Consider the following 109,012-nt stretch of genomic DNA (forward strand, 5'->3'; position numbering starts at 1 on the left):
TATCTGTAGTTACTGAAACAAAAACTTAACATACACATTACTTGCTGATTTATGACTATTTACCTTAAGCTAAATTTTCCCAAGTCTTAACTATCACTTACATGGCTACAGGACTCTCCACTCAGCCAAAACTGCATGGTTTTCTCTCCCCGTGACTGCTGAGTCTGGGGTTTTAAATCCCCACACCAATCTTCCTCAGCAGCCCCATTTCCGACTCCTCCCACACCCAGTCTCGCATGCCAGAATTTATATCCTTCCAGCTTTACTGGGCTGCCATTGTGGGTCTGGGCAGGTGTGGCCCAATGTCATGGAACCAATGATCTCCAAGCTCCCATGCAGGCGCTGTAACTCAGGGGACCTGCCCCCCAGTTAAGTCTTGGTGTGGAAGTTACTTCCATTCCCCTGGCTCAGAGCTTGGCCAGAGCTATTTAACATATCTATGTAACCAGCCAAAGGCCATAGACATGTTAAATGACCATGCCAGAGGGTAGCTGCAAGGCTGTTGCTATTGGAAACAGCTCTCAATGGCCCTGCTCCATTTGTCCCTTCCCCCAACCCATACCTGAGGTGGGGGGGGGGGCTGAGGAAATCCTAAAATCTGGACACCTTGAGTTCTGGAACCCATTACAAATCCTTTTTTGGGGGACCCTCTGGCTGCACCCTCCTACAATAGGATAATCTGAACATAAAAATCCCTAACTAAATCAAGTCATGGTGGGTACACATGTCCCAGGCTTGTAACTTCCTTGGCAAAAGTCAGTCTTTACTTTCCCTGAGACTATTTTCTTTCACATTACCTTTGGAATGTCAGAGTAATCCTCCTTTTCCAGAACCCTCAGGACACAGCCTCTCACCAGAACACAAGACCACAGAATCCTTAGTTGTTATCTTGTTCCCACACACCATCTGTGTGCTGCAAAGGTTAACAATACTGTACCCACCAATTAAAAGATGTATGTGTCTCTCCATTTTGCTCTTTTTTTTTTAATCCTCACTGGACAATATCTTCATTAATTTTAGAGACAGAAGAAAGAAAAGAGAATGAAAAAAAAAGGAACAATAATGTGGAAGAGAAGAGTCCATCAGTCGCCTCTCATACACACCCACCTGGGACCAAACCCACAACGTTTTGGTGCACAGGACAGGGCTCCACCAGCTTAGCCACCGACCAGGGCTTTCCAGTTTACTCTCTATCCAGTCTCAGAGATTCCCCCCAATTTGCTTTCTCCGGCTTCCCTAATCTACCATCAACGAATTTCATTTTGTCACAGGTGTGCACAGGTGTGCACAGGTAACCAGGTTCTTAGTGATCGAGGACAAAGAATTGAACCGAACACACAAAGTTTATAGCATAAAGAAAGAGGGGAGGTTTATTAAGTGATAGTACACACCACAGGACACGGGAGTGAGCCAGCTCTGAGCAGAGGAAAAAAAGGGCACGTGGGCTGGGGGATTCCATTCTTATAGGGGCAGAAGCCCCCTGCTAGTCTTTGGCGGGCTTTTCCTGCGCAGGTACAAGGAGTTGAATTTCAAAGCTACTGGGCATACGTGGTTTCCCATGACTTTCTTGATTGGCTACTGGAGAAGGGAGTCCCACAATGTTATTTCATTATAATGATATTATAATGAATCAGGGGTAGTGCGCAGGCACATTCTATGATTCAGTTATCCCAGAAAACAGGAACAACCCGTCTTAGGGGGTCTTTGTCATGTATAGGTGTTTTCTACCTCAGCCCTGCGGGGCCTCGGGAGCTTCCTTCCTGACTACCTCCTGCCTCAATTTCACCCCCCCACACACACACATCTCTCCTTCTCTAATTCTAATGTATAAAATAAGCTTCTCCAGAGCATTTTCTCAGTCTGTTGAGATTTTGCTTCCTGGTAATTGTCATTACTTTGGCTCAAATATACTTGTAAAACTTCTCTACAGATTAGGATCTTTCTTTCTTTCTTTCTTTGGACATTTATTATGTCAAAATTATTAATCAATGTTACCCCAATAAATTTAAATAAATAAAAGAAAGAAAACTAATTCAGCCATGAAAGGGAGACCACATGTAGAGTTGTAACAGGGTGCTGCCAAGAGAGGGGCCCCAAATAGGGATTTGGAATGGGGCCCAGAACTCACGGTGTCCAGGAAATATTAGGATGTCCTCGCCCCTCCCCCCACACTAATGTGGGTTGGGGGAAGGGTCGTATGGAGCAGGACCATTAAGAGCTGTTTTGCATAGCAACAGCTTTGCAGCTAACCTCTGGTGTGGTCATTTAACATATCTATAACCTTTAACTGGTTACATAGATAAGTTAAATAGCTGTGGCCATGCTCTGAGCCAGGGGAATGGAAGTAACTTCCCTCCCAAGACATAACTGGGGGCAGGTCCCCCAAGTTACAGTGCCTGCGTGGGAGCTTGAAGATGATTGACTCCATGACATGGGGCACACGCCAGCCCAGATTCCCGATGGCAGCCCAGTAAAGCTTGAAAGATATGAGAGTGCGGGCAAGTGTAGCCGATTGTGGGAGGAGTCGGAAATGGGGCTGCAGAGGAAGATTGGCACAGGGATTTAAACCCAGATGCAGCAGCCATTGGAGGGAGAGGATCACATAGCTGGGGCCCTGGCAGAGAGAACCATGTAGTTTTGCCTAAGTGGAGACTCCCTTGGCCATTGTGCAGAGAGGATCATGCGACTGTGGACATGTGAGAGAACCATGTGGCTGTGGCAATAGAAAGGAGAGCCACGTGGCTTTGCCAAAGTGGGGACCCCTGCAGCTATGGAAGGGGGAACCACCACCTGGCTTTAGCAGAGATCCTGGCGACACAGCTGATGGTGCCGGGAACTGAGGGAGGTCTACCAGCCTAGACGGATTACTGGGATGAACTGGGGGCTGCTTGATCCACAGACTTCTATTTCTTTTCCTGAGATACAGTACCCCAGACTGGGCAAAGGGGGAAGGAAGGACTGTGTGTGTTTGTGGGTGTTTTAAGGGACTTTGGGATTTGGATGAAGACATTAGATCACTACTTTAAGTCTGTACAGCATTAAATAAACATTTCCTTTACTTTTCACGAATCTCTGGCATTGGGACATGTCTTTCCTATAAGGTGGCGGACATAACAAATCTGGGGGGTTTCTTTTGGGTAGTAGTATATTGCCCTTTGGCCACCCCCTGTTGTTCTGTAACAGAGTCTGAACTCTGAGACTGGGGCCCTGACCAGCCTCTCTACGGACATCTATTTGCATACGTGCAGCAAAACCTAACTTAGTAGAGACATGATAAAGACAGTATTGGGTCCAATGTGAATTTACATCCACCATGCTAATGACATTTATTTTGCAAATACTTATTGAAGACTGCAGTATGTAGTGAGAATGTACCTCTGCCCTCAGACAGCTGAGTACAGACTGAAAGAGATGGGAAAAAATAATTAAGACACACTCAGATGAATTGGAATATAGTTATAGTTAAAGATGAATTGGAATATAGCTTAGACTTTAAAAAGAAAAGGAAACGCAAAAACATTCTTTCTCTCTTACTTCATCCAATCTATCAGTTAGTTCTGTTGGTTCTATTTTCAAAACATGTCCAGAATCAAACCTCTTCTCCCCACTTAACTTACTGCTACTGCTGGGTCCATGCTGCCATCAGCTCTTAGCAGAGTTGCTGCAGCAGGCCCTGCCAGGTGTCTGTGCCTCTCTCTCAGTCCACCACACTCTTCTGAACTCAGCAGCCAGAGTGAGACTTGGAAATCAAAAGTTGGATCATGCAGTGCCCTTGCTCAGTCCCTGCAGCACCCAAAGCCCCTTCAATGGTCCACAGGGCTCTGTGGTCAGACCTCTTACTGCTCACTGTTCTGCTCATTGTTTGTTTTTCTGCTCACTGTTTCTTGAACTCACCAGGCATGGCTAAGGACGTGACTGAGAACATTTGCATGTGTAGTCCTGCTGCCTGGCATACTGTCCTCACATGTACCTGCATGACTAACTTCCTCACCTCCCTTAGGTTTGTATTAGTTGTCACCTTCTCCAGGAGGCCTACCTGACTATTTCAAAATCACAAAGCCAGCCAACCCTGCTCTCTGGCACTCCTGAGCTCTGTTTTTCTGCTCTATTAACCTTTTTCATAGCACTTACTGCCTCCCATGTGCTGTAGAATTTTCTTACTCATCATATTTACATATTGCCTGCCCCCCACTGTCACATAAGCTCCTCGAGGCAGGAACTTTTTGTCTCAGTTGAATACTGGTGTGTCCTCAGTGCCTTCAACAGGGGCTGGCACTCAACAGACACTCAGCAATTGTTCAGTGCTGATGACAGCACAGCACGGGCAGGGATGGCTTCTGGGTGGGTGGCTGATCAGACTCTTGAAAGATAACTAGGATAATCAGAAGAGACTAAATATCCCGTGATTTCATTTTCTCATTTGTGAGTTTGTTATGACCCTATAGCTCTAAGACATTTTTTCTAAGACATGTTTAAAGGCCAGTGTTGACAGCCTCAGTATCGTCAATAGTTTCAGTGACTTTAAGCAAAACAATGTGCAATGAATCCAGTTTTACCACATGTTAACTGATGTAAACAAGAGTTAAGTTTCTATGGCATCTCCTCAATGTTATAACAAACTGACTGAATGAAATAATGTTATTTGAGGACCTGCTGTACTTGGGTCACTGGTATTACTGCAAATCTGACCTTGCTTGAAATTCTTGTCTTATCCCTAACTGGCCTTTGGGCTAAAAATAAAACAGATCGTATACCCTGGAGCCTTGAATATGGGAACACCTGGGACGTGTACAGCTGGCAGAGACCTTATTTTAGCTGGAGGAAACTCTGGCCAGAAGGGAGAATAGAGCTGCTGGGGAGGAGGCAGGTGTGTAAGATTTAGAATCCTTCTTAAAGAGCCAATATGCCCCTGGCCTGAAACTTTGGATTTTTTTTCCTAAACTTTGTATTGTTTCAATGGGACATTTTAATAGAATTGATAATGGTCAGCCAGCTTTTAGATGATGTTTAAATTGGGATTAACAGGCTGAATAGTCAAGTATAATAATTGAATGGATTACTACAGTGTCTTTTGAATGACTCACTGTTGAGTTTGCAGTTTGAAGTGCTTGCCAAAAGAAAAGATGTTACCATGCATAGTTCTAGATTTTTATTGGTCGTAAGTTTAATTAAAGCATGTGATGGAATCTCTTTCCTCTGCAACTCCAGGACCCAAAGCAACAGAGCACTCATTTTATACCTAAAGCCCCCATAAAAGGTATAGCTTCGCCATGATTAAAATGGAGCAGTCAACACAATAGGCCCTTGAACTTTGGGAAGAACTCTTGCAGGGCCTGTGCTCATGCCGTGTCTGGGAGTCTAATCGCCAGAGCCGTTGCGTCCCAGCCTCTTCCCCCGGACTGTGGGAGGTGAGAAGTCCCTGTGCAGTTGGATGCTGGGCTGACCTTGTGCGCCTGCCACACACTGTGAGAGGCTGGGACTAGGGGAGGTGGGCAAGCAGTACGAAGCAAATGTGCCTGGTTTTGTGATCCACCTGTGGATCGTTTCCTCCCAGGGTGTGGGCAAGAATGCAGGGGATTCTGTGGGGAGAGCTGAGCCTGGGTCCTTCCCTTCGGCAGGATCCAAAAAACACTTCTTCCTCCACCTCTCCAGTCTATCATCCGGGGACGTGCACGGTAGAGTGGCCCCCTGTAACCTTGTCAGGAAAATGCTCCAGGTAAGACACCAGCCAGGCTCCTCCTAATTCTGAAGTGTGTGGTCATCTATAATTCACTCATGGTTTCAACAAGTGCAGGTTTCCCCTCTATGCAAAAGTAGAGGTTCCTATGAAATCTTTTGTAAGTCGGCATGGCGTAAAGTGAAGAAGTGATTACTATTAATTCCTATGGAAAAACCTCCGAGCACTCCCAGACCCAAAATTCAGCGCAGGCGCAATGGCTTTACTTTGTTCATTACGACCGAAATGCTTACTTTTGTCCAGTTTTGCACTGAAGTGTAACGCCCTTATGAGATCTCTGAGGCTCTTCTGATACCCTAAGGACACAGATTGCTAAGGGACGCACAGGATCAGTGCATATAAAGCCCAGACGCTCCCAGACATGGCTTGGAGCTGGATGCTGAGGTGCCGAGGGCGGTTCTGGGGAAGGAGCTCAGTGGGGCCACTCTTGCTGCTAGGAGACCGCTGCCTCTACGCAGAAGCTCAATGCTATTTGTGCTCTTCCCCTTTGTGGTAAAAGCGAAAATCCTCCTCAGATTTCCTTCAGTTAGCGAAGACAGGCACTGATGTAGGTATTTCATCAATCTTCGTCTTCCTGTATGCCTAGTTGCCTTACAGGAACTAGTTTTGTTTTCACTTGGTTAGACCCCTGCTCTGGATACAGAGTTGCCTTCCACACGGTGTTTCTGCCGACTACCATCTGCAGCCTCACAGGGTTCCTCATCCACCAGCATGGTATTCCACTCCGCGTGGCTTCTAATCAAGGGACTCCCTGCTGAGGAATCCAGTGTGGCAAACAGCCCAGGTTCACGGATTTGCTGGTCTTTCCCGGTTCCCCATCATCCTGAAGCAGCTGACTTGATAGAATGGAAGAACGGGGCTGCAACGTCTGAGATAAAGCACCACTAGGTGGCGACACCGCAGGGTCAGGGCAGTGTTCCCAGGAGGCTGCTGAGACTCTCAATCAGGGTGCAGTACATCGCACTGCTCTCCCCATAGCCTGGATTCTCAAGTCCATCAGTCAAGGGTGGACATGAGTGTGGCCCCACCCACTATCACCAAGGTTACTCCTGGGGATTTACTAGCATAATTTATACTTTGTGTCCATGTGACCTCATGGGCAGGGGTCTTCATTCCAAAGAGAGAAGAGCTTCCACAAGGAAACACATTGATTTCACTGGACTGGAAACCAAGACAGCCGCCTGGCCATGGAAGGCTCCTCATACTTCTGAATGAACAAACAAAGAAGGGAGAGTCTATGGGCTGGGTGAGCAATCCTCATGACCAGCGCAAACTGGACTGCTGCTCTACAGTGAGGATAAAAGTACAGGAGGTTCCTTAGGGCTTTCTTGGTATTACCAGGCCCTGTGGTCAAAGTCAATTGAAAATGATAAGAAACCAATCCAGGCATGACTAGTGATGGCCCTGACCCTTTAGGAATGAAGCTTAGGGTCATCCACCAGGCATGAACCTCTACTGGCTGAGGTGCTCGCTGAGAATGAAGGGAATGTGAAGTGGGCAATGGAAGAAGGCAAATTTAAATCTCAGCTCTGAAGGGTGACCAGCTGCAAAAGCATGGATTTGATTGCCACATCTGTTTCATATTCAGTTGTGAATAAGTTGAAGTGCTTGTATATATTTTATATGTTAGTTAAATTTACATAAATGTAAAAAAATACAGATTGAGTGATATGTGACCCTCATGGCAAACATGGGTCTCTTCAGGGTGACAGGCAGGGTACTTGGACACTGGATGCCCAAAAATGCAATAAATTGTCCCTCCTCTACTATATCATGAGGCACAAGGGTTAGTAAATATTGTGACCTGCAGGATCGGCTCTCAGGAGCTTCCCAGCCCTGCAGTGGAAACGGTCGGGGCACCCTTGCCTTTCCCCTGCCCTTGATTAGCCCTGAACCTGGTACACGTCTCTCTCCCTTTGGGCTGTAGTCACACCTGTCTTTCCTTCACTGGTCGTGTTCCTGGAGGACTGTGTCATGTCAGGAAGGGCCTGGGTTGTGGGGAATCAGCATTGATGATCCCTCCCTGACTGCACAGAAAAGGCCTCCCTGGCACAGCCAGCCTGCTGCATCTGAGTGCAATTTGCACAATCTGCACAATCAGGGGGAGACCACGGAGCTATGGAACTACCATGTTCCAAAGGCCAGGTGGTGACCCCTGGCTCCCGACCTGGGCTGGGTCTACTGGGTGGCTGAGAACAGTGTCTGTTACCCACCAAGATGGGAAGCATTTCCGTACATTACTGTAGTAGGTATGGCCGTGTGCATGCATGCACATAGATCATGAGTTTGGTGGCATCTCCCTGCTGGATCCCCCATGGCCCCGTGTCTCATCTTTGAAAGCTCACCACAGGAAAGGCTCAACCCCCTGGCCTCGTGACATAACCGCAGCACAAGACTGTGGAAAAGAACTCAGCGGTCCCAGGGGGACTACACACTTTATAGCTCAGGCACAGCTGCCCCTTTAGGAAAGTCAGTAACAACACAGGGAGTGTGTCACCTGGTGATGGTCTAAGACCACGGACCTCAGAAGCACTTGTCCCAGAAGTCACCTTGGCCAGCAAGAAAGAGTGTGGGGGTTTTCATTGGCCCAGTACACAGAGCCCTATCCTGGCAAAGGAGAACCCGTCCCTGATCCATCAGGTCCCAGCCACAGAGGAGTGGCCACAATGCAGCTGACAGAGAGGCTGATGGCCTCTAGAGAGTGTCTGCCTTAAACAGAATTGTACAAGGAAGGGCAGGGGTGTGCTGGACATTCTAGTTTACACGAAGCATAAATGTTCATGGAATGAGGCAAAGCTGTAGTCTTAAAAGCTGCATTACAAACCTGTCCCCTGCAGTAGTAACCTGAAGGGAAAGGAATTGGGAGATCATGGGCCAGGGCACCACAAGGATTCAAATCTCACTAAAGGGCAAACGTGGAGCCTCTCAGGGGTCTGAGGAGGGAAAGTCCTGACTGCCCTCATTCCACTTGCACATGATCTTCCTTGTCTTTCCACGTCCATGGGTTGATCCTTTACTTGCTTTTTCCCACTTAGTGCTGATGCAATTCCTGAGACTAAACTAGAAAACTACAGGATCCTAATATTTGGGCAAAAGGAACCTTGGCAAGAGAGGCGAAAGATGTTTCCCCTTTCCCTAAATCGTAGCAGGCAGCCACTGCCCTGGGGCAGGGAGGGTCCCTGGCCAGGGCCCTTTTGAGGCTCCCCATTTCAGTGGCGGTTGCTCTGCCTGTGCCAGCACCTCCAACCTCTAAGAGCCAGGCGTTCTGAGGGGCTGGGTCTGTTCCTGACCCAGGTTCATGACCGAAATGAATGTGTCCTCTGAAGAAGGGGCATTTGGGGTGTCCTTCCATAGCCAGGGAGGCTGGACTGGTTCTTCTCCCTTCTCTCACACTCAAGAAGCTGATGATGCTGCAAGATTTCATAGTCCAAGGAGTAATGTGAGAGTCTGTACCTTATTGAAAGGAGCATGGGAAGTGAATGAACCAAACCACAATGCCCAGGTTGTAATAGAACCAGGACTTTATAATAATATTGAATCTGGCCTTTACTATTGTCAACACAAGGTCATTGGCACTAATTCAATGCCATCGAGAATCCCCATTTTGGGGTGCAGTGAAGAATAAAACTTTATGTGGTACAAACAGCTCAGTTGTGATACAGTACAGCTGTGAAACAGCTGGAAAGTGTTTCAACTCAATTATGAAGCAGCACAGCAAGCCTGTGAGGTGGCCTTTGGGCCACAATGTCTCTGTCTAGACAGCTGTGCTGTGCTCTGGTCTGTTCCACCTGCTCTAATCCAGTACCATCTGCTCCAGTCTGCCCCGAGCTGGTCTGCTGCACTCTGCTCCAGTGAGACATCTTCAGTGTTTCAGCTCCAGCTGGGGAAATTCAGTCCTCAGTCCCTGGTGGAAAAGAGAAGTATGCTCTCCTAGCAGAGGGAGGCTGACTTATCTAGACAAAAGTCCCCATCTGTGGTTCCTGATTGTCCTCATGCAAATAAAGACTCCAAATTCTTGTGGTCTCATCCAAAAAGCACTGTGCTGATTGGTCAGAATGGAACCTCTGAATGGTTGGTGAAGATGCTGATGGGCTATAGCAGCACAGCTCCAGCTGAGCAGGGAAACCCTCAGTTTTATTAATTGAAATACTTTTCCAGGAACTCATTTATAGAAGCTGGCTCAGATGGCAGGAACACAGTGCAGATGGGAAGTTCAGTGTAGGAGACAGGATGTTCAATGCAGGCTTCTCCCTGAAGTGTGGTTTGCAAGAGAGACTTTGTGTCAGAATGACCATTAGGCTCTACTCTTAAACTTGAGCCCAGTTAGCCACCAAGAGGCCTTTTCTGAAGGTATGGCTTCTTTCTCAGGATCTACATTTCCCTCATTTGATCAGACCCTGTCAATAGTTGGTACTGATGATCAACCAGGTCATTTTGTCCTGTGTGGGTGCCAGAGTGGCTTGGCTGCCTTCTCTGGTTCCATCTAGTCCTTGGGTGGGACTCCTGTGGCAGGACAGTAGCCACTAAAGCAACCAGAGCCTTGGTTTCCAAGAGGTCTCTCAGGCAGCTGCCAAACTTGAAAAAAAATTACAGTCTCATAAAAGCAGCCAGAACAACCTGGGAAAAGTTAAAGAACAAAGGCACATAGTTCATAAGAGAAATTAGGGGTAATTGACAAAAGGTATTTGTCACCAATAGTAAAGGTTTTAACCATTACACATTACAAACAGAAGAGATACAGTGGTTTAATGAATCATTTATGTTGTTCATGCAACCACTACTCAAGTTTTCATAGAAAGTTATAGACATTTGGTTACACAGAACATCAGTGGCTTGAAAATGAAATATATTGGACAAATTAGAATAACAATAAGCAAAATAATTTTAACTCAGACTTTAAAATAACTCCGAGAAGCCAACTGAAAATGTCAGAAAATTTAACTAGCCATTGGCACTAGGAGCAAAACTGGGATGCCTCTTGAAGGATTTGGCAAGGTTAAGGAGTTTGGTTGTTTTTAATTTTACCTGAGAAGAAGTATTTCTGCAGGCACAGCAGGAGGTACTGGCTATGGCACAAACCCCTCCTTGGGCTGTGAGCACAGTCAAGGGTGAGTGCTGTCAGGGACTGCTCGGGCTAAGGAGTCTAAAGGTGTTTCCTAGACTCAAATGGCTCTGGCAGTTGAGCAAGCAATGTGATGGACAGTTGTAGTTACGTTTTACATTATTATATCTAGTTGAGCTATACCAAGGACCCCGTGAAAATATAATTCTGAAACAGTGATTACCACTTATCTCCTGAAAAACCTGCTGGAAATCATACCCCACAGAGAGGCCACATGAGTTATGTTCATAAACAAAGGGCTTCTCATTAAGGCAGTAATCTACTATTGATCAGGCCTTCTTTTCCGGGTGCTCAGAACTGGGAGGGGTGGCTGTTATCATGTTGAGGATTATAAAAAAGGATGTCAAGTGACCCAAAAAGCATTGTCCAGCTATCTAGACAATCAAATGCCCAAGGCTGATTTTGTACCACAGACAAAAATATAACCTGTGGGGGCACAAATGGCGCCTGCAAGGATTTATTCACTTATGGATTCATTAACAGGAAGGGAGGTAAGAATGTTTTCCAACCAGGGCTCTATCTGTTTTGAACATCCCTCTAAAAGTCCTTCTCAGTATGTTTGAAGATCGTGGGTTGAACATTTAGGTATTTGACAGTGTGGCTGTTTCCACTTACAAGGTATTACAGAGGGGAATTTCCACAGCCATCAGGACTAATATAGGTGCAACCAGATTTAAGGCATTTACTACTTCAGCTGTGAAAGATAGTTGGGTCTTACCTGGGCTGGGTATGACTGATGCCTAGGGTCCTTTTGGGCATTCACAGGGGAAAGGTAAAACTTTTTTGCAATTTAACTCAATTAGTTCCAGCAGGGGGATGTTTGTTGAAATCAGTAAAGTTAGGGACAGTTGAGAAACAGCTAACAAAAAAAAATCAGTTTTACCAGAGGTAGAGGCAAGTGTCAAATGGCAATCCAGCATTCAGATAAGTCCCATGAGGAGGCTAAGGTTTGAAAGCATCATGTCATAATACTGTTATGCAAAACTTTCCCATTTACAAGGGTTACAACAACAAAAATCAGAAAGGACTGTGTAGTTGAGAGTTAATGATATGTAATAACTAAATATACAACCTAAAACAACGAAGGTGACTGGCTTGTTACAAGACAATTAAGATCACTAATATATCCAGAAAAATGACAACTGTGAAATAAATGTAAGCATTATTTATAGCAGGAGTTTACTTCATTGGCCTGGTCCCAGATTCTGGGAAAAGTCATTGGCTTCAGTTGCCCTCTGCTTTTTGTTTGAGTGTTTCTGTGCTCTGGATAACTTTCATCTGAGGTCTCCTATAGGCTGGGGCATTCAATCAGGTGAATGAGGTACAAGTGTAGGAGCTTTTTAAAATGAAAAACATAGATTCATGTATCAATTCCTATTAACCTTGCAACTCAGGTCAGAGGAAGTCCTTGTGGAGATATCCTTTGTGAACAATATCTTCAGGTCATAGACAATGGTGTTCAATGTATTTGTCTTCTGGGGGTATGCTGTGGAAAGAGTGATCCACCAGCTTCCATTAATTTTGAGAGCCTTTATAAGTCCTTTGCAATAAGTTAGAATGTTTCCTTAATAAGGCAGGTTCGTACATTCTTTGATCTAGTCTCATAGGCTTCCGGTAACAATTTTAGGATGGGCAATTGATGTTCACTGAATGATGTTAAGTTAAGCAATAACAAGAAAAGGACTTTAGGGCAAGGCAAATGAAAAGATTCAACAAGTTTCACCAATTGAGTTTTAACTATCTTGTCAGTATGTTCTATAAGACCAGAGGACTGGGGGTGATAAATGCAATGGAAATGGTGTGATATCAGCCAAGTTTTGCACACCTGATATAGGATTTGTCTAGTAAAATATTCTCTGATCCCTATGGGACTCTGGGGGATTTTCCAAGCAGGAACAAAGCCCTTTCTAGAAGCATTTTAGTAACTTGCAGCTGTTGCCATTTGACATGGGAATGTTTCCACCCAATGAGAATGATACTGATAGATAACCTGTCCAGACCACTGGGAGCAGGCTGAGGTCAGGGAACAGGAGGGGACGCTGGGAGAGACAGAGCTAGGTGATGGGAATGGGACCTGAGAGCCATTTGTACACTGAGCCAAGCTCCTCAGAGGAAGGAGGTGAAATGTTCAGGTACTGAGGGCATGAGCTGGTCAATGCCTTTACAAACCACCCAGGGCCATGGCAAGGACATTGAGTTTCACAGCCAGCACCAGGCTGAACTTCCACAGGACTGCGAGGCGGAGTTATCTGAAAAACTGAACACATGCCTTGCAGATGCCCTGACCCTGGCTGCAGATGCCTTGCCCTTCCTGATGAGGCCACCCTTGGTGCTGCCTGAGAGGTTGTGCAGGGTTCCAGGGTTCCTTCCTCTGCCAGTGGGCCCAAGTGCAGGTAACTCGCTGCACGTGGGAACCAGGGCATGGGAGGCACAGAGTTGATAGAGCACCATGGGAGTCTCCCTCCAGGCCATGATGGCAGCAGGGGGCAGGTTTTACACTGAACATACAAATAGCTAGCAAGATAACTGAATAAGGGGACAATCCCTTACCCCTACCCTTTCAGTACCAGATTGGGGGTAAGACCAGGGGAAGACAGGAACATGCCATAGAAGTCAAAATGACGGCAGGAGAGGGGTTGGACAAAAGAGGAGACAGTTTGGAAAGTTGATTGGTCATTTTGGAAAAACACCTGGTCTGTCCCATACACAAAACTAATATAGTACCAGGAGAACAAAGAAATGTGCTTGTCACTGATTTGATTCCCAGTCAGAGCACATGCCTGGGTTTTGGGCCAGGTCCCCAGTAGAGAAGCAACCCCACATTGATGTTTTCTCCCTCTCTTCCTCCCTCCCTTCCTCTCTCTAAAAATAAATAAATCTTTTAACAAAATAAAAATATAAACTTCACAAGCAAATATAGAAAGTTAAATGGTTAGAAGCAAAAATTAGCTCTTTAAATATTAAGTTTTTGTTCACCTAAGCAAATAAAGACCTCATGATGCAGATGGAGCATGTAAAATCTTTACTTTCCCTTCATAATTTCCTGTTAAGGCATAACCAATAGTATATATTCTTGTCCTTTTAACAGAGAGGTAAATCCAAAATCCAATTTTGTCAGTCCCTTTAAAAAGTACATAAATTCATTCCAATTTTAGTTTGACTGTACACCAGATTTTTAAAAATATTCCTTTCCCATAAGCCTTCTGCAACATACACAAACTTTCTGCAACTTTCAAGGTGCCACTGCAAGGTGGCACACATTTCAGCTTTCTCCTATCTTTTTCCTTTCTTATTCTAGAATAATTATTTACTTTACAACAAAATTACTTTATTTTCCTTCATTAAAAATGTATTTCTGGCTTTTTGGCTTTGGGCTCAGAGGAGGCGAAGGTGCAACTTTCTTTGGTCGTCCCGAATCCGGGTTCATCGACACCAGCTGCCTCCACCATGCCACTGAACTTTGACCCCAATGAGATCAAAGTCATTTACCTGAGATGCACCCACAGGGAAGTCGGTGCCACGTCCACCCTGGCCCCCAAGATGGGGCCCCTGGGCTTGTCTCCAAAAAAAAGTTGGTGACGACATCGCCAAAGCAACCAGTGACTGGAAGGGTCTGAGGATCACAGTGAAACTGACCATTCAGAACAGACAGGTGCAGATTGAGGTAGTGCCTTCTGCCTCTGCCATGATCATAAAAGCCCTCAAAGAACTGCCATGAGACAGAAAGAAGCAGAAAAACATCAAGCATAGTGGAAATACCACTTTTGATAAGATTGTCAGCATCGCCTGACAGATGCGGTACCGATCTTTGGCTGGAGAGTTCTCTGGAACCATTAAAGAGATCCTGGAACCAGTCTGTGGGCTGCAATGTCGATGGCCGCCACCCTCACAACATCATAGATGACATCAACAGCAGTGCAGTGGAGTGCCCTGCTGGTTAAGTACTACAAAGGAAAATATTTCAATTAAAGATCACTTAACAATAAAAACAATGTATTTCTGGACTTCCAGCCAAGATGGAGGCATAGGTAGATACATTTTGCCTCCTTGCAAAACCAAAAAAAGGACAACAAATTTAAAAACAAAAACTAATCAGAACTTCCATAAAATTGAACTATATCAAAGTCCGACAACCAAGGAGTTAAAGAAGAAACACTCATCCAGACCAGTAGGTAGGAGGAGCAGAGACGGGAAGCCAGGGAGGAGAGGACATGTGGCAAGGTGGCAGCTGGTGGACCAGGTGGTCCCACATTTGTGTGTAGATAACCAGGAAGAACAACTGGAGAGCGAGACAGACTGTGCAACCCAGGGTTTTAGCACAAGGAAATAAAGCCTCAAAATCTCTGGCTGTAAAAATCTGTGGGGGTTGTGGCAGCAGGAGAAACCAGCCTCACAGGAGAGTTCACTGGAGAGACTCACAGGGTCCTACAACATACACGAACCCACCCACCTGGGAATCAGCACAAGAAGGGCCCAATTTGCTTGTGGGTAGTGGGGAAGTGACTGAAAGCCAGCAGAGAGCCAAGAAAGTGTCATTGCTCCCTCTCAGACTGCTCCCCCACATATAGCTCCAAGGTGGGTTGCCCCACCCTGGTGAATACCTAAGGCTCAGCCCCTTACAACATAACAGCTGCACCAAGACAAAATATATATATTTTGTGGCCCTAAATACACACACACACACACACATATATGTGTGTGTGTATATAGATCAAAGCTGTAAAAATAGAACTAAGTGATGAAGGGATAGCCAAGCTATCAGATGCACAGTTCAAACCACTGGTTATCAGGATGCTCCCAGAAATGGTTGAGTATGACCACAAAATAAAGGAAGAAGTGAAGGCTATACAAAGCAAAATAAAGAAAAATGTATAGGGAACAAACAGTGAAGGGAAGGAAATGTACTCAAACCAATGATTAGGAACAAAAGGAAGAAATAAACATTCAACCAGAACAGAATGAAGAAACAAGAATTCAAAAAAATGAGGAGAGGATTAGGAACCTCCAAGATAACTTTAATCATTATAACATCCTAATCATAGGAGTGCCAGAAGGAGAAGAGGAAGAGCAAGAAATGGAAAACTTATTTGGAAAAATAGTGGAGAACTTCCTCAATCTGGCAAAAGAAATAGACTTCTAGGAAGTCCAAGAAGCTCAGACAGTCCCAAAGAGGTTGGACCCAAGGAAGCACACACCAAGGCATATCATCATTAAGTTACCCAAGATTAAAGACAAAGAGGGAATCTTAAAAGCAGCAAGAGAAAAGTAGATGGTTACCTACAAAGAAGTTCCCATAAGACTAGCAGCTGATTTCTCAAAAGAAACCTTACAGGCAAGAAAGGGCTGGAAAGAAGTATTCCAAGTCATGAAAGGCAAGGACCGACACCCAAGATTGCTCTATCCAGCAGAGCTATCATTTAGAATGGAAGGGCAGATAAAGTGGTTCCCAGATAAGGTCAAGTTAAAGAAGTTCATCATCACCAAGCCCTTATTATATGAAATGTTAAAGGGACTTATCTACAAAAAAGAAGATGATCAAAAATATGAATAGTAAAATAACAACAAACTCACAACTATCAACAACTGAACCTAAAAAACAGAAATAAAAACAAAACAAACTAAGCAAACAACCAGAACAGAAACAGAATCGCAGAAATGGAGATCACATGGGGGGTTATCAGCAGGGAAGGGGAGAGGGGAAAATGGGGGAAAAGGTACAGGGAATAAGAAGCATAAATGGTAGGTAGAAAATAGACAGGGGGAAAGTAAGGAGACGGGACTAGGTTACAGAAGCTATTAAAATGGTGTAGATTTCCTTTGTGCTCTAAAAGGCTCTCTCAAGTTCACAGCTCACTGTATATAACCTGCCCGGCTCTCCCCTGAACCTCTCCATGTTAGTGATGTAACCAAGGGATACAAGGAAGATCAATCATTTTAAAAATTACTCAGGAGACATCCCGGCAAGATGGAGGAATAGGTGGACGCACTGTACCTCCTCGCACAACCAAGATTAGAACAACAATAATTTACAACAATAATTTACAGATAGAATAACACCCAGAACTGATCGAGGATTTATCTGAATGGAAGTCGGACAGCCAAGAAGTTGAAGTAGACCCGCTCATCTGGACTGGTAGGAGAAGACGAGCCGGGCGGGCGCGGGGCTGGTGCGGGTCGGTGTTGCAGGAAGGTCAGGGAAAGTTTGGCGCGAAATTGGCGCGACAGCCATCCGGGGCACAAGAACGCAGCGGTGATCCCTGAGTAGGCAAGCTGTGGAGGGCGGACCCAGTGGGGCAGCGATTGTGGACCAGGGCAGAACTCGCTGCCCAGGATTCCAAAGAAGGGTCTGGGCCCAGGAGAACGGAACTGCCGCCATTGTTCCCTCCCATCCCCACTCCCGCCCCCGCCCCCACATATAACGTCACAATCTAGCGACTGGGGTGCCCAGCCCCAGTGAACACCTAACACCTAAGGCTCCGCCCCCCACCGTAACAAGAGCAACCAGACCAGGGAAAAAAAAAAGGAGAGACAGGGACAGACATGTTTCCAACAGAGCAGATCAGTCCCCCAGGACTCATCCTATTGAGCGACCAAGAAATAGCCAATCTATCAGATGCACAGTTCAAAACACTGGTGATCAGAAAGCTCACAGAATTGGTTGATTTTGGGTGCAATTTAGATGAAAGGATGCAAGTTACCATAAAAGAGATGCAGGAAGATACGCGGAGGAGAGCCAATAGTGAAAGGAAGGAATCTGAGTCTCAAAACAATAGAGTGGACCAGAAGGAAGATAGAATCAACCAAGCAGGAAAGCATGATGAAATAAGAATTCAAAAAAATCGAGGAAAAGCTTAAGAGCATCCAGGACACCTTTAAACGTTCCAATATCCAAATTATAGGGGTACCAGAATCGGAAGGGGAAAAGCAACAAATTGAGCACGTATTTGAACAAATAGTAAAAGAGAACTTCCCCAATCTGGCAAAGGGAACAGTCTTCCAAGAAATCCAAGAAGCTCAGAGAGCCCCAAAGAAGTTGGACCCAAGAAGAAACACACCAAGGCACATCATAATTACATTAGCCAAGGTAAAAAACGAAGGAGAGAATCCTAGAAGCAGCAAGAGATAAGGGGACAGTAACCTACAAAAGAGTTCCCATCAGACTGTCAGCTGATTTCTCAAAAGAGACCTTACAGGCAAGAAGGGGCTGGAAATAAATATTCCAAGTCATGAAAGACAAGGACCTACATCCCAGATTGCTCTATCCAGCAAAGCTCTCATTTAGAATGGAAGGGAAGATAAAGTGCTTTTCAGATAAGGTCAAGTTAAAGGAGTTCATCATCACCAAGCCCTTATTTTATGAAGTGCTAAAGGGACTTATCTAAGAAAAGAAGATAAAGAAAAGACATGTATAGTAAAAGGACAGCAAACACAAATATCAACAACCACACCTAAAGCAAAACCAAAAGAAACTAAGTAAACAATTAGAACAGGAACAGAACCACAGAAATGGAGGGTTAGCAGCAGGGGGGTGGGAGGAGGAGAGAGGGGGAAAAGGTATAGAGAAGAAGTAGCATAGAATGTAGGTTGAAAATAGATAGGGGGAGGGCAAGAATAGTATGGGAAATGTAGAAGCTAAAGAACTCATAAGTATGACATGTGGACATGAACTAAAGGAGGGAAACGTGGGTGGGAGGGGGGTACAGGGTGGAGGGGAGAGAAGGGGGGAAATGGGACAACTGTAATAGCATAATCAATAAAATATATTTTAAAAAAAGAAAAAAGAAAATAGACAGGGGAAGGTTAAGAATAGTATAGGAAATGGAGAAGCCCAGGAATTTGTATGACTCGTGGACATGAACTAAGCAGGGCGGGGTGGGGGATGGGAGGCGAGGAATGAAGGTGGGAGCAGGCTGCAAGGCAGAGGGGAATAAAATGGGGGAAATGGGACAACTGTAACAACATAATAAAATATAGTTTAAAAAATAAAACATTTAAAAATGTATTTCCATGTCTCATATCATCTTTTACCAAACACACATCTTATTCTCTATATGCAATCATTTTCACACTTTATCACAAGTGTTTGGACCTTAAACTGAGGCATCTTGCACCCTTCTAGTCTTGTGAAATGACATGTTAAGTCTCCAAACTTTTATGACGATTTCCCGTCTGGTGTGCTAGATCCAAAGCCAGAGAGCAGTGGACAACTCTACATCTTTATTAAACCAACATCCTTTAGCTAGTTTTTATTTACTAAAGATTAATCCCAAATCACATGCACTTGAAATACATTTGTGTTAGTTTCTGTTTTTTCTTCAGTTTGTATGAGCACTGATTTATTTTAAGCCAATTGAATAGGGCCACTTTACAATCTAAATTTGAATTTACAAATCAATTTTGGCAATACTATCTAGCAGTAGAAATAAGCCATATGTATAACAGACATACATAGACACATATAAACACAGAGACAGCATGATTATATGAAATTCAAAAAATTATGGATCCAAATATTTTCTGGCAGATGGACCAGGTTAAGGTTTTGCTCAGATAGCCCAGGTTCTGAATGTTGTCCAAATTCCTTTACAGATGTTTTTAAAATCAAAGAATGCATTCTTTTGTCTCTGAGAGGTTTCAGATTCTCTTCTTTAAAGTTCCTCCTTAAGGTGAGCTTACCAACAAACACAAACATCAAATACAAGACAAGTGTGCCCCATCGAGTTGGAAAGCTCAAAAAGTAAAGGCCTGAGTTTTGAAAGAAGGAGATTTTCCTGGAGAGGAGGATTGAAAGATGGCTCCCAAGGTGAAGCCTGAGCCTCAGATGGCCTCAGATGACCTGCCTACCTAGAGACAAGATGAGGCAGGAAAGGGAAGGTGCAGAGGGCAGGCAGTTGCCATAAGCAAACGAGGAGTGCTGCTAAGTGAGGAATCTTCTGAGGTCTTTATTAGCAAACACAGCTTCAGAGTCGCAAGTCCACCAGTCAGAGGGCAAGTTTTCCAATGACTCCCTTTTGTTCCAGTTTCCTTGGCACCAGGGTCCTTTTTAATTTATCAAAGCATTTACCCAATTTTAGAATTATTTTTTTCTAGGGGAGGCAATAATAATCTCTTTTTTTTCTTTTTTCTTTTTTTAAGATTTATTTGGTTTTTTACAGAGGGAAGGGAGGGAGAAATAGAGAGAAACATCAATGTGCGGTTGCTGGGGGTCATGGCCTGCAACCCAGGCATGTACCCTGACTGGGAATCGAACCTGTGACACTTTGGTTCACAGCCCACACTCAACCCACTGAGCTATGCCAGCCAGGGCCAATAATAGTCTCTTGATTGTATTTATAGCTCTCATCACTAGTTTAAAATAAAAAGTTCCCACTGTTTCTAGGAGGTATGGTATTTTCTTTGTTTTAATTGAGCATACAAATAAACAAGCTTTGGGGTTTCAGAGAAACCCCATTTTGGGCAGAAAAAAAACACCCTTGAGATCATCTCATGTTATTGCCCACAGGCCTAGTTAATTAAATTCTCTGGACCATAATTATGGTTCATATAATCAACCAAAGTCCCAGGCTCTCCCTATTAGCATGTGAAAATTTAGAGCATGACTTACGCATTTTGTACTCCTCCTTGTGAAACATCCTTTCGAGGGCTGGCTAGCGTGAGTGTCCTCACAAACCCTATGGGCAAGGCCTAGTCCCCAGGCCCAGACCTGGAGGATAGCTTGCCGGTACCAAAAACAACTAGACGATAGCCTTCCTAGGTACCAAGTGCTACGGAAAAAAGCCCTCCCTGGGGGACACTCTCCCAGTGCCAAACACGACTGAGGGATACCCCTCCTCAGCACCAAACCCAAATCATATGGAGGGGCCCTCTCTGTCTAAACTCATGAACTGAGGTCACCAAATGAGGGTCCCCTGTCTTAACCAAATAGAGTCTTGGACCTCAGCCACAAGTAAGGGAGGCCTTGGATCTCAGAGACTTACCTGAGACGCTCAGGTACCACTGGAAAGACAACTGGAACACTAGGGGCGTGTGCAAGTGCCAGATATATTGGTTTCAGGACAGTAGCAGGAAATCGAATAATCACTTCAGAGGCCCACTCTGGGTGTCCTGGACTGTCAGCTGATGTTCGTTGGCACCAACTCAAAGCCAACAGGAATGCCCAGGTTGGGTGCAGTGGAGAAAACTTTCTTCAGTGCAAACAGCCCAGCTGTCATACAGCACATCTGTGACAACAGCAGGGCAGTTGAATGGCTCCAGAGTGTTACAGCTCAATTATGAAGCAGCCCAGCATGACTGAACAAGCCACAGCAAGGCCCCTCTCCCGGTGCACAGCTCTACTGTGCTCTACCTACTTAGGTCTGGACCAGCCTGCTTTACTCTGCACTGCTCCTCTCTGCTCCAGTGAGACGTGTTCAGGGTTTCCCTTTGGTGTGTCAGCTCCAGCTAGAAAACACAGTCTTCCAGGGAAAGGGCCAGTGCATACCCCAAGCCAGAAGGAACCTGACTTGTAGATAAGGATAACTTCCTGGAAGAGGGAGGTGCTGCCGATGCTCATCTTGTCCATAAGGCCTTATCCTGCCCCTGAAACTTTTGCAAATGCAGACTCTAAATCCGACATTTAGCAAATAAACATTGCTCTTCCCATTGACAAATAGGCCTTGGGAAGATTTGTGAGGGAGGTGTGGGGAGGGGGGTCATGCCCTCCCTCCTGGCTTTCAGGGGACATTCAAAAGAAGCCTCCAATGGCCTTCTCCACCTAGAGCAGAAGGAGCTTGCCCAGGGACCCTGGAGTCCCAGCTGCGTCCCCGCTGGTGATGACGAGGTCACACCGCCTACCTGGACACTCAGTCACGCCTGATGTTCTTGGCCTTGAGTGCTGTGCAGGCCAACTAGGGCCGGGGCTCCAGCTGGCAGGACAGGGTGTAACTACAGGACAGAGAGGCACCTGTGAGCTCCCAGGAGCCACACCTCAGGTGTCCTTCCCGTGTCAGGTGCCCCAGGAGATGCCACAGCACAAGGTCTGGGGCTGAGCAGGGAGCCACAGACACAGGTTCTCTGGACTGGCCAGCAGGGGAGTCCACCCCCGCCCTCGCCCACATCCTGCCCGGCCTCACCTCTCCTTCTCGCTGAGCTGCTCCAGGGCCCAGAACCAGGCCCCAAATCGCTCCTTGGGCTCTATGCTGTAGAGCTGAGCAGCCTGCTGCAGGAGCACAATCTCCTCCAACACTTTGAGTTCCTGGGGCCCGAGGGAGAGGGAGAATGCAGACAGTTTTAGAGTAGGGGGTGAGGGTGGGGCAGGGGACTGCTCCTGGGCCTTTGCACACAAAGCGCCCTCCTCCCCTGAATTCCACCCAGGCCCTGCCTGTGCTCACAGATGGGCATCACCAGCCCCTCCTGCTGGAAGTTTATCCTTGATGCCATCCTGCTATGCCCAGCCACCAACTGGAGGGGTGCCCCACTTCCATTCTCAGATTCTCCCAGTAAATGCCAGATGCAAGGGATGGAGCCCAGCAGTATGCTGCCCAGGGTGTCTCTGACTCCCTCTCCCCTCCCCTGCCCCACAGGGAGTGTCATAGCTACTCACCTTCCACTTCTTTGCTAAATTTTTCACATGTCCCTGGAAGGCAGACAGCCAAAGTCCATCAGAAAGAATCCCCTAACCATGCCCGCCCCCATGCCCACACTTTCTCAGGTGAAACTAGGTCAGGTCCCAGGAGGGCCCTGGACACACTCAAACACAGGTCTAGGACTCAGGACAGGCTCTGGGGTCCAGAGGAGAGGGGACGTGGATGGATCCCTGTTATGGGCATGCTGCCCCTGCTCCTGGGGGTGGCTATGCTCTGAGCTCAGGGCTCAGGACTGAGGCGGGGCGCTCTCCTCCCCAAATATCAATCCTGGTCACCCCAGCCAGGGCCCCAGGGCACAAACCTCAGGGTAGTCTTGTATGGCAGTGTGCAGCATCCCCAGGTCACTGACATATATTCCGAGGAAGGGGACACACTGGGCAATCAGGGTGAGGGGGGTGTGAGCTCCTGCTCTCAGGTGCCCCCACAGACCCTCCCCTAACAGTCTCCCCCCCCCCCCCGTCAGCCTCCGGGCCCACCCCCAGGTTCCCACAGGCAGCAGCCCAGGACCCTTCAAGCCTCCCCTCAGTTCCCCCTTCCCTCACTCTCCAACACCAGGCTCCTCCTAATCCAATCTCAGGACCCACTTTGGGCAAATCACAGGGTCTGAGAGCCCAGGCCCAGGCCCACCCTAGGGCGACCCTGCACCCGTCTCTGCCAGGCCCTCCTTCTGGTCACTTGCTAGGGGAGGGTTTCAGGGTCTGCGGGAGCAGGAGGCGGGGCTGCAGGAGAAAGGCCTCCTTCTTTGCCCTGGAGGCCTCCAGCTGGGAGGGCAGAGCCCCCTCTCCTCTGACCCCTTGGAGCCCCCAGATGGGCTCACTCACTTTCTTCTGCGGCCTCTTCAGAGCTCCCCGGAGGTGCATCAGCAGAGTGGCAAACCTGGAGGGCCGATTCTGCCAAGGTCAGGACAGGGTCACTGAGATCATACTGCCCTCACCCCATGTCACCCCAAAACTCCTCACCCCAGACCCTGAACAACTGACCCGAGTCGGCTGGTACCGATGCTGCTCTGCCCCAGCATGCTCTGATTCCAGAACACTCCCAGCCACGACCCTCACTCGGTGTGGGACCTGGGGCCCAGGGCCTGGCCTCCCTGAGCCCATTTCAACCTCTGGAAAGGGTGAGAGCTCCACCCAGCTCAGGGGCTCTCTTGAGGACTCAGGGTCGTACTCCTGTTGGTGTTGTTCTGGCCCTCCACCCTCGGGGTGGACCGGGGCAGAGAGCTCTGCACAGCCCTTTCCTGCCTTGACATTCATGACCACCCTGGGAGGCCTGCAGTGCAGGATGGTCACCCCCCATTTCACTCCTGAGGACACAGGGACCAACAGGGGACAGTGACGGGCTCAGAGGCCCACAGAGGAGAGGCCTCCTGTGCCTCCCAGCCAGAGGCTTTGTCCCACCTGCCCTCACCTCACCCCCAGCGTCCCAGAGCCCTGTCCTCAGGGCTCTCAGGTTGTGCCCACACCCACATCTGGGCCGAGCCCGGGGTGCACAGGTGTCCCAGGATCCTGGTTGAGCACATCCTGCCTGCCCTGCCCCACTGGTTCTGTGCCCACCAGGCTGCGACTGAGGCCATGCCGGCCTCCACCCGCCCCCCCAGGGAGCCCAGGACCCTCCCCTGCACAGCAGTCTCCTGCATCCACTCAGGACGGCACCCTGAAGATCCCCCAGTGTCTGGCAGGGTAGGGGTGACAGGACACCTTGAGTGGTCCTTGACAGGAAGCTACTGAGGTCTGTTCAAGGAAGGATGCACTGAGAATCCGTCAGTGCCCCAGACACCTCGCAGATGCCATCCGGCCTGTGTTGCCACCCCCTGGGCGCTGGGGGAGAACCCTGACTCTGACTGACTAGCAGTGAGAGCTCCAGGGCACAGCGGGGAGTCACAGAGTGCACTCCTCTCCGTCTCTGGTCCTGCAGTCGGGACTGAGGCCCAGCAGCCCTTTGGTGCACCTGGAGGGCTGGAATCCCTGCAGTGCCCGTCCCCGGGGCAGGCGGGGTGCCCTCCTCTTGGAGATGTGGTGAAGACTGAAGGAGCCCCAGGGATTTGGCTTCCTGAGGACACGCTGGGCTGGTTTAGGGAAGAAGGGACCCCATCCACCCATCCACCCAACAGCCTGGACGGCCCAGCAGCCCGGAAGCCAGAGACCCACTCAGTCTGCCAGGCCGGCACCCCTGTGCTGGAGCTGCCCAGCCTCCACCAGTTCATGCTGTGACCCGGGCCTCCTGCCCCTTACACTGCCCCCACCTGCCCATGGACCACACAGCTCCCTCCTTCTGTTAATCAGATGCATAGCAGGGCCATTTTCAGAGAATCTTGAAGTGACAAAGTAGCAAAAAACCCTCATCCCGCACAGTCCACCCCCTCACACCCTGCTCCCTTCCCACACCTCCAGCCCGGGCTCTATGTTCCTGAGCTGCTTGGTGGTCATCCCATCCACGTCTTGAAAGAGTTTTCTCAGTATAACTGAGCTCCTCCTGAGGGTGTGGTAGAGGGAAAGACATGTTGAGGAAGAACTGGGGATGGGAGTTAAGGGCAAATTCCTTTTGACAATCTAAGGTTTTAAACTCCCTGGTGAGGGTTTTCCCTGGGTCCTGTGAGCAGGGAGGTCTTTGGGGGACTGGGGCAGGGCCCCCTATGGGCCACCTGGCCTTCCATTCCCATTTCTGTTGAGCAGCTCTGCTTTGACAAGGTTTGGGTCAACTGGGCACAGGATCATGTTGCTAGAAACACTTGAAACTCTCCAGGTGTTTCTTGCTCTGTCTGTCACCCTGAGGTGCCAGGGAAGCTCAGAGACCTCACCCAACCACCCAGTCCGTGTCAGCAGGGTGGGCTCCTCCCAGGAGGTGGCAGCTGCTGAGGGGACATTGGGAGACATATGGGAGGCACCTCACCATCTGTCCTCTCATGGGGAGGGGCCTACATACCAGGACACTTTCTCCCAGGTCTTTTTTAGCCGATAGAGTGGCACGCTCCTGAAGGCCAATACTATTGCGTGCAGTGAAGCCATGTTCCCCAGGGTCTTGCACTCCGGGGGAGGGAAGAGATGAGCTGTGAGATGGGGGCTGGATTTCTCCCTTCAGTGCCCCCCAGGGACAGCCCTCCTGGGTGGGACAGATGCTCAGGGTGGGCACCTTTAGGCTTCAAATGCCAACACTCACTGAGAGGAGGATCTTAGCTCAGCCCAGGGAAGGAGCCAGCTAGGAAGTGAGCCTCCCACCCCGGGACCTGAGAGTCAGGTCAGCATTCCCCTGACACTAAGGACCTAGTAAGTGTGCTGGGGCTCAGACCTCAGACCTCAACCCTGAGAGCTGGTCCAGCAGGAGAGGCACTTTCTAAGGCTCGGGAAAGGCGCTCTGCTGGGCCTCCCATCACATACCTGGGCCACCTTGATCCAGTGCTCCACCACTTTGGCCCTGTCCCTGGCCTTCATGCTTGGGTCCCCCAGGCAGGTGGTGACCACACAGGAGACCAGAGAGTTATACTGACTGATGGTGGCACTGACAGTGTCTTCCAGGCTTGTTCTTCGGGGGACAGACAGAGCGCAGGCACTGGTGGGGTAGCACCTGCTTGAATAGCTCCTGAGGAGAAAGGGGAGTGTCACCCAGCCCTGCCACATGCCAGCTCAGTGTCCCCAATCCCCTGCAGTAGCAGGTTGGTGTTACTGGTCAGACCTAGAGCTATGGAAGCTGAGGGTGTGACCTGAGCCTTCTGGGAGCCTTTACAACTTATTCTCTGTCCACCGAGGGCACCCATCAGTGGATGACCCAGGCCCCAAGGCTGGTGGAAAAGGGACAGGAACGTCTTCCCCAGCCCATCCTCAGTAACTTCAAGCTCCAGGATGCAGCTCAAGTCTGCTCATCCCAAGGGGATATCTTCCAGGATCCTGATCATTTGTCTGGTCTGAATCCCCACTCAGTGTACATTCCCCTGTGCCAACTACAACCACAGGCTTTGTTTGTTTGTCTTCCTTGTAATTAAGTACACATCAGGTGCCTAATAAGTGCTGATGGATGGGCGACCCACATACCTGGCTGCCCACAGTAAGTTCCCCTCCTCACCTAATGGGCCATGACCCACCCAGCTTTCTGTGTGATGCTACACTCTGTGCAGCAGGTCCAGTGAGTGCCCACCACCACTGGCAACAGGGTCAAGTGAGATGGATGTGGAGAAAAGCAGGCAGAGCAGGATGGGTCTGTGGTTTGGAAGGGGCTCTAGAGCACAACTCGTCCCAGCCTCCCTCTGGTTCTAAGAGAACCAGGACCCCATCCACAATTCTCCTTGAGTCCTGTCCTCCTGGAGTGGAAGCCACCAGAGCTCAGCCCACCCTTGGGAATCAGCAGACCTGTAAGATCACAGTTCTGCCAGGCCCTGTCCAACTACAGTCCCCACTTTGCACAATCAGGAGGCCCTCCTTCTGGACCCCAAGGCCACTCACTGTTTCATCTGGTCATGTGGGGTGTCTCCCTGGTCATTATAAGGAGGTAGGCCTCCAGATGTCGAGAAGACCTGTATGCAGTCAGGTCTGGATGGTGGAAAGGACCTGCAAATGATGTCTAGTGTGACTGTCTCATTCACTCACTACAAGTGAGGCTGAGGGATCGTGTCTGCTCCATTCATTCATTCAGTTACACTGTCTTCAAATGTGCCTGCTGGGTGTCAGCACTTAAAACACATTGCCAAGCATATGAAGTTTGACCAGAACCATCCCAGAGGTCTGCGTGGGCCTGGGGCCCCTTGCTACCCCAGAGAACCCTAATCTGGCTACACCAGAGACAAGGACAAAGATCAGCTAAGTGGATTCCAAACTCCTTCACAGATTGTTTTCCACGTGCCTTTCCAAACTCAGAAATGCCACAGGACACTGATGGGCGAGGCTGGTGACATTTCATGCAGGGGAGAAAAGTAAGTGCCATGAACAACCACAGGGTGTCCAGCCCTTTGTGCAGAGCCGGGCAGCTGCTAGGACCTGCCAAGGCTGGTCTCCAATGTAGTCACTTCAAACTCCTGTGGGGTTTATCCTCTACCACCCCAGCTTTCAGAGGAGCACACTGAGGCTCAGACAGACTTGGGGACCTTTTCAAGACACAAAGCTAGCGGTGGGCAGAGTCAGCACTGTGCCAAAGAGGGGGCATGGGTTCACCCAGTAAGCAGCAGGTCCAGGAAGCACTGGGCTGTGGAGAAGGCCGGGTGGGTGGACACGAAGGTGGAGATGTGGTGGGTGTATCCACCCAGGAAAGCCGGTACCACGAGCGCTGTCACCTTCTCAAGGATGCCTCCCTGGAGGGCCTGCATCCTGCAGGCCTCCTGCAGGTCACCAGTTAACTCTGGTGCATGCTGAGTGGGACAAAGGAGGGACACACAGTCAGCAGCATCACCGTGAATCACCAGGAGGACTGAGGTCTGTCTCAAGCTCACCCAGGGACTCCCGGGCTCTCAGGGACATGAAACGAGGAGGGACAGGAGTGCCCTTGCTGAACAGTTCTAGGTTTTAATTTATCTACTTTTTTTTTTTTTTTTTGCTTTGAGAGAGACGGTGGGAGGAAAGGAGAAAGAAGGAGAGAAACACCAGTGTACGAGAGACATCCATCAGCTACCTCTCCCACACCCCAGCTAGGGTCTGGCCTGCAACCCAGGCATGTGCCCTGGGGGTCAAACCAGGGCCTTTTGGTTCTCAGGTCCACACTTAGCCCACTCAGCCTCACTAGCAAGGGCACAGCTTCTAGATTTTAAAAGTACCATTTACATTTGGTGAGGTGTATTTATACGATTGTTACCTTCTAGGCATGAGCTAAAGCTCAGGAACATCAGATCTCCCTGTATTAATACTCTGTATTAAGAACAATGTCCCTGCAAGTCCTCAACAGACATTTCCATCACAGAGATGAGAACACAGAGGCTTCAGGATGTCACGTGGCTTCTCAGGGTCCTGCAGGTCAGAACTGGGAACAGTCCTGCGTGATGTTCCCTCCAGCTCCCTCAGACGTCCGGCGTGGATGGAGAGTGTTTGGGGAAGCTTGCCCCTCCCCAGTTTAGACATAGTGCACAGGGTAGACATGGCCCATGAAAGGCAGAGACTTCAAAACAGACACTTAATTTCTCCTCCATTGACTTGAAAGGTGTTTGAGACCCTCACTGTAAAGGTCCCAGATTCCACAAAGGGGGAAATGCCTGGAGACTGCAGACTGGACAGAGCCAATCACAGGCAGGCATCTGGGCAGCAGCCTCAGGAAGGAGCAATCCATGTGGCAGATGAAAACCTGAGAGGTGACTCCAAGTACCAGGGAGGGGATTACAAATCAAGGAACGCTGGGATTGCCTTGGACAGCTTGGCATCAGATGGGTCAAAACGCACAAGAATGAGAAATCCCCGGGGCCAGGATGGGCACAAGGCAGCAGCTATCATCAGAAACTGCTGTTGGCACTGTCCCTGCTACAGCCTTTTTCCATTTGGAATCTGTCTGCATCTGTTAAATTTTACATGTGCACGTCCTTCCACCAACAGTCCCATCCCTGGGCACATATCTCCACCTGGGGACAGTATATACGATGGCCTGAATTGTGTCACTCAAATTTAATGACTTTGTAACCCCTAGAATTGAAGAACATTACTGTTCTGGACTCATGGTCTTTAAGGAAGTATTATAGTTAAGTTCCCTGGGGTGGGTCCTAATCCAATATGACTGGTGTCCTTTGAAGAGGAGGGAGAACACATGTGGCACAGAGATGGCAGACAGCCATCTACAACCAAGTAGAGACCCCTCTGGAGAAAGCAGCCCAGCCAGCCCACTCATCTCTAATGTTTAGCCTCCAGAACTGTGTGAAAATGAATGTGTGCTTCACAGCAGAGAACAGGCACATCTGCATTTTGCTGTTTTGTTGTGTTAACTACCCGGCCCAGGGATCCCAGGGAGCAGCCAGCCAGCTCCACTGTCAGAGCTCCCACAGGACATCATCCAGGAGATGGTCAATGGGTTCAACTGCCCCACCTCCCCCGGCAAGGGGGAGGTGCCACCTGACATGGCCCCGGGTCACAGCAGCTTGAGCAAACTGACACAGTCCCCTCAAACACACTCCAGTGTTTCTCGCAGCACTGCTGAAATGGCACCTGGATTGAATTACATCGAGGTCCAAGAGCACTGAAAGAAAGAAAGGCTCAGCCAATCTTATGGAATATAATGTCCTCCTTCATGGAAATATTAGGAACACAAGTGAGGCCACAGCTCCTGACATGGCAAGGCCTTGTGTTGTGTAGATGACGAGCAGCAGGGAACCATATAGAAGAGCTTCCTCCCACCCTCCCCTCGTGCATGTGTAAACCATGACGACACGTGTGAGGATGTACAGGCTTGGAGACGGTCTGCAAGGACAGTGGAGCTGGCTGCTTCCCAGCATCCCTGGGCCGGGTCCTTAAGACAGGAAACAGCAAAATGCAGATGTGCTCGTGCTCTGCTGTGAGGGAAACAATGCACCTTTTTCTCTAATATTCCTACAGTTACTCTAGGAGTGTCTCTACCACACGTAGAGCTGGTGGGAGGAGTGGAGGTTCAGATTGCATGTGCATGGGACTGTGGGAAAGCTCTCAAGGCCCCCAGGGGGGTCTCCAGATTTGATCTGGGCTCTTGGCATTTTAAGGTCATGGGTGTGGAGACCCCTTGGGCCAGCTCTCACCTCAGTGCAGTACAAGATGATGCTGGTGGCCTGGAGCCCCTTCCCCTTGCCCAGGAATGTGGGGTAGTTGAACCCGATGACCACCTCCTGGATGATGTCCTGGGGGAGCTCTAAAAAACAGAGCCCAGTACTGGTCCAGGAGGCATCGGGGACCATCCACACAATCTGTGGTCCCTTGTTACGGCAGACCAAACAAACTAGTGCACAGTCCACCAGGAACATGGCGGAACATCCCCTGCAGCACCGCCAAGATGGCAGCAGAACTGAATCTTGTCAAGGTCCAACAGCAGTGAAAGGCTGAATCACTGAGGAAAATTACCTCCTTCATGGGATAGTATGGAGATGAGTAAGGCCACCACTCCTCACCTGGCCGGCCTCTGATGGTTTGCTATGCTCTGTTAGATGACAAGTTGCAGATAAATGTATCCAATAACTTAATCCCACCCCATTTTCTATATAAACCACCCTATCAAGTGTGATGATGTGTAAGCCTTGGAGAAGGTCTGCAAGGACATGGAGCTGACTGGTCCACAGCATACCTGGGCATGTTAAACAGTCTAAACTAGCAAAATGCAAAGGATCATAAAGGTTTTTCTCTTCTATTCCAACAAATATGTGAAGAGTCTATATTTCTACCCTACCAGGAACCATGTTATGGATGTATCCCTGCTTCCCACAATATTTTTAATTACAGCTAATTTCCCGGAGCTGCCCAGATGTTGCAGTCACCCTGACACCCATCTGGAAGGACATGTCCTGGACGTCCCTTGGGGGCTGGAGCTCAGACAGCCCTCCAGGGCACAGGAAACTTCCTCATCAGCTCTGGGGGCCTGGGGTGGACTACATTGCAGCTGGGTCTGCACCTGAGGACCCGGGAGAAGGTGGAAGTCCATGACAGCCCTGACAGGCCTGGTTCTTTGGGGTGTTAGAAGTGTGATCTGGAGAAAGCCCAGACCCGGCATCAATCAGCTACAGGACCTCTGTCCCCAAGAATCAAAGATGCAGCCCCAGATCTCAGGAGAATGCACCTTCTCCTTGGCAGTTTGATGGAGTGTGACCCAGGGATCCCAGCTGAGGTCTTTGGGGAAAGAAGCCCAGTAAGTGATTCACCTGTTCTGGGACCTGCCCCACTTGCTGACTTTCAGGGCAGTGAGTCAGGGGACAATTAAGCTGCAGAACAGAGACAAACCCAGTCAGAACATCCAAAAGTTAATCAAGTGGCCCCTTCTCCCAAGCTTCAAAACGCACAGGCACCTTGGGCCCACATACTCCTCACACACACTCTGTCACTGAACCCCAAATGGTGGCTGCTGGTAAGATAACTTAGCACTGGCCCACATTACCCTAATCCCACCAAGCCCCTTCCATGAACACATCTGAAGACCGCAGGACAGCATGTGTCCACTGTGATGGGACAGACGTGATTCCTCACACAGACTGCAGAGCCCTCTTTGCGGGAGTTGCTGGCCCTCTCCTTTGTGGGCTGTGAAGTAGTAAGTGGTCATGCTGGGGAGCCCTCAGGGCAAGGAGATACCTGTGGCCTCTTGGAGCTGAGGGCAGCCTGCAGGGAACTGAATTCTGCCCACAACTGGAGGGTCTTCTCTCCTTCCCTTACAGGCCCTCAGAGGAGACCACAACCTCAGCCAAAAACCCTTGTGAGACCTGAATCAGAGGAACTGCTTATGCCACGGCCTGTTCCCGCCTGTAGATGCTGTCCAATAGTCATGAATGTGTATCGTCACTAGGTTAGCGATAGTAGCGCTCCACAGCAAGAAATGACTAACACACATCCTTTATGAAACCAGGTTCTGAGTCTTTAGTTGACTTACAGAGGAAACTTGATATTGGAGAGGAATGCTCATCTGTAATACAATTTCCTGAAAATGAAAGGTATACATTTCCATGATGGGAGACAGTTCTCCAGGGGTGCCTCACAGTTCTGCTTGTCTTGAAGGGGGGCACTGCCTGCCCCTGTTCCTTTGTGTGTAGGAAGCATCCTTAAAAGACAGTGTCTGCCTCTGCAGCAGAGGGCAGGCTGTCTTATGGCCTCAAAAGATAGAGATGGTTTCTCCAGTTCAGCAAAGGGCAGACATTGTTACTGCCCATTTCTAAGCTCACTGCTCCTTTGCTGTGATGCCATCCAGCGTGTACACAGATGGTGTCTGGCCTTCACATCACCCTGTGAGAATCGGGGCTCAGAGAACTGGCACCAAAATGATGACACTCTACTCTACGACATGACTAATAAATTCTCCTTTCTCTCTGACTGGAATGGAGCAGGAAGAAAGGAGCAAGCAAAGGAAAGAAAGAAAAGACAATTCTGGAGGCCAGGGCAGGTGTAATCAAGGACTGGGTTGCCTGCTTACCAGTGGGCAAACCTGAATCCAAGGCCCAGCCCTGGTCAAAGATAAGACACAGAACTTCTCAAGAAGGCAGGGCTGGCCCATGCCCACAGCCTTGTTATCACAGCAAGGCAGGCTGAAGGAGAGACTGTGGGCTGCTCATTTCTGTTTCATAGCTTCATGCCAGCAAGGATCTCTAACTGGTGTACCTTGGGATCACATATGCCAACTGCCATTAGTGGCTCCATCTCTGAATCCAAGATGGCATACGCAACCTTCCTCATCCTGGGCCACAGGGTGAAGCTCCAAGTCCCTGGCCACAGTTCAGGGAGAAGAGCCTGATCTAAGTTGGGCAAAACAGACTCATCCAGTCTGTAAACAAGAGCTCAGTGTGAGCCTGGGGCTGCTGATGACATAGTGAGAAATCGCTTCACATCGTTGTTTGAGTCCCTGGATCCGGCCAAGATACCTCGTCAGTTATGGGAAACAACACATTCCGCTGAGTTAAGATATTTCCGTTAAGAGTTCTGCAGCTTACAGCTGTGATTGCTCTGCCAGTGCTGTGGGATTCCAGGCCCTCCCAGGCAGGATGCACCCAATCCCCTCCAGGGCATGTCACCTTTGCTCAAACACCAACTCAGTGTTCCCCAAAGACTGTCCCTTTCTTTTCTGCTCTCACACCACTGATGACACTATTCTCTCATGAAAGCCTACCCACTCCTCAAAGCCAAAATTATGTCTCTCTTCCTTCAGGAAGCCTTCCTGGACCATTAGTTTCAAGGGGCATCGAGTGCCACATGTCAGGTTTCTGCCTTGTCAGGTTTCCCTTCTCCTGACAGCGGGACTGGAAGGCCCCGAAGGGCAAGAACTATGTACCTTATTACCCACCTGCTCTACAAACACATGTTCAATATGTTTGATGAATAAGAAAGCATGAGAAAGCATGATCCCCTGGCCATAATGAACTTATAAAGTAAAAAACAAGAAAGACATAAAGCCTGTCGACAGACTAGAAATTGTGTGTTTGAGTTCAAGGATGCACACATGCGAATTTCCCTCACCACTCTTACTAAAGCACAGGGAGGCAAACGGGAAAGATAAATATAGAACATCCTACCCCTTATTAAAACAAAACCTACCCTCCACCTCAAGTTTATTCCAGAAGGAAACCCTCCACCAATAGCAGTTGCACTAGAAAGCTAAGTGAGAGAACCCCAAGAGTAAGGTCAAACCAAGGGGAGAACTGGGTCACAGGGTGTAGCCAGACATTGCCATGAAGTGGTCCTTCCCAGAGCTAGCTGCGATTTTGCTACAGAGGAAGGAAGGGAGAAAGCTTCTAAACAGGGTTGCCTGCCTGCCCTGCCCTGCCCCTTTGGGCCCCATTTTCATAGAGCCCTACAGCCTTGAACAAGGTGGAACCAGACATCTCTCTGAAAGAGAGATGTTCTTTCATTAGCAAACTCTTGAGAACATGGTTGGACTCAGGGGCCTCTATCCCTTCTACTGCCCTTCACATCCTGCCACTTCTCATGCCAAGCCCTTCTCAGCCTGAGGCACTGGCTCCACTTTCCATCTCCTGACAGGTCAGCACGGACTGAGGCTACTGGGTTCCTCGCTGCAACACCTGTGGAGACACCAGGCCCTGGGGCCAACTGTGACCACTCTCTTCTTCTCCTTGTACCAGGTTCCAGGACTCCACACTGTCTCCCACCCTTTCCCAGAAAGAAGACTCTTTCTGGGAAAGAGTCTTCCCAGGCCCTCAGAATCTTTCACCAGCACCAGGCTGACCCTCCTCACATTTCACCAGTCATTAGAAAAATTTGGTCCTTCCTTTTTCTTCTCAGAAAATTTCCAAGGCTCCCCACTTTTAGTGCCTTCAACAGGCCCCACCCCTCACTAACTTCTGCTCTCACCACATCCTGGTCACCAGTTGTGCTTTGATTCTGCTAGCCCCTCCACAGGAATTACCCACCTCCAAACTCTCACTTTGAGCCCAGCTCCAGCTGCCGCATAAAACTTTTGGTACTCGCTCAGGGCAGAACCCCTCTCCCAGCTGTCCACCAGACCACTCAGTTCATGCTGCCTCTCCATGGACAAGTCCATCTCCAGAACTGAGAATATAGAGCCCTTGGAGATGGGACCCTGAGGGTAGTCGTTTCTCTCACGGTGCCTCACATGCTTTGCACAAAACACAAGGCACCTTTTATAAACATCTGGAAAGAAACGAGTTTCTTTTCCCCAGGAAACACTGAATGGCAGATGATGCCAGTGCTGCGGGAGGGCCCAGAGGCCCCGAGGGGCCCTGGGATGGGAGGCTGCTGTGGCTGCTGTGGATTCGGCAGCAGCATCCAGGGCCAAAGCTGTGGCCAGGGTCAGGGTTGGGGTCGGGGCTGAGGAGCTCGTGGAGGCAAGGACAAGGACAAATAGTGGATCTCTGTCACCAAGTTGGGCCACCTGATCAAGGACATGAAAATTAACTAACCAAAGGAGATCTATATCTTTCCTCTGCCCATCAAGGAATCTGAGATCATTGACTTTTTCTTGGGAGCATCCCTCAAAGACAAGGTTCTTGAGATTATTACTGTGCAAAAGCAGACACATGCAGGACAATGGACTCAGTTCAAGGCATTTGTCACCATTGGGGACTACAAAGGACACATTGATCTGGGTGTTAAGTGCTCAAAGGAAGTAGCCACTGCCATCCGTGAGGCCATCATCCTGGCTAAGGTCTCTATTGTCCCTGTGCAGTGAGGCTACTGAGGCAACAAGGTCAGCAAGCCCCACACCGTCTCTTGTAAGGTGACTGGGCACTGTGCTGGTGCACCTCATCCCTGCACCCAGGAGCACTGGCATCGTCTCAATCCCTGTGCCCAAGCTGCTGCTGCTGATGGCTGGTATTGACCTGCTACACCTCAGCCAGGGGCTGCACTGCCGCCCTGGGCAACTTTGCCAAGGCCACCTTTGATGCTATCTCTAAGACCCTTGGCTATCTCAGTCCCGGCCTCTGAAAAAAGACATTCATCAAGCATCCCTATCAGGAATTCCTGACCATCTTGTAAAGTCCCACCTCGGAGTGTCTGTGCCGAGGACCCAGGCTCCAGATGTGACCACTACATAATTTTCCACAAGGAAAATAAAGTGAATTAAGCCTATCAACATAAAAGAGAGAACACATTCCTAGCTCCCAAGATCCAGGAACTTACGACCCAGGAACTTAAAAGAAAAAATAAACAGGCTGTTCCTCAAAAGGGGTTCTAAGATCTCTTACTGTGCTGTACTTTTTGAGGCCCAGCATGTCCACTGAATGTAGAAATGGACGAATGAACGAATGAAATGTGGGTAGCTATGCAAGGCACTGACACTGAAGGCTCCCCTACAAGTTACATCCCGGATTGCTGCCACTCACATGTCTCTCCCAGTAAAGAAGTAACCACTACCTATGATTTCAGAAGTAGTTTCTTTGGCAAGTCCTAGCCCTGTGGTCTATTTCTCTCCACACAAAACAGAAGTTCTCTTCTGCAGCTCACCAGGGACTCCAACAGGAGGATCTGCAGCCACTTGGGCTCCCCACAGGGGCCTTACTGTGCGTGGTGTCAGGTTAGAGGCACGTCTGGGCGGAAGTGCCTTGCACGGAGCAGGCACCTGCACTCACTCTGACTTTTTTAATTACACACTTCATGAGTTTCTCCTACTTCTCTAAGAGGAAAAGAACAAACCAACTCAGGAAACCTGTCACAGAAAAATGACAGGGAGTCATTGCATTTATATTCTTACTTGTGGTTTCTATTCATTTGTTTTGTTTTTGCTTTTTTATTTTTATGTTTTTCCTAAAAAGAAAAAAACACAACCAGGGGAATTTATATGACAGTGTTGGGATGGTAGGGGAAAGAGAAAGGTCAGAGGTATGGAAGGCTAATAAAAAGTGGGTTCTGAATCACATGGAACAGTCCACAGAGTCGTGTCTGGGGCCTCATGAGACGACTGGTCCCTTTGGCTTGAGTGTCTGGTGCCTGGTCTCCTGATCTGCCCTGCAGACACCCAGGGTCAGTGAGAGCTGGCTGCACCCCGGGTATCTGCCAAAGACAAACAAGGACTTGACAGAGAGACAAGAAAATGTCGTTCTTGGCTTTGTGTGAAAGTATCACACCGAAGTCTCTCTTGCCTAACAGAAGAGTCTAGAAGTGTGTCACGATGGGATATACTTTGGCATCACAGTGAACTCCAGGCAGCCACTCACTCATGTGCAGACACGGCCTTCACTGCCCACACAGGCATCTGTCCAGACACCCCCAGGCAGTCCGCGATGAGACATGTGACAGATCCTTCCTAGCCACAATTCAACAGCAGTGTCCATTCTCCGGTCTTGCTCTGTCGCCTGTTGCAGGAGATTGGGATCCATCTGCTTTTCGGATCAGCACCAGACACTGATCCAAAGCTTGGCCATCTGGATCCACACTGAAGGTCTCTCAAGTTTCTCCAACTTTTATGCCAGTCTCAGAGCAGAATATTCAGCCTGACCCAGGGCCATGTGTGGCAAACAGAAAAGCAGAGTGATGGCTGGGCAAGAAAGAGTCAGTAAGTAGCACACTGCAAGGCCAGAGTACATTCAAGAAGGGGAGGGGGCATGCAGCAAGCTGTTGCCCCAAGTCACAGTTTAGGGGAGGCACTAAGCCTGAAGGACAGAACCAGGTTGCCAGTCTGACCTCACACAATGGGGCCCACTGGTTGTGGTTCCTATGTGGAGAGTGGTGGGTTTCCTACCCTGCTGTGGCCCTGTCCCTGCACGGAGGCCAGGTTAGATCTCAGTGCCACAGTCCTGAGGAGCACCACGCTGGCCAGCCAGCCAGGCCATAGTCCTCAGCCCCTCTGCTGATGGGGCTCTGGATTCCATAGGAAGGCCACTAGGAGGGAGGGAACAAGGGAAGAGGGCTGCATTCTGCTGGGAGAGGTTCAGGGAGGAACTACTACGGGCTGGAAGGAGCTATGGCCCAAAATACTGCAGAGCCCAAAAGAATGGGATAAATATCAGAAAAATGACAGACGTCTTTTCACTAGTTTAAAAACAGATTATTGTTGCTATTGTTTGGTTTTGTTTTTCCTTTTAAAACCACTCAATTTTAAAAGGTGAAGGGGCTGGGGAAATTTAGACCCCTTCACTCTGATCCCTTCTGGGTACCAGGAGGCCCCAAGCTCGCACCCAGTGCTCTCTCCTTGCCTGGGCTCCAGGCACCCAAGCCAGGGCAGGGCGGGGCGGGGAGAAGACTGGTTCTGCTTCCCAACAGCAATTCCTTCTCCCCATCAAACCAGAACCAGGGGATGGGAAGTCCAAAGACTAAAGTGCAGAGAAATCCGCAGAGTGGAAGGCCTGGCACTGAGCACTCTGGGAAGGAATGGGGGCAGGTCAGCCCACAGCTGTGGGATGAATGCCGACCATCACGAAGGAAGCCCACGGGGCACAGTCCCTTTCCTTTGGGCCCTGCTCACACTATCAGCAGCTTCCCAAGGAAAGTTCTGGTCTGAAAGATATGGCCCATGGAGAAAACTTGTTATAACAATCCCTAGTTGGTAATGACTAGTGACCTCAGGGACAGGAAGATGGCAAAAGGGGGAAAGTGCATGATATAAAATCTGTGAACCCCAGGTTTCAAGAGCAGGGATATGTGAACAACCCAAAAGGAAGAGTCTCTCCTGGGGAAGGTTTGGTGAAGATGGTCAGGATCCTACCAGTGACGCCTGCTGGGGGAAGGCATTTCTCTGGGTGTGGGAGGAGCTGTGGAGTAGGAGCAGGAGGAAGAAAGCTGGGCTGATATTAGGGCGTATAGGCCGGGGGTGGCTGGAATTGGTTGATGACCTCATATTCCGAGGGGTAGGGCTCGGTCTCCTCCATCTCAGAGAGCAGCTCCAGGGCCTGCTCCTCCTCCTCCGTGGGGTAGTGGCGCAAGAGGTTGGCTGCCGTGGCCAGGATTGAAGCTCCGCCAGCTCCTGCCACCAGGTAGAAACTAACAGCAAAGGTGACATATACTTGGGAACCATGATATTTCTTATGTTGCTGCTGCAGGGCCAGGATGAGTTCAGAAGCCCAGTAGGAAAAGCCAATGACGGTAGCACACTGCAGGACTGGGGGACAGAAGGACAGCACAGAAAGGGGGTTAGCAGGCACCCTGCAACTGGGGTGCTTGAGGAACCAACTGCAGCCTCTCTACCCAAACCCCTATGTCAGAGAACCTGTGAACCCTGGGATCCTGCAAGGGGGAGCTCTTAGGCTGAGGCTAGGGACAGATGCCTGACCCCATCTGGGCCAGCCAGAGCCTCTCAGTCTTAAGAATCTAGAATTGGAATATGAGGGCTGCTAGAAATCAGTGAGTGCTTGAAGGAGCAGACGAGGTCATGCAGTTTGGGAGCTGAGTTGGCACCACCACCAATCAAATCAACACCCAGCCTGGTCATGGCAGAGGCTAGTCTGTGGGAAAGCAAAAGTGGAGGAAAGAATCCCATGAGACTATGCTCTCCAGGGGAGACACAGTGAGACACTCTGCTCCCTTCCTTGCTCATTCCAGGTCCCGGGAGCCTGGCTGAACGTCAAGCCCATGGAGAGCTATGAGATTTCTTTGGGAATTCTAATACTATTCCCTCCCAACAGCCGAACCAGGTATACAGGCAAATGATGAAAGCAAGCTGCTATCAGGCCCTAGTGCTCTAGGAAAGGCTCAAGTTGAAACGAGCATCTGGACTGGTATCTGCTCAGAGAATCCGCCATCCCCACCTGCAACTCCAGACAGTTGCTCCAGGCCTGGGCTTACCTGTGAGGATGTGGGCAAAGGCATAGCGACGGGTGATTTTCAGGGCTGGATGCTTGGGCCCAAAGACATCCAGAAGGAACGCAGAGAGACTACACAGGATGCCCAGGAAACAGAAGGCAGCAATGACCCGCAGGAGCAGTACTGTCTGGAGATTCATGCAAAAATCTGTAGGGGGAGAACCAAATTTTCAGGACCCCAAGTAGCACCCTGGAGCAGAAGTCCCAACCTGGGAGTTTGTCCCCCTCAGTCACAGTCGTGGAGAGCCAGGGGAGTCCTGGAGAGAGCAATCGTAACTCCTGCCCCCAGCTGGCCCACAGAGGAGGCAGAACAGCACCTGAATTAGCAAATAGGAACCCTGGTCACTGCTCCCATGCACTCACTTTCTTCCCTTCCAACAAAGCCAGTCTAAGTGCAGACCTCCACTTCGTTGTACTTGCCACGGTGTTCTAACCATTTTTGAAGTCCCTGACAATCCAACACGTTAGCCCATTCTACTAAAGTATGCTCCCAGCTGCAGGAAGAGCCTACTAACTACAGAGCTGAGACGGGCAGAGAGGCAAGGCCAGAGGTTGATCAATGTCAGTTCTCTATCCAGCCACTCATTCATCCCCTTTTGGTTAGTCATTTAGAAAAAATTACCTTTACAAGAAAGTATTAAATAAGTTAGGAAAATGGTAGTCTGGACCTTAACATTTATTTTCATTCACTCCCTAAACCCTACCTAAAACAAACAAAAAATTTTAAAGGCATAAACCCACACAAAGGGGAGAGGGGCAAAACACAATTCCGGAAACTGGAAAGTAAAGGGACTTAGAACTGACTTAGAAGATTGGGTGAGCTGAAGTGTCAGCTCAAAGTGGGAAAGCTACAACATGACTAGATTTACACCACAAAACCCTGAAAGGCTCAGAAACTGACAGAACCAAAAACCTTTTAAAATGAGGGCAAAGCCATTGAGGAGAGCACACTCAACCAAAAGAGGGAGTAAACCAAGGAAGATGCTGAAGAAGGAGACCCCGCACTCAGAGTCCCTGGGGTCACAGTGAGGGAGGGCCCAGACGACGACTGTACACCAGATATGCAGAGCAAGCCAGATTTCCTTCTAGGACCATAATACCATTCTTATCTCTTTCAAATTTTGTCTAGACAACACTGTCAGATCCCTTTGATATCTATGCAAACTGCCATAGCTCCCAGAAATACACAGACAGAATAAAGGCTGATCTAAAAAGAAGCCATTTTAAGCTTCGATAAAAAGTAGGACATGTGCTTTAACCTCCTCTCCCTCCTCTATTCCAGCCACTGGCAAGTTCTTCTTTCATTTAGGTCATGGGTCATCAAGTGATTTAGGAAAATCTGAAAAGGGCTGGCAAGACTTAGCTCATAGACTCTTTTCCTGAGTCCTAACCACAGGCTGAGGCTGGGAGATGGTGGTCATCACTCTCCAGTGCCCATCACAGTCACCAGGGTGCTGGCTGAAAGCACGTTCCCAGGCCTCAGGAATTCTGAGCTCTCCGTCTAGAGCAAGGCCTAGGAATCTGGATTTTAACAAGCAGCCCAGGTAATTCACACGCAGGTGGCCTAAGACTTGCACTCCCAGAAACACAAATCCTGGGTCTAGAAGAAGAGGTACTGAGAAGAAAAGTCCAAGAACCCGGGTAGGAGACCTGAAGCCAACAAAGCAGACTCAAACCAAGAGACACTGGCATCATGGGGTCTTGGACAGACCCCAAAGCAGATACCAGGAGACCCTGGGCCTTTGTGACAGCACACATGCCTGCCTCAGGCTCAGACTTCGCTAGGCAGATGGCAGCTGAGCCCACACGAGACTCACCCCCCTGCAGAAGGGCTGTAGGTCATCCACTAGGCTGCCCTCAGAGCTATCTGTCACTCTGGTCAGCTGACCATCTGTTTGGGGCCCAATCTGGGAGTAAGCGAACATCCAGTCTGGTGTTCGCTTACTCCCAGAAGGCTTGCCTGTGTGACAGCGCTGCCAGGAACCAGGCCCAGTCTCCACTTCGTTCAGGCCTAACTGTGAGCTTAGAGATTATGCTGCGGGCCTGCAGGAGGCTTCAGTGAAGGAAACGCTCCTGGAGACAGGGACTGTCTCCCGGCTTCTCTCTGAATATTGTTAAAAGCTCCCTGAGATAGTTCTTCTTGGTCCACATGGCATGAGCCAGAGATGGGGGGGGGGGGGGACAAAAGTGTGAGCAGCAAGGTACAAGGGATTACAGCACACTCTGCTCTGCAGCGGGCTGTGTTCAGATTACTTAATGTGGCTAAGCACTTGGAGTAGGGCTTTAATTGTGGTTCTTATAAAAATCCACTAAGTTTTAACTCAACCACCAGTCTTAAAAAAAAAAAGTAATAATTGGTGGCTTCAAAGCTACTTTCTTAGACTGCATACTAAGTACAGGAGGTTCATTTTATTATTGTCCTTAAAAAAATGTACATCTAGACCTGGCTGGTGTGGCTCAGTGGACTGAGCATCCGCCTAGGAACCAAAAGGTAGCAGGTTTGATTCCCAGCCAGGGTACATGCTTGGGTTATGAGCCAGGTCCCCAGCTGGGGGCATGCAAGAGGCAACCAGTTGGTGTTATCCTCTCTTTCTCCCTCCCTCCCCTCTCTAAAAATAAATAAATAAAATATATTTTTAAAGTTTTAAAAAAATGTACATCTATTATATGAGAGGGAAACCCCCCAAAACCCAGAATTTATTTATTAAAAAAGCATGTATTGCCCTGGCTGGCATAGCTCAGTGGATTGAGTGCGGGCTGGGAACCAAAGTGTCCCAGGTTCGATTCCCAGCCAGGGTACATTCCTGGGTTGCAGGCCAGAACCCCCAGCAACCACACATTGATGTTTCTCTCTCTCTCTCTCTCCCTCTCTCTCTCTCTCTCTCCCTCCCTTCCCTCTCTAAAAATAAATAAATAAAATCTTTTTAAAAAAAGCATGTATTTATTCTTACATTATTTATACTTCAATCACCTTCAAAGTACTGAAGTACATTTGATGCAATACACCTATTGAGACTTCTTTTCCACTGCTCAATACAGTTTTTGAACTCGTCAACTTTAATGCCTTTTAGTGCTTCTGCTGTTTTTGTTTCACCTCTTCCAAATCAGCAAAACATTTCCCTTTGAGGACTCTTCATGCAGGGAAACAGAAAAAAGAAAGTTACTCAGGGTGAGATCACGTGAATAGGGAGTATGGGGCATGGGGATAATACAGTTTTTGGTCAAAGACTGGTGAACACTCAGCACAGTGTGGGCAGGTGCACTCATAAATCACCCATCATGAAGTGGACAAACGCACTGAAAGTCTTCAAAGTAATTTCACTGAAGCCCAACACAGCCTCTCACAACAACGCCACTTGGTACACTGATACAGATGGTTTCCTAGAACACTCACTTACTGGGGAAAGCCTGTACTACAAGGGGCTCATCCTCCACAACAAAATTCCAGTTTCTTGGGGGTCCCCCCTTGCATACTCTCCCATGTTTCTTGTGTTTCCTAATACACTTATTTTAATAATAAGGAAGAATAGCACATGATAACGTTTCAGAGAGGACATCCCTCTCTTCCAGATATCAAACTGCCCCTCCCAAGAGACAAATATTGTTGGCAGTTTCTATTGTCTCCTCCAGGAATAAATAGCCTGTGCACAATGACAGGTCAAATGTTATCTTTAAGATTTTATTTATTTACTTTTTTAGAGAGACGGGAAGGGAGGGAGAAAAAGAGAGAAACATCAATTGGTTGCCTCTCATATGTGCCTTGACTGGGAACCCAACCCACAATCCAGGCATGTGCCCTGACCAGGCTGTGGCCTTTCGGCTTGCAGAATGACACCCAACCAACAGAGCTACACGGGTCAGTTATCACTCTATGCAGCTCCAATGAGGGATTAGAGGTTAGAGGAAATTAAGTGACTTCCTTCAGGCCTCGTACACAGAGCTAGTCTCCAAACTAAAGCTAGACTCCAAACCCAAGGCAAGCTCCCTTGCACTGTGATGTTCAGAATCACCAAGTCCCAGAGTTAGCTGTTTTATCTTTCCCTGATGGGGATAATCCATCAAGTCCTAAAGCACTGCATTTGGTCAGAAGTTAGTATAAATGCACTCAGAGCCACCCACAAAGCCAACAGCTGCTCAGTGCAAGAGGGGAACAGCTAGAAGCACAAAATCCCTTCCAGGCAAAACAGGTTTGGGCCGTTAAGGAATGAAAAGTGTTCATACTGGGAATTATTGAGCAAAAACTGGTTGGTGTGGTCTAAGCTTCTATGGCCATCAGAGTCTGGCTCTAGGAAGCAGTAGGAAAACCACAAAGACATTGGACTTGGCACCAAATCCTAGACTACCACAGACCATATGTTACCTACAGCATGTCACTTAACTGCACTTAATTGCCCTTGGTGTCTGCGCTTTCATCTGTCATATGAAGGCTCAGCAGTGTTAACTGCCCCAGTCCCTCCTCACTGGGCACAGCAGTGTCAGTCCTATCATGTCCTTCCTGTGTACAGCCAGTGTGAACCACAGAAAGAACCTAAAAGCCAGAGTAAGGATGTGCCCCATCAAAAGGTGACAGGGTACAAAAAAGGGGCTTTTGACCCAAATTCAAACAAAGGTTTTTTTAAATCCCCACCTGAGGACAATTTTTTTTCATTTCTTTTTAGAGAGAGAAGGGAGGAAGGGATGAAGAAAGGAAGAAACAAACAAACAAACAAATAACTAAATAAATGTGAGAGAGAAGCATGAATTGGTTGTCTCCCAGACAGAGAACCATATGTGCAGGGACCGGGGATTGAACCCGCAACCTGGACGTGTGTCCTGACTGGGAATTGAACCCACAAGCTTTCTGTTACTTTGGTGACGCTCCAATGAACTCAGTCATGCTGGCCAAGGCCAAACAGGTTTTGTCTCAGTGTGACTGTCTTACCCCACTCCAAAATTGTGAATAAACACTTGGGCTTAGCGGGGAAGCCAAGTATGAAATTCCCTAAAGTGATGCTAGTAGATAACCTGGGAGCCTGCCCCACAGCCCAGGTGGTCTCTCATGAGACAGAGGAGCTCAGTGCACAGAGTAGACAGACAGAGGATCCTGGACATGCTTAGAACTGAGCTCATCCTTTCCTGGCACACATCAGTATGGCGGAGAGGACCACAAATATCTGCTCCCTTGAAAAGACAGAATCCCTCAATGTTGTGTAGGTATTATTTCACTTGTGGGGAGAAAAGGCACGTGGGGCAAGGTCCTCCTTTTAAATTCAAACCATGTAGGGGCTTCCAGTCAAGATGGATGAGTAGGCAGATATGCTTTGCTTCTTGGCACAACCAAAAGAAGGCTAACAAACAATTTCAAAACAAAAACCAGCAGAACTGCCAGAAAACTGAACTCTATGGAAGTCTGACAACCAAGGGGTTAAAGAAGAAACATTCATTCAGACCAATAGGAGGGGTGGAGATGGGCAGCCTAGGCAGAGAAGATGCTGGGCAAGGCAGTGGCTGGTGGAGCAGGCTGGTGAGGCAGCAGCTGGCAGACTGGGTGGTCCCACATTCAGATGCAGATAAGCCAGGAGGAACAGCTGGTGAGGGAAACAGACCATGCAACCCAGGGTTCCGGCACTGGGCAACATAAAGCCTCAGAACCTCTAGCTGTAAAAACCTGTGGGGTTGCAGTGGCAAGAGAAACTGCCAGTCTCATAGGAGAATCTGCTGAAATGGGGTCCTAGAACATGCACAAGCCTGCCCACCCATGAATCAGTACTTGAAAGCGCACAATCTGTTTGTGGGTAGCAGGGGAAGTGACTGAAAACAGGGCAAGAAGCGAGAAAGCAGCACTGTTTTACTATGACCCCCCTCCCACATACAGTGCCATAATGCAGTGAAGTGGGTTGCCCCACCCTGGCAAATACTTAAGGCTTTGCCCCTTACAACTTAACAGGAACACCAAGACAAAGAAATATGGCCCAAATGAAAGAACAGATCAAAACTCCAGAAAAAGAACTAAGTGACAGGAGATAGCCAACCTACCAGATGCAGAGTTCAAAACACTAGCAATCAGGATGCTCCCAGAAATGGTTGAGTATGGCCACAAAATAGAAGAATTGAAGGCTATACAAAACAAAATAAAGAAAAATATACAGGGAACAAACAGTGAAGGGAAGGAAATGAACTCAAATCAATGATTTAGAACAAAAGGAAGAAATAAACATTCAACCAGAACAGAATAAAGAAACAAGAATTCAAAAAAACGAGGACAGGCTTAGGAACCTCTGGGGCAACTTTAAACATTCCAACATCCAAATCATAGGGGTGCCAGAAGAAGAGGAAGAACAAGAAATTGAAAACTTATTTAAAGAATAATGAAGGAAAATTCCCCCAATCTGGCAAAGGAAATAGACATGCAAGTCCAGGAAGCTCAGAGAGTCCCAAATAAGTTAGACCCAAGGAAGCACACACCAAGACACATCATAATTAAATTACCCGAGATTAAAGATAAGGAGAGAATCTTAAAAGCAGAAAGAGGAAAGGATAGTTACTTATAAAGGAATTCCTATAAGACCCTACAGTTAAGAAGTATTCAAAGCCATGAAAGGCAAGGACCTACATCCAAGATTACTCTATCCAGCAAAGCTTTCATTTAGAATGGAAGGGCAGATAAAGTGCTTCCCAGATAAGGTCAAGTTAAAGAAGTTCATCATCACCAAGCCCTTATTATACGAAATGTTAAAGGGTCTTATCTAAGAAAAAGATCAAAACTATGAATATCAAAATGACAACAAACTCACAACTATCAACAACTGAACCTAAAAAACAAAACCTAACCAAGCAAACAACTAGAACAGGAACAGAATCACAGAAATGGAGATCACATGGAGGGTTATCAGTGGGGAGAGGGGAGGGGAAATGGGGGAAAAGGCACAGGGAATAAGAAGCATAATTGGTAGGTGCAAAACAGATAGGGGGAGGTTAAGAATAGTATAGGAAATGGAGAAGCCCAAGAACTTATATGTACAACCCATGGACATGAACTAAGAGGGGGGATGCTGGAGGAAAGGTGGGTAAGGGTGGAATGGGATAAAGGAGAGAAAAAATGGGACAATTGTAGTTGTATAATAAAATATACTTTTAAAAATTAATGAATTAAGTAATTCAAACCAGTGGTGGAGTCCACTACACTGTGACAAGAGAGAGCACATATCCTACCTTCCAGTTGTGCTGTTCGTTTTCCTAACCACTGCTTGGCTATCCCCTCCAGTCACCAGGGAAAAAGGAAGCTGCATGTAATAAGATCCCAAGACACTGACTTTGCCCAAGGTCACTAGTGAGTCATGGGGCAGGACTTATTTTGAAGGCCTGGCTCTTCCTGTCTGCCTGCCCACTGCTCTCACCCCTTCCCAACCCAAACAGGCTGCAGACAGGAAGATTAAAGCAGCTTCTGGCCAGGTTCCTTTTTCTGCCCCACCCCCCTTCTCTTCCCCTCATTTGAGTCCTTGTGAGTTAGAGGCACTTTCCCACCACCCAGGACTTCTCAGCACTCACCCTCCCCACCTGCATAGCCTCTCCCTACTGTGACTTCAGCTTCTAGGCAGGCTTCTGACATACAACTCCAACAGGGTCCCCTAGTGCCTGGCTGGCCCATCACCACAGATACCAATGGTCCTAGGCAAGCTGCCTCAGAGGATAGGCCCCATAAGACTAGGGAGCACCAGCTGCATCAGTCACCACTCCTCAGACATAACCAGTCCTCTGGTTGACCTTTGAACTTCCAGTGGCCTGTTGTCAATCATGATTCACCTGACCTCAAATCCCCGACTTCCTCATTCCCCAAAGGTGCTTCCCAAGGCTGCTGTCAGTGCTGCCCTTCGCTGGCCAGACTTAAGAGGCAGAGAGGGACTAATATGCAGAAGGAACGATTATCTGGGGTCCCATGACTTGGGGCTACTGGAGGTCTGGGTATATCTCTGCACCTGAGCCTAGGTTGAAGAGCAGTGTGAGAAGCAGGAACCCCTTGGGAGTGGGAGAATTCAGGACACAATTATTTGAGCCAGTCTGCATTTGCTAAAGCCTACAGGGCTCTGCAGGAGGGTGAGTGGCTTTGCCTCCAGATCAACTTGAACTGAACACTGAGGTGATGAAGGATTGCACAGCTCTGATAAAAGGAAAAGATGCTGGAGATCACTAAGGTGTGTGGGTAAGAGTAGAGACCACACCACATAGATCAACTGTGTGGCCTTAAGCAAGTCACCCGACCTCCATGAACCTAAGACCACTGTGAAGTGGGGATCATGACAGCACCTACCAAATGAAAGTGTCATTTAGGAGAAACTAAAGCGGGCGTGAAGTATACTGAGCACAATGCCTGGCATTCAGGCAGGGGACAGAGAAACAGGAAGTTACTGCTCCAAAGCCTGCTGGCCCGGCACACTTCTGGTCACCTGCGGAGACCTGGTAGGGTCTGTTCTCCCTCTGGAAGCATCTGTAGGCATCAGACATGGCTGTCATTCTAAGACATCTGTTAGGCCCTGAGGATCAGCATCATCACACAGGAGAGCATGTCTAAAAGCCCACTGGGTACCCAAAACCCAATCACTACAGAGAAAAAGAAGAGAAGCAATCAAGACCTCCCGGTTCCTTGCCACCTTCTGTGATAGCTCATGAGGTACCACTGTCAACTCTCTTATGAATGGACACCAAGTATTCCTAGCTTGCAATGGCCAAGATGGCCACAGGTCAAAACTGTCCATGGGTTAAGATCTCTAAAACAGATCAGCAAACCTAAAGGTTAAGGCAACATGCTTTATATATATATATATGAAAATATGTATATCGGCCTGACTGGGTAGCTCTGTTGGTGGAGCGTCATCCCAATACACTAAGGTTGCACGTTCAATTATTGGTCAGGGCACTTAAAGTAGAAAACAAAAAAGTTCCAAAAAATTACATGTGAACAAAGAAGAACCTACACCATGAATTTATTTTGTTACATGGTTTTGAGAAGGATGCACACCAAAGTAGAATAACCCTGAGAACATTCCTATGACAGCTTAAGTAAAACTAAGGATTAAAAACATCATTTTATATTGAGTCAGCAGATGAGGCAGATATAGCTATGCCACCCCCAGGTGTGTGGCCCTGGAGAGATGTGACTTCACTTCTCTGAGACACAGTTTCCTGGACTTCTGAAATAAGGACCAGGGATCACATTGCCTCTCCCCACATCAGATGAATTTCATGAGCCTCCGTAAGAATGATCTGAATGGGAGAAACATCAAGAACTCTCTCCTGGTTTGTAGGTGAAACAAGCCCTTGAAACACTGAAATACCAAGGGGTCTAGATGAAGTGACGGCGGCAGCTGTGCCTCAAAGAAGGCAAGTAAGGGGAATGTGCTAAGGGAAAAGCCATCCAGACTCAACTCCAGCTTGATGGCCTTTCTGCCATCGCCTACATGCCAGAGAAAAAACTTCAGGTCACAAAGCCTCCATCATGAGTATAACTTCTGTCTTAATGAATCAGGGAACAGACTGGGAACAAACCAGAAGTCCCCCTCCTGTTCTCTAAATCATCCTAATCCCTCAAAAACTCAAAGGAGATGCAAAAGTCAGAGAACTCTCAGAAAAATACAACATTAGGCCACAAGAATATAGCTTTTCAGCCTAGACCTGTAGAAGTGGTATAAGATCCAAGGCACAGAGGAGAATTTGACCTTTTCACCAAACCCCAGTGTCTGAATCCTTAAAGAGGAAACAGGAAGATATCTAACATTAAAGGTTTCTGAGACATGGCACAGCAAATACCTGAAACACATCACAGCCAGAGAGTGGCACAGGGAGAAAATACAAAATGGTTCAAAGGACCAGGGGGTAGAATCAGTCAGTGAGAAAAAGAACCATATGATTGCACTTATATGTGGGACAGTAAACTGAAACTCCTGGACACAAACAGCAATGTGGTGGTTATCAGAGGGAAAGCAATGGGGGGTGGAGGCAGCCTAATATATGGTGACAAAAGATGGTTTGACTTTAGGTGGTGGACCCACAGTGCAATACACAGATCATGTATCACAGAAATGTACACTTGAAACCTATATGATCCTACTAGCCAAAGTCACCCCAATAAATTTTTTTAAAAGACAGAGTAGGGTGACAAACTGTGCTAGTACTAAGGGCTATGGCGGGTCCACTAACCATTTTTCAAGTAAAAGCCAGGCAACACAATCCTGCGCTCACATCACACAGGCTGTACCTTCACTGCTGGAGAAAGGGGTGGACAGGAGCAACTATGGGGCTCCCTGGGACTGCAGCCGCTGCCCCTGCCCCCACCAAGCTGTGGCCTCCCCTGTGTCCAGTAAGTTGACCAGTCCCTAGTTCCTTTCCCCTTTTCTCTGCCCACCAGGCTGGAAAACACGAAGAGCAAAGAAACCTCGCCTCAGTAGGGCACAGATGTAGGGTTCTGAGAGTCAAACTCCAACTGTTTTACTGTGGCTGGAACTGAATCCAGGTTAGCTAAAATATCACAGACTCCCCTTTTCTATAATAAAAATCCAACTACTGTAGAAATAAAGCTATTTTAAAGTCTAGCTTTATTAAAAGTTCTGTTTTCTCCATCAATCAGCTGCCCTAAAGGAATCTTTCTACATCCCAGAGGTTTCTTAAAAGGGGACGGCTAACTGTAATGCCCGGTACCCTTATCTTCTCTCAGTATACAACGCCCTTCCTCAGGCAGAATCCTAAAATAGCAGCAGTCCAAATTAGTATGGCATGAAGAGTAGGTACTTGGATACCATCTAATTTATGAGAAACCGGACCCCCACAGAGCCACCTGGTGGGCGTGAACCCCAGGCAACAATGGGACTGTTTTCAACCAAATCTTGCCCTAGCTATCACAGCTCCAGTCCACACTACATTCTACCCCACACCGAGGAGCCCCGGTCGTCCAGGGGGAAGAGGGCCAGCGAGCGGTGGCCTCACCTTTCAGCAGGTCCGACTGCACGTAGCCCAGTACATCGGAGACCCCCAGCTCCTGGCGGGAACAGGTGCCACCGTGAATGTGCAGCCAGGCAGGCTCGGCGAGGGCAGTGCACAGCGCGGTGATGGACAAGGCGCCGGGCAAGGCCGAAGCCAGGCTACGCTCCGGCTGCTTGGGCAGAGCGCTGCCTCCCGGGCTCCTCCGCCGGCGCCCGCCGGGCACCCCTGCGCCTCCGGGGGCGTACATGCCCGGGGCTGCCCGCCGTCGCTCCGGGGTCGCTGATGCTCGCCGCCGATCTCCGCGGAGCGCAGAGTCTGCCTGTTCTAAGGAGGAAGCAGGTGAGGAAGGCGCAGGGCTGCCAGGGCCGACACCGGAGGCTGGGCACGTTGGGACCAGAGACCGAGAGGAAAGAAGTGGGCTGCAGAGATTCAGGGGGCGGGGACGGTGACTGGGTCCCTGGAGTGGAGGTGCAGAATGACGACCCGGAGAGGGCTGGGAACCCCCTGGGAACTGGGAAGAACGGGACGGAAATATGGGTTACTGGTGGGAGAGAGACCCGGACCCGGAGTCTCAGCTAGAGGATGTCAAGGGAAGGAGGACTAGGCTGGGCCGCAGGGATCCGGGACCCAGGATCCAGGAACGGCGCTCTGGGACGCGACCTCTGCCCGAAGAAGGCCCTTCCCACACGGATCGCAGTTCCTCACCAGTCAGCAGGCCTCGGGGATGGCACCGTTCCGGCCCGTCACAGGCTCTTCAGCAGCCCGAGGTCGAGCGATCCCAGGCCCTGAAACCCAAACACCAGGACCTACCCGAGAACGACCCACTTCCGCTTCCTCTTCCTTTGCCTCCGCCTCCTCCCGCTCCCCGCCCAGTCTCCGCGAGCGGCCCAGCCTGACGCACCACCGCCTCCCTTCGTGGAGCCTCATGGGACTAGTAGTTCCCTGTCGTCCCTCTACGCTTCTCGCTGGCCTGGAGATTGACTACAACTCCCAGGAGGGAAAGCAGCGGCATAGAGGGCACTTCACTTCCTCGGGCGACTCGGGTCCTCGGGTGTAAGTGGCCGACCCGCGGCCCAGGAGGCCGAGGGAGGTCGGGGGAATCTGCGCGTTAGTATCAGCCGTTTGTGCTCAGTCCCTCTTCTCGTCTTGCGTTAAGTCGCCATGAAGGACTCGCTGGTGCTGCTGGGCCGTGTTCCAGCACACCCAGACTCGCGCTGCTGGTTCTTGGCCTGGAACCCCGCAGGAACTCTGCTGGCCTCGTGCGGGGGCGACCGCAGAGTCCGCATCTGGGGCACTGAGGGTAAGGCCCGGCCTGGGCGCACAATCCCGCCGCCGGGAGTTCCACGTGTTTGTAACGCGGATGCCGGCCTTAGGGGTGCGCCCAGGGAGAGCGGGAAGAGGCCACCTCGAGGTGGACTCGAGCCACTCCCGAGAAGACTTTTCGGACAAGTACTAGAAGCAGAAACATCAGGAGACAGCCTAGAACTGTGGAGGAAATTGTGATAGTTGCTGAGGCAGGAAAACGAGGAGAGAAGAGCAGTGGAAAGTAACCTGCATAGTAATTTGCGACGATGGCGAAATTTAAATTTTATCCCGAGAGCATTTGGAAGCCATTGACTTTTTTAAATTAGGAGGGTGACTCCCAGTATGATGCCTCCAGAGGAAGTAGGGTCAGTTACTTCTTCCTAAACGCATGTTGTTAAATATGCCTGTTGGACTTGGCCTCCAGCTTGGCTCTAGTATTAGTCCTAATTGTCAGATGGCATTGATAGTGTTTCAGTGGCTTCTGGTGCACCCAGCCCCAATGCCTGGCCTGGCCTCTGCTTTTAGGTGACAACTGGATCTGCAAATCTGTCCTTTCTGAAGGCCACCAGCGCACTGTGCGGAAGGTGGCTTGGTCTCCCTGTGGCAATTACTTGGCCTCTGCCAGCTTTGATGCTACCACTTGCATTTGGAAGAAGAGTCAGGATGACTTTGAGGTAACCAGGCTGGATGGGACCAGGATTGTTGGCCATTTGCTCTCCAGGGCTGATAAGAGAATTTGAGCCAACCTGGGTCAGTGGGCTGTCGGGGGTCTCTGTTGATTTTTGTCCTTCTTCCTTTTTCACAGTGTGTGACTACTCTGGAAGGCCATGAAAATGAAGTCAAGTCAGTGGCCTGGGCCCCATCTGGCAACCTCCTTGCTACCTGCAGTCGAGATAAGAGTGTGTGGGTCTGGGAAGGTCAGTCCTGGTCCCTCTAGATGCAATTGGGAGCCAGTGGACAGACAGCCCCACTATGTGACCCTGACAGGGTCAGCTCATGGGCTTCTTTCTGTTTTCTTCCCACAGTTGATGAAGAAGATGAGTACGAATGTGTCAGTGTCCTCAACTCCCACACACAGGATGTCAAGCATGTGGTCTGGCACCCAAGCCAGGAGGTAAAAGCCTGGCAAATTATCTCTCTGGGAAGGAATTCTCTTATGGAGGGTTGTCCCCAGCCCCCTTCTGCCCTTTAGCCTTAGCCTGGTTTTTATAGGGAACGCTATCTGTGGCCAAAAGACATTAATCCCTGTTACAAAGCTCCCTGGACTTGTCCTAGCAGGCAGAGATTTTGGAACCACAGAGAATTCTTGGGCCATAAGTGCTGTGTTTTCTTGCATTCCCAGCTGTTAGCTTCTGCAAGCTATGATGACACAGTGAAGCTCTATCGGGAGGAAGAGGATGACTGGGTATGCTGTGCCACCCTTGAAGGCCACGAATCCACTGTATGGAGCTTGGCCTTTGACCCCAGTGGCCAGCGTCTAGCGTCTTGCAGTGATGACCGTACCGTGCGCATCTGGCACCAGTATCTGCCAGGCAATGAGCAAGGTGAGGGAACAGGTGCAGAACTAAGAAGACTTCTCTCCAAGAAGTTAACAGTCTGCTCAGGGGCTAAGACACAGATGAAGCACAGCAAACTGGGGTGGAAGGGGAGATATGCCATGGGAGGGCACCAGAGAGTGCTGCAAGAATCAAGGAAGGCTATGTAGAAAGGCCGTTTTCACTGGAACTTGAAAGGGTGTATAGGATTTTGGGATTTTTTTTAATCCCACCTGAGGATGTGTTTTTATTGTTTGTAGAGAGAGGAAGAGAAACATCAATGTGAGGAAAACATATATTGGTTACCTCCTGGATGCTCCTCAACCAGACACCGAACCCACAACCTTTTGGTGCAGGGATGAGGCTCCAACCAGCTGAGCTACCTGGGCAGGGCAGGGTGTGTAGGATTTCAACACAAGAAGAGAAGTCTGAGTGAAAACAGAACAGCATGAGCAAAGGCAATAAAGATGGGAAAGCCTAGGTCTACTCCAGAAGCAGTGATTCCTTTAGGTGAAGCATTGGGTATATAAAAGATTTGGGGAAAAATAAGTGGGTCAGGCTGGCTGTTGGGTGGCCTTCGAAGGCAGGCTGCCTAGCCAGAAATAGTTTGCAGCAAAAGAGTTCTTCTTTTGTTGGTTGTTTGTTTGTTTTAAAGAACAGGACATTTCCTTTCCAGAATTCTATAAAAATGCCAGTCTGGCCACAGTCTGTAAGGCAGATGGGTGAAGATGGGGACAAATGGGTGAAGATAGGACTCATGATGGAGGGTTGGAGTGAGGGAGGGCAGATTAGGATCTCCTTTGCAGTGGGGCATTTAGTCCTCTCAGGTGCCCAGGATACACATGTGTCTTGGACTCATCTCTTGTGCAGGGGTGGCATGCAGCTCTGATCCCAGCTGGAAATGTATCTGCACTTTGTCAGGCTTCCACTCCAGGACCATTTACGACATCGCTTGGTGAGACCTCCATCTCCTTTCCCCATCTCCACTCCACCCCTCTGCAATTCGGAGACATTTTAGAAAAGTCAGACCTCTGTGCCCGCTTTGAGAGTGCACAGGAATAGAAAGCAGCACCTTTATTTCTTCAGAACTGGCCAGACTGTCCACCATGCTGGCTTAGAGCTGGCTGGCCGCACAGGAGTCCACAACAGACTCAGACCCAGGTTTGTACCTGCGTTAAGTTCCCAGACAATGAGAGTAGCGCTGGCCTCTGCAGATCACATGGCATTGTACCATCCAGAATTACTCATTAATGAAAGTGGATTCACGGCCAGGATTTTTATGGTTTGGTAAAACTGACCTCTACCCCTATGGAGTCTATAAAAGCCAATGCTATTCATATAGGAGAGCCAGTCAGGGGCAGTACTGGCCCTAAGAATCTATCCCTAGGAAATAATCCTAAATAATGAAAAAAGTTAATGTGTCTCTAAGCTTTATTTATATTAGCAAACATTTGGGAATAACAGAAATAGACTTAAGTGATAAAATTCAATGGCCCAATGTATCGCTTTTAAAAAACGGTTACACAAACTTCATGACAAAGGGAATTGCTTATGTTAAGTGACAAAAGTGTAAGTCAGAATCTTAGGTAGTTTTTTAGGTTAAGTATTTTGGGTGGTAAACCTAGATGGCAGCACTGTAATGCTTACGGGGTGATGTCTGTGGCTGTATATTAATTAGATAAGTTCTTTAATAAGAGATGTTAGCTGAAGGCTGAAGTTTGGGAAGAAAGCCAGGCTTAGCTGAAACCTGAAGTTTGGGAAGAAAGCCAGCCAAGGACTCTAGAATCAGTATCTTAATACTAACTTGCTGGGTTGGGAGGGAGCAGCCACCAGCATATGCACTGATGCATGTGTTCTTCTCAGGTGTTCGCTGACAGGGGCCCTGGCTACAGCTTGTGGGGACGATGCCATCCGAGTGTTTGAGGAGGACCCTGGCTCAGATCCACAGCAGCCCACCTTCTCTCTGACAGCCCACTTGCCTCAGGCCCATTCCCAGGATGTCAACTGTGTGGCCTGGAACCCCAAGCAGCAGGGACTCCTGGCCTCTTGCAGTGATGATGGGGAGGTGGCCTTCTGGAAGTACCAGCAGCCTGAAGTCCTCTGAACCACCTCTACTTAGGATAGAATTGTGGTTCCCTGGAAAATGTCGTAAGACTTTCCTAGCCCGAGGACCTAAAGGAGCAGTGTGGCCTTCGTTTAACTTGGTTCTCTCCCAGTCAGTCAGACCTGAGTAGATGTGCAGGGCCACAGAACCACAAGCTGTTTCCCTCCTTCAACATGGGGCCCTTTGTGAACAACTACAGAACAGCAGTACCTTGTAGTTATGCCACAGATTTTGTTTCCCTTTAGCTCACAGTGTCAAAGTTATGGGGGCCGGGTGAGCATACTACTTATAATCACCATGTCTGTATATAGGAGGGTTGTATCTCAGACCTTTCTGAAATTGTAAGTCTTATAGAAATAATCCCTGAGTCCCAAATCATGTTTATATTACTAGGATATTCACAATGTAAAACATTTCCATGATGACTCCTTTTCTGAAATAGGTCCTACCTTCCTGATTTCTGACTCCTTGCATTTAAGACATTTGATAAATATTGAAGGATATCTTTTTTGGTGTAGACTAGTTTAAAGACACCTCTGCTTTCCCTTAGAAACCCTCATGTATCTTCTGTGCCTGCAGGGAATGCCAAAAAAATAAATGGGGAAGGATGTGAACCCTAAAAGGTAGAGTTATTGGCTTCAGGCCATACATTTTCAATGGGGCTGAAAATTGATACTTGGGTGGAGGACAAAAAAAAACCCCATTTAAGATAATAGCTTGTCATCTAAGGGACCGCAGTACACTACACAGTATATCTGTGGTATTAAATTTTCATGGTGAGGGCAAATAGGGAAAAGGTTTCTGATACAGCTCCTTAGGAGAATGATAATGAAAAAAGATAGAGTTACTGCCATAGGCCATTATATCTGCCATCACTCAAGTTGTCTTGTGTCACCTGATAGGGGTTTTGGCTAGACTTTATTGACTTTTTATACCAGAGAAGTAATGACCACAGACTGAAGAGACTGCTGGGGCAATACAAAAAGCAGTGTTTCTCAAATGTGCTCTGTGTATCCCCAGGAGACCGGAGTGCCTGAGGGCTAAGGGGTCTGAGACTTGAGCTGTTGCCATGTTGGCAGGAGCCATGACATCAGCACCAATAGTGGTAGTCTTCATGGCCTTGCTCACAGCAAAAGTACTGCCAGCTCCACTTAGAAATGTCCGAGAACAAATACACATCAGTTGTATAAAATCTTGACCCTTGGGAACACCACCATGTTGTGACAATGGCAGCATGCAGACAGCACAGTGGAGAGTATCTTGAGGAAAAGCAGTTGTGTAGCTAAATTGCTGGCTGAAAGCTGTGTACCATTTTCACTTGCAGCAAATTATAGGATGAAAACCTGATTACTTGGCAGATGATTTCTGGGAAATGAATGAGCCTTTCACTCCAAGGGCAACTGATTCAGCATGGCCAATGATCAAGCATTCAAGCAAAACTTAGAATTTTGGAAAACTTGGATAAACACCATGCACTTGACATCTTTCCAATACACTGATACTCAGTGTACACAGCAGCTCCAGGCTCATCAAACCCTGTACTGGTCACATTTGCCAGGAAAATGTTTCAGTACTCAGCGCTTGCTAGAACTTGTATGAGCCACATTGCCCACCAAGAGGAAATGCTGCATTGTCAGTTTCAGCATTCATCATGAGTTCTGGAACAAATTAATGAATACCAAAGTACCACTGTATGTAGATTCTTCTGAGATTGGTGGTACTAACGTGATTTGTATGATGAAATGTGTCAACATTTAGAAAATCTGCATGATTCAGTGAATCAGCATTTTCCAAATGATTGTGTGATGTTACAGAATCATTCATGGGTAAGAGGTAAAAGACTTGTGGACTTAATGTTAACAGTACAGGAAGCTCATTGATAAGGTTTCAGATTCTACATTGCACTTGAGAAACTATCACTTGCGGAGTATCACTATAGCACCAAACAGCCAGTTTCCAAAGCTATTAAAAACTTCTTTTCTAACTGTATGTGTAAAGTCAGCTTTACTTCAACTTAAATAACATACACAATCATAGAAACAACTACAAGAATCCCACCTTTTAAATCAGGAACAAGATTTGTAAAAACGTTACAGACCACTCTTCTGCCTGTATTTGCTTTAGAAGTAATTTATGAAAAGTCAACATTAGTTATTTTTAATGGTTTTCATTTTTAATAAGTATCAGTGGATAATAAGCTCTTTGGGGCTCTTAACTTTTCTAGTGTAAAGGGCTCCTAAGACCAAATCATTTCCAAACAGCTGACCCAAGGAAGTTACCCTTGAGAATCATCTTTCAATTTTATGCAGTTATTCCTACAGAACAGGAGGCAAGAATTTGAAAAGGAAATTTTACAGATCAGAATCACAGTTATCAAACTACTAGACTTGGGCCATGCCCAGCTAGTGCACTTTAGTCCCTCCTGTGCTCTCTCCTTGTTGGAATGCGGGGAGAGGGCGGGCAGACTACAGATCTCAAGGAACTTCTAGTCTGTGATCTCTCCCTGCAGCTTAGTCCCTTCAGTGGTGGTGATACCTGGGTAACAAGGTGGGGGTCCAGGTATACTGACTAAAAAGAAGCTAACTAACCCTTCCTTCCTACCTGCTGAAATGGCTGCCTGTGACAACCCAAACAGCCTTGTCCTCCAGAAGTATTAATCCTAACTAGGTTCAGTGGTTAAATCTTTTTAACCAAAAGCCTCAGGTTAGGGGGAAAAAAACTTGATTTGGAATCACTGTGAAGACAAATGGTTTCTCCAATTTATTTTAGAATGTCTAGCTCTATTCAAAGAACCACTAATAGGATGCCTAAAAATGTGGTACAGTTTATGCTCAACAGCTATGTGACACCTGCACACACTGGATCCAAAGCCTGGATGGCAGAATAGCAAGAGGGAAATGGAGTGGGAGTGGGCTGGGACAGCACCTGCACTGACTGGCAGTTCTCCCTGCCCACGAACCTGGTCCCCACAGCTGTGATCCCACAGAACTGTCCAAGTTCCTAACTCAAGTTCAACTCCTCTTTGCCAAGGCCTCTGCACTCAATCCGAGTCACTGTCTGTCTCAGCTTCTTTCACATCCACACTGAATTTGTATTCCTGGTCACATCCCATATAAGCGTCACTCATGAAGTACAGAGTGTAGTTGTGGGCGCCAGTGGCCGGAGCCACGAAGTCAAGCTTCACCTAGAGAGAACAGGCAGGAATTAGGAGAGCAGGACATAGGGAGAGCACCCTGCCCATCTCAGAACAAATGCTGGGCCAGTGGACACTCACCTTGGCCTTCTGCTGCAGGGTCAGCCTCTTGATAGAGATGAGACTGTTGGACTTGGCATCTCCAATCACCACCCACCAGCCCTCTTCACGTTTCTGCAATGACCAGAAGCTGAAAATTTCAGCACGTGACACTACTTGACAGTCATATGCGACTGTGAGAATGGTTACAAAAGCAGGAAAACAAACCAGAAAGGAAGCTTTCTAAAATTTCCTCTTGAAATTTGACAAAACTAAAACTAAGATTTTGAAACTGTTATAAGGCATCTCAAATGAATTCAATGTTTAAGTGGCAGGTAGACTCATTTCTTGATTCAGGCTTACTTCCTTGTCCCAAAGTACCTTCTCCATTCACTACTTGCCACTGCTTCTGGGATTCCACTATTAGAGATCTAGACTATGTGGCCTGGAAGCTCTGAGTTCTTCAGACACCTTTTTAAGGCAAATCTGCCAGATTTAAAACAAAGGTGGAGCCAAGCCTGCCCACAGAAAGGATCCATCTGAGATGGGCCTTGCCTCTACCAAGAAGCTTTTACTGGCCACTCCACTCTGAGAAAGTCCAAGAATTCCAAATCAAAGCATCATTTCTCAGAATGTATTAAACCAGTTTGTAAAATTAAACTTAGTGTATCTGGGTTCAGCTTTCAACCTTCAATTACTCTCCCAAATAAGGAATCAGCTTTTCTTTCTGGTGTTAAAAAACAAAAAACTGGAAGCACAGTAAGTGCCAGAGAGAAATGAGAATGAAGAAACACCTAGAAAAGTCCAACTGTCCTGAAGCCATTTAATTTAAGGTTAAAGACAACTTGTGTTTTAACAGTCACAGATCGACAATAATGTTGAACTGCCATTTTTAACAATGACCAGTCATCTAAATTGTTTTTATAAAGAAAAAATGTTTTTTAAATATTTTATTTATCTACCTTTAGAGAGAGGGGAAGGGAGAAAGAGAAACATCAATGTGTGAGAGACACATGGAAAAGCTGTCTTTCACTCACCCCCAACTGGGGACCCAGGCATGTGCCCTAACCAGGAATCGAACCAGTGACCTTGGTTCGCAGGCCAGTGCTCAGTCCACTGAGCCACACTAGCCAGGGCCTAAGCTGTTTTAAGGCAGCCTTGACCAGTGTGGCTCAGTTGGTTACAATGCCCTGTAACCAAGAGACTGCAGTTCAATTCCTGGTCAAGGCTCATGCCTAGGTTGCAGGTTCAATCCCCGTTCAGGTACCATATGATCCCTGGTCTGGGCACATATGAGAGGTAAATGATTGATTGATTTTCCCTCACATTGATATTTCTTTCTCTTCCTTCCCCTCTCTCTGAAACCAATCGAAAAATGTCCTTGGGTGCAGATTTTGGGGGAAAAAAAAACTAAGACAAAAAAAAAAAAAAAAACAATAGCCGCAAGATTACTTCTCACTCTTACGACTCATGACTTCATTATTACTCTAAATCTCCCTCCTTAGTGACAATGCACCCTTGTAATCAGACTCTACCAATGGATAAAAGGCCTCCAGCAGACACCTGGAAAAGCCAGCTACCAAAACATACCTGTGGAAAGAGAGGTGCTATCACAGGACCCGTGACTTCCTCCTCCCGCTCCAGTTGTACCAGCACCACAACAGGCCCACCACTGATGGGGAGAAAAGCAGGGCAGCATATTAATGCTAGGGCGGTGGAGTCATAGCATACCAGCAGGACCCCACAGCAGGGAACCTGGCCCGCTCTGGTTCACCTGCGAATGATGTCCTTGTCCACCACTTCATAAGACAGCTCAATATTAGGGTAGCGGTTACAGAACCGGGCCACATCTGCCATCTGGCTGTCAGACAGCTGAAGCAGTGCATTTCGCTCTTCATCTTCCATTTCCATGATGTCGAAAACACTCTCCACTCCCTGCAGAGGGTATTCAGAGGTCAGGAGAGAAGAGACCACATGCTAACAAAAAATGAAACGGGCTCCAAGTAACAGCTAATTTTCAGCCTACATGGTCAGCCATCTAAAGATATGACTTCAGAGAGAATATGGCCCGCATTCACCAGGCTCTTTAGCATCTCAAAGTATAACACCTTCAGAGGAACCAGAACCAGGAGTCTCCCCCGCTGTGACTCACCCCCCACACAACCCCAAGTCCAGGACACTCAGCTCTCAGGTTCAGCCAGGTCTGGATCCAGCTCACCTTGTCTGTGCAACGTTTGATGTGCTCTGAGGTGAAGTGTGGCAGCTGTTTCAGGTATGAGTCCTTGGACCACATGGCTTGGGTGACCATCTGGGCCAGTTCCATGGCTGCCAGAGCAGGACTTAGCCACCCATTGCTGGAGAGGACATCCACACAGGCCTGGATAAGCCGGATCGCCTGAGTGGGGTAGGAGCACAAGAGCAGGGCATGAGTGGGGGTTGGAACTGCTACATCACAGGCCCCTGTGGGTGCTCCCACCCATGCCCACACTGTACCCACACTCTACCTTGCTAAGGATCTCCTCTGTATCTGACTGCAGCTCAGCACTCAACTGCATTCGGGACAGGTGTGCCTGCAGGAGCAGGTTAGTCTTGACGTGTGGGTCATTAAACTTAGGATTGTTCAGCTTGTGAGGGACCTTCTGAGCCAACTGGAAAGCACAAGAAAAATAGCTGGTGATGAACACAGGTGATGCAAGGTGATGCAGTCTGAAACTAGCTCTCAGGCCCAAAGCACCATCCATCCCAGACACACCACCCTTCAAAACTCAGAGGTGGGTAGGGGTGGGTGACAGGGGCATGCTGGGATTTTTCTGTGGTGACAGATCCCATGCTCTGGGCACACAAGCCATTCTCCTAAAGCCAAGGTGTCCTCACTTGCCGCAGGAGATTGTCCTCATGGTGCCGGATGGGAATGTTCTCGTACTCAGCCGCATTGGAGATGATCTCGATGAGCCCACGTACCTTAGTCTTGGCATTCAGGGACATGCTAAAGAGCTCTGACAGACACACAAGGTTTGGGAGAAGTGAAAAGCAGCAGAATGGAGGAGGGGGGAGAGTTAACTGTCTGGGCACCCCTCCCTCCCCTGCAGTATATCCCTCTAACAGACAGGGGCACCAGAAGCCCGTCATCTAGTCCTGGAGAGCTGCACCCCTTCAGAGCAGGGTTCCCCACAGACAGTCAGCAGCTCTTGCCAGCCCCTCACCAATGGTGGTGTAGTTGATGTAATAGTAGGCAGCAATCATGCCCAGGTTCAGCGGTGCCACGTCCATCTCATCCTCTATGCTGATACACTTGGACTGCTCCAAGTCACTCAGGGTCTGCTCTACCAACTCTGACAAGTGGTCAGACAGGTGACGGTGGGAGATGCCTGTGAAGAAGAGTAGTGAGTGAGGAGTCACAGGGAGATGGCCAGCAAGAAATGTGAAAACCACACAAGGACAGTGTGCTCCAAGGTTTGCTGACCCTGCAGGTTGTAGTAGTTGGGGTTCTGTGTCATGCGGCGGTACAGAAAGGTCCAGGTGAGGTAGTCCACAGCGTCCTGTTTATTCTCAATGGTCTTGGTGACAATCTCAGCATTGAAGTGGTCATGCATGCAGTGATCCAGGTGAGACTCTACTGGCAAGGGCTCATATAAGAACTTCTTAAAGAAATCCTGTGGATCGGGGAGGGGAGGCAGTAATAGCCAATGACACCACTGTCACAAAGAGGAGCCAAGAGCAAGTCAATAGGAGAATGCCCTTGTGTGACAGACACAGCCAACACAAAAATGGGCAAATGCAACTGCAAACAAATAAGGTGGGTCCAGACCCGGAATGCTGGGTATGTGTGCCTGTCCTTACTGGCACCACTTTCACAGCAGGAACAGAGGATTCCCGGAGTAATGTGGGATGAGCAGTGCAGGAAGAAGATGGAACTAGCCAGAGGATAAAGACCTCAACAGCAAAACAAAAACAAAAACAAAAACAAACAAAACACACACACACACACACACACACACACACACACACACACACACACGGCTACATAACTCCCTGTGGCTAAAAGGCTCATTACAAAGCACCATGGAAAATGAAAGAAGCAGATGATAGAAACAATGTAAACTAACTAAAACCTCTATGAAAAAATGAAAACCTGTGTTCTCAGGCCCAGGACCCCCAGATGGCACAAAGGCCAAGACTGACCTTTTTGGAGCCCTGGCACATGATGACACAACGCCCCTCATCATCCTGCAGAGGTCGGTTGGCATGCCCCACCATCTGAAGCACATCATAGATGGGATAGTCCACATACCTAGGGACAGAGAGAGGAGAGAGACAGAGTGCATGAACACAGGCGGTGACTCCCTAACAAACTGCAAACATGGGGAGATGTGGACACATTATAGCAAACTCTGGATTTGTGAATTCTTGTGTTGAGGTACTGGTTTCACTTGCTTATCTAAACATCATTGTAGTTTTCGAGTTTAAGAGTTGTGACTTTGTTGCTCAGGGTCCTTGAATAAAAGCTACAAATCCACCCTGGCTGGTGTGGCTCAGTGGATTGAGCACGTGCCTGTGGACAGATAGGTTGCCAGTTAGATTCCTGGTCAAGGCATGTGCTTGGGTTGCGGGTCAGGTCCCCAGCTGAGGGCGTGAGAGAGGAAACCAATTGATGTATGCACATTGATGTTTCTCTACCTCTCTTTCTCCCACCCTCCCTCTCTCCTAAAATAAAAGTTTAAAAAAATAAAAAGCTACAAATCCATCTAATGCCAAAAGCCAAGTGACTCCCTAATAAAAGATCATATATGTAAGTAAAGCTGCCCAAACCTGTTTCTATATTACTGATTTTTTAATCAATTCTTTTATCAAGGGAGAGAGGGAGAGAGAGAAAAACACTGATTTGCTGTCCTACTCATCTGTGCATCCACTGGCTGATTCCTGCATGTGCCTCACTGAGAGCCAAACCTGTAACCTTGATACACTGAGACAGCACTCCAACCAACTTAGCCACTTGGCCAGGCCAAAAGCTGCCGAAACTTAATAGCTGTTATTTCATGAATTATCAAGTCATCTGACTTAAATCCAAACACAGAAGTAGTTTCAGACATTAGAAATAAAACTCATTTTAAAAATAACATTTTTAAATGCATTTAAAAATGCATTTTAAAAGTGCATTTTGGGGAAAATTATTACTAAGAGTTAAATTATTTGAGCTTTTTCTGAGAAAAATCAAATCTTCCTGCTTCTTGTCAAGGGTGTGTGACGTGAACCAAGTCAGTCTCCCAATTTACAAAACAAACTAACTACGTAAGCCCTAAGGTTCCTTCTAGCTTGAACTCCTTGTTTCTCCACTTACTGAAACACAGGACAACTATAAAAGTCAACGTGAGCCTAAGTCCTGAGACTGAAAACCATCCCATAACAAGGCTGTGCTGGAACCTCGGCTGACTGGTGACTGCCCGAACACCTTTCCTCCTAAGAGCTGGTTTTTGGGTTTGCAGGTGTTATGTCCATTTTAGGAAAGGCTCCCCTTAGCACAGAGCACAGCTGGACTCACGCGTGGATCTTGCCATTGTAGTACTGGGTGTCCATGATGATCACCAGGTGGGCGGCCACACTCATACCCCAGCAGAGACTCCGAGAAGCTACCACCACCTGGATGGCCCCTGAGCAACAGAGGGTAGAAGACGACTGAGTGCAGGGCCCCTTGGCTGAGGCAGAGTTTACTGCCTCCTGGGCAGGCAGACGCTTATCTTATTTCAGAACCCAGAGCAAAGCTTGCTGGAACAAGGTCTGATATGACTAAGAGGGCAAATGCAGTACTGTGAGAGGTGGCTCCATGCCGGTGTCACCTGCTTATGGGACTACCCTGGAGGCAATGAGGTCATGCTGGAACAAAATTCCCAGCCTATAGAAAGCTAGGCTTCCTGCCTGACAGACTGGCCCTGCTCACTAGAAAGTACCAGCTCAGCCATGGCCTGGCTCAGTCTATGGCAGCAAAACTGAGCTCTCTTGAGGTGCCCCAAACCAGACAGACTCAATGGTCTAAAACTGATAGGATGTGATTCTGGAAGAACCATCTCCACTGTGGCTCCACCACTGCCAAAATGATAATACCATTTACATAGCTGTGAGGTCTCACAACCTTGGCAAGTCGGGTGTCCATGGAAAACCAGGTATAGAGGCCAAAGATGCTAGTCTAGAAAACCAGGTTCTGAAATGATACAGCCTCGTGTGTCTGCTTGCTTTCTCTCTAACAAATAAAGGTAACACTTGTCCCATCAACATCACAAGATTATTGGGAGAATCAAATGAGACAACAGATTCAACAATCAGTAAACTACTTTGAAAATGACTAGCGTGCTGCAGAGAACTAGCACTCACACCCTAGAAGTTTAAGGCCTATCACAAGTGATAGCCCTGGATAGAATGATCTCACTCTGTGCCACAAGGCTTTTTACCTGAGCTGAAGAGCTGTTCCACCAGGCGTCGCTCCATGGGGCTGAGCCCCTCGTGCAGGTAGCCTACCCCATTTAACAGTGTTTCCTTCAGTGTGCTGTCACTCAGCTTCTCCAGGTATGGGATCAGATCCTTCTCAGTGCAGTGTAAGAACCTGAGCAGCAGAGGCACTGATTCAGCTCAGAGAGGTTCCTGCCCTGGCAAACACCCCCCAACTGTGCAGTCGCCCAGCCCCTCCCTCACAAACAGACCACCTTTCAGGATGGGCCAACTTCACTTGACCCAACTCCCCTCAGTCCTACCCCCACAAGCCAGATCAGACAAGAAGCAGCAGACAGAGCCTGGCCCCTCTGTACCTCTGCCGCTGGATGTCTGCTGCACACGTGGTGAGGATGTCAATCGCAGTGAGGCGGGTCTGCTTGCGAGATGGCACAAAAACAATGACAGGCTTCTTGGGAGAGTGCTTGGTGATAGCATGGTACACAGGCTTGGCCATGGACAGCAGGCGAGTCTGTGTGTGACTGATGTTGAAGCCCTGGGCATCAAGGAGAAAAGAGACAGAGATTACAAGACCTGGTACTCTGGAGAGAAGGCCAAGAGGAATGTGACGAGCAGGTCCTACCTGGATGTGCAGCTCCAAGGGCACAGGGCGCACATTCGGGTGGAAGTTGAAAGTGGAGGTGGCACTGCATCCCAGCCAGTGGGCCACATCCTTAGCATTCGAGAGTGAGGAGCTAAGTGCCACAATACGAATGGGCCGCTCAATCTGGGAGGAGATATAGCGCATCCGGGAGCAAATCACTTCCAAGACAGGCTAGGAGAGAGGAACAGAAGGAAGAGAAGTAACCACAGGCCCAGGTGCCACCCTCAGCCCTGAGTTACCCTTCGTGTACAGGCCAAAGCCCTCAAAATGATCTCCTAGTTCCTCCTCTGATTAGGGGCTCCAACTCTTCCACAGAAGCCAATCTCTACTATGAATACCTTAAAAAGTCTCACATCATCCCTTTGGAATAAAGTGACAAGAAGAGTCCTTCTGGAAAATACCCTAGTCCCTGGCCTCAGACTCAAACATGAGGACCAATGCCAAGGTCATCCTAGCCCATTGCAGCCCCCCTTCTTTGCTATGCACTCAGACCATACCCCATTCTCGCCCCCAATGAGGTGGACCTCGTCCACCACGAAGAGGTTGATGTTCTGAACATTCTTGCGCTGCTTCCAGCGCCGAGAAAGGATGTCCCACTTCTCAGGGGTACTGATGATGATGTTGCCTTTGCCCAGGAGCTTTAGGTCCGTGCTGGTCTCGCCTGTCAGGAGCACTACCTTCTTGCTGAGCCTGTCCTGGAACTTCTCATACCAGTCCATGTACACCTGGCAGGCAGGGAGAGGCAGGGCAGAAAGTGTCACACCAGGCCCGGCAACGTTTCCTTTATTATGAGAAAAGGCAAAGAAGCCAGAGACAGACTTGTTTCTCTATAGGTCCTGAGATACTTTATAACCCACACAGACTTTTAAGCAATAGCAGGCTTCTCTTTCAGTTCACGAACTGAAGGAAGGACCTAGAAAAAGCAAACAGTCCTGCCCCAAGTGACCCTGCAAATTTGGGGGCTTAGTGAAGCTTAACCTGCACTCACAGATGGAAACAGGCTCTGGGAAGGTGCAGAGGTGACAGCACCCCATTGCTTACCTGCTCTGCCAGCGCCTCCATGGGGGTGATGTAGACACAGCGCCCCTCTGAGCTCTGCAGCAACATGCGTAGAATGGCAAACTCTGCACAGATGGTCTTCCCGCTGCCGGTGGGTGCCCCCACAAACACATTGTCGTCACTGTTATACACCGTGTTAAACACTGCAAACCAACAGAGCAGCAGTGTGAGACTGAGGGAGAGACTCAGAGCACTCATTACACAGAGACAGCAGGGGGCCAGCACCAGGGACAATGGATGTAGCCTCGCCCTACAGCAGGGCTGTCCGGCTGTCCCCTCCTTAGTCCCTCTCCCACACAGAAGGAAGGAGGAGACCAACATTAAGAGTTCCAGTCCCATGGAGACTTGTAGGCAACAACAGAAGCAAATGAGATCAACTCTCCTTCTCTGCTTCTTAGTTGGTCTTCTCAGGGACCAGGACGCAGAGCAAAAGGACCCTGGCTGCCTTTCTCTGCTTCCAATGCTCTCATGTTTCCTAGAAAGAATCTAATGAGAAAGAAAGGAACAACCTAACCTTGGCTTTGAGACTGAGTCAAAGTCCAAGTCCTGTTTATTAGGTTGTTTAACTGGGTGCTTCTCTGCCTCAGTTCCCCACCTGTCAAATAGGACACTGCTAGTAATACCTCACATAATAAATGCTTCCTAGTGTTGGTGGCAGGAATAAAAGAGAAAACATCCATGACGTCCTCAGCCTACAGCACTCAGAACACCGGTGTGCTATGTGGATGTAACTGTTATCCAAAGGGTGAGGGGGAGGCCTCAGTCAATGCTGGACACACTGCCCAACACTTGAGTCTCTGGGACAGGCAGCCTCCTGAGCCTAAGAAACGACAATGCTCCACCAACCCTACTCAGCGAGATACGCACAGCAAAGCAAATCTAACCCTAACCAAGGACCTGAGAGGAAATGACCAGGTGCAGTCTTTCAATCAACTCTGATGGACTGCCATGCCTGCAAGACCTGAGTACCCTATCTCCCTTCTGGCGCAGAAAACATCTGGTGACCTGACATGGCCTCCAGAAAACTGACACACCTACCTTGGGTCTGGATGGGGTTAAAGAAAGGAAATTTATCTTGGTAAAGGCTCTCAAAGGCGCTGTTTCTCAAGGCAGACACAGGTAAGGGCTGCAAGTCCAGAAGTTCAGTGGGAGGCGGGTACTTCTCTGGCAGGATCAGGTGTCGGAAGGAGACAGGAAGCTGGGTCTCACAAGCTGTCAGAAGAGGAACAGTAGGTAGTCCTCCTTACCTAACAGCTCCCAGAATCCCACTGTGCAGCAGACGTATTGCTCTCCCCCACAAGGTCACTTATACAACTGCCCTGGGAGGACCTATCCCTAAGGGGCTATGCAGAGGAGACACACTCACAGAGCCAGCGGTCAGACACCACACGGATGAAGTACTGAGGAGGCAGTGGTTCAAAGACAGGCACAAAGAATGTAATGAGGTGCTCGTCCTGGGCATACTTGGCCTTGAGTAGAAAATACTCATGGTGCAGTATCACCTCACTGTCCACATCCTCCACGAGAATCCAGAATGCTTCCGATGAACCATGGACCTGAAAACATGCACAAGCAGGAGAAACATGAGCCGCTGGGGACACACAGCACGTCCAGCCCAGCTTTCCTCAAAATCACACTAAAGCCAGTGCCTCCACCAAGCCAAGGTTTACCTTTTCATCCCACTGGAAGTCTGGCGTGATGGTCAGCTCCACTTTCAGGGTGGAGCGGGTGATGGGCTGCAGGTGCACAGACAGCTCCAACTTGGGGAACAGGTGCACGTATTTGTGGATAGTCTTGCCCATCTTCGGCATACGGATGAGCTCCCCTGTGAGGACACAAGAGGGCACAGGGGCTGCTACCCGGCCTGCCAAACGTGTCTGCACATTGGGGGCCATCAGGAAAGTGGCAGGTTCTACTCCAGTGTGTTCAGGCCCTTCCCTTCACTCTCAGTAGAGCCCAAAGGAGTCAACGGCCAAGACCAGGAGCTGGCCTAGTGCTTGAAAGGGCATGAGAGGTGACCAGGACATTAGGGTACAAGGCTTAGAAAGACCATAACTTCCCACACACCTATCTCATTATGATTCAGGTCATACAGACGCTCAAAAGGGAAGTTTTTCTTCTCAATCTTCTTCACTACTTCCTCAGGGAGTTTCCGAAACTGACGCAGTGGACACATGGACTGCCACCTACCATCAAAGAAAACAAAACAGTTTACTTCCTTGTGCAGGTCCTGTAACAAACTGCCTCTATCATGGCTCCCGAGAGATCAGCTGTGACCACATGAGACACAGGCATTAAACAAGGACATCTGGAACTGTGCCAGCTGTGGGACCTGAGGGCCAGCCCTCACCACCACCTTGTACCCACTTCCCAGCTCCACCCCTCAAGGCCTAGTCTTTTCTCAACTTGCCCCAGGTGCATGTCCCATTTCATGCATCAGGACCGCAGGTCAGGTGCACTCTATGGCTTTCCCACCACCCTCCACCCGGGCACCCCAACACGGTGATGAGCTGCCAGCACCCAAGGCCCTTACATGCGTTTATCAATCATCTTGCAGAGGTTCAGGGTCTTATCTGTAAGCTGTGCCCAACCTCGGTTCAGGACAATTTCAAAGATGGCCCTCATCAACCGGCCTGCCGACTGGGGAAAGACAAAGCATTCCCTCTGTTAAGTCCCCACTGTCCCCAGATGAATGAAGCCACCCTCCACACACTTTTAACTGCCTCACTCTGATGTAATCAGCCTCACCACTCAAAAACAAAGTCCCTCTGTAACTACTCTTCCCCCCTTCATATAGTAGGTGCTTGCTAAACACAGATTAATAAGAAAAGGCCGCTGGAGTTCACCACACATTTTAACCTGAAGCTCAGCGCATGATTTTAAAACTTTCTGGCTCATTTAGTATTCAAAGCTCTAGTAGTTATAAAGACCTTTGCCAATTCTGGACTATTTTTGATCCAGCAGCCACAGTGGGAAGTCACTCTCTAGAGAAGCCGATGCTGTGTCCTGTGACTCTCTCTACAGAGCCCTCTGGGCACTCTCTTGAGGCCTTACTTTCCCACATGCTCAAGAGAAATAGACCAGAGTAGCTGTACCACACACGCATTAACCAATGAGCCAGCTAAGGGAAACAAACCTCAGCATTTCCCACACCCTTACTAGCACTCAGCCTACTTCATCCAAGATGCACACAGCACACAGGGTATTGAACTGTTGAGGCCCCCTCTCCAGGTGACACAACTCTGCCCTCACCTGTGTGACATACACCATGTCTGCCATCAGTGCAAAGCCCTCCAATTTCAGCTGTGAGATGAAGGCTTGAAGAAGCACATTGATCTGGAAAAGGCAAGGTCAGCCAGAAGGCAGACAATCATGAACAATCCAAGAAAATAAGTCACACTTCTGCTCTGGGCATCTCTTGATTTAGATATTAAGTAATTACTCTCCCATAAAAAAAGAACACGTGGGAAAAGAACACGTGGCTGGGAGGACCAAGCAGGTCAGCAAGCACGAACCCCAATCCAAGGTCCATCTTTCACAAGATTCTGAAAACTAACTCTCCTTACCCCAAGCAGAGGTGCTGGGCTCACCTTCGCACTGGGTTCCTCGATGCTCTCCTTTACAGGGATGGGTACCCTCTCCAGCAGCTTCTGTAGCTCCAGCTTCTCCTCCTACCACAAGAAGGAAACAGGTCAAAGAAACGCCAGATGGCCGAGGAGAGAACCCACCCAGCAACTTGGCGGTACCAGCCACCTGTCCCAACATGCTATGGACTCACCTCTCTCACGGTGATGTTCTTAAACTCTGAAGACAATGAGAAGACTCTGAAAAGCTCAATCTCACTCAGAGTAGGCTTCAGCAGCTGGTTGTAGGTCTGCACTGTGTCATTGGTGATGTAGTAGTGGCTAGCTATACGACCCAGTTCCGTCACCTATGAAGAAGGAAGATGCAATCCAATGCAAGCATTAACAGGCTACAACCTCTCACTGCAGACAACAGGAACCCACCGAGTGAACGCATCACAATGTAAGTGCCTGGCCCAGATAGATGGCACAATAATCCAACCTACAGTGAACTGACACCCACACAGAAAATACAGATAAATTAGCTACCTCCACTCAACTTCCAGAAAGGAGGCACTGTCAATCAGCAGAGTGCAACCCCACCTGCTCTCCACAGTTCCAAGCAATGGGCATTACGCAGGGCTCAAATTTAAAGTGATTTGTAAATGTATCCTGGGACGATGACTTTTGTTGAGACCTCTTTCACCCCTTGGCCTACTCACCTGAAAGTTACCTGTCTTCTTGTCATACTTGACCAGATTGTTCTTATCCAGCATCAAGGCTGCAGTATGAACCAGATCTAGTCGGCGCTGGTCCAGCAGGGGGTCTCCCTTGAGATCATCGTGAGAGATGCCATACAGGGTTGGAGATCGGAGCATTCGGATATACAGGTAGGCATAGCCCAACCAGTTCACTGCATCCTACAAGAGACAGCTTCTGGGTCTTAGCATGGAGAACTGGTGTCCAAATGAAAAGTTCCCAAGAATCATTTGAAATTAACTTCCATTTAAAAGAATGTTTATTACATATCATCTGAGGAGTTACAGTATTTCATTGTAAAAAAAAGGAGTCCTTTCTAAGATCTTTTAACAAGGGGAACTATCAGCCAAACCCAAGCAGTTTGATGCTGGAAGACCCTGGGTGCTGGTGGCTCACAGCACTGCAGAGACCATCCCTCTCCTGCAAGAGCAGCACCCTCCCTACCTTTGCATTCTGCACATTGCCCAGCACGATTTCCGCGTTGAGCATGTCAGGCAGCTTTGACACCATCTGGCTCTCAATAGGAAGCTGCTGGTTGAGGAGAGACAGGTAGTACTGAAGCTCCCCATGAGAGGTAATGAGTATGCCTTCACCCTTGGTGTCATACTGGGGTCTTCCAGCACGTCCCAGCATCTAGAGAGGAGAGAGCAAACAAGAGGGCTGTGGCCACAGGGCTGCTGGGTGGGATCACAGGTTTTTCCTTTATAGACCCTCGCCTTCCATCTGCCCTATTTTCAGCACCCTTGCATCCTGTACCCGGGGTGCTGTTCCTCACCAAGAACAGACTCAAAGGATCTGTACCTGGAGAATGTCCAGTGCCCCCAGTTCTGTCCAGCGCCCCTTCTCTGGACTATACACCTGGGTGCCTTTGATGATGACTGTATGTGCGGGGAGATTCACACCCCAAGCCAGAGTTGCTGTGGAAACCAAAACCTACAGAGGCAAAGCAAGGGGAAAAGGAAAACAGATGTTACCACCAGAGGGTCACCATCCTTGGCAGTGTAACAGCAAAATAAAGAGGAAAGGGGTCCTCACACACGTCATCTATTCAAGAAAGAACCTTTCAAGGTCCTATAGACAACCTAAGCAGCAGAAGTGCAGACCTATGTTTATCACCTCAGTGTCACCAAACACACAGGCTGTCCCAGGAGAGAATGTAAACAAGGCAGGCCCTGCCGATGTGAGGCCGTATTTGGCATTATTTGGAGTCACCAACATGCTATGCTTCTAGACACTTCCTTGAACTCACTCGCCTTCCCCCAGAAGTATGTGAAGAGCTAGGAGAGGTGGGATCACAACTGTGCCTACCACAACTCTCTGACATGGGCTCCCTAAGCCAGAAACAACAAAGCACTAGGCACAAACGTACGGCACAACCTTGGACATTTTGGGTCTTCTGAACTCTGTGCTTCGTCCACCCTCACCTGAATGTGTTTATCAGCAAAAAGATCCTCTACAAGTGTTCTGTCAACTCTGGTCATGCCTGCGTGATGAATAGCAAAGCCATAGGGCAAAAGATCCTTCAGCTCCAGGTTCTGTAAACAGAAAAAACAGGTCATTAGGTGAGCCTTCCTGTGGGAACTCTCCCAGAGAAGAAATAAATCTCTTCCTATGAGACCCTCCTATTACCTGCTCTACAAACCCACACCCAGTGATCAGCCTTAACTGGTGTGAAACAGCAGCATGAGGGTACAGTCCTGAAGGACCGTCTGGACAACCTTGGATTGAGGCAGTTTCCAGGTAGGAATGGGAGAACTGGCCTGTGTCTTCTCACCTTGCACTGCTCAGCTTCCGTCCGAAGGACTTCTGTGGAGGCAGAACCCTCTCTCAGAAACAGACCCAGGGTGTCCTTCTCTAGGCACATGTCCCGGATGGCCCTGGCCGTCTTCCCAGTCTCCTTCCGGGAGTGGACAAACACTAACACCTAAGTAGAAACCAGATTTGCCACAGTCAATAGACACAGCTCCCACAGTCCCTCCCATAGTGCCAGCAGCAAGAAAACAGACTGGCACCATCTTAAGGCCAAAAGCAGCGGTCTTGAAGGAGCCATGGCAGGAATGGACTCAGAAGCCTGAACAGGGCTGGTTGGACCCTAAAAGAATGAACCATCCAGTATAGTGAGGTAGTCCTGTAACTGGGAAACCAAACTAACTCACACCACAGTATCATTAACAGCAAGTTTACATACAACAAGGACACAAATTCAGGAATCTAATTAAGAATTTGTGTTCAGTATGATTCTAAGCCACCTGAAGAATGTGTCTGCAAAATAATAGCTAAAATATTTATGAAATAACAGGCATTGGCCTTTAATAAAAGGATGTAAGAAATAAGTCTCAGGCTCTGGCCAGTGTGGCTCAGTTGGTTGGAGCACTGTCCATAACTGAAAGGTTGTGGGTTTAATTCCCAGTCAGAGCACATACCTAAGAGGCAGGTTCAAGCCTCAGTCCGGGAATGTACAATCCCTAGAGAAAGTCAATGCTTTTCTCTCACAGCAATGTTTCTCTATCCTTTCCTCACCCGTCTCTCTAAAGTAATGAAAATAGGTCCTCAGGTGAGGATAAAAAAGTAAGTCTCAGTATGAGACGAGCACCATTTTGAAAGAAATAAAGTCCTCCAAGTATTTAGTGCCAAGAATAGATTTGTCTCTTCATCTAAATTCATCTCTTCACCCAAATTCAATGCTGTTTATCAGACAAAAATATATATGTCACTTTTCCTTAGTTTTTGTCCTCGTTAACATGGCTAAAGCCAGTTTTCAAATGAAAAATCATACCCTACTTTATAGTCAAATGCCCTCTTTCAGTAACTTTCATCTTTATTTTTACTGAGTTACATTTTCAGTGTAAGTCCCCCAGATCTTTTATGGAAGAAACCCTTGATAATGCAGATAGAAAGACCAACTATCTGAACCTCAGGATTTCTTTTTTTGGGAGTTTTTAAATTACAAACTCAATTTATTTATTAGTTTATAGGACTATTCAGGTTATCTGATTCATCTAGGCTGAACTTTGGTGGTTGACAGTTTTTAAGAAATGGCCCATTTCTTCTAGGTTGCCAAATTTATGTGTAAAAAGTTGTTCAGAGTATTCCTTTATTATCCTTTCAATGGCCACAGCTCCTGTAATATCCACGTCATTCCTGATATTGGTGGTTTGGGTTGTGCCTTCTCTACCTTTACCAATCTTGCCTAATTATTAGTAAACCAAGAATTCAAAAGAACAGAGTTCAAGAATGGTAAGAACCCACAGACAGACCTGATTTTTTCCTGCATGTTCCATGATCTTCTCATAGACTATTTCATTCATGATCTGGAAACGCTTGATAGCTTTTTTCTCTGTGATGCCTACATAAGTCTGTTCCAGAGGCACTGGGCGGAAGCTGGAAGTTCAATAGTTAGACAAATGAGGTTTTTGGCATAGAATATCACAGAAATCAATGGTCCTTTTCACTGCCCAGGAGCAATATTCCTATTTTTGGAGTCATACCATATCAAAACCCAAAGGCTCTTCTAAAACCCAATGCAACAGAGCTCCATAGAAAAGGAGAAAGACAACAAGGTCACCTCATTCGATTTCTCCCTATCTCCTCATACCTATTGTCAAAGTAGAAGAGGCCCTTGGCAGGATCAACACGCAGAAAGGTGGCCACATCTTCATAGTTGGGGAGGGTGGCACTAAGCCCAATGAGTCTTACATCCTCTTGGGTCATCTCAATGTTTCGGATGGCCCTGGCCACCAAAGCTTCTAAGACAGGGCCTCTGTCATCATGGAGAAGATGGATCTCATCCTAAGGAATGGAGAGTAGCAAATTACCTCCAAGACTAGAAAAATTGAGCCCCCTTTCCTGACAATAGTTGCATTTTGTAGGCATATGACTAATATGCCAAAAAAATAAGAAAAGGAATCCCAAGACACAAAAACCAAATGATGAGACAAAATTCACCATCAACACCCCCAACCCCAGGAAATAATATGCTCTGCAATGAGCTGCCTCGATACAGTTTAGTAAAACAATGTTTTACAGGAAAAAAATCTGATACTTCGGGTTCAGTGGTTCATTTCTTGACACAAAGGTTGTTTTCTTTACTGAAAATGAAGCTTCTGATCAAACCACATTTATACCAAATAAAGGCTTCACTTCTGAACTAATACCTTCACCAAGAACAAAAGATACTGTGCATCAAATGGCGAGTTCACAGGGCCTAAGGCTGTGCCGCCCAAATTTTAGCATGGAAACAAAGCAGCAGGGGACCTCATTAAAACGCACACTGCACTTTCCCTTCCACAGCTGTGGGGTGGGGCCAGGGACTCTGTAGTTCTACCAAGACTCTGGGTAACAAAGCTCTAAAGCAGGAGTTAGCAAACTTTTCCTTTTTCCTTTCTTTTAAAGATATTAATTTTTTTAGAGAGGGAGGGAAGGAAGGAAAAAGGAAGAGAAACATCAATGTACAAGATAAACATCGATTGGTCACCTCTCACATACCCCAACTGGGGACCTGGCCTGTAATCCAGGCACGTACCCCGACAAGGAATTGAACTGGCCACCTTTCAGTCTGCAGGCCAGTGCTCAAACCACTAAGCCCCACCAACCAGGGCAGCAAACTTTTTCTTCAAGTGCTAGATAGTCAATACTTTAGGTCTGTGGGCCACAGCCCTTGTTACAAATACTCAATTCAGTCACTGTGGCACAAAATCAGCTGTAATAGTATCTAAACAGTATGTATGGCCGTGCTCCAATAAAACAAAAACCACCAGCCACAGCCTGCCAGCCCCTGTTCTAGAACACCGAAAACCAACACGTGAGCTCTTCCTTCTGCTTTCCCAGACAACTTGGACTACACTCAGACTGAGTGACTAATCCCCAGGCACTTTTGCTTCTATGGGACACAATATCCTGACTCCTTACTTATTCCCTCTGAGAATGGACTATTTATATTTATAAATCCCACTGATGTTCTGGGAGGACACGATTACTTTTTTCTTTGTCTGTTTATATCTATCTCAAAATATTTCAGACATAAAGAAGCCATAAAGAATAACAGCAATCACTGTGCACCTACTGGGAAATCTTCAGTGAAGTACAGGTTATCATTTAATGGTAAAAGCAATGCTGACAACAGGGGTCATTACAATGGCCAATAACTGGAGAAAAGGCCTAGACCAGACTGATCTCTGTGCCCCAACAAGTGCCCCCTGCTCACCAGAATGATGAGCCGCACGAGCTGGGTGTAGGTGCGCTCCCCACCCTTGCGAGTAATGATGTCCCACTTCTCAGGGGTACAGACGATAATCTGAGTAGCGCTGATCTCCTCCTTGCACAGCTGGTGGTCGCCAGTCAGTTCTGCAACAGTGATGCCGTATGTGGCCAGGCGCTGGGTGGAGTAAAGGCATGATGTCAAGTAAGAATGTTTGCAGAGGGCCTTGGCACCAAACTGTCTGAAAAGTCTGAGCACAGGGTATTGGAAGTAGGTATGAGCCCATTAGAGAATTATCAGATGAATGAGATCGACCATATGAACAAATCCAAGTTTACACTGGGGAAAATGTAGCAGACAAAGGTTCCCCAAGAGCTCCACACAAGAGGGAGAAATGGAAATGTGTAGATCACAGGACATGGACTAACACCAGCAGGTCTATTATCAACCCCAGCCACGTGAGGGCTTCCTAACTACTCCAACAATGCCTATGAGAACTGGAGAAAACGGCTATGCAGAGGGTGACAGAAAGATGATAAATCCTTGCAAAGGCTAGGACAGGTCAAACGCATTCTTGGTTCAGAACCACTCTGTACCAGGGTCAAGTACCATCTCTGAAATGGAAAAAAAACACCATCTGAGGCATTGCAGAGATGCCCTGATACAAGAAGCAGTGAAGCACTGGGCCTGCCCCCAACCTGTGATAGCGCCGCCAACATCTTCTGGAGAAGAGTTCTATCCTTACCTTTCCAAAGCTGCCCACCATCTCCTGCACCAAGGACCGCATGGGAGCAATGTAGATGATCTTGAAGTCGTCCACATTGATAGTGCCGTCCATGTTAATATGCTTCCCAATCTCCCGGAGCATGCACATCAGGGCCACGTTGGTCTTACCAGCACCCTGAAAAAGAGGTCAAGGATGAGGAGGCCTCTTTACCTGGGAACGTTCACTGCCCTAACTCCCATGGGCTCACCATCAAAACAGAGACTAGAGCACATCCCAAAAATTTTATTCAACATTTAATATCTCTTTCATCAAAGAATGAAGATTTGGGGTATATAGGTAGAGACAAGCCCTCCTGCCACCAAAATCATACACCACATTCCACAAGAAAGCAGCAGCCAGGGCAGTGCTTACAGTGGGAGCGCACAGCAGCAGGTTCTCATCTGTTTCCAGGGCAGCCCGGTATAGCTTACTCTGGATTCGGTTCAGCGTTTTGAAGCCCTCAAATCCAGCCTGTGCGTACTTGGGCAGCTTCTCCACTGGGAGCAGTTGCTGAAAAGAAGAGGCATTCGTATTATACTGGCAGCACCCTGAGCAGACTGTTCTTGAGGGATCTCCAGGACTACATTTCCTGGCAAGCTCCCTGTGTCCTCTCCACTAAGAACCAGACCAGAGGGATCAGTATTATCCTCTGGGCTCAAAATCAAGAGAGAAAAGTTTCCACTTCTGAAATAAACTGTCTACGAGATGAGGCCACATTGTGGTCAACGGGTTGAAATCCAAACTGGAAGGAAGGTAACCTGGGGAGAAAATCAAGAGAAGCAACCAACTCACCTCCTCTGAACCAAAGGGCTTGGGCTTCAGTGCAGGAACATGCACCTCTTCGTAGCCCTTGCGCTGGCGACGAAAGGATCCATCTGGAAGCTGACAGCGTTTGTTGGCCATGAAGTGGCTCCCTTGGGTGAAAACCAGGTCCTCTAAGTCCAGAACCTGTCTTGGAGCCAATGCCTGAAAGGAGGAAAAACAGAAACACAAAGAAAGTCAGGAGGCTGAGCAAATGAGCTTCTATCCATCACTGCCTTAGAAAGGGCCCTCACACCGACCTCCCCGCCCTGGTCCAGATCCATGGTTTCCAGGTCAGTGTCCATTCGGGACTGCCGCACTCGCTCCCTCCGGGACCGCTCCTCCTGCAGTGGGGACAGACAAAAAGGGCAATGACTTATCACCATTCTAGGCTCCTGTACTTCTCAGTCCCTGCTTAGCTGAGCTTGAAATATGGCTGCTGGCCAGCTAAGACCCAAAACAGAAAGACAGTCATTTCTGTTCAGACACTTCCTAGATGATGAAAGCAAGGAAACGGACTTTAATGGACAATGCATAGTGCAGGGGTTTCAAACACAGATGGTCAACAATTCAGTGTCAAGGGCTCTTCCTCTGTTCAGCAAACACATCTCCTTTCCTCTATTTTCAGGAAACCATGATTTTTGTATGTAAACAAACAGGAAAAAGCCTGCCGTGAGGGCAAAGACAGCAGATCAGAGGTCTCTCGGCCACACCAATGTGAATTTGTAAATTCTAATATGTACCACTGACAAATCTCACAAAATTTAGAGAAATACTTTATTTCTTCACCTTCCTAAAAATAGGCATTTAACTTTATGCTGCAATCTTCTAATTAATGTCTCTTCTAAAGCAAACAGTCTAGCTCCGGAATCAGACAGAATAACCAGCCTAGCCCTTACGCGGATCAGATCCTCCTTCTCTGTTTCATGGAGCTGGTAGAGAAACTTTGACAGCTCTGGATCAGCTTCCATCTTTCCCATGATTCTTTCCTTTTCAGCTTCACTCTGTGCACTGGCCAGCAAGGTGCAGTATAAAACTGACAACAGCAAAAGAAGAAAGAGGTGAGGAGGCAGTGAATGAAAAATGAATGAAACATGTACAGAAGCTATGAAGGCAACAGTCTCCATCACACACATGCACACACACTACAGAGGGGGCCACTGTATACTCACTCATCATCCTGTGCTGCCGGAGCACTTTAATAAAATCAAAAGTGTTGAAACCAAGGAGCAGCACCAACTGGTTTTCACACTCCCGATCATCACTGGCCGTCTGCAGAGAAGGTAACACCAGATTAAAGACACAGCCATCTGCTTCATACACTGTCCCACCCCACCCCCCAAGATAACACTACATGCAAAAATACGACCTTGGCCATACCTTTAAGATTTCCAACACTTCATCTGCCTTCTTCTGAGACACAATGGCATCATCATAAAAGCGACTGAGCTGCCGCTGTAGCCAAAAGGCATCGATGTCCCGGGGGTGCAAATCCTTCTTCTTAGAACTCATTAGCTCACCAGAGGCCACAAGCTGCACAAATAGCAGGCACTGAGCTCACCATGTTTCTGTCTGCCCCCAACTACTTTCCCATCATCCGGCAATAGAGCTCTACTCGCCACCTGTAGCCCATCTTCCACTGAGAACTTTCCAGAGGAAAAAAAAGTCTGCTGTACTGAATTCGAGAGCACACCAAACTAAGATCTCATCAACACATGCCTTTAGGGGGGAGGATGACTGACTGAAATCTTAAGACCAAGACACTAAATGTTTGTTATGGCCTACCCTAAAAGGGAGCTCAATAAATGGTATCACAGGACCTCCATGTGGGAAAGAACCTGGCCTGCAGCCATGAACAAAAACAGACTTTACTCACATTAGCAGAGAGGGTGCAGCGCACCACAGCTTCATCCCCTTCCATGTCGTCATCGGACGCCTCTTCTCGAACTTCCCCATATACATCTTCATCACCTTCCTGTGGAGAGAGCCCCCACCCCAATCCATGACTTGGAGCTGATCCTGACATCCCCACAGATTCTCTCCTCTGAATCACTTGGTTAGAGCGATGGCTTCGGGGTGAAACCAACAGTCTATTGAGACCAAGGTCAGCCTCAGCCAGAGTACATTCAATGACATGACCTCACTACTCTCAGTCCACGTGGCATGGCTTCATTAGGTGCTTCTCTCTTTTTTGCTTCTCACCTGAGGGTGCCATAAAGGCAATCAATGGGACTACAATCTCTCTCATACACATACAATCAATGCATGTTAAAAGAGCTCGCAACAAACAGGACAGAAGAGTTAAGCAGGAGAAACATGCTTGGATCCAGAAGTGCAGACCACACTGGGCTTGCTCACCAGTCTTTACTACACACTGGCTCACACCATTTCATGGACTCAGCACAGTATTGTTTAAGGCAGGAACTTAATGATAAGCACTTGTTATATGTATGAGTTCTGTGAGCAAAGCCTTCTTTCAGGTTCTTGCTACTTAAAATCTACAATTCTATTAACTATACTGCAGGCAGGGGCTTAGCAGTGGACTATTTCACTCATTTGCTAAATGGACAAACTGAAGCAAAATGACCTGCCCAAGATACAGGACCAAAATTCAGACCTCCTGGCTGCCAGCATGGTGTTCTTTCCTGACTCTCTGGTACTGCCCCTTCTTCCTGTCCTAGCATACAGAATTCCAAGGCCGGCATTTTACCTTTCAGAGCCATACTCACACACCAAGAATTCCAGGGCAACTTTGCAAAGATTTTTCAAAAGCCCCACTTGTTCCTATTTAGTTATATTCAAGAAATTATAATTAGGTGGCAAACCTCAGTGGATGCTGCAACCATTACTTACACATCCATGTACCAAACATGCCTATGCTCTTGGGCAAATGTACATTCTTTTGAAACTGGCAGTGGGACACAGCATCGACCAGTAGGACATTATCAATAGTAAGGTTAAAATGAAGTAAAACGTGATAGCAGACACCTTCAATAAAGGTATACACTGCACTTATCTTTTTCTTTTTGCTGATGCACTTAGTTTAAATTATTGTTAATTTGTAAGTTTAATTTGCTTTATCAAACCTGAAGATGACCATAATAATTTTTCAGCAAAATAATACTTATGCCCAAGTTTGACACCATCAAGTTTATCTGGCTTCAGTTAGGGAACTTCCTTACACTAGAACAATTTCAAAAACCAAGAATAAAGTAGGTCCACTTGTTTTAACACTCACCTCCTCATCAGACTCAAACTGTACATTCACACCATATGTCTCATCAATGTTGTCATCTGAAACAATGAGATTAGAGAAAGAGGACAGCGAACAGTTAGTGAATTTTGAGGCACTACAGAGCACATTTCCTCACCAAATGCCGGACTTGCCTATCTTCAGGACGGAGCTCAAGTCCAAGGACTCAGACACTCAAGGATCAACATTAAGAATCAACTGTACTGCTACCAGTGAGGCCTCCTCCAACCTGCCAAGCTTGGGTACAACCCCGCTTTGCTTGCCCAACCACTTGCATCCCCCAGGCTCTGCCCAAGTTTTCCCCATGTTCTACACAAGAAAAGGGTCCAGAAATAAATGGCTTCTATTCTAGGGATTCTGCCATCCATCAATAAACACCAAAAAGAATATGGGAACTGACACATTCTGGTGTTTTAATGACTAAAGCTAGAATATCACATTTAGGGGTCAACAAGTGATCAGTTAATATGATCAGGACATAAGAAGCTCAGTTACCCATATTCTGGATTTCCTTGTCTCCACCGTAGTCTGTGATCTTTTTACCCAAGTTCACTAGCACATGGTATCTGGTATCATCTGTCTGCCCCAGCAACAGGTCAATCTCTTTTCTCCTTTCCTTGTCACGAAGCTTTTCATTCTTTAGGACTGCTAGAACTTCATCAGCTGCCCCACAAAGAATATCACGTGGCTGGTGGCAAAAAAAAAAAGAAAGAAAATTTAGAACAACAGGCAGAACATCACTGACCAGCATTATGTGACAACTGATATGAAGAGTCATACGTCTTTAAAATCTGCATCCCAGGTTCTGATCATCTCATTAATGTAAATAAAAAATGCCACCAAGTTACATAATTGAAAGAAAACCTGTTTTAAAAAGATTAGGTAGGTGGTCTTAGAAAGCAAGACATGAATTCCACTACAGCCTGACACATTTCTCTGGGCAGCAGAGGCACTCCAGTCTTCTCTAGCCTGCCCAACTTTTGGAAATTCTCTGTCCTCACCTCCTCTAGCACCCACCTCAACCAGAGCCTCTCTGGGACACATAAAGGTCATGTATAATGGTTAAGAGCCAACTCTGGATATTGACTACCTGGTTCTTATCATGGCTCTGCCAAATACAACCTTTGTGACTTGGGAAAATTATGAGCGATTCTATCTTTGCCTCACATGGCTCTTCAATAAAACTGAAAATGAGTATTAATAGCACTTAATCATGGAGCTAACATGAGGACTGTTAAAGGAGAAAACACATAAGGTATTATCCCAGATAAAGTAAGTGCTCAGGGAATATTAGCCACTTCTGCAAATTGGCACAGCCCACAGAGGAACCTCCACAAACAAGATTCTTCTAGGGCCTTCCAGTTGTGACTCTCTCCCTCCGCAAAACCATGACTTCTCCCTCTGGCTGCCTCACCTGGTCCCCAAGGGCAGCCTGGATGAAGCTGAGCAGCACTTCGTAGGTCTCCCGGGTCTCTTTGGTTTTGGGCTTATAGATGATGCCTACCATCTCATCGATGCCCTCCGAGAGCAGAGTGTACCCCTTCATCTTGTTGATGTCGTGCCGGTCCTCATCACGCTTTCTTCGCCTAACAGACATGTAATATGATGGTGAACCACCAGAACCTTTCCTCCCAGAGGCAAGATTAAATCAAGCCCACCCTTCTTTCCTTCACAGTTTCGTGGTACAGAGGTAGTATTTAAAAACATAAACCTGTAGCTCAAAACATAATTCTCATTTGGCCTTACTCACTTGCAGGAGTTACTTCTTTATAGGAACGCCATAATAGAGAGTCCTGTCATTCTCTCACTAAACGCACTGAACATTATTAGAGTGAGACATCTCATTCATTTAAAAAACACAACCCTTTTTGCCCTGGCAGGGGTGGCTCAGCTAGCTAGTGGGGAACATCGTCCTGAGAACCGAAATGCTGCAAGTTCGATTCCCAGTCAGGGCACATGCCGGGATTGAGGGTTTGGTCCATAGTCAGGGCACAAAAGAGAGGCAACTGTTTCTCACATTAATGTTTTTTTCTCTCTCTAAAAGCAATGAAAAACTGTCCTCGAGTGAAGATAAAAAAATAAAAAATAAATTTAAAAAGAAACCTTTTTCAGCCCTAGCTGGCGTAGCTCAGTGGATTGAGCGCGGGCTTCGAACCAAAGTGTCGCAGGTTTGATTCCCAGTCAGGGTATATGCCTAGGTTGCAGGCCATGACCCCCAGCAATCGCACATTGATGTTTCTCTTTCTCTCTCTCTCTCTCCCTCTCTCCCTCTCTCTCTCTCTCTCTCTCTCTCTCTCTCCCCCTCCCTTCCCTCTGTGGGGATAAATAAATAGAATCTTAAAAAAAAAAAAAGAAAGAAAGAAAACTTTTTCTTTTGCGTAACATTATATAATGGGATTTTGACTTGTTTTTCAAATACGTTTTTCCAGCCAGATAAACTGTAGCATCAAAGTAATCTACTGCCATTCAATTTCCAAATTATAACAAAACTGGAAAAAAAGTCATACTTTGTAAAGTAAAAGACCAATGAAGTTTTAACTCATTTCAAATGCAACTACTTTAATCAAAACTGGGGCTAGGAACCTTTGAGACATCATCATGGGAGGAGGAGAACAGACGATCAGGGTCAAAAAACAATAGGAAGATAAAGCTGAATTATTTTTTAAGTTTTGAAACACATTCCTAAACAGTAAAAAATAACAAAAAACCTGTCATTTATACCATGGATGCTTGAATATTAGTTCATAAAAACAAAAGTAGGAAATGGGAAACAGGGGAGGAAAGAAGAAGGGATGGGATGTTAGTAATGGAAGAAAAATAATTACCGGGACAAAGAACAGCGAAGGTTGTGAAAATATCATGAAAAAAATTAAAATCTTTCTATGGACCAGAAACACATACATTAGAAAGAGGTCTAGAGAGGTCTAGCCCCGGCCAGTGGCTGAGTTGGTTGCAGCAGGCCCCCAGACACCAAAAAGTTGAGGGTTTGATTCCTGGTCAGGGCACACGTCTATGTTGAGGGTTCAATCCCAACAGGGCATACACAGGAGACAACAGATCAATGTCTGTCTGTCTCTTTTCTCTCTCTCATCCTTCCTCTGTCTCTAAAACCAGTAATTTTTTAAAAAAAGAAAAAGGTCTAAAAGTTAGAGTCTGTCCTACACACACCAGTAAGTGCCTTGTCTGTACTAGCAATGGCCATGGCCCCATCCCTGGTGGCGCCCAACCTCTTTCCCACAATGCTGCAGGCGGAGGGCTCACCACCAGTTCACCGCTGGCTTCTCCTTCTCCTACTGGAAGGATCCTGGTCACTGGTAACGTAGGGTGCTGCACTGTAACAGTTGCTCATTTGGATTGAGTAAAGACTTTATTATAAGCTCAATATCAGCATTACAAACATTTAGGAGTATTTTCTGCATTGTGTGCTACTCCCCCAAAACAGGGAGACCTGGGATTGTATAAAGGGAATGGTGCAATGATTCAAATCTTTCCCTATGGCATTTGAGCATTACAAAATGTTAATTACGACAAAGCCAGGATTTTTCTGGTCACGTGCACAGATTAATGGGTGGATCCATGGCAGCTATGACAGCAGTTTTCTGCACTTTCCCTCTTGTCCTGGTTAGAGTAGCCTAGCATTCCAAGTGAAAGGAGACCATACTTACACAGAATTATTCATGCAGTCAAAAGACTTTATGCAGAGGAAGGTGGTTTCCTTGGCTTTTAGAGGCCTAATGCCTATTTAGGAATGGCTCCATATGTAGGTGTTTCATTTTTTACTTTTGCTGCCAGAAAGACTATCAGGCTTGCCCATGCCCCTATCCTTGGCAAACCCTTCTCAGAAAAATCACAAAAACTTACTTTGCAGTGGTATTGCTGGAGGAATAGCACAGACTATGTCCTACCCATTTGATGTAACTTTTAAGCAAATGCATTGAGGAATTGTTCTTCCAGAATTTGAAGTGTCTTACCATGCAGGAGACTATGCATACATCTGTGGATAGCATGGACTTCAGAAAGGACTAAGTCGTGGATTATCTCTGAACTACCTTCACTGCATTTCCTCTTAAGCAGTGGCATTTACAACACATGAACTTATGAAGCAGTTTTTCACCATGATTGAAAAAAAGAATGTGATTTCCTTTCCTTAATAAATTCTCAGAGAGAGAAATAAAATGTTACTATAATTTTGGGCAGAACAGAGTTGAAGAGAGATATCTACCCTGTCACGGGAACCACTGGTATTATTTTAGTATTTGATTATTTTATTCATCACAAATCAAAACTGCTTTATACCTTTTGATGCCAAAAGTTACACCACAGAGCAATGAAAAAAAGTCCTAAACCGATGCTGGCAAATCAGAGGATTTGAAAACATTTAAAGGTGTTATTTGGAAGTACAACTAAATTAAAATGGGACTCAAGAGGTTGCCATCAATTTTATCATGCTGTTCTAAACTTTTAATTATAATAATGATTTTCAAAGACTCTAACATTGGTTATTATTACTGCAACAAATATACCTTGCAGCAGAATGATGGGAACTTAACTTTTAAGTTATATAAACCATAGCTTAGAAGTCAGCATTGAAGAATTATTCTTATTATGTCTCTTCATAAAATTCTGCTCCAGTGGATAAAAGAAAAAACACCTTTTCTTTTCATTTTTTTAAAAAATAAACATTGTATTTAAAAAGTAGTCATACAGAGACTCAACAATTAATGAATTTTGTTATTGCTCAAATGTTATTAGCAGGTATTATGACAGATTAAAATATTTTTAAAAGTCAATGTATTTCCCAAAGACAGTAATAGTAAATACTGACTATATTCTTTCAAACTGGATTAGCATAAAGATTTGCTTTGTTAGGTGATTTGGTGTGTAATAGAAAATTTATTTAACTGGGCTGTGAAATATCCAATATAGATGAGGATGTGAATGGCTGTTTTCCAAGTATCGTCATGATACATCAACTAGTTCTTTCATGTAAAATAACTGTAGTGCAACATAAGAAATGTAAAATGATTTAAATTGCTATCCTTTTTATTAAAATGGTTAGTAAGAATGACAGTTACTGTGTTTAGAGTGCTTTTTATGTTTTATTATAAGCATGACAAAAATGGATGAGGAACAGTTACAACTTTGTCCTCAGAAATAGTGATATGTAGAATTGATGTTTTTCTCTCCCTCTCTCTTCTTCCTCTCGCTCTAAAATCGATGAAAGCATCCTCCAGAGAGGATTAAAAAAAAAGTCTAAAAGCTGTTTTCCATTTCAGGTACACTTGTTAAGGCCAAAGAACCTTTTAGCTCCCATGTTGTTTTTGCCTTCGTTAAGCTGTTTTAATGCCACTAATGTCTCATTTTGCACTCAGCAGCTCGGCAAAAACGCTGCTCAAATAATCATGTGAGGGTGGGCTTTGCATCTGAAGAAAAATCATTCTCCCCTTGATACTCACTTGGCTCTTCTTTCCTCCTGCATCTGTGGTTTGGTCCGTTGAGCCTTATCTCCCATCCGGGTGCCCTCCAGCTTCCCAACCAAGGATAGCACCTCTCCTGTGGGTTCATCCCGGCGAGTCCGGTCAATGAGAGAACGGTCAGCTTGGAGGACGAGATTCGAGTTCTGAAACAGATCACAATATTATGGAAGTTCTGACATGAGCAGGGCCAAATCCTATATCACAAGGATACCAGAGGATGATACCAAAGGAAGCTAAAATTAGAGTAACTCAGCGCTGATAATAAAAAAGATGTTTTCCTTAGGAAGAAACAGCACTGCATAATTGCGCGTTAGCAAAGCGCAAGCAAATCCGTAAGCCAGTGCCGCTCCTAACACTGCCCATTAAAACCCACACAGGGGAAAGCGAACACGTTGAGAGTAACATCTAGGAGAAGGTGGGTATATCGCTTTCGTGGTTCCCCTGTAGGCCTTCAGTCTTAAATCATCCGCCCCAGCCTCCCGCTCCCCACTCGGCTCCGGAGATCAGAGTTCTCCCCGACTCCACACGCACCGCTTTGTACTCGTACTGCAGGCTTCGGGCGGTCACATCCGCCATGGCCGCCGCCGCTCCGGGATCTCAGCGATCCGCTCCCCTAACCCTCACGCTACAATCGCCCACCGCTCAGCAACCCCGCGAGGCCAGAAAAACGGTGAGGAAACGAACTAGAGGCGGACACAAACCTGATCCCTTCCCCTTCCGCTTCCGGGTTGCGTACCCAAAATACGGGGTGTGTTTCCGGTGGTGCGTAGGCAGGCGGTGTTGCCCCGTGGCCTTCTGGGTGAGGCTGGCGTATTCTAGGTCCGCAATGTGGGGACGGGCCCCCACCCCTGGACTCTTTTCTGACCACTACCTGGTGCTTAGGAGGGACGACACGTAGTCTCCCTACAACTCGGACTTCAGCCCTCGACTCCTGAAACTCAGCTTCACGACAAAGCTTAGGCCTGCTTACCCCCTGTCCTAACCCGAGCGCTTTTCTACCCGCTGGACTCTGACAACCTTTCTGTGAGCTCTGCAGGCAAGGAAGGGCTAATTTCCCCCTGGAAACTGAAAACCCGAGTGAGTGTGTGTGTGTGTGTGTGTGTGTGTGTGTGTGTGTTAGTTTCCTTCGGATTTATATGTTTAAAAAAGGAAAGAAAACTCTGCTCCCCCATCTGCGCTACCTAAAGCCCTATGCCAGCTGGGTCCCTCAATTTGCTCCCCAACACTTGTCACGTACCACAGCAGGGCTCTCTCCAGGAACCCTTGGTGAAGGCAGCTGCCCTCCTGGCAGACTATGAACTAAGTATTTTTTTTAAAGATTGCATTTATGTCATTATTAGAGAGAGGGGAAAGGAGGGAGAAAGAGAGAAACATCAATGTTAGAGGGAAACATCAATCAATTGCTTCTTGCATTGCTCCCAACGGGGGACCTGGCCCACAACCCAGGCATGTGCCCTGACCAGGAATCAAACAGGATCTACCTTTCTGTTTGCAGGCCAATGCTCAACACACTGAGCCACACCAGTCAAGGCTTGAACTTAATTTATTATCCTACAGGTGTGTCCAACACACAGGCTGCATGAGGCCCAGGATGGCTATGATTGCAGCCCAACACAGAATTATAAATTTCCTTAAAACCTTTTTTTTGCTCATCAGTTTTTGTTAGTTTGTGTATTTAATGTGTGGTCCAAGACAACTCTTCTTCCAGTGTGGCCCAGAGACGCCAAAAGGTTGGACACCCCCGGGCGACAAAGCCCCTGCCCTCCCACTCCCAATCTACCAGTTCTTACTTGTGGCAGGGCAACTAACAGCTGAATGAGTACTTTATTTAGAGATTGTTTGCTTTTGAAAAATAAATGAATTATCCTCAACAACAGTCTCCTGTAAAAGGATAAAGTCAGTCCCATTTGCTATTGTGGCACCATTTGCCTAGCAGGCCTATGACCTTGTTAAACATTGCTGCTATTTTACTCTTCTGAGCTTTGTGCCCAGGCTGGAAGTTACTGGAAAGCAAGAGCAGAGCTAACCACTCCCTACAGCCATAGGCAGAAAATAACATTGGAATAAACTGCAACCTCCATGTTACAATATACCAAGAGCCCAGGGGCCACACGACAGCAACCCCATCCACCCTGTTTAAAAGCCAATTATAATAACATAAAAGTTCAAAGCCCTACCCTTCAGTGCTGGTGTACCTCTCCACACCATGCCCCTCCCCATTTTTTTTTTTTGGAGAGTCAATGAGAACTTTACTTTCTACACTTTCTTCTCTTTGTGAATTCTTTCATAGCTGGTGTCACCGACCACCCTGACATTTTGATGGCCCATACAGGGACATTCTCTATTTCTCCCTCTCCTCCAGCCTCCTGAGACTTAAGACTAGGGGAGTAGCGGGCAGCAGGAGCTTGACCCAGGCTAACACCCTAACCCTGTCTCTTGGAGATTTGGAGAGAGGATTCTAAACCTTCTCCATCTCTCTGGACTCTGCAGACAGCCTCCTCCTCACTCATCTTCGAGGCCAGCAATCAGTCAGTCTCTCTGAATCTCGGGATGAAAACATCTTATATAAAGTGATAGCTTATCCCCTCATCTCGTTGTAAACCCCAGTACTGGGTCTATCAGTTTCTCAGAGTTTTGGCTGGAAGGGACTCCTCCAAACATTTCCCTGTTGTTTGCTCTCAGGGCCCAGGGAGGCCTGGCTCTGAGAAAGAACCTTGTGTTCCATCTGCCCTCAGGCTCTGGCCACAGACCTCTAGGTCATTTGAGTTGGGGATGCCCTCCCCAAACCTTCCCCCCACCTTGGTGGTTCTTGTCCCTGGGATATCCTTCCCTTTTTACCATGGACAATACTTTCCCGCCCAAGGACTCCTCATTGGGTTGTCTAGTTAAGAACTTGAAGGCCCGGCCCCAATACAAACTGGGTGACTAGGAAGTCTGGCCCACGAACAGATCTCTTAACTATAATACTATCCTCCAACTTGACCTTTACTGTCACCATCTAGATCCTCTCTTTAGGTTTAGTTTTTGAGGGGAGACAAGATTTTAACCTTCAGCTGGGATTCCAGGCCTCTTTCTCCTAACTGTGCCTTTCCATTCAAATGTGCCTCTCTCTACCACCCTCCATCCCCCATTTTTGTTTCCAGCTGAGCAGTGTTCTACCCCCTAACGCCATGCTCTTTAATCAATATTACCCAGCAGAGGTGATGCTGTTTCTCACCTGCCTAACCCAAGTGCTGTATTCAACTCCTATTTGGAAATAGGCTTGGCTCCACTGGGCCCACTTGAGTAAAAAGTGTACAAAGAGGGAGAAATTCTCACTGCCTTCCACCTCCAGACTGTAAAATACTCTATATTCTCTTCCTGGAGACCTGGGATCTACTAAATCTTGGGGAAAATTGGGCCTGCATCTCAATGCAGAGAAAAAAGTGGCATTTTAAACTGAAGCCGCTTTTCCTCCCCTTTGCCTGATGAAACTAAAGTCCTTCTAGGAGAAGCTTGCTTTTCTTTCCCTACCTTTTTGAAGTGCAACCACTTGCTTTTCTTCAAGAACTCTTGTCTAGGCCATCTTTTAAAATACAAATTTTGGGGAGATAATTATTATCAAATGGGGGAAACCTTAGCTATATCTGAGCAAATCAATTTAATTTATTTCATCTATTCCTTTCTAAATCAGCAAATTCTGGTAAAATATACCGAACATCTAGGTGTTTTGAAATAAAACATAAAATACCGAAACACAGATGGCTAGACCTGCTTTTGACTTTTCGTTACAAAGAGGCTGTGGAGTGGCTTTGGAGCTGTAGGTAAATGTCTTGTGCTTTATTGGAGGTGTGTTTTTTGAAAGTGAGAGTGTGTTTGCCAGCAGAGGAACTTGTTTGTAATGACCATGAGATGTGTGCACAAGCCAGACTAGGGAATGCCGTTGCTTACTTTTTAATCATTATATGAAATTAAGGCTTCCAAAAGTTAAGTTCAAATTAAGTTGGAAAGAAATTGTATGGTGTTAATAATAGAATAATAGAAGGCATGAGGCATGGAGAAGCAATTTTGAAAGACAGGAATTGAAAATGAGTTATTCTAAAAATTGTTATTTCTAAAGGGATAAGAAAGGGATAATGAAAGTTGCAGAAAGGTTTGTGAAGGTTGTGAAAGTTTTAAATTTGTGAAACAAGGAAAGCTCAGGCTCCAGTATCCCTTCTTCCACCTAATTTCTCCCTGCTGACATTCATTGATGACTCTGGTGGCACCTGGAGTTGTTTCCATTACACTTTCTTTTGTCCTCATCAGTGTGGGGAAACCAACCTGTCAGCTGTGGAATAAATCCTTCATCAAGATGCATTTTGTCAATGCTGAGATAGAAGGTAAGGACAAGGAGTCACCACCCTACATGACTAGGACATAGGGTCCAGTGATCAGGAAATGATCACCCTTGACATCCGAAGGGACCCATTTCCTTCCCCTTTGTTTGGTGCTCTGGTCATTAGTAAGGCCAACCTTAGGGCATGGGGTAAATACACCCACAGGAAGGTGTGAAATTGAGCCCCCTGTTTGAGTGGGGTAAATCCATTCCCAGGGCATCTGGCTGATGCTCTTGTCATTGGTAACATCACCCTCAGGCAGAGGGTAAACACATCCATCTCTTTCTATTTCTCTGCTAGTGTGAAGTATAATTCCCAGTCCTCCTCCTGGAGCATACCAGGTTTCTCACCATTCAGGGACCAAAGCAGTCCCAAGCCCAGGCTCTTCCCTACTGCTAGACTCTTTGGAGCTGAGACTATTACCACCACTCATTAACAGTCCTTAAAGCTTTTACTGAGAGTCTCAACAGGTCTTCTTGCTTGGTATTTCGGATCTTCCGTCCCTTTCCCAGTCTTCTTGAAAGTTGTCAAAACCAAATAACAGAAATCTTATACTTTCTTTACAAAACTTAGTGATTCAAATTATGTGTATGGTCTTTATGTGTTCAGTCTTCATGTACATGGTCTTTATGTAATATGTATTTGTGTGTTACATGTAGTGCATCTTCTGCCTCCATGTGGCATAATTTGGGTATAATATTTTAGTGGTCTAAGGAATTTAAATACTAACATAAATTAAACAGGATCCTGTGGTTTGGGCAAAATATTTGATATTAAAACTGGTTTTAGGTTTGATTAATGTCTTTTAGGGTTATTACAAAAATGTGTTGCTTTACAAAAAGTTTACATTATAATCTTTTGACTAAATATAACAACTTTCCCAAAGTTTAAATTTTAAAAGCTTTTTAATTACTGAGTTATTCCAAAGGGCCCCTGGAATAATTCAAGGATTTGTTCTCTCACAAAAAAAGAAGTTTTTGAACTAATTAGGCCAATATAATATGTTCAAAATTACATGGGAAGCTTTGTCAAACAGAATAATAATAACTATTTTATTTGCATACATTTATTTTTATCAAAATAGATTTTCTAGAAATTTTAGCCTGCCCCAGGGAGGAATTTGCAAAGATTTAAAATCAAGTTCAAATGAGAAGCTCTCAGGGGTAACAGGTGTCTTGTCAGTGATGCTGGACAAGCCAAGAGTGATGTTCCCTGTGGGGACATCAAGCAGCAGTGCTCTGGGTATTTGTAACTCACACATTGGAATTTGTGAATTATTTCTAGTGCTCAATGCACACTTCTGGTAAGTCCTGTACAGCATTTTAAAACCTTGCATACTCTTAGGTCTTTATATATATTAAGATTGCATATTAAATCTAAAAATACCAGCTTTATATTATCCTTTTATGTCATTTCATAGTAATTATTACTTATCAATAAATTGTTATCCTGAAATATTATACTGTACAAAAAAAAAGTACTTTATCAATTACATTTTAATCAAATCTATAACCATGTCATTTTGAATTTGGTAATTTCTAAACAGTCACTGTTTTATTCTAATGCATTTGCAAATGTATCTTTAAGTGGGTTTATGAAAAAGACTCTAATTTACATTACAGGTATCTAAGTAGGTCATATCTTTGAAGTAAATAAAGATTTAAATAACTATTAGAATAACTAAATTCATGGAAATACTGGTAAATAATCAAGACAAGCAATATTGGCCCTGGCTGATGTAGCTCAGTGGATGGAGCACAGGCTTGAGAACCCAAAGGTTTGCCAGTTCATTTCAGGGCACATGCCTTGGTTACAGACCAGGCCCCCACTTGGGGATGCACAAGAGGCAACTATACATGGATGTTTCTCTCCCTCTGTCTCCTTCCCTTCCCCTCTCTCTAAAAATAAATAAATAAAATCTTTTAATTTTTTTTAAAAGAAACAATATTGGTTATATGGGACTAAATGAAATAAAGATAATTTGTTATTCTCATGACTTTGTTCAGAATATTGCTAATTTTAAATCTTTTTGTTTTCCAGATACAAGGAAACCTTTTCCCTCTAAAACAAATGATAAACTATACCTTCATAAACAGCATTGAAACATTTATATTTTTCTCTGTACCAAATCCCTCCAGAACTCAGCAACTCTTAATGAGAAAGTGTTATTTTCATGGCAATATGTTTGTTTGCATAAACTCAGTAAGAATCTGTTCTCTTTATAACGGCACCAGTTTCCAAAAGTGGTTTTGTTAACCAAGTCTTTGTCTGGAATGTCATGACTGGAAGAGTCATGCCTGAACTCTGAATGTCACCAGAAAGCCTTAAGGAATTAAGGTGGAAAAAGCCACCATCTCCAGTCTGCTCAAGCATCTCTAGTCTGCTCTGTCCCCGCTTTGCCAGATCCTAGGAGTTCCGGCCAAGACAGAGGCATAGGTAGCAACCCCTCGCTTCCCCACACAAACAAAAGGAGGATAACAACCAATATAAAAACAATAAACAACCAGAAGTGCCAGAAAAATCCAACTGCATGGAACTCTGACAACCAAGAAATTAAAGAAACAGTCAACCAGGCCAACCACACCAGTAAGATGGATGGACAGAAAGACCCTGTGGTGAGGTGGTGGACTGTGTGGGTGGGGCTAACTGAACAGGAAACTGAGACTCAGAGCTGACTGTGGACTACGGCAGGGGTTGCCACAATAGGAGAAACTCCCAGTCTCACACGAGAGTTTGTGAAAAGTAGGGCTAGAGTCCAGCAGGTGAGCTGCATTGTCTCCTCTCTGGCCCCTCCCCCACAGGCAGATCCACAGCACAGCAAGGGGGGTTGCCCTGTCCTGGTGAATACCTAAGGCCCTGCTCCTTGCAACTTAACAGGTGTGCCAAGACAAAGAAATATGGCCCAACCAAAAAAACAGCAAAACTCCAGAAAGAGAGCTAAGCGATGAGGAGTTAGCCAAACTATCTGATGAAGAGTTCAAAGCCCTGATAATCAAAATGCTCACAAAACTGATTAAGTGCATTCACAAAATGAAAAAAAAAATAAAAGATACCCAAAGTGAAAGAAAGCAAAATATTCAGGGAACCAACAGTGACAGGAAGGAAACCAGGACTCAAATCAATGATTTGAAACAAAAGGAAGAAATAAACATCCAACCAGAACAGAATGAAGAAAAAAGAATCCAAAAAAAATAAAGAGAAGCTTAGGAACTTCTGGGACAACTTTAAATATTCCAATTTATAGGAGTGCCAGAAGGAGTAGAACAAGAGCAAGAAATTCAAAACTTATTTGAACAAATAATAAAGGAAAACATCCCAGATTTGGCAAAGGAAATAGACTTCCAGGAAGTCCAGGAAACCCAGAGAGTCCCACAGAAGTTGGACCCAAAGAGGAACACGCCAAGGCACATCATCATTAAGTTACCCAAGATTAAAGATAAAGAGAGAATCTTAAAAGCAGCAAGAGGAAAGGAGACAGCTACAAAGGAGTGCCCATAAGACTGTCAGCTGATTTCTCAGAAGAAAACTTGCAGGCAAGAAGGGGCTGGGGAGAAGTATTTGAAGTCATGAAAGGCAAGGACCTACATCCAGGATGACTCTATCCAGCAAAGCTATCATTTAGAATGGAAGGACAGATAAAGTGTTTCCCAGATAAGGTCAAGTTAAAGGAGTTCATCATCACCAAGCCTTTATTATATGAAATGTTAAAGGGACTTATCTAAGAAATTGAAGAAGATCAAAAACTATGAGTAGTAAAGTGAAAACAGACTCACAACTATCAACAAATGAACCTAGAAAAAAGAAAAACAATCAAAACAAAAACTAAGCAAACAACTAGAACAGGAATAGAATCAGAGAAATAGACATCACATGGAGGGTTTTCAATAGGAAGGGAAGGGAGGAATAGTAGGGAAAAATACAGGGAAGAAGCATAATTAGTAGGCATAAAATAGAAGGGGAGATGTCAAAAATGGTATAAGAAACAGAGAATTCAAAGAGCTTATATGTATCCCATATGGACATGAGCTAAGGAGGGACATGCTGGAGTGTTGGGGGGTGCAGGGCAGAAGGGGGATAAAGGGAATATACCACCTGGTGGTAAATTGGGAGAACTGTAATACCGTAATAAAATATACTTTTTAACTATTTTATTGATTATGCTATTACAGTTGTCCCATTACCCTCCCCTTCATTCCCCTCCACCCTGTACACCCTCTCCCACCCACATTCCCCTCCTTTAGTTTATGTCCATGGGTCATAAGTTCTTTAGCTTCTACATTTCCCACACTATTCTTGCCCTCCCCCTGTCTATTTTGTACCTACCATCTATGCTACTTATTCTCCGTACCTTTTCCCCTTCTCTCCTCCTCCCACTCCCCTGTTGCTAACCCTCCATGTGATCTCCATTTCTGTGGTTCTGTTCCTGTTCTAGTTGTTTGCTTAGTTTCTTTTGTTTTAGGTGTGGCTGTTAACAATTGTGAGTTTGCTGTCATTTCACTATACATATTTTTTATCTTCTTTTTCTTAAATAAGTCCCTTTAACATTTCATAAAATAAGGGCTTGGTGATGATGAACTCCTTTAACTTGACCTTATCTGGGAAACACTTTATCTGCCCTTCCATTCTAAATGAAAGCTTTGCTGGATAGAGCAATCTTGGATGTAGGTCCTTGCCTTTCATGACTTGGAATATTTCTTTCCAGCCCCTTCTTGCCTGCAAGGTCTCTTCTGAGAAATCAGCTAACAGTCTGACGGGAACTGCTTTGTAAGTTACTGTTTCCTTATCTCTTGCTGCTTCTAGTGTTCTCTCCTTCATTTTTACCTTGGGTAATGTAATTATGATGTGCCTTAGTGTGTTCCTCCTTGGGTCCAACTTCTTTGCGACTCTCTGGGTTTCCTGAACTTCCTGAAAGTCTATTTCCTTTGCCAAATTGGGGGAGTTCTCCTTTATTATTTGTTCAGATAACTTTTGTACTTGTTGCTCTTCCTCTTCCCCTTCTGGTACCCCTATAATTTGGATGTTGGAATGTTTAAAGATGTCCTGGAGGTTCCTAAGCCTCTCACCATTTTTTTGAATTCTTAGTTCTTCATTCTGTACTGATTGTATGTTTTTTTTCTTCCTTCTGGTCCACTCCACTGATGTGAGACCCAGCTTTCTTTCCATCACTATTGGTTCCCTGTGCATTTTTCCTCATTTTACTTATTGTAGCCTTCATTTTTTCATCTAATTTGTGACCAAAATCAACCAATTCTTTGAGCATCCTGATCACCAGTGGTTTGAACTGTGCATCTGATAGGTTGGCTATCTGTCGGTTGCTTAAAAGAATCAATTCTGGGGCTTTCATTTCTTTTTCTGTTTGAGACATCTTTTTTGTTTTGTTTTGTTTTGTCGTGCCAGTTACGTTTGAGAAACGGAGCCATAGGTGTTCACCAGGGCAGGGCAACCCAGTCGTTGGGTTGTGATGCTATATGTTGGGGCGAGGTCCCAGAGTGAACAATGGTGTTTGCTCCACTCTCCATGGAACTTCAGTCCTTTCCACCACTTCCCCCAAGCAAACTGGACCTTTCTGGTGCTGATTCCCATGTGGGTGGGCTTGTGCATCCCATGGGTCTTTCCAACGACCTCTTCTGTGAGGCTGGGAGTCTCTCCCTGTGTCTCAACCCCCCACTGGTGTTTTCAATCAGTGCCCCAAGGCTCTTATTTCCCAGTGCTGGGAGCCTGGGTTGCGCGCAGTGCCTTGCTTCACAATCGCTGCCTCGCCGGGTCTGCTGGTTGCCACCCCTCAGCCGGGGTCTGCCAGCCGCTGCTTGTACACCCAGGGTCTGCCCGCTGTGGTCTTATGCGCTAGGTCTTAACGCTCTTTGTGCCATGCAACCCCTCTCTGTCCAGCTGCCCGACTCAGCCCCTCCTACTGGTCTGGATGAACGTGTCTTTGTTAACTTCTTGGTTGTCTGACTTCCATACAGTTATATTTTCTGTCAGTTCTGGTTGTTATTCTGTTTCTAAATTTTTGTTGTCCCTATCTTGGTTGTGCGAGGAGGTACAGTGTGTCTACCTATGCCTCCATCTTGGCTGGAAGTCCCCTCAATTCTAAGATTAACATTTTTTAAAAATATCTTAGTTATTTTTATTTTTCAGAGACAGGGGAAAGGATGGAGAAACCAGTTGCATTTTGCATGCTCCCAAACTGGGAGGCCAATGCTCAATCCACTTAGCCACACCAGTCAGGGGTAACATTTTATTGTCCCTGTTTTATCACATATCAATCCAACTATACAACCTGTTCCCATCTGTTCATCAATCCACCTTGTTTTTATTAACTTATTGATTTTGCGCGCGCGCAAGAGAGAGAGAGAGAGAGAGAAAGGAACATTTATTTGTTGCTCTACTTATTTATTCCTTCATTGGTTGATTCTTGTATGTACCCCCAAGGGAATCAAACCCGCAACCTTTTGGTATGTGGGTTTGGTGGTCAGTCTAATGAACTGAGCTACCAGGCCAGGACCAATCCACCTCATTTTTTGATGCATTTCAAAATAACTACAGATACCAGTATACTTTCCCCTAAATACATTATCATGAATGTCACTAACAATGTTTTAATATTTGTTTACAGTTCTCTTTGTTTGTTGTGTTTTTTAAAATCCTCACTGGAGGATATGTTTACTGATTTGAGAGAGAGACAGAGAAACATCGATGTGAGAGAGAAACATTGATCAGTTGCCTCCTGTATGCACCCTGACCAGGGGTTGAATGAGCAGCCCAGGCATGTGCCCTGACCAGGAATCAAACCCACAACCTTTTAGTGTACAGGAGGACACTCCAATCAACTGAGCCACCTGGCCAGGGCCTCTTTGCTCTTTTTAAATAACTTTTACATGTAACTAAAGCCAGATTAGATTCATAGCTTGGCTTCACCTGGGAATCTCCAAGCCCAACACAAGTAGCAGCCATGTCAGATTGCTTTATAGCTCAGGCAGGGTGCCTCAGGCAAAACACAGCTGGGGACTGAACCTTAGCCTGGACAACCTGGGAAACCCCAGGGCCAATGCATCAGTGGACACCTACAGACCACCTCGGAGTACTACCACCCTGTCCCTGCACAGCTGATCCTCCATAGATGGCGGAGGTTGGTGGTCAGTGGTCACAGCCAGTCCTTGCAGCTGACTGGCCTTGCTAAATCTCTCCCATTGACTTGCCAACAGCAACCAAGGCTCAACTGCAAGAGTCGGGTGTACTCAGCCCACATGCAGGGCACACCTCAAGTACTCAGTTTGTGTGATAGAGGAGGCTGTGCCACTGGACCCTACAGGAGACCTACTACATTAGACCACCCTACCAAGACAGGGAGTCATAGCAGCTCTACCTAATACATAGAAACAAACACAGGGAGGCTGCAAAAACAAGCAGACAAAGAAACATGGCCCACATGAAAGAACAGATCAAAACTCCAGAAAAAGAACTAAACAAAATGGAGATAAGTGATCTATCAGAAGCAGAATTCAAAACACTGGTAAGAAGGATGCTCAAGAAACTTAGTGAGGCCCTCAGCAGCATTAAAAAGACCCAGTCAGAAACAAAGGATACAGTGATTGAAATAAAGAACAATTTACAGGAAAACAACAGTAGAGTGGATGAAGCCAAGAATCAAATCACTGATTTGGAATATAAGGAACGAAAGAACAACCATGCAGAAAAAGAAGAAGAAAAATGAATCCAAAAAAATGAGGATAGGATAAGCAGCCTCTGGGACAATTTTAAGAGTACCAACGTTCACATCATAGGGGTGCCAGAAGGAGAAGAGAAAGAATAAGAAATTGGAACTCTATCTGAAAAAATAGTGAAAGAAATCTTCCTTAATTTGGTGAAGGGAATAGTCATGCAAGTCTAGGAAGTACAGAGAATCCCAATTATGATGGAGGCAAAGAGGCCCACACCAAGACACATCATAATTAAAAGGCCAAAGGTTAAAGATAAAGAGAGACTCTTAAAAGCAACAAGAGAAAAGACGTTAGTTACCAGATGCTCGCCAGATGAGAGGAGGAGGGAGAGAATGGGTGAAGAGTTCAGGGGATTAAGATGTACAAATAGGTAGTTACAGAATAGCCATGGGGACGTAAAGTACAATATGGGAATTGAAGTAGCCAAAGAACTTATGCATAGGACCCATGGACATGAACAATGGTGGGGGGATTGCCTGAGGGAGTAGGGGGTGCTGGGTGGAGGGGGGCAGAGGAGGAAAAGTCAGGACAATCATAATAGCAGAATCAATAAAATGTAATTTAAAAAATAAGTAAAAATAAAAAGATAAAAAATTACATACAATGAAATACACAAATCCTAAGTGTAAAATCCTCAGAGCTTTAACAAACTCATATACCTTTGTAAACCCAACCCCTACTGTGAGAAAACATTATAGTTATCCACAGGAAGTTTCCCAGGCCCTTCTTAATCTCTAAAGCCAGCTCAATCACTGTTCTGATGTTTTTCTATTATAAATTAGTTTTGCCTGTTATAATATTTCAATTAAGAAAAAAGAAGGGAAAAAAGTTATGTAATATGCACATTGTTTTACTATATGCCAGGCACTTTTCTAGGTTCTTTAAAGTAGTAACCTACTCACTCTTCATGTCATGGTAGTTCTTTGAGCATGGTATCTTTTCTCCATTTTGAAGATGGAGAAACTGAGACACAAAGTGGAGAAATAGCTTGCCCAAGGCCTCACAACTGAAGAGAGTGGGACCAGGCCACACAGCCCACTGTTAACTACTCTTTGGCTTCTGTGGAGACATCTTTCAGACCTAAGTGAACAGCAGTTATCTTGGGCAGTGGGACTGTGGATGATTTTTGTTTTCTCCCTTTTGTTCACCTGTATTCATGTGATCAGTGACCTCCAGCAAAGAGCATGAAAGCATCCAGCGTCACATGAGAACCATGTCTGTGTCTGTCAGTTGAAGGATGTCAAGACGGGGGATGAGAGGCAGGAAGTGACCATGCTTGAAATTAAGCATAGACTTTCTCTAAAGTGTAACATGCTTGCTCTGTATTTTAAAATTAATGGAATACTTTAAGGTATTAAAAAAGATGAAATTGTGGGCTGAAATGGGAGTAAAAGGCAGAAAACTGTACTTGAACAATGATTAAAATAAAATTTTAAAAAATGAAATTTATTTGTCTTTTTAAAATTTTTGTTTTGAAGTAATTTCAAACTTATATGTACCCTTTATCCATATGAACTAATTATAAACATTTTGCCACATTTTTTTACCATTCCCTATTTCTCTTTCTAATGTTTTCTCTAAAATAGTTTAAAGTTGCATATATTCATACCCCTCTATTCCTTAATACTTCTGTGTAAATTTTTAAGGAATAAGGACATTTTCTTAACTAACAGTAATATTATTTCCACATTCAAATTTTGACAATTATCTCAATATCTTTTATTGCAATTTTTTCTTTTTTTTAAATTTTATTTTAATCATTGTTCAAGTGCAGTTTTCTCCCTTTTACTCCCATTCCAGCCCACCCACCCAACCCTCCCCACTTCCCTCCCATTACCACCCTCCCCCTAGCTTTTGTCCTTGTGTCCTTTAAATTTGTTCCTGTAAACTGTTCCCATTCTCCCCTGAAATTCCTTCTTCTCTCCCCTCTGGTCACTGTCAGCCTGTCCTCTATTTCAGTGTCTTTGGTTATATTTTGCTTGTTTCTTTGTTTTGTTGTTTAGGTTCCTGTTAAAGGTGAGATCATATGGTATTTGTCTTTCACTGCCTGGCTTGTTTCACTTAACAATGCTTTCCAGCTCCATCCATGCTGTTGCAAAGGGTAGGAGCTCCTTCTTTCTTTCTGCTGCATGCAATTTTTAAATTGTTTTATGTCTTCAGTCCTTTTAAATCTAGAGCTATTCCTCTCCTACCTTTTAATTTATTTATTTATATTTGGTCTTCCTTGACACTGTTATTTGGAAGGCTATACACCAGTTACTTTGTAAAATGTCTTTCAATTTGATTTTTTTCTCCAAGGTGTGGGTTATACAGTTTATGCATTTAGGGCAAGAATATCTTACGAGTGATGTTGTGTACTCAGTGCCATCATACAAGGAAGCACGTAATGGTGATGTGAATTTTGGTCTCTTGGATAAGATGGTGACCCCCAGGTTTCTTTCCTGTGAAGTGACTAATTTTCCTTTTATAATTAATAATTAATAATTAATTTGTGGGCCTGGCAAGGTAGCTCAGTTGGTTAGAGTATCATCCCTATGTGCCAAGGTTGTGGGTTCAATCTCTGGCTCAGGGCATATACAATTATCAACCAATGGCTCTTTTTCATAGCTTCTCAAAGGTGGTTGTCTATATCCAGATGAAGCTGAACATCTCTTTCCCAGACACTGGCTGCCAGAAACTCATTGAAGTGGATGATGAATGCAAACTTCATACCTTTTATGAGAAGTGTATGGCCACAGAAGTTGCTGCTGATACTCTGGGTGAAGAAAGAAATGACTATGTGGTTTGAATCATTGGTGAGAACAACAAACAAGGTTTCCCAATGGAGCAGGGTGTTTTGACCCATGGTCTTGTCTGCCTGCTGCTGATGAAGGAACATTCCTGTTGTAGACCAAGGACTGGAGAAAGAAATCGCAAATTATTCAGGGTTGCACTGTAGATTTCAATCTCAGTGTTCTCAACTTAGTCATTGTAAAAAAAAAAAAAAGGGGGAGAAAGATATTCCTGGTCTCATCAATACTACTGTGTCTCGTCACCTAGAGCCCACAAGTGTTAGCAGAATTTGCAGTTTTCAATCGCTCTAAAGAAGACAGTGTCCACCAGTATGTTTTGGGAAAGCTCCTAAACAAAGAAGGTAAGAAACCTACAACCAAAGCACCCAAGATTCAGCATCTTGTTACTCCACACATCCTGCAACACAAACACTGGTGTATTGCTCTGAAGAAAAAACATAATAAAAAAATAAGGAAGAGGCAACAGAATATGCTAAACTTCTGTCTAAGAGAATGAAGGAGGCCAAAGAAAGATGCCAGGAACAGATTGCCAAGAGACATAGGTTGTCTTCTCTGAGAGCTTCTACCTTTAAGTCTGCATCAAGTTAAAAAATGAGATTTTCTAAGAATAACAAATAAAAAGAAAAAAAATCAACTGATGAATGCATAAGTGAAACAACAAATTAATGTTCCTCTCTCTCGCTCTCCCTCTCTCTCTAAATCAATAAATTTCCTATATATTATTTTATTGTAATAAATTTCTTTTAAATAATCAATTTGTGGGGAGATAGAATGCCTTTCTGACCATGCTTTTGTTTGATAAATATGTTTATACATTTCTGAATGTTTACTTTATTCAAATACTTAAATATTTAAGAAATATATACATGACTAAAAATCTGTGAAAAACTCTAAAAACTTTGGCAGAAAATACTAGATACACAAGAAGTAAACAGACAGAATATGGAAAGAAAAATCCATAATGATGTAGAAAAGAATATTAAAGAGAGAGAAGAATGTTGGTCAGCAAACTGAAAACAAAACAGGAGAAAAAATGGGGGAAATGTGTGTCTAGCATTGTGATCCTGGTCAAAAACTTTGATCCTGTCCTCATACCTTTCATGGTCCTGGTCCAAATATACCTTTCATAGTTATAAAAAATACATAGTTATATAAAAGGGTAAATATTTGTGCAAAAACAAACAATTCATCACGACAGATCTTGGAGAGAATCTGTTTACATTTTTAAAGTACCTATTTCATCATAAGCATCTATTTTGTTGTCCTACCCATGGTACAAGTGCTACATCTGAGAAGAAAGAGGCTATTCATTGTTTTTCTGGAGAAATATATGAGAAGTAAAGATGCTACTCAGATTTGGTGGATTCTGTGCACAGGTAACAGCGCTTCTATCAATAATCCCCCATCCTCCTCCACAAAGCTCCCCTGGATGATTGAGAATAAGGCAGCAACTTTTCTACTTTCCTTTTATGTTCAGAAGCATCTGCAACACACAAATCTGTCTACACAAGCAAGCTTCACAAATGTTTGTCACCAGAGATACATTTTTGAGTTTGTGATAACAAGAAATTGGTTCAATGTAAATCTTGCAGATGTAAAAAACATAATTTTTTGAAATTTATGGTTGAGAAAAATGGCTTGTCCTGTGGTTGTTTATTATATCATGTTATTTTGACAAGTTACCCAGATCTCCCACCACTAGCCTCAAACCTACACATTTTACTTAAGATCTAAATGTTTATTTATCTGATTTTTGGCTACGGACCCAATTTCTGCACCCTCTTGGTCAGGATTCTGCATGGATCCTTAGCTTTCTTCCTGTAAGTTATCCCCAACTTCCAAACAGTCTATACAAACAAAGATGGTACAGTCCCTATCCAACCCCAACACTCCGATTCTTCATGGCTTGAACACCCTGTGTCATTCATTAATTCAAAAACATTTAGCAGTTGCACAAGAGGAATTGAGCTGGGTCTAGTTTTGGTCTTTGCCCTTAAGAGTCTCAGATTTACATTAGAGAAACCAACAGATAACCAATTACCAGGGTGCAAGTTTCTGTGGTAGCTGCTATATTTCATGATATGAACACAGATGACAGATATCAAGCCCAGGAGGGTGGGTGACTAATCTGTGAGCCAGGTGCTCTAAATGTATAATTAGAGCCTTGATATTTGCCTTTTAGCATGTCATTACATTGCAGATCAATCACTTTTAATTGAAAGTTATGTAGAAGATGCTCAATTGCAAAGTTAAATGGATTTTGAAATATGGAACTGTTCTTTTCATTTACAATGATGTCTGGTAAACTCTGCTGGAACTGTAGTTTGAGCTCAGAAAATATGTCTGCAGCAAAATTTATGTGGGAATGGTCATCTTACACTTTGTTTTGTCATTTGATAGCACAAACATGTATTACTTGTGATTTAAAGTTAGTTGTTGAAATGATCACTAACTATGAATTTCCCATATAAATACCATTTTGCCTTGTGATTTTAGGTTAATTCATTAATAAACAGTATCAAGTCTGCAACAAAAGTTGATTTCTAAAGCCATTCAGTGTTTGATAATAGTAGTTGAGGACAGTTCTCATTTAGAAAAAAATTAACCTCAGCTCCAAGGTCAAAAATATTGCAGTAAGACTTTTCTACTGCCAAGCTACCATACTGATGTGTGGAAGGGCAAGTCAGGATATTTAGCTTCTATTTCTGACCAAAACTCACCAGACTGACGATTTTTAAGTCCAGAAGAGGGAACAAAGTTCACTGTTGACACTATTGTTCACTAATACAAGACAGATTCAAATATTTCCCACAAAGTATCTGTTGATGACTAATACAATGAATAACCATAGGCTTTAATCATCTTACACTTTCACAAACTTTGTAAATTTGTCCACCTCAACCTTTTTCTTTTCCACATATATTTTCACCACCATCAACTATTACACACTGCAGCTTTGCTGCATGTTCCATTTAAGGTTGCACTGAATTAGTGATTGCTCAACTTCGAAATATTCTTGCCTGTGGTTGTTACATGCAGATTTTTCATAAGTCTAATTTTTCAGTAACTGCAAAGTCTGCACTGGCTTCTGGAATAAACAATAACAACTGAGCAGTAGCAATAACTTCTGCCAATTCATTAAGAGCCAAGAAAAACCACTAAAAAATCACTTGCCTTTTAAAAAATTGATTATTGATGTTTCTCCCAACTTTCTCAATTCTTTAAACAAGTGTTCTCCCTAAAAGGCTAATAGTCTTTTTAAAAAGATTTTATTTACTTATTTTCAGAGAGAGAAGAGAAAGGAGGGAGAAAGAGAGAAAGAGAAACATCAATGTGCAAGACAAACAACAATAAGTTGCCTCTAGCATGACCCCAACCAGGGACCCATCCACAACTCAAGTATGTGCCCTGACAGGGAGTTGAACAGGCGACCTTTTGGTTCACAGGCTGGCAGTGCTCAATTCACTGAGCCACATCAGTCAGGGCTAAAAGGGTAATAGTCTTAAGCAAACTTTAGATTTTGAGGCCAGGGCTGAATTGAGTAGATTATGTAGGTACTACTTTCTGTGTCCTTTATAGTGCACTTTTTAAGATAATAAAAATAATTTTATTTTGTGGGAAAACTACCATGTTTCATGTCTTGACAAGGGTAAGTTCCACCACAGTGGAGTCTATCTGCTGCTACAATTTACCCACATGTCATCTGTGTACAATCACCAATTAACATGAGTGACAAAGGTGTCCCAGTGACTTGATTTCCTAGTAGTCCCATAGACTAAGCTAACAGTCATTTCACATCATTCTGAGGCAGAAAAGTCACCAAAATGCAGGTTAATGAATGCCCACTATTTGGGGGCTTTTTGTGATTGAAATATGAGGGCTTTAAATGGATTAATAGTTCTTTAGCTTGGGGTCTCTATTTCTGCTTAACAACCAATTTCACTTCTGTGCAGACCACGAATTAACAAGTGTCTCCTAACCAACAATCACTCTTAAAATAAACCTTTACTTGACCATGAACACACATCTTTAAACACTTGGCTTTAAATACCACTGGTGTTTAAAATGTGTTTTTGTGTTCTGAAATATGTTTTTTCACCCCATTGTCATGTCCTAAGTTAAAAAGTAATAGAGAATTTCATTATGACCACTTCAAGGCTTAGTAGCAGCCTGTGGCCTGTTTTTTTTGTCATGCAAGATTATGAAGAGGAACTTTGGAACATCAGTCATGGACATCCAAAAGACCATCTACCTCACTTACCCATGTCCTGAGATTAAGCCAGTATTTTTGGAAGTACTGCCAAAGTTGTTTGGCCCACCCCGCCTTCATTGCCACTGGATAAGGAGGCCTGGGACTTGTCTTTCAGCTGAAGAACTTTAGTTAGTATCAGGAGATTACCCCTTCCTTTTCTCCTTGGGTGGCCAACACAGGACAGAAATCTGGGGCTCTTCCTGGTACTCTGAAGATCCTTTTCAGAAAATCCACTCTGCCCCTGACTGATGTGGCTCAATGGGTTGGGTGTCCAACAGTAAACCAAAAGGCCAGCAGTTCAGTTTCCAGTCAGGGTATATGTCTGGGTTTCGGCCAGGTCCCCTGTGAACCCAGACAGCACACATGACCATTGGGTTGGGAGCGTGGGAGAAACAACTGAAAACATTGATCTTTCTCTCTCTCTCTCTTTCTCCCTTCCTTTCCCCCCTCTCTAAAAATAAATAAATAAAATCCTAAAAAGAAAGAATTACTGGGGGAGGGAAGTATAAAAAGACTAAAAGGTAATGTAAAAAATATATAAAGAAGATTAAGTTTTAGGCCCAGCTGGTGTGACTCAGTGGATTGAGTGCCATCCTGATAACCAAAAGGTTGCCAGTTTATTTCCCAGGCAGTGCACATGCCTGGGTTGTGGACCAGGTCTCCAGTAGGGAGCACATGAGAGGCAACCACACATTGATGTTTCTCTCCCTTTCTTCCTCCCTCCCTTCCTCTCACTCTAAAAATAAATAAAGAAAATATTTTTAAAAAAACTGTAAAAAGAGGAAAAGATTAAGTTTCAAACCCTGGCTGGTGTGGCTCAGTGGATTCAGCCTGTGAACTGAAAGGTCCCCAGTTGGGTACATCTGAGAGGCAACCTATAGATGTTTCTCTCCCTGTTTTCCAAATAAATAAGTGAACAAATACAATCTTTTTAAAAGATTAATATTTTTCTTTTAAAAATATATTTTATTGATTATGCTGTTATAGTTGTCCCATTGTTTCCTCCCCTTTATTCCCCTCTGCCCTGTACCTGCCCTCCCACTATCATTCCCCCACCTTAGTTCATGTCCATGGTTCATAAATACAGTTCTTTGGGTTCTCCATTTCCTATACTATTCTTAACCTCCCCCTGTCTATTTTGTACCTATCATGTATGACTCTTACTCTCTGTACAGGTATCCCCATTCTTCCCCCTCCCCCTTCCCACTGATAACCCTCCATGTGAACTCTATTTCTGTGAATTTGTTCCTTTTCTAGTTGTTTGCTTAGTTTGTTTTTGTTTTGCTTTTTTTAGATATGGTTGTTGGTAGTTGTGAGTTTGTTGATCTTCTTTTTCTTAGATAAGTCCCCTTAACGTTGCCTGTAATAAGGGCTCGGCGATGATGAACTCTTTAATTTGACCTTGTCAGGGAAGCACTTTATTTGCCCTTCTATTCTAAATAATAGCTTTGCTTGATAGAGTAATCTTGGATGTAGGTCCTTGCCTTTCATGACTTGGAATACTTCTTTCCAGCCCCATCTTGCCTGTAAGATTTCTTTTGAGAAATCAAAAATGGAAAGCTGTTAGTCTTATGGGAACTCCCCTGTAGGTAATTGTCTCCTTTTCTCTTGCTGCTTTTAAGATTCTCTCCTTACTTTTAATCTTAAGTAATGTAATTATGATGTGCTTTGGTGTGCACTTCATTGGATCCAACTTCCTGGATCCAATGGGTCCAACTTTTGGGACTCTCTGAGCTTTCTGGACTTCCTGGACTTCCTGGAAGTCTATTTCCTTTGTCAGATTGGGGGAGTTTTTCTTCATTATTTTTCTGAATAAATTTTCAATTTCTTGCTCTTGTTCTTCTCCTTCTGGCACCCCTATGACTCAGATGTTGGAACATTTAAAGTTGTCCCACAAGTTCCTCATCCTCTCCTCATTTTTTAAAATTCTTGTTTCTTCATTGTGTTCTGGTTGAATGTTTATTTCTTCCTTCTGTTCCAAACTGTTGATTTGAATCCTGGTTTCCTTCCCTTCACTGTTGGTGCCCTGTACATTTTCCTTTATTTCACTTTTCATAGCCTTCACTCTTTCCTCCATTTTGTGACCATACTCAACCAGTTCTGTGAGCATCCTGATTACTAGCGTTTTGACCTTAGCATCTGATAGGTTGGCTATCGCTTCATTGCTTAGCTGCATTTTTTCTGGAGCTTTGGCCTGTTCTTTCATTTGGGCCATATCTTTTTGTCTGGATGTACATGTTACATACTAAGGGATGGAGCCTTAGGTATTCATCAGGGTGGGGCAACCCACAATGCTGCATTGTGGCACTGATTGAGGGGGAGTGGTCAGAGAGGGAACAATGCCTCTTGCTCCATTGGTGGCCAGCTTTCAGTAACTTCCTCCGCTACCCACAAGCAAATTGTGCTCTTTTGGTGCTGATTCCTGGATGGGTGGGTGGGTTTATGTACTTTCTAGTACCCTGTGGGTCTCTCCAACAAACTCTCCTGTGAGACTGTGAATTTCTCCTGCCACCTCAATCCCCGCAGGTTTTTTCAGTCAGAAGTTTTGAGGCTTTATTTCACCACACTAGAAACTTGGGTTGTGCTATCTTGCTCCCCAGTTGTTCCTCCCAGTTTATCTGCATGCAAGTGTGGGACCACCTGCTCTACCGGCTGCAGCCTCACCCAGTCCACCTGCTGCTGCCTTTCAGCCAGTCCTCTCCACCCCAGTTACTCATCTCCACCCCTCCTACCTGTCTGGATGAATGTTTCTTCCTTAACTCCTTGGTTGTTGGACTTCCATACAGTTTGACTTTCTGGCAGTTCTGGTTATTTTTCACTCTTAAATTTGTTGTTTTCCTTCTTTTGGTTGTGTGAGGAGGCAAAATGTATCCACCTATGCCTCCATCTTGGCCAGAAGTCTGCCACCATCTTAGCCAGGAGTCTTTAAAAAAAAAGATTAAATACAAAGAAATACAAAGAAAATCCATTCTGTCCTTATTTCTTAATGTTAATCCTAAGGCTTGTTCCACCTCCTCACTTTGTAAAGTTTTTCTTATGTATCCACCTCATAAGCAGAGCTACCTTAGTAGGTGTAGAATTCTTATTCTCACATGGCTAGTGAGTGGCAAGTAAGGCCTACAGCCCGATCTTTGGGTGCTGTGCAGTCGGTACATCACAAAAGTCACAATAAGCTGGGGAGAATCGCCTGAGTCTGGGGGTGGTCTAGGAGTGAGGTACATGAAGGACGCTGATAAAACACCTCACCTGCACCATTGTGAGCAAGCCTGAAGTGGGAATTATGTTCCCCATGTCAATTCCTACTTATGCCACCATCACCCTCACACCTAGATTCATGTATTCTATCAACATGAGAAATGTCCAAACCTGTAAGAATTTTTGAGTCCATTTAAGCCAAACTGACAATTGCCAGGAAGCAAAATCTCAATGGATTGAGAAAATGCTCCAGAGAATGGCAGTTTTGCCACTCATTTTATACATTACAATCAAAGGA

General features: G+C 46.2%; 4 protein-coding genes and 2 pseudogenes across 5 annotated transcripts; 3 read left to right on the forward strand and 3 right to left on the reverse strand.

Moving 5' to 3' along the window:
- Positions 1-9,853: 9,853 nt before the first annotated feature.
- LOC123811261 (ral guanine nucleotide dissociation stimulator-like) lies at positions 9,854-30,800 on the reverse strand. Its single transcript, XM_045827270.1, has 10 exons — positions 30,791-30,800; positions 30,150-30,259; positions 27,622-27,815; positions 25,858-26,002; positions 23,305-23,373; positions 22,785-22,856; positions 22,441-22,473; positions 21,971-22,092; positions 21,693-21,782; positions 9,854-10,354 (listed from the first exon to the last, which is right to left on the reverse strand). Exons 1-9 carry the CDS (start codon positions 30,798-30,800, stop codon positions 21,746-21,748), a joined length of 792 nt encoding a protein of 263 aa, XP_045683226.1. The 3' UTR covers positions 9,854-10,354; positions 21,693-21,745.
- On the forward strand, positions 14,245-14,800 carry LOC123811260 (annotated as a pseudogene).
- Positions 30,801-36,223: 5,423 nt separating the features above from the next.
- Positions 36,224-51,111, reverse strand: TMEM127 (transmembrane protein 127). 2 transcript variants are annotated; one of them, XM_045827649.1, is made up of 4 exons: positions 50,967-51,111; positions 50,265-50,580; positions 39,292-39,456; positions 36,224-38,608 (listed from the first exon to the last, which is right to left on the reverse strand). In XM_045827649.1, exons 2-4 carry the CDS (start codon positions 50,506-50,508, stop codon positions 38,301-38,303), a joined length of 717 nt encoding a protein of 238 aa, XP_045683605.1. In that variant the 5' UTR covers positions 50,509-50,580; positions 50,967-51,111; the 3' UTR covers positions 36,224-38,300. The 2 variants fall into 2 exon arrangements, with proteins under 2 accessions (XP_045683605.1, XP_045683604.1); XM_045827648.1 differs by having other exon boundaries at positions 50,265-50,585.
- Positions 51,112-51,276: 165 nt separating this feature from the next.
- Positions 51,277-55,827, forward strand: CIAO1 (cytosolic iron-sulfur assembly component 1). Its single transcript, XM_045828778.1, has 7 exons — positions 51,277-51,561; positions 52,092-52,240; positions 52,372-52,483; positions 52,592-52,680; positions 52,909-53,110; positions 53,972-54,056; positions 54,965-55,827. Exons 1-7 carry the CDS (start codon positions 51,423-51,425, stop codon positions 55,203-55,205), a joined length of 1,017 nt encoding a protein of 338 aa, XP_045684734.1. The 5' UTR covers positions 51,277-51,422; the 3' UTR covers positions 55,206-55,827.
- A 2,115-nt stretch (positions 55,828-57,942) lies between these two features.
- On the reverse strand, positions 57,943-87,106 carry SNRNP200 (small nuclear ribonucleoprotein U5 subunit 200). The gene is made up of 45 exons (XM_045828777.1): positions 86,928-87,106; positions 86,376-86,539; positions 82,334-82,505; positions 81,415-81,607; positions 80,905-80,960; positions 79,543-79,641; positions 79,047-79,199; positions 78,839-78,938; positions 78,566-78,702; positions 77,927-78,010; positions 77,658-77,831; positions 77,238-77,375; positions 76,845-77,000; positions 76,106-76,276; positions 74,498-74,691; positions 74,160-74,283; positions 72,677-72,826; positions 72,327-72,437; positions 71,704-71,835; positions 71,347-71,535; positions 70,866-71,063; positions 70,359-70,511; positions 70,171-70,251; positions 69,833-69,916; positions 69,114-69,220; positions 68,648-68,766; positions 68,251-68,405; positions 67,947-68,136; positions 67,619-67,792; positions 66,563-66,723; positions 66,019-66,246; positions 65,501-65,692; positions 65,235-65,413; positions 64,881-65,032; positions 63,977-64,085; positions 62,620-62,728; positions 61,901-62,090; positions 61,641-61,805; positions 61,312-61,433; positions 60,942-61,085; positions 60,656-60,832; positions 60,212-60,372; positions 60,028-60,109; positions 58,480-58,572; positions 57,943-58,389 (listed from the first exon to the last, which is right to left on the reverse strand). The coding sequence occupies exons 1-45, from the start codon at positions 86,970-86,972 to the stop codon at positions 58,246-58,248; spliced, it is 6,411 nt and encodes a 2,136-aa protein (XP_045684733.1). The 5' UTR covers positions 86,973-87,106; the 3' UTR covers positions 57,943-58,245.
- On the forward strand, positions 84,395-85,070 carry LOC123812084 (annotated as a pseudogene).
- Positions 87,107-109,012: the final 21,906 nt, after the last annotated feature.

This window comes from Phyllostomus hastatus, unplaced genomic scaffold, assembly GCF_019186645.2.
Source record: "Phyllostomus hastatus isolate PE091 unplaced genomic scaffold, TTU_PhHast_1.1 phas_scaffold_78, whole genome shotgun sequence".
NCBI lineage: Eukaryota > Metazoa > Chordata > Mammalia > Chiroptera > Phyllostomidae > Phyllostomus > Phyllostomus hastatus.

What these genes read in the sequence shown, in the direction of transcription:
- LOC123811261 (XM_045827270.1), bottom strand. An exon ending in ATTTAGCAAAGAAGTGGAAG is followed by an intron (nt 22,093 to 22,440) that starts GTGAGTAGCTAT and finishes CTCGGGCCCCAG; the next exon opens with GAACTCAAAGTGTTGGAGGA. An exon ending in CAGCTCAGCGAGAAGGAGAG is followed by an intron (nt 21,783 to 21,970) that starts GTGAGGCCGGGC and finishes TCTGTCCTGTAG; the next exon opens with TTACACCCTGTCCTGCCAGC.
- TMEM127 (XM_045827649.1), bottom strand. Translation starts at nt 50,508, where the DNA reads ATGTACGCCCCCGGAGGCGCAGGGGTGCCCGGCGGGCGCCGGCGGAGG. An exon ending in GCAGTCGGACCTGCTGAAAG is followed by an intron (nt 39,457 to 50,264) that starts GTGAGGCCACCG and finishes CTCCCCCTACAG; the next exon opens with ATTTTTGCATGAATCTCCAG. An exon ending in CTTTGCCCACATCCTCACAG is followed by an intron (nt 38,609 to 39,291) that starts GTAAGCCCAGGC and finishes TCTGTCCCCCAG; the next exon opens with TCCTGCAGTGTGCTACCGTC.
- CIAO1 (XM_045828778.1), top strand. Translation starts at nt 51,423, where the DNA reads ATGAAGGACTCGCTGGTGCTGCTGGGCCGTGTTCCAGCACACCCAGAC. An exon ending in CCGCATCTGGGGCACTGAGG is followed by an intron (nt 51,562 to 52,091) that starts GTAAGGCCCGGC and finishes CTCTGCTTTTAG; the next exon opens with GTGACAACTGGATCTGCAAA. An exon ending in GAGTGTGTGGGTCTGGGAAG is followed by an intron (nt 52,484 to 52,591) that starts GTCAGTCCTGGT and finishes TTCTTCCCACAG; the next exon opens with TTGATGAAGAAGATGAGTAC.
- SNRNP200 (XM_045828777.1), bottom strand. Translation starts at nt 86,972, where the DNA reads ATGGCGGATGTGACCGCCCGAAGCCTGCAGTACGAGTACAAAGCG. An exon ending in CGGAAGCTGAGCAGTGCAAG is followed by an intron (nt 72,438 to 72,676) that starts GTGAGAAGACAC and finishes TTCTGTTTACAG; the next exon opens with AACCTGGAGCTGAAGGATCT. An exon ending in ACATGGTGTATGTCACACAG is followed by an intron (nt 69,221 to 69,832) that starts GTGAGGGCAGAG and finishes GTCTTTCCCCAG; the next exon opens with TCGGCAGGCCGGTTGATGAG.